This window comes from Micromys minutus (assembly GCF_963924665.1).
Source record: "Micromys minutus genome assembly, chromosome: 1".
Lineage (NCBI taxonomy): Eukaryota > Metazoa > Chordata > Mammalia > Rodentia > Muridae > Micromys > Micromys minutus.
In genome coordinates this window covers 5,166,503-5,310,681 of record NC_137969.1, presented here as the reverse complement: position 1 = coordinate 5,310,681, position 144,179 = coordinate 5,166,503, and positions in this window count along the sequence as shown.

The following is a 144,179-nucleotide window of genomic DNA, read 5'->3' as shown; positions in this document are numbered from 1 at the left end:
CATTTTTCCACGTACATAAAGAGTGTCTTTGTAGTTTTTCTGCTTATGTAGTGATATATGTAAAGGAGCTATGACTTGCATGGTGTGCTTATACTCTTGAGGTTTACCCCTAAATAAGTTAAGCCTGCCTGGTTCAAATGAACTATTCTGAATCAAGCTCCTCTCCAGTCTAAATGATTCATTCCCTCTTTTCTCTGATTCTCAAAGGATTGTTCCGCTTAATGTAAGACTAATCCTGTCAGTTTGTCTAATCTTTTGGCTTCTTATTCTCTGACTGCCTCTGCTACACAAACTGAAGGAACTGAACTGAACTCTATTTCACAAGCCTCCTGCGCTGACTCCCAACTGACAGACTGACTCATCTCCACTGCACTGGACTCAATTATAAACCGGAACTGACTAGATGTCAGAATTCTGCATGCCTCTCTGGCGATTGCTGGGATTAAAGTTGTGGAACATCACGGCTAGCCCTATATTTTTTCTTTACCTGAATTTTGCATAATAGCATGCTGGCCCTGAGATCTGCTTGACTCTGTCTCCTGGGACAAGATTTACCTCTGTATACTAACCAGATCACCCAGACTTACACGTTCTTTGGATGTGGTGCCTTACCACCCTAAACATGTTGATAAATTAAATTTTCTGTATAGACCTGCAGGCTTTCTGCTCTAATAAAAGAATTAAGACACACATTCCTTTACCCCATGGAAGAATTTTTGTAATATTATACTATTTTAATTTTTTGGTTGTTTTTATTCGAAATTTTTTGCATTTATATTTCTAACATTATCCTTTTCCCACAATCCCATTCCCCCTTCACCTCCCAATGGAAAGACTCATGACCTGAGGTAAGTATTCAGCAGAGGATAGCATTTTCTAACATCAGTGGGAGGAGGGGCCTTTGACCCAGCTCATTTTCTCAGTGTAGAGGAATGCCAAGATGCTGAGGTGGATAGGGGAGGTTGGGAGAGGGAGGTTGGGAGAAGGAGCACCATAAGGGAAGCAATAGTAGATCGAGGGGGGATGGGATTGTGGGAAAGGGATAACATCTGAAATGCAAATGTAAAATATTTCCAATTTTAAAAAGATAAAAAACAAAAAAGAATACTATTTTAAATCATGTATAGTTATTTGTAATTTTGAGGATTTGTAAAACTATTATTATTATTATTATTATTATTATTATTATTGTTATTATTTAATTCGTTTCTACAGTCCTGTTGTTATCCCCCTTCCTGCCCACCCTCCAACTGTTCCTCATCTCGTTTCTTCTTTCTCATTTCTAAGATGTCCTCACCTCTCCACCCCACCAAACTTCCCCACTCCCTGTGGCCTAAGGTCTCTTCAGAGTTAGGTACATCTTCTCTCACCGAGGCCAGACCAGGCAGTCCTCTGCTGTATATGTGTCAGGAGCTTCATATCAGCTGCTGAATGCTGCCTGGTTGCTGGACCAGTGTCTGAGAGTTCCTGGGGGTCTAGGTTAATTAAAAATGCTGGTCCTCCTACAGGGTACCCTCCTCCTCAGCTTCTTCCAGCTTTCCCCTAATTCAACCACAGGGGTCAGCAGCTTCTGTCCACTGGTTTGGTGTAAGTATTTGTATCTGACTCTTTCAGTTGCTTCTTAGGTCTCCCAGAGGACAGCCATGTTATGCTCCTGTTTGTAAGCACACCATAGCATAACTAATAGATTCAAGCTTTGGAGCCTCCACTTGAGCTAGAGGTCACTAGACCTCCTTTCCCTCAGTCTCTTCTCCATTATCTCAATACTATGAACACTAGTTTTTAATTTGTTGGTAAAATTTATTTCATGTTAGAACTTAGTATATTATAAATCATTGTATTTCTAGTTAATTATTTATTTTAGTTATATTTTCAAATATTTGTATTATGTTATAATTTTATATCTTTACAATCTATTTTTTATTTACTATATACATTCATAGCTATTTGAAAATAAAATAATGATATAAAATATTCAATCCATAGAAAAATATCTAATAGTATCAATATAGCTTTTCTGCTCTTTTTACTTTTCTCTTTTATTTCTTACTCTTTGCAGTAGTTTGTTAAGCATTCGATGCACTTATTTCACATTTTCCCTTTTCCCACCTCTCAGATACATCTGCATTCCCTACTGACCAACTTTGTTTCTTTTTTAATCTTGATCTAGTTCATTCATGCCCCAGAGTGGTCAGGATGTGCTCTAAGCCTGCATCATGTGTACACAGCGACAAAGAAATCACTGTTAAAATATTTTTGAGATTAATACTTCATACTCATTTCAGGATACAAAATTTATATTTTTAAGGTTTTTTTTTGTATTCGGTTATGCCAAAAATTAAATTTGGCCAGTCTATATCAGCAACTCATAATAACTTAGCCACATTATGACACATTTACCAACACAATATCGTCTTGATGAAGGAATTGAAGAAGGAATTTAAAATGGAAAGGGAAACAATAAAGAAAACACTAAAAGAGACAGCCCTGGAGGTAGTAAACCAAAAACAGAAATCAGGAGTCACAGATGCAAGCATCTCCAACAGACTACAAGAGATGGAAGCGAGAATATCAGGGGCTGAAGACAACATAGAAAACATAGACAAAACAGTCAGAGAAGATGCAAAAGCCAAAAAGCTCCTAACCCAAAATGTCCAGGAGATCCAGGACACATTGAGAAGACCAAACCTAAGGATAATAGGAATAGAAGAGGGAGAAGAATATCAACTAAGAGGCAGAGTAAATATCTTCAACCAAATCGTCGGAGAAAACTTTCCTACCCTTAAGAATGAGATGACCACGAGCATAAAAGAAGCCTTCAGAACTCCAAATAGAGTGAACCAGAAAAAAATTTCCTCCCGACATATAGTAGTCAAAATGCCAAGTGCCCAAAGCAAAGAAAGAATACTAAAAGCAGTAAGGGAAAAACGTTATGTAACATATAAAGGCAGACCAATCAGAATCACACTTGACTTCTCAACAGAGACAGTGAAAGCTAGAAGATCCTGGACATACATCATGCAGACCCTAAGAGAGCACAAGTGTCAGCCAAAAACTCTCAATCACTGTAGATGGAGAGACCAAGATATTCCAGGATAACATAAATTTGCACAATATCTGACCACAAACCCAGCACTACGAATTATAGGTAAAATCCCAATACAAGGAGGGTAACTACATCATAGTAAAAACAAGAAAATACCTACGCCAGAAAACCATAAGAAGAAAGACACACAAGCACAATTCTACCTCCAAAAGCAAAAATAGCAGGAAACAGCAACCATTATTCCTTGATATCTGTTAACATAAATGGACTCAATTCCCCAATAAAAAGATAAGGCTATCAGACTGGATACATAAATAAAGCCCAGCCTTTTGCCACATACAGGAAACTAATCTCAGAGACAAAGACAGACACTATCTCAGAGTAAAAGGTGGGGAAAAAACCTTCCAAGAAAACAGCCCCAAGAAACAAGCTGGAGTAGCCATTCTAATATAGAATAAAGTAGATTTTCAACCAAAAGTTATCAAAAAAGATAAGGAAGGACACTTTTTACTCATTACAGGGATAATTTTCAGGAGGAACTCTCAATCCTTAACACATATGCTTCAAATACAAGAGCACCCACATTCATAAAAGAAACCCTACTAAAGCTCAAAAAATACATTTCACCCCACACAATAATAGTGGAAGACCTCAACATCCCACTATCACCAATAGACAGATCATGTAAACAGAAACTGAACAAGGACACAGTGAAACATCAGAGGATATGAACCAATTGGAATTAATAGATATCAACAAAATGTTTCATCCTAAAACAAAAGAATACACCTTCTTCTAATCAACTCAAGGTACCTTCTCCAAAATTGACCATATAATTGGTCACAAAAAAAGACTCAATAGGTATAAGAAGGTTGAAATAGCCCCATGCATCTTATCAGATCACCATGGTGTAAGACTGGTCTTTAATAACAACAAAGACAACAAAAAGCCCATATACACATGGAAACTTAACAATGCTCTATTAATCAATAGCATGGTCAAAGAAAAAATAAAGAAATAAATTGAGGATTTTCTAGAATTTAATATAAATGAAAACACAACATACCCAAACCTATAGGATGCAATGAAGGCAGCACTGAGAGGAAAACTCATAGCTCTGAGTGCTTCCAAAAAGAAACTGGAGAGAGGTACACAAGCAATTTGACAACACAGTTGAAAGCTGCAGAAGAAAAGAAATCAGATATACCCAGGAGGAGTAGATAGCAAGAAATAATCAAACTCAGAGCAGAAATTGACAAAATAGAAACAAAAAGAACCATTCAAAGAATCAACAAAACCAAGTGATAATTCTTTGAGAAAACTAACAACAATGATAAACCCTTAGCCAGATTAACTAGAGGGCAAAGAGAGAGTATCCAAATTAACAAAATCAGGAAGGAAAGTGGAGACATAATAACTGAAACTGAGGAAATTTAAGAAATCATAAGATCCTACTACAAAAACCTATACTCAACAAAGCTGGAAAATATGGAGGAATTGGATGAATTCCTAGACAGATACCAGATACTAAAGTTATACTAGGACCAGGTAATCTATCTAAATAATTCCATAACACCTAAAGAAATAAAAGTTGTCATCAAAAGCCTCCAAACCAAAAAAAAAAAAAAAAAAACCCAAGTCCAGATGGCTTCAGTGCAGAATTCTATCAGAAATTTATTGACGACCTAATACCAATACTCTCCAAATTATTCCACACAATAGAGTCAGATGGAACACTACCTAACTCATTTTTCCAGGCCTGAATAACTCTTGTTACTAAACCACACAAAGACCCTACAAGGAAAGAGAATTCAGACAAATCTCACTTTTGAACATTGATGCAAAAATACTCAACAAAATCCTTGCAAACTGAATCCAAGAACACATCAAAATAATCATTAATTTATAAAGAGTTTTTCAACTATATAGTGTTTTCTCATCTTACCTGAACTCTTAAATTAACCACCTTAATCCCAAATGGGAAACAGATGCTATAATTGTTTAGTTTCCTTATTGTTTTCTATTCTCAAATGAATGAAACTTAAAGTTTCCCAGCTATACGAGGCCTCTTCTTGATACCCTATTCTTAAGTGTTGTTGTTCACTATGGAAAAGCTTTCTTTCCCCGCTGTTAGATTTTTCCCCGATGTTAACTCCATACTGATATCTAACTTTTGGACTATAAGAACAGTATGTGGTAAGATTTCTTCTTTAAATGTACTTGTCTTTATGTGCATAATGTAAATCACATATATTGTCAGATAACATGTTCAATAATTAATTGAATCTAATTATGTACTCATGTATAAATCTGTATTCATGAGCAAATGCATTATAGACTGAATTCATTACTACATTTGCACATGAACTTGTCATGCAGGACAATATTTTGCAAATAATAAATAGACATTTGTAAAATTAATCAACATACAATCTTCTTATAAACAATGAGAGCTAGATGATTCAAAAGTGTATGGAAAGACATATACAGACATTCATATTAAACATAAAGGTTACATACATGAACTCATATTTCCAAAAATGTTCAAAAATATAAATCCTTCTAGGTCTGTTTATTTGGTAATTCTTGAGGTTTTTCTAACTCAGAACTATGGTTATTTGTCTATTCAACAACTGTTTTAACACTTTCACTGAAGGTACTTTTAGTCGGCTTGAAATTTTGGAAAGAACGCAAGATTTAGAACTTAATTGAGTACAAAAGCAAATGAAACCATAAATTGAGCTATATCTCCAAATATATATGTATATGCATATGCCTATGCACATGTATATATGTGTGTGTAAAGCATATACATATATATACTGTATACATATCTAACACACACATATATACATATATTCATATAGATAAGTACATAAGAATATACATATATATGTAAGCATATATGCATATATATACATACATATACAGATTCATATGTCCCAATTGATACATAGATGTACACATATATGTACATATGGATATACATGTACATTATATACACATACATATATGTATACATGTTTAGCTACTTTCACACTGCTAGTACATCTTGCAGACAGGACTGAATTTATATCCTAAGTTTTGTTTCTAGATTGATTTTCATGTACCTCCCTGGAATCCTTGACTGATTACAGAATACGGCCAGTTCAGGACTCTGTACCCCCATTATTAGGAGAGTTTCTAGGGCTACCCTAGTAGACTCCAGTGAGATTCCAAAGCACCACGTTTTTACCTAAGGAAATAACACACTCCATTCTTTCCCACTGCTCTCTTCCCCATCTTATTCCTACACAACTGAGTGCTCTTCCCTTCCCCAACTGTCTCCCAGTTTATTAGAAAAATCTATTTTCTTTCCCTTTCCAGAGAAAACTATGGGTTCTCCCTCTTCTATCTTGAGCCCTCCTTGTTACTTAGACTCTGTGGTTCTGTGGATTAAACCATGACTGTCCTTTACAGTAAAAATCCACTTATAACTTAGTATGTGCACTCTTTATCTTTCTGGGTCTAGATTACCTCACTTAGGATGATCACTTCCAATTCTTTCCATGGCTGTAATTCCTGGATGACAATTTTTAATAACTGAATAATAATCCACTAGATAAACATACCACATTTTCTTTATCCGTTCTTCAGTTAAGATCATATATATTTTTTCAGTTTATTGCTATTATAAATAAAGTTTCTGTGAACATTGTTGTGCAAATAAACTTGTGGTAGTTTGTTATATATTTCTAGATATGCCCTTGAATAGTATAGCTTGGTCCTGCGGTAGGTAAATTTCCAGTTTTCTAAGAAACTGTCTTATTGATTTGCAAAGTGACTCTACAAGTTTTCACTACCACAAGCAATTCAGAAGTTCTCTATTGCTCTACATCCTCACCAGAAGGAACTTTCACATGTGTTTTTGATATTAGCCATTCTTACAGGTACAAGATGGATTCAAAGTAGTTTTAATTTGCCGTTACTTGCTGTCTAAGGATGATCATTTCTTTAAGAACTTCTCAGTCATTTGAATTTTGTCTGTTGAGAATATTTTTTTTTTTGTTTTTTTAGATCGGTACCCCATTTTTAATTTGTTTATTTTGTTTGTTGATGTCCAATTTCTTAATATATATATATGTATATATATAACTTTGTCATATTTGGTGTTGATGAAAATCTCTTCTCATTATGTAGGCTGTCATATTGTCCTATTGACAGTGTTTCCTGCCTTATATAAGCTTCCAGTTTCATGTGGTTTGATTTAGTAAATTGAAGGAGTCATCAGAAGATTAAAAGATCTTCCATGCCTGAGGATCATCTTCTCTGTCCATAGATCTTCCCCAAAGCAATCTAAAGATTCAATGCAATCTCCATCAGAATTCCAACAGAATTTTTTACAGGCCTTGAGAGAATTGTTCTCAAATTTAGAAAAACAACTACCCCAAGATAATGAAGACAATTCAGTGTAATAATAGGATCATTCCAATACATGGTTTTAAGCTTTACTGTAGAGCTCTAATTACAAAAAAAAAAAAAACCCACATCTACTGACATAAAGAATGACAGGCTGCCCACCCCCCCCAACAAAGAGCTCAGAATACCCAAGAAATTATCCACAGACCTTAAGTAGCTCAAAAAGAAGGAAGACCAGAAAGTGGATGGCTCATTTCTTCTTAGAAGGGAGAACAAAACAGGGGAGGAAATACAATGTCAAACAGAGGAGCAGAGATTGAAGAAAAGATTACATGGACTGCCCCACCTGGAGAACCACATCATATATGGCCACCAAACACAAGCACTATTGCTGATACTAAGAAGTGTTCACTGGCAGGAACCAGGCATGGATGTCTCTTCAGAGGCTCTCCCAGAGTCATACAGATACAGATGAGGATGGTTGCAGCTAAACATCAGACTAAACACGGGGACCTCAATGAAAAAGCTAGAGAAAGGACTGAGATAGCTGAAAGGTTTGCACCCTCATGGGAAGAACAATATGATCATCAGCCTAGCTACTGAGGTGGAGAGGTTGATTGGGAGAGGGAACCCCTTTGTGGATTTAAGTTAAGGGGGAGGAGAGAGGAAAGTGGGCCGGGGGAGAATGTAACATTTGAAATGTAAATACAAAGAATATCCAATAAAATTGAAAAAAAAAAAAGAATTACTTAAATTAAAAAAAACAAAAAAACTACAGGCAAGGAATAATCATAATATTGTTGCTAACATTATAAATATGTCATTATAAATTTAAAACATTATTTTTTGCTTTAAAAAAATAAATCTGTTTGTTAATGCAAAAAAAAGAATGACATGATGATTAACTAAATCAAAGACCTATATGTAAATTCACATAACTATATACATATGGACACCTAAATTTTTAAAGAGCCAGAAATATGTAATGAAAAAGGAAACCATACTTAAAAATGGCGGAAGACTAACAGGATGTTGGCACGTAGAGGAAAACAGCAGGATCCATGCCTATTACCCTGCATAAAACTCACATTCAAGTGGGTCAAAGACCTCAAAATAAAACCAACCGCACTGAAGTTGATGGAAGAGACACTGCAAATAGACTTGTACATATTCTCACATGGCTTAACTTCCTGAACAGAGCGCTGATAGCACAGGCATTAACATACTGGGCAGTTTTACAGTTGATTAGTACTTTTTTCCTGTTGTATTGTGTATTTTTTTTGTCCAGAAGAAATTCTTTGATTCATAACCGTATGATAACCTTTCAGATTGTTCACTAATCTGTTTTATACCTAATGGACTGCACCTAATGAGAAAAAAACAAAACTGTTACATGATCGTATGTATATTCAACAAATGATTGCCCAGTGTGTCACCTGAGAAGTGAGATACATTCCTCTAGAAAGGAACAGGATTTTCTGTCTTCCTGTATCTCACTTTCTGGAACGAGGGACAGATGCTTTAGAAAAATTAAGGTAGTGTAGTAAATGATAAGGCCATGTCAGAGGATAGTAAGTGTTGTGTGAGGAAAGAGAAAGAAGATCGAATATGATTATTGATTATTGAGAGTATCTACAAATATCAGAAAACTGTACTACAGAACAGTGGTGAAGAACAATGGGAGTGAGTTAGATAAATCCCCAGATATAGAACTCAAAGTAATGATCTGAATTTGCCCAAGGACACAAAAGCTGATTAAAATAAAGAAAGCAGTGGTTGTTATGTAGAGGACACAAGCACAAGATAAGACAAGCCCTGTGATTGGACAGTGAAAAAGTAAGGCGTGGCCAGAGAGAAAGGGGAGGAGGGAGAAAGAGACAATATGGAGGAGAAAAAAGATGGTTTGTCTCCATGTGGCTCTAAATTGCCACAGGTAGCTATGAATATCTTATAAAAGATGGATTATTATAGAACAATTTATCTTATGTGGATGGGCAGATTATATCGTATCAATTGGCTCTGGCTCTGAGTTTATCGTGTGGACATTTTGTGGAGTGAGAATTTACTGATATAAATCTGATAAATTACAAGCTTCTAGAGTTTTGATTTTACATGGTTGCTAGGAATGTAAGCAGGGTCCCCTGCAGGGAGCCGCAGCCACTGCAGGGACCAGAGAGTCTCTGGCAGCCGACTGGGGTAGAAATTGGGAACTTAGAGAGTCTACCTAGTTCTGCTGAGATACAAATACTTCACAAATGACACTGGGTTCTACGATGACAGCAATAGTAAGGGTTGTGTTGATTTTCTAATGTTTACTACAACGGTAAGTAATTCACCATGCAGAAAAAGAAGTTTGAAGTTGGCTCAAATGAATTCACTTTCAGAGAAGTGCATGGATTTCTTTGGAAATGAAGAGAAAAATACATTTCGAGTCTGAAGGGTCACACGAAAGCTTATTTTTGAATACCTATTACACAGCTGAGGAAGGTACTGCTTTGGGAGGGTGTTGAACTTTTAAAAGGTTGAGTCTGGCTACTCAACATAGAACCTTGGAAACACATTTTGAAAGGAAGTTGCCTGGCATTTGCTGTGGAATAGCTTTCTGTTTCCTGTTCTGTAATTACTTTCCCAGAGGGTGCCACATGCTACTGGCACAAGGCAGGCCTTCCCATTCATGAATGGGTAATAACTCAGCAGAACAAGGGTTATAATCAATATTTTTTCTTTTAAGCTGTTTCTCTCAAGTATTTGAGAATAATCATCCACAGTCTACTAACATAATGTGCTTACCTTCTAAAGTGAGTTCAGTCATTAAAGATTGGCAAGTTAATATACAGCCATATAAACAGTATAATTAAAGCGCTCTTGACAGGGGCTGGGCATAATGTAGATTTGTGCTTCTGTGCTTAAAAGTTACAATCTATACTCAATCTCCAGCACCACAAATAGGCAACTACAATAAGAACAGCAACAGCAAAAGCGTATATTTTGATCATTAGATTTCTTAAAATATCATTTTTCAAAAACATAGACAACAACAGCTGTTTTTTAAATATATAGGTACATTGTCACTTCATAAAAATGAAGTAACAGCTTTATAAATAGAGAATAGGCAAATGCACATACATCAAGATGATTATTCAGAATTTGAGGAGACATGATATGTGACAAATGTTTCCTCTGCATTAAATATTCATTTATACTGTACAAAAATCATACAGAAGCCTGAAATAGTTTACTGAATAATAATGTTGAACAGTATAAAATTAATAATATTTTAAAGTATAGTTTTCTCACAAGTATTTGACTTTCTGATTTCTCTCTAAAATATCTACCTTGATTGCAATTAGAAAAAAAGATATTTTGTTGAATTTAGAATTATTTGTAGCCTTGGAAAAAAGTCAAAGTATGTTCAAGTCTACTGATTAGATAGAAACAAAAATGTACTTTGCTGTTTTAGATCAAGAAAATTCAATGGTTTGCTAAAAGCTTCGTAACTAGGTAAGTGAATCATGAACAAAGGTAAGGTTATCAGGGGGGTATTTGCTTTACAAACATGGCTGACATGTCTAGTCATGTTCTACTGGATTTTATTTATTTATTTATTTGTTTATCTATCTATCTATCTATCTATTTATTAATTTATTACTTGAAACTAAATTTACCAAGAGTGAACTGTATTCTTCTTGAGTAGACAATTCAACAGTTTGACAAACAGATTGTAAATGAGTATCAAAGTCAAAAGTACGCATTTCCTTCTTCTGGGAGTGACCACTGTTGTCTGACCCCCAGAAGTGAGTCACTTCTTGTCTCCAAGGTTTTTTTTGCACATATTGAGTCAGCGAAGATAAATCTAAAGTATCCATTTGGGGAGATCTGAAACCACCTAGAAGATAGACCTCTGAGCATACCTGTGAGGAATTATCCCAACTCAGTCACTGAGGTGGGAAGATCTGCCCACAGTGGGCGGCAGCCCTCCCTGGCCTGGAATCCTGAACTACTTAAAAAGAATGCAGTGGACTGAGCACCAGCACAAACTTGCTCTCTGTATGGATTGGGAAAGCAATGGAAATAGATGCTTCAAGTTCTTCCTTTTTATGAGCTCTATGCCTTTATGGTCTATACCATCAGAAAACAACCCTTTCTTCCACATGTTCCTTCAGTCAAAACAGCTCATAGCAATGAGAAGAATAAGACACAATTCACACAAAAGACTTTAATCTTCACTTAATATTTAGATTTTAAATTATTTTATTAAAATAGATATTGGGCCACTTTTTGAGGAGATTTTTAATATTATATAGAAATTAGATATTTATTATCTATTGTTTCTTTTAAAATTAGCATTCCACTCTAGAAGTACAGCAAAATGTTCCAGTCTCTTGGACATTTGGGCTATTTCTCATATTTTATAACTGTCAGTAGAGAATTTACAAATATTTCTAGAAGTTTATTTTACATAATGAAGTCAGCTTTTTCAGTTTGGGAATGATTAGAATTAATAGCACATATTAGCTGTTTTATTATTTTTATAAGACATCGTTGAAGAGATTCCATGAGAATATTACCTATTTTTTCTCAAAATGTTTTGCTTGTCATACACACCATTTTTTGTCACACACTATACTTTTATTCACACAGTTCCTTAATTTTCTAAAGCTGTAGGCATGGCAGACACTGAGAATTATAGCCATTGTAACTTTATAGGTTCGGTTCCCAGTAGAGAAGTCCTCTTGTGTTTGGCTGTCTTTTGGAGACCCAGTCCTTTCTGAATGGAAACAAGGAGGCAATGTTTCTGTAGGAAAAGAGAGCTGGTAGGAGCTGAGAGGAGGAGAGGTAGGGGAAAAGGTGTTTGGGATGTACTGTGTGAGAAGAATTAATTTTTAATTAAAAAAAAGTTATTGATCTTCTTTTATTGTATCTGTCATGGGCAAATTTCTACCATTGACAATGTTCTAGTTACTTTGTCTTGTTGAGTTTTTCTAATTCATTGCTGTATGGACATTACTCCTGAAGATCATAAGCAAAGCACCCGATTATAGTTGTTCTTTTCAGAATGCACAGAACCCTTCTGCTATAAGTCATTCTGTTAACATTTTATGCCCATTTGGGTGATATAAGAAAACCTTAATGTCTCAAAGAGCTTAATTTGTGAAACATTGGAGTTTTCATTTCATGTTACCATTACTAAATGATATGAATCCAGAACTTTATACCTTTGGTGGCAAACCATCAGTCTATTGCATCATAATATTCCAATAACTTCATATCCTTTACATCATCCCAATTTCGGGGGTGCTCATTAGTTTTCTTGCTATCGTCTCAGTTCATCATGTTCTGGATGTTTGCACCAGCAATTTTTTTTCTCTCACTCGAGGACTTAAAATATTTCAAAGAACCTCTGAATTGGAGGTTCTTTGAAACACAGTTGGTATGTTAATTGTCTAACATCTCTTGAATGCCTTGTACCCAGTTCTGTGATAAGAGACTTCAGTATGGATATTGTAGTATATAACAGCAGCACCTAGTGCACCTAGTTTTCTTATTTGTCTGATGTGGTTTTGTTTATTCTCCATGAATATCCCTTCCCACTAGAGTTAAAACTCCAGGATGGCAAAGATTAGCATTCTTATAGTATTACCAAGTGCCTGGAAGATGGAACATTGTTTAAGTGATATATTCATCTGCAGCTCCTTTTTTTCAGTATAGACTCAGTATTTTGCAAAAATAATGTGAATGCTATGCAAAAAAACCAGCTTAGATAATATTTAACTATCTTAAGTCAAAGGTAAATAAATAAACATGTACAATAATGCCCTCTGCTCTGTTATAACTTAACTTTAAGTTATTATTATTTATCTCTAGTTAAAGCATAAAAACATAAAAAAACTTGGTTACAGCATTAATTTCTCATACAAAAATTCATAAAGCACTATTGTCATGACACTTAAAAGAACAAGAATATGATAGGTTATTCCTATAAAAGTTAGAAAGTCAAGCCGTTCCACTATAGTGTTTTGAATTTTTCTTAAATTATATTTTTCCAGGAATCACTGGTGCTCTATAAAACATTTAAATTTTTTCTTACACATTTTTTTTAATTTAAGAAACTTAAAAGTTCTGTTATTAATATAAATTTAGGTATTTTGCTCTTTAAAAATTTAAATACAGCAATCAATATATTTAAGTTTTTTTAACAAACAAACCCCTGACATTTTTATTTTATGTGTTTGAGTGTTTTGACTCAATGTATGTATGAGTACCAGTTGAATACCTAGTGCCCATGGAAGCCAGAGAAGCTGTCAGACCTTTGGAAGCCAGAGAAGCTGTCAGACCCATGGAATTCAAATGACAGATGACTGTGAGCTCACATGTAGGAAACAAAACAAGCCCCCATTCTCTGTAAGAACAGCAAAATGTTCATTTCCTCTAAAAGTTGAACATAGTCATATCATAGGACCAAGCAAATATTTTGCCATCTACATTTTCAGTGGGGTACCTGTTTGTGGTTACTAAAAAAAAAAAAAAAAAAAAAAAAAAAAAAAAAAAAAAACATATCAGAATTCTATTTAAAAATAAACTAACATATCTTGGAAAATGGCTCAGTAATCGTCACACAATCAGGAGATGTGATTTGGGTCCGAAAATTGAGTTTGGGGTTGTATACATGTAATCCTAGCGTTGGAGAAGAGGACACAGATTGATCCCTGAAACTGCATCGTTGGCTGCTCTATCCTAATGAGTAAGATCCAGCTTCAGCAAGATACCTTCATGACGTAGCAAAATAGAAGGCTCCAATGGAATTTTAATAACTTCAAGGTACTCTTCTGCCCAGTGTATAAATGTCCATACAGATTCATGTGCACACCACATACACATGTACCTACCCAATCATAAACACAGACATACATGCACAAATACACACAAATAAGCAAACAAAAATTAAATTTAGATGGCCATGCTACAAAATAATGACAATGAAGTTGTCATTATTTTTTACATTTCGTAAACGTAACCAGGAATACAGGCAGAGATACAAATAAATGTGCATATGTGTACTTAGAGAGTCATGCAAACTTTGTCTAAAATATTTTATTTTATTAGTATTAAGAAAGCTCCTTGGAATAAACAACTTCAAGTCACAGCTAGAAATCGGCCTATTGTAGGAAACAGAGTGGCAAGGTTATGCCTGCTTGCCCAACTGTAAATAGGCTTTCAGACAGCTGAAATGTACCATTTAGAAGGAATGTGTCTCATTTATTCATTGTTTAGAGTGATTGAAATACATTGCTCTCACACAGCTCCTTGGCAAGTGCTTCAATTAAGTGGGCACAAAATTTATCCTAGTTCAGTGCTCTATTATTCTGCTCCGTAGTATATAATTGCATGTGACTTTGGACTTGTAGAGGCCTTCCATTGTCAGGAAAATAAAATAACACATCTCATTTAAGGTAATAACCATGACTTTTCTCAGTGGAAATTCTTGCTTGGTAAAAAGCCACTGATGCTGGCAGCACAAGGTGTTTATTTTTATCGATGCATTAGAAAATCAAGAGAAATGTCAGAAACGGGCAAGCGATTCAAACAGACTTTTCTGAAAAGAAGACATGCAAACAGCTAACAGGTATGTAAGAAAGGTCTCACCAGCATGAGTAGTCAGGGAAATGGCAAAGCATAGAAAAGCACAGACAAATCCCCTCTCACCTCTAATCAAATAGCTGTTAACAAAATGACAAAACAAAGCAACTGAAGGTCAGATGTGGGAATGTGAGCTCTATCCATTGTTGGTGCAAATGGAAATCAGCATTTCTGTTGTTTCAAAAGTGTTTATCTGTGGAAAATGTGACATAGTTACACCATGGACATGCTTACATTCCACACGTAAGTCAAGAGCAAGCTAAGAGCTCTAGAAGTCACAGTTCCTCCTTCTTTGTGGGTAGAGAGCTTAAAGGACAGGTGTGTAGCCCCTTTACTGTGTTGTTCTAGAAGATATGAAAACTATAGCAACCATGTAAATTCTCCACGTATTGTGTTTACTATACAATTAATATTCTGAAATCACATCTATTTTCCAACAGCTAAGAACTATTTTTGAAACTTTTCCTAAGGTTTCAAATGGAAAGATACATACTCAAAGGCACATATATACACAAACACACACACACACACACACACACAAACACAAATGGAAATCAAGTCATGCACTTGTATTTGTTGTAAGCAGTATGTTTTAATATATTGACAGAATGAGTTGTTTATATTCATTAACCAGTAATCCTTGTCGAGCCCTGACAATAGACTGGATATGAAATTTTTTCTTAATCTGCTACTTTTCTGAATGTTTCTTTAACCATTTAAATTTGAATATATGCATCATATGATATGTGTAATGCTACCTGCTTAAAACTTCATGCATGGTCTTTCTGTGTTAATCACCAGCTTTTCCAAATCCTTGTCATATTTTTAGAGAATATAATGATTGGTAATAAATATTTTTGTCTTAGAAACAATGTTTCAGTTTTGAGTATAACATTTTCAATGGACATTTGTTATTTTGATTAATCTCTTTCACTGTTTCCTATAGTCAGCTAAGGATTCAGGTGACAGTCACTGTCTAAAAATTGACTGAGGGTTAAGCACAGGATGTAAGTTGGAAAAATTGGGCCCTTGGGCTGAAACACACCCTCCAGAGACGTCTGTCCAGTCTCACCTGCTTAACTTCCTTGTTTCTGAAAGTGCTTTCCATAAGCAGGTTCTAGATTTGCCTCTCACTCTGTATTTCAGTACCTGACATAATTATCTGTTCTGGTTTTCTGCCAATCATAGTTAAAGCACTAATATGCTCATTAGATAAATTACTGGAAACCAGTTTGACATAGGGGATATGCAAATCCAGACATTATTGCTGATGCCTAGAGGTTCTTGCTGACAAGAGCCTGATATGGCTGTCTCCTGAGAATCTCTGCCAGAACCGGACCAATAAAAATGCTGATGCTTGCAGCCCAAGGTCTGACTGAATACGGAGACTCCAAGGGAGGAGTTACAGGAAGGACTGAAGGAACTGAACAGGCTTGCAACCCCATAGGAAGAACAAAAATATCAACCAACCAGACCCCCCCAGAGCTCCCAAGGACTAAACCACTAACCAAAGAGTACACATGGAGGGACCCATGGCTCTAAGATGAACATGAGGCAGAGGACTGCCGATTCTGCATCAATGGGAGGGGAGGCCCTTGGCCCTGTGAAAGCTCAATGCCCCATCATAGGGCAATGCTACGGTGGTGAGGCAGGGATGGGTGGATGGGGAAAGACCACCGTAGAAGTGGAGGTAGAGGGAATAGGATAAGGGGTTTGTAGTGGAGAAACTAGGAAGGGGATAACATTTGAATTGTACATGAACAAAATAACCAAGAAAAAGTAAAAATAAAATCAACAACAACAAAAAACCCATTTGTTTTTATAAGTGTTTTTGCCCAAACTGAAAGCACACAGCTTCATGTCAGGCTGAGTATTACCTGGATTAAAAAAAACCTCAGGAGATAATTTGCATACTCGAATTTATTAATTCAATATGTTAAAATTACTGATTTTGATGGAACTATGTTTCAGAAAGTTGTCAAGATGTCAGAGATGGGCCGAACTTCTTTACTTGTTGACGTAGATGAGTTACACCTTGTCTACAGTGCAATATCCTGTTTAACGATAGGATTAATTACAGTTACTATGAAGATGTGCTTTTTACTGAAGGACAAGTTAGTCTAATTCTCATGTGCTTATAAGCTTCCAGTCTACAGAGCAGGAGGGGAAACCAAAGCCGAATGGAACAGCATTTCTGTCAATCAACCTGGTGATGAATCAATACTCTTTGATAGCAGGAAGAATCGCCATAAAATTTGAACGTTCTAATGGGATCTCTGTAAGGCCTTTATAAGTTCCTGTGAACCAAAGCTATCCTGTTTTCTGTGTGACCTGTGGTAGGTTTCCACAGTGTTCTTAAGTATCAATTTGGCTCAGGAAACCGCTGTTTCACAGCAGAAATCGAAAGCGACCATCATAGTTATGTTGAGAAAAGTAATAATTTGCAATTCAGGGGAAGCTTAGACTTGAAAATAAAAAAACCAGACTGACTTTCTCATAAGGTTTTAATTCAGATATCATTACCGAGGAGAATAGAGTACGTGTTGCAGAGAATTGAGCAGCTTTCTCACTGAGCACTGCTCTCAAGTATTCCAACAAATTGAAACCACCATTATTCTATCAAAACAAACATGCACTGACTAATTATACAGCTCCAGACAGCATCTTGAGCTACTTTGCATGGTATAAAGTTGCTTTCTTTGAACTTTCAGCGTTGTTTTCCTCTTTCAGGACTTTTCCTGCTTCAGTCTGAGGACTAACTTTTGCTCTGGTTAAATGATGGTAAATAAGCTGGAGTCACATTTTGTATAAAAAAAATTTCAATAAAAAAAAATGAGAAAAATAATATAGAATATAATAATAGGTAAAAATGTGAATACAATCTAATAATGAACCAAGTAAGTTTAGGTTAAATTTTATTAATTTATACATATATGCTAACCTACTAATATTTTATATTGTCATATTTTGGATGGTGATATTAATATTTTTAATACATTTCTTTATACATTTGAAGTTATAATATAGAAAATAATTTTTTTTAAAACTGTAAAAATTTTTGCTACGATAATTATTACTTGAAATCACACATAAATTAATATACACACATGCACATGCATAGATACACATAGATACATACACATACACACCTCACAAATAAAATTCTTCAAGTCAGTATTCACATATACCTCACATCAACTAATAAAAATTTGTATCAAAAAATTCTTAAATTTTCCATATCCTTATTCTTTTTATAACCAACATATAAGAAAGTCTCATGTGCCACACACATAGTCAGAATTGTCATCTTTTTGTTCCTTTGAATGTGTTTGCACTGACTGGGGTATAAGCAAAACCCCAGTTGAGTTTTCAGAAACAAAAGTTTATGAAGTGGACACTCAGAGACTATGAGGAATACTATAGAAACCTTGACAAAAAGCAACAGATGCCCAAAATGGAAAGATAAAAGTTGTGATTGCATTACCCTAGGCTGTATTGATGTCTTGCAGAAGTCATCCCCATGAAGAATCAATGAAAGATCAAAAAGAGCTCACTCTTTACACTTGAGGGTCAAACTTCTTTCTCTACATGGATAGGTCTGCGCAACTACACCTGCTCATATATGTTCATTTGTAAAAATAATGAAGTGGTTGGATGCATTTTTCTCTATATAAATTTCCTATAGATTAGCAGACCTGTGGGTCTCAATGCCTATGGGGTTTGCATGTGAGATATGCTATATGGCATATATTTATATTATGATTCAAAAGAGTAATAAAAGCACAATTATTAGAAAAGCACATTTATGAAGTACTTTTTAATATATATTAATATATATTATATTATAAGCATATAAATAATTTTATAGTGTGGATTTAGCACAATATAAGGCACTGCAGAGAAGGGCCATAGCATCAGGAAGGTTGAGAACCACTGATATTTGTATTGATATTCTTCATTGTTGGTTATGAGGTTTGTTTGTATTTTCAAATAGTAAACACTTTTCACAATGGTGGAATATAGAAAGGCATCAATAACTTCATAGAAAAATTCATTGCTAGCAAAGCAATCTCTATTAAAGCAAAGGGTGCGTTTTGGCTTTTAGAAAATGCTAACAGTGGCAGCTAGACCTTGTGAAATTGGAAACAGACTGGTTAAAGACATAAAAGCCTGTGATACTGTGTCAGCACCTTCTAAATTTGTATTGTACTTTTGTTCCAACTGTAATCAAGGCCAGCCCTACGACAGAAAACACATCAGAGAGACCTACAAAAATACCTTATGGATTTATCGATGAAGATTTGCCCATGCCCTTTAAAGCACAAAGAATCTCTTAGGAAGCAAAATGAATAGCTCTGTCATTGGGTGAGTATCAGATCTTTCAAAGCATACATTTAAAATACATTTTGTTGAAAATATAGATGGGATAGGGGTTGTGTGTTTATGTAATAATGTATGTATTGATTTTATAGTCATGTATGATAAAAACAGATTTTTATCAGCTGTTCACTTTGTATAAACTATTCTTAGAACCAGCTTCTCACTAAGGTTTTCTAGTTTACTCCAGGATACTTTATAATGCATAGGTAACCAAAAGTCATGCCAAAGAGTGAAATTAAGAGAGGTATATTCAAGTAAGTGATTCTGATAAGCTAAAGTACATTGTGATGACAAAACAACTTAAATTGCACACACACACACACACACACACACACACACACACACACACACACTAAACAAACAAGCAAACAGTCTTCACGTTCCATGAGTGCAGACAGGAGATTTCTAAGTTTTTATATCAGAAAATTGGGATACAACGACAACTGTTATTTCTGAGCAATAGTGCCCTACAAGTAGAGGAAGACTTTTGAAAGTGGGCATTAAATGGCATGTCTAGTAAATGACATGTTGCCCTGATGATCAACAGGACACTTTCAGACTATCCCAGGGAAAGAGAAGAAATTTTATCAGTCGTATTTCTCGCATGAAGCAGGGTTGATAACATACTTGAATAACACAATTCAAAATTTACAAGAGGAGAAGAACATTTTGTGTGACCATCAAAAGTGAACAATTACATTAGTACTGTACAGATAAAAATGTAGCTGTATCCAGAGAACGAATGTATAGATAAAAAGATTTTGTGTCTATGTTTAAGGAACTTTAGACATGTCATTCAAAATGACATGTGTAGGATGTTCTCTTAGTTAATATTTCATTGTCTGAAGAGACAATAGGACCGTGTTAATTAGAGCTTCCTTTGTAATTGCATAGTTAGTCCATGGCCGTCATGGAAGGTAGCACACACACAGCAAAGGAACTGTAACATTGGGCTTTACAAAATGATCCACAGGCAGCAGTAAAAGAAATAGAGACACTGGACATGGACTTCCAAAAGCTCAAAGTACACACCCAGGGATACACCTTTACCAATGTCACACCTACTCAAACAAGGCCACACTTCAAAGTCCTTCTCAAACAGTTCAAGTAATTAAAGACAAAGAATTCAGATATATGAGCCTATTTGAACTGGTCTCATTCAAACCACTACATGTGTCTATGGTGAACCTTACTAAAGAGTACCTAAATGCTGCAAGAAGTTTAATTAAGACTATTTTCAATGAAGAGAATTTGCTCTTTGTAAAATAATTTGAATTGAATATATTTTATTTCTATTTCAAATGTTATCCCCTTTCCCAGTTTCCCCTCCATAAACCCTCATCCTGTCCTTCCTCCCCCTGCTCTGATGGGGATGCTCTCCTGCCTCCCTGCCCTGACATTCCCCTACCCTGGGGAATCGAAGCTTGGCAGGACCACAGGTTTCTCCTCCCATTGATTCCCAAGGAGGCCATCCTCTACTCCATATGCAGCTGGAGCCACGGGTCCATCCCTTTGGTTGGTGGTTTAGTCCCTGGGAGCTGAAGTTGGTGGGTATTGTCTGATTCCCATAGCAACTGAAACACAGATGACTCTGTGTGTGTGTGTGTGTGTGTGTGTGTGTGTGTGTGTGTGTGTGTGAGAGAGAGAGAGAGAGAGAGAGAGACTACAACTAAGAAGAATATAAAGAAATTGGAAACACTGAGCTACTAATGCTGTGCAAATATGAAAATAGTTGTGAGAAGGTAGTTTGCCATTGGGACTAGGGTGATGGATACTTTAGAGCTGTAAGGAGCAAACCTGTCCATAGTCCTTGTGGCTGAGGCCATCTACAGGACACAGTGTGATACACACAGAAGCTAGGATAATACTTGGTCAAAACACCAAAAGAAGTTTCTGATTCACACTGAAGAGAACCAAATGTCTGAAAACTAGATATTTATAATAAAGCAATACTAATCATTAAAAGTAGAGTTGCACATAAGAGAGATATGATCAGAACTAGAATGACAGCAGTTTGATATAGGGAATATGGTATTATGAGTTATAAGAAAAATGGGAAGTTTAGAATTTAAATGGACTTATTTGTGAGGAATTACTAGAAAGGAAATGTATGAATGAGATGGGTATAATTATCACAGATGGGATTTGAGGAGGCCTTAAGAGAGGAATGAACTAAGGAATGATCCATGTTTTTTTCAGCTTTAAAATGGTTAGAAATAAGAAATACAGCAAAAGATCAACCACAGCACACTCATTCGATACTGTCTGGAGTTTGCTGATGACTGGGAATACCCACTGGTATCTGAAATTATCTGAATTTTCACAGGGGGCTTGTGGTCAGTCAGTGAGACCCATTTCCTTCATTTTTTCTATATCCTTTTCTCCATTTATATTTCCTTTTGGCTATAGGTCCTTCCTTAATTATTACAGCATTGGGAGTGTAATGCTGTGTTCTTTGCTTCAATGGCACAGGATGTTGTATATTAGTGAATTTCTGGAAAGAGTAAGTAAACGGCAAAGTATTCAAGCAGATGGAATTCTTGTATCTTGACTTCTTGCTTAAATCATGATTTATACAATCCACCTTTTGAAATTTTCTGATTTTGAGATGAGGGCATCATATTTACTATTTTTCATTTATGGATCATGACTGATAAACACTTTAACATCAACAAAAGAAATCCAATTAGAGGTACACACCATTCTACTGCTTCATGGTGTATGGGGGTTTATTTGTGAGCTATTTATGTGTGTATGTGCGCGCATGCAAGTGTGTGCATATATGTGTGTGTTTGTATTTGTGTAGATAAGATATTATATTAAAAGGTATTTCTGAGGAGTAAATACATAGATAAAGTAGAAACCAGTTGGTTGTGTTTTGGAAAGTGGCTATAACACACATGCACACATGCGCATGCGCGCACACACACACACACACACACACACACACACACAGGATCAGAGTGATAGCCACAGAGACAGAGAAATGACAGGGGACTTAGAGTGCAAGAAATGTTCAAAAGTTCTTTAAATATACTTACAGAGATTTACTCAAGAACATACCGTGGACTGTAATTTAATAATCAATACAGAGTTTAAATATATCTAAAATAAGTTGGTATTCTATTCTGTAAAAGTACCTATAGTACAAAATTAATATGCATTTTGACATTTAATATTTAAATTAAAATTTTCACAAATTTAAAAATGTATGAACATGGACCACTCCTTAGTTTCTCCCTTTCCTCATGGTTTTCTCAAATCCATCTGTAATAATTATACCCATTTCCAGTCACACTATATTTATTTTTTAGTAACTCCTCACAAATGTGTCTATTTAGATTCTAAACTGCCCATTTTTCTTCATGTTACAGTTTTTATAACTCATCATTCCATATTCTCTATATACAAACCACTGTTACTAATTCTGATCATATTCCTCTTATACACAACCCTACTTTAAATGAGTAAACAGTATTTCTTTATTATAAGTACCTAGTTTTCATATATTTGGTTCTTATCAGTATGATCTTATAAAAATGTAAACATACATTTTTGGAAAGGAGTAATATGGGCCATTCTCGGACCTGCCCTCAATATGAAGAGTGACACAGTCTTTCTTTTCCTTTTTTAGTGCTTATTTTATTTATTTACATTTCAAATGTTATCCTCCTTCCCGGTTTCCCCTTGGCAAAACCCCAACTCATTTCCCCTCTCTCCTGCTTCTCTGAGGATGCTCCTCCACACAGCCGCCCACTCACTCCTGCAGCACCATCCTAACATTCCCCTACACTGGGTCACCCAGCCTCCACAGATCCAAGGGCCTCTCCTCCCACTGATACCAGACAACACTATCCTCTGCTACATGTGCAGCTGGAATCATGGGTACCTCTTTCGTTGGTGGGCTTGTAATTTACAGCTTTGGCCTTTGTTTGTTTGTTTCAACAACCACCCAGCTAGGTCATCCAACTTCATCTGATTATCTTGCCTAAGACCAGCCAGGTGCCTAGCTCTGTACTTGTCTGTGCTCTACTCCAGTCTGTCCCTACCCTCCATGTCTGCTCTCTGCATATCCTACAGCTGATTTCTTACCCTGAGCTATCTTCTTCCCTTCTTGATTCAGCTCTTGGCTATCTGATCTTTGTTGCAACCAATAAACAGCGAGAAAACACCTGATGTATTTCTAGACTGGCTTTAGGCAGGTAAGGAAGGACACAGGGTTACAAAACAGAACATCTGGCAACAGGCCATAGAAATGACAATGCCAGAATCCTGCCGGCACTTGGGTCTCTGTTGCTACAGAATTAAACACTGAAATACAGAGACACACACTCACACAGTTTAAAGAAAAGGTTACTACAACAAAGCAGAAAAAGGATAGTATCATCACATTCTGTCTCATGTTCTAGAAAGGAAATGTTCCTATCTCTATGAAATAATATACTCAGATGCTGAGTTGGTAACTTCTTGGAAAAAACAGAACTAGTGTTTATCATGACATATCATGGTTTATCACATCACATTCACACATGCTATGTATATGACCTTGTCACTATGTGGTATAATGGCCCATTTGTTGTGTGTATTTAGACACAGTCCTGCAAGGGGAAATGGAAGGATCTGTGACATTTTGTAGATCCCAAGATTAAACAAAAAAGAAAAGACTGTATAATAGTGCTGTTATTGGATGCTCCTGAGGATGGACAAACTCTGCTTCTCTCTAACAAGACATACCCTCAAAGATGGCTTTCCCTCCCATCTGTCCCTAGAAGATGGATGCAGCAATTCGTTCACTCGACATGGGTGAAGCCATACAAGAATATCTAACTGGGAAAGAAAAAGGAATAAAGGCAAAAAGGAACCTTGACATGAATATCAATCTATTTCAAGTTTCATTCATGATCCACTGAGTTTCTACAGCATTGTAAACAGCTTGAATTTCTTGTACTCATTTGGTATGTATGTATATATATATATATATATATATGGATATATTGGGGCCAGGGATACAATGTCTGCGCTTTTATTTCAAATGACAATTCTCTCAATCATTTGCTATGCCCGTGCTTTCACAGCAGTTTCCCAACACGGTGCCTCTCGAGAAGCACTCTGAGCCTCAGAATTGACTTTGAGGGATTCGTTGACCTTTCCTTCCGTATCCTTCTCCCTTCCTCGAATTCTCTGCGTAGACTCTCCGCGCCTCGGTGCTCATTATCCGGGAACGTGGTTTAGATTCCACAGCAGTTGCTCCTTGGCTTCTTTTTCTACTTCTTAGAAGACTTTACATAACACACAGTTTACCTCAAAACTTCCCAGAAAAGTTTTCATAACTTTTCTATGATTTTACACATGAATTCTTTCTACATTTCTTTCCTTGACTTTAAATTTAAACACTATCACAAATGTGCCATTTTCTACTCAACTTCAATTTGTATCATTAGTTCTATAATAGACATCCACTTTTAGACACACACAATTTTATGATGAATTAAATTATTTCTTCTGTTTTCACTAAAACTGTTTTAACAGGTATTCTATTCTTGTTTTATAACCCATCCCTTTTTTAAAAATTTCGAGTAAGTAAAACATAGGTTTCAATATTCACAGAGAGATAGGAACCTTAAGAACAGAGCAGTGAATAAGTGAAGTTTCCCTTTCTCCCTTCAGATCTTGAATGTTCACCAAAGCTAGTTATGTTGTGGATTTGGCCACAAATCAGTGGAGTGCTACTGGAAGGTGGAATAACCATAAAGAGTGAAGCTTATTTAGAGAACAATAGGGGATTATTAATGTGCTTTTGAAGTGCACATTGGCATAATTCCCCTCTCCTCTATTTCTTAGTGATACCAGGAGGTGAGTATTTTTGCTTCATAGAAAGTTGACTATGATATCATTGTTGAAACTGGATGGAAAATTTAAAAACATAGGAAGAATAATATTCATATGATTAAAAGAAGAAATAAAGAATTTATAAGGAGTTAGGCCAATTCACAGATGACATTGTGATAAAGGTATGTAGTATAAAACCCCCAACCATGGTATGTGATTTTTCAACAACCATGTTCTCCCATAAAGAGACAAGAATACATGCAGTCATAAATTCACCAACTCACCCTCATGATTGTTAATACAGCTTTGAACAAAACTCCTACTCCTAATCAGTTCTTGCCTGTATGTCTCAATTTTTTTTAAATTTTATTCTTACTATATGGTTTCTGTGTCCTTAGGTAGTAGAAGACACATCATTGATTATATGGAAATTTATCTGACAAAGGGCTCTTCTTAGGAAATTGTGATTTACCATATTAACAGTCTAACTATAGTTTGAGTATACCCCCCAGGTATGCACGTATTTAAATATAAGCAGTATTGTGAGGTGTTAAGAGAGTTGAGCCTTTCTCAGGCAGTGGCACAGAGAGCTCCTTCCTTGAGGGGATATTTAAGAGCAAACTTATTTGTATTTGCATTTTTGATTGAACAAATGAAGAGAGGATAGATGTATACATGTATGCTTCCTATCAACAATCACAACCTTTAGACGACACCAGGAAAAGATTGTACTACTTTAGCTTGGCATCCATGAGATGGGGAACTAGCAAACTAACATATAGATTGAAACTCACCCATTCCACTGCTTTGCCTTTCCCCAACAGGAAATGTACTAACAGGGTCGTAAAGATGCAATATGTGGATTCTTCTTAAGTGTATTATTTTGAACTATCTCTCAGTTTAAAGAACAGAATAGTCAAAGTCTAAAATACTTATAGATCCTTATTATAATCTATATGGTGAGAGGCTATTTTTCTTTGAGTGATTTTATTAAGTAAGCAATGCAGTCATCTACCTTTTAAATATAGGGTTAAAACAGATGTATGGTTACTGTAAACTAAGTATTATCAATCTGTGCAGACAAATATGCCCCAAAGAATAAGCAGTGTTTGATTAGGTACTATACTCAACAGAAAATGAATTACAACAGAGCATGGTTTCTAGAAAGTTTTAACTTTTCAAGAACAAGTAATTATTATAATTAAACTCACTCACAAAAATCATTTTTTATGTTGGAATGAAATTCTGGCACAAATCAATTACTTGGATATTTTTAGAGACTAGGGAATAAAGAAGAGTGTCCAAAACAAATTCCAGTGGAACATGATGCTACAGTCTTCCCTAAGTTTTTCACCACCGATATCAACTTGGGTGGGGGTGGGACTCTTTGGAGCAATCCTTTGCTGTGGACTTGCGTTGCTTCTCTGGCTGGTTTGTAAGCGCAAGGCCCAAACAAAAAGAGACAAGGTGGTTATTGCCCAAGCGCTTGTCGCTCTAGAACATAGAGCATCAGCCGATATCTGGTTGTCTATGCTTAAGCAGTAGGTCGCCGGCCAGACAGCTCTTGCACTCCTGGAACTTTGGTTCATTGCACAGGATTAGAGTGTCTGGTTTGAGCAGCCCATGAGGGATGCCGAGCAAAGCATCACACTGAGAGCCCCTTGTCGCGGGGTATCTCTGGGAGGTATGTCATTTTGCATGAGGGTTGCCTGCCCCAGTGTCCCTCCCTCAGAAAAACGACAGAGTGACAGGTCAAGAGTACTACGGGCTACAAAAAGTCTAGCGGTTACTCCTGTACATGGTCTTTATACACCTTAATGAGGATTTGACTTCTATCTCCGCCCTCCTAATATGGGTGTCCTACTTTGATTAAGAATAAAAGATAGGGGGAGATGTGGGGCGTTGCCTGCACATTCTCCATTACAAGATGGCGCTGACATCCGGCTGGAGTTAGCAGTAAACAAGTCATGTGCACACGTGCTGGGTAACTTTCCACTCCTTGAGCTCTGCCTCTTCCGTGGCATCATAGGGCCTAATGAGTTTCAACCATCAGGGGGCTCCACATCCAAGGCGAGGACAGATTCCTATGTACGGGGATGGGCTAGATAGTTTGGGGTGATGACAGCCCTGCTCCTGTTGCTGTGGAACCAGAGAGTCAGAGGAGAGGCAAGATGGGCGATTCTGTCGGTGTTTCCAAAACCAATGCCCTTTTGCCTAAATGCATAACTATTTTCTTGTTTGTTTGTCACCATTGTAACCATTGTGATGTACCGTACTTGCCCTTAGACATAGAGATAGCAGGGTTATGGGGATTAGAACTCTTGCCTTATCAAGTAATTTTGGCATGCTTTTGTCCAGAGAGACTGTGTTTCTGCTCTGGATGGTGTGCAAACTCCGTACTCAACAATAACATGACAAAGTGGTCATAGCACAAGCTCTTGCTGCACTCGTAATGGGCACCTCTCCCTCTGTTTGGCTTAAAGGTCCAACAAGAGCCTGATGGTTGATCGGCCATGTTTTTATTTAAGAAAGTAGGGGGAGATGTAGGGAGCCGTTTGTGCTGCACCCAAACATGGTGCCAGCTTCCTGCCAAGAACTCAGCAAACAGAGCTGTTGCCCAGCCAAGAGACTTAATGCGCATGCACCACATAAGTCACAGCCCACTCTTGGGGCACATGATTGAGCTACAGGAGGATGCACCAATCAGGTAGCAACACAAGTCTCCTAGGCATGTATAGCAGTCCATTTTCTCCCCCACGTGAGAAGAAGAGGAAGACAGTGGAGAGATTGCGAGAGACCCCACGTGGAGGGATGGCGGAGAGGCACCACGTGGAAAGGGACCCGATAGGAGAGATTGTGGGAGATCCCGCGTGGACAGAGACTGAACAGAGAGATCGCTCGTGGGGGACTGTGCGTGTGAGGTCAACTAGACAATAGAACTCGGTAGGGAGTCCCCGGCCCAGAGAGAAGTTTCCTGCTCAAGAAGCCCCTGCTCAAAGTGCTGTTCAATAAAGGTTATCGGCAGAAGAAGCTGTTTGTTTTGTTGCACGCCTGTTCCTAGCGGCAGAAAGCGTGGGCGCGTGACACAGGAACAGTTTCTTTATCATGTTAGTTTCAAATTCTTTTGTGCATTCATTTACTATGATCAATCTACCTCCTTTTACAAGTTGAATTTATTCTCCAAATTCACAGTCAGATTATATTAGCTCGTATACTTTCCAGTAAGAGTGGCATGTTGAAATCATGTACACATTTCCCAATGAGAAAATAGCTCTGGTGTTAACTGCTAGTGTTGTAGTTGTCCTTCAGGAAATCTGAGGAAGGGCCTGAACCCTATAACTTTCATTAACAGTGAACTAATGTTAATTCTATGGTGGTTTTACTCTAAAAACCCTGATTCCACAAGTGCTATGCAGGAATGAGCTAAGTTTCTTCACCAACAGAAGATACAAGCAGATTAGTTTTTTAAGCAGTGAACTAGTGCATGTTAACACATTTCACTCCAGAACACGTGTCTCTCCGTAAATACGGCTGGGTTTGCATTTGCCAGTTTTGGATGCAAATCAAACAAAAACCAATACAAGTCAAAATTTCATATATTAGCAATAATCTTTCCAAGAAAATTAAGAAACCACTTCTTCATGATTTTTCTTATCACAAATTAAACTGTACTACACAGAAAATTTTAAATAGCTTGAGAAGGAGTATTCTTTATCTCAGTTTGTATGACAACTCTAGAAACTAATTTACGAAGTGATATTTTTAATCCTTTTATATTGATGTCATTAATTTCTTCAATAGTTGCTTTTGTCAACTGGTTTTAAAACCATAGTTAAATCCTGACAAATTCTGTTGATATATTGTCCGACACTTATTCTCCTAAAACAAAGTAAACACATCTTTTCAAACATATAAAAATGTTTTAATCTGTAAGGCATTGAATAGGGGATTTGCTGTCAGAGTAATTATAAGGTTAAGATTTCTTATAATTTGTTACATATTCATATACCACAAACTACCACAAATATAAAAATAAATATGTGCAAATATGAAATTTATTCGCTGTTCATAAATAAAGTACTCTATTAAATTCTTTAACCAGGCCTGAAGAAACCTGCTGATTTTGATTACATCAAGAATTCATGCAAATGCATAGTGTAAGAATCATTCCCCTTGACACAGATCATGATTTTCAATATGTCCCTCTGGTAGACCAACACCACCACCACAAAAACAAAAAAGTCCTGCCATTCAAGCATCTCTTTGCAGTGTGTTTGCTTATGTAGATAAGCCAAGAGCAATTCCCAAATTAATAATAGGAAAAGGATAGTTACATTCTTCTCATGAAACTTTTCTGATTGCATGGTATATCCTATTACAAATGAATGCTTTTCACAAATTTTACTTTGAATGTCCATTAAAATGAAAAGCTTAAGTAAACTATAACATAAGGATGAGGAATGTGATGCAGAGGTATTTCATCCAGTATCTTGAACCCTTCTTATTCCTTTATGTTCCCACTTTCACGGAGACTACATACAGTGATACCGTAGTGCTATGGTGGTTATTGCATTGACATCGTAAGCCAATTTGTTAAAAATGATGGATTTCACCATTTCTACTCTACAGGTCCATAACTATGAGAGGTCCTTACTAATTTTAATGCCCATATCTCTTTCTTACGAAGTTTAAAGTTTTCATTGTAACTAGCCTTCATTTCCTTGGTGATGTTTCTTCCTAGATTTCCTTGAGAATAGTGTCAGGGTGAATCTTTGAAAAAGAATCTCTTCATCTGTGTTTATTTCTGGTCTATAGGAAAATTATTTATTTGTATGTGTGTATCACAAAGAAAAAGGTGTTTCTCAATTTCAGGATTTTTCTGATAGATTTGTTGTGATCTTTCATGTGGTACACATGTCTGCAGAGCTAGTTTGACTTCTCTTCCTACACGTATCTGTTTCTATTACCTTCTCTTCCTGTTCCAGCTAGCGTTTGAGCACAGTATTTAAAAGTAAGCTCATTAACTACTCTTGGCTCATTCTTGAAGTCAGTAGGACTGTTTCACTTATTCATTTAGAATGACATTGTCTGTGGGTTTCTTAAGGTTATCTTGTATTATGTTTATGTAGGTTCCTTCTAGTTATACAACATTGAGGGCTTTATCATATTTACATGCTAAATTTTGTCAAAGGCATGTCCTACATCTGTTAAAATGATCCTGTGACTTTTACCTTTTACTCTTTTATGGGGTTTGTTATATTTATTTACTTGCATATGTTGAATCATCCTTGTATTTCAAGGAAAAAGCCAGCATGCTCATAGTGGATAACATTTTAAAATATTTCAGTATTGTGTTTGCAAGTTTTTCATTGCGTATTGGATTCTATGTTCACCAAGGATAAATGGTTTTAGTTTTCTTATTTTTGTTTTGTCTTAATCTAGTTTGGATATTAGAATGATACTGGCTTCATAAAACAAAATGGAGCAGTACTTTTGTTCTTTTTCTTTTTTTCATTTCCTTCTTTCTTTCTTTTTTTTTTTCTTCCTTTCTTTTTTTCTTTCTTTCCTTTTAAGACACATTGACTGGATATTCCTTTTGAATGTTTTATAAAATTCTGCTGTGAAGCTATCAGATCCTGGACTTAGAAGGCATTTTATTATTATTCCAATATTATTGTTGTTATGGGTTTGTTAGAATATTGTTTTCTTGTTGGATGAATTTTGGTGATTTGGCTCAATGTAAAAATTTGACCATTTTACTTAAGCTTTACAGAAGAATAGATAGATTAATGTAATACTTGTTTTTATGTGTCCAGAGTAATGTTTCAATGCTCAGTTTGGATTTTGCTGCTGTGGGTTCTTTTTTTATTTGCCATCATTAGTTGGGTCAAGCATCTGTAAATCTTATCTATCTTCTAAAATTGAATAGACAAACAAACATGCAACAGCTCTTAGATTCGTTTAGTGTTTGTTTTCTTTTCTGTGTTTCTATTTCATTGATTTGTGCTCTAGCTTTTATTATTTCTTGTCAACAACCTGCTTTGGAATTCGTTTGTTTTTTCTTTTTTTGTTCTAAACTTTTGAGATACATAATTAATTAAACCTGTATAGTCTAACCGCTTGCTCAATATTTGTTGCTATACTCTAAGATGTGTGTGCTCCTCCCTCTTCACCCAGGAAACTCCACTTTTCAGGAGATGATGACCATTACATAAAACTGACAGCAGTCAAACTGCAGATCTGTGGACTCTAAAGTAAATGAATGCATCTACTTATATAACTGAATGTGCACCTAATATTCAGAGTCATTGTGCAAGAAAGATAAAATACCTAAAACATAAATGAGTTCGCAGTAATATGTCTTCTATGAATGTCAGAAGTTACATATGTAATGCCGCAACAATGTAAAATGTGCTAATGTAGGAGCAGGGCATTCATGAGACATGAGCTCTGTCTAAGGAACTAAGGAATGCTGAGACTGTTGTAATGTTTACTGCTGAAGCTATGGAACTTCCTTTCACTGTTGTGATTTTAGAAAAATATCAGATATTTTTACTCTCCTAAAATTATTAATTATTTAGCTTTTACCCTCTCAAAAGAACATGCTGACCCAAATAAAATGTACAGGAACTCTAATAAAGTATTTGAAAACAATATTTATGAAACAAAATCAATAAGAATGTATCTTCAAAAAGAGTTTTTTTTCATTTTCTTTGGAATTCAGTCTTAGTTTTCAGATTGCCTTGGTTATGATTAGTTTTTGCAAATATTTTTCCCATCTGGATTATGAACACACTGCAAATCAACAATTGTATAATTTAAATTGTGGAAATATTTGTACAACGGGTAAAATGTGTACTACTGTGGTTTGGGATAAGTAATCAGCTGTGTAATAAAAATAATAATAAATAAGATATGCAAATGGAAACTTCAATAAATTTCCCAGATGGTTTTTGTGAACTATTTAGTTTGCTTATTTTGTCTGTATTATTTTTTTTATACAATTACAGCTTTGAAAATATAATTCTGAAAACTATTCATACTTTCTAGAGAAACTAATATAAAATACCAAATCAGTGAAACAAACTATTTGCATTTTTATATTTACCTTTTATATACTCTAGATAGATGAAGAGATGGTTGGTTTAACTATATCTCAGTTTCCCCTTGTTCTTTAGTTAAAGTTCAAGCACATAGCTTGAATTACTTTTTAAAATCAAAAGTACTATATTTTTCTTACAAATATTTTGTCTAAAAAGTAAACATTAACATTAAAACTCAATGCCACACATTGAATTTTTATGGAGGCTCATATATTTTTAATATTCATGTAGAGAAGTTTATAAGTTATTTAATTTTCTGTGTTTCATATGTCTTCAATCTAGAAAGGTATATGTGCTCTTGGAAGCTGCTAGCAATGGATAAATTAACAGTTTATTATTAAAACATTTTTAATTTTAAGTGTTTATGCTACATCACCCTAAGTTCCCCTTAAAAATCATCAGCATAGAAAATATTCACATGACAAAATAATTGCATACAACTTTAAAGATTTTTTTAAGCAGTAGAATTGTAAATCACTAGTAATATATGTGGTCTTTGACATATTATTAGAAAATATTACCAATTATAGGACATATACTTGTTCTAGATTTTAGAGACCCCAAAGCAGTACAAACTTTGTTGTTCTTCTTGGTTAGATAGTAAGATCATAATGCTGAGAACACTTCTCATTTTGCATGTAAACAGGTCAAGGTGTAAGGAAGCTGAAAATGTCCTGTCTGGGGCTATGCAGGCTTCTGGTGGAGAATGGTCTTACAAAGCTTTGAAATCCATCGCTACGACACTGACCTGGCAATCAAGGCAGGACCCAGAAGCACCACATTGATGGGAGTAGGCACTCATTCTCTGTGTGCATCTTAGCCCTCTCACACACGGGGGAATTCATCCCTATCTGTGTCATCCTTGTCAAAGCCCCATGACCGAAGCAGTGTTATTCTATGGGAAGAATACCGAAATCGCTGGCTAGCTAAATGAATTATCACAGCATTAAACCACCATTTACATGTTCATATTTAGTCCCATAGGCTGAAGACTTACAGCTCCCCCTTCTCGTGAACAGGAGCACGGAGACATCTGGCTGCAAAGTTACTGAGAATTGAGAATGGTAACAGGATCAGCCCTAAAAAAACATTTCTATCACCTCTTTAATGCTCAAAATGATTAAATTTTGGCATGATTAAGGAAAACGTCTACAGTCACTGGGCCCACAGCAGTAGGACACTCAGTGATGGGTAGAAGAGAAAGGAGTCACAGGGGTCTACCAACAAACAAGGAACTCTATCTAGTATGTAACTCATTCCAAATTTTCTTTACAAACTACTGTGTTCCATCTGGTTAAGAGACTTATGGAAGAGACTCATTTAGTACAAGGCTTCAACACCAGTGTCCTTAATTTTCAAGATTAAAAGGATGAGAATTTCTGTAAGTAAAAAACATAAAACTACCCAACACAATCATCCCATGTATCTTTCTCCACTTGACCTTCTTTCTTTAAAACTTGTATATTAAATTATATTTATAATTAATTATAAACTTCACAAGAGAGGACTGTATGAGTCCAGCAGAAAACTACTCTTGAAGAGGATACCCTGTAGATTGGGAAAATGTCATTTCTAATCTCCAAGAAAAAGGCATTAATGAAAATATTTGAACTCTGAAAAAATTGGTAGCTTAATTTTAGAAAATAAATAAGATAAGTAAAAATGAAAGTGTAAATTCATAATGTAATTTTAATATCAGTCCCTGCATAAAATAAAGTACCTAATTATGACATGTGATGTTTTTAACTAGTTGTCAACCTCAATTAGCAAAAACATTTTTATAAATTCAATTAGAGTTACAGAGGTCAAACAGTACTAATGGTTCTGCCATCATAAACATTCTTATGAAAAACATTGGTACCATCTGGATGTATGAGTAAGATACAAAATGGGATGCAATAAGAATAGGTTAATTTAATTAACGAGGTATTGATATAGCAGAAAAAAACACCAAATTTTCAGTTGAAAAATGCATCTTAAATAATTTAAATATATTTCTATCAAGTTTGAAACTTTCAATTTTAACAAATCCCTTATAGACATTCTAGAATGTGCTATGATTTATTCAGACATTAATATATAGCTAAAACGTCTTTGTTAAATAATGATACATTGAAAAAGCTGTTAAAGAGACCAAGGAAGAAAGTCATTTGAAGGAAAGAGAACAAGCTTTGGGATGGGGAAGAGGTAAGAAAGTGAAATGCACGCAGGAATAGAAATAGGTTCAGCATTTACTTTGGTAGTAATCAACATCTGTTTAGTTGGATTTAGAAACTTTTCTTCGAGAGGAACATCAAGCCTGGTACTAGAAACGTAGGTTCTAGTTCATAGCTAATGAAGTCATGAATTTTGAAAGCGCACCTACAATCACCATTTTAGTCAAGCAGCATAACCCCTAGTTATATTTTACACATTTGGCTTCTTGCCTACAGATATGTCTAGTCCTCACCCCTCATCAAAAAATTTATCTTTGAAACAGATATATCATCACAAAAGCAACCATATACACACATAATACAGATTTATGAAAGCATGGACTTCAAGGATATAAGGCAACAGAGATTGCTGTTAATCAAAATGGTATATCCACAGATATTTACAGTTACCATAAGTTTTCATGAGAATAAAGGGAGCTTGAAAACTGACAATGAAACAAATTATTGTTTTCAGAATCTCTAAAATGGGTTAATCATTCTGACACTACAATCCATGTGTCAATTATACACTTTTTCTGTGACGCTGACCTCTGTATCTGACTCATGCCAAGTCATAATGTGTGCTCATGTGCATAAATAAATAAATGAAAAGAAACTCAAATTTCACTGACCTACCAATTTATATGTATCATCCTGAATGAAACCAAAGAGATAAGCAACAGCTATGTGCAAAATGAAAGAAAAAAATGGCCCTTGCTACAACGGTGATGGGATTGTAAAGTGCTCTTGCTGCCTGTAAGGTGATAGTTCTCCTGCACTGCTTCTGCACGTGACGGGAAAGCTTTGCACATGAAATCTCAGCAACATGGCTGCTTGAACAAAACATGAACAATGATAATTTCAGTTGATGTGCCAATCTCCAAAAATCGAGGCAGAAAATGGAGGGTTATTTTGACATTTAAAAACCAGAATTTATAGATACGAGAAGCTAAGTTTGTCAAGTGAGGGGGGAATTATGCATAGGTAAGCAATTGGAAGTGTAAAATTAGCCTGGCAAAAACAATCTTCAGTCAGGTAAGAATTTCTAACTTCTCCATCTTGACTGGCCAGAGTTTGACAAAAACAATGCCTGCCCTGGTGTCACTGTACTCAGGAAAATGTGCGAGTGATTAGTCAGAAGAAAGTGCAAGAGATAACAATCTCCTGGTCCAGCCTGTTGAAATAGATGTTGTTTTAAATAGTAGTAGATAGCATTCAGGAGGAGAACAAGTTGCCCTTCGCTTCGGGAGTTATTCCATTGAAACAAACCGACTTATTCCGTGGGGAAACAGCTCTGATTTCAGAAAGGAGAACAGGGAGACTTGAATGTGCGGCGTCCTCTGTGGAAGCCATTGATGCTGCTGCCCAGGGCTGCACTTCCTCCATCAAATGCCTTTGTTTTACTTAGCTCATGACAGGTAAGTGAAGTATATTTTCAAATTAGTGCATTATTTTTTCTCTGTGTGTACTTTGTTGGTAAAGTATTTCATAGCCTTTCACCCACGTCGATTTTTATTGAACATGCAGAGGCATTGCCGGGAAATGAATAAACAGCTTAAATGGGGATCATTTCTTGAGGTGGCTAAACCCCCTTAACCAAGCAGTTCTTTTTGTATAGATTAAGTTCGTATTATAAAATTAAGTTGACCTCAAGTTTACATGCATGCATGCAACATAATATAAAAAATCAAATTTCATTATTGGATATTTGATGTATTTACATTTTGATTGTTATCCCTCTCTCTCCTTCCCATCCCCTTCTCACACCCCCTTCTCACACCCCCCTTCTCACACCCCCTTCTCACACCCCCTTCTCACACCCCCCTTCTCCCATCCCCTTCCCATCCCATTCTCATACCCCCTTCTCACACACCCCTTCTCACACCCCCCTTCTCCCATCCCCTTCCCATCCCATCCTCACACCCCCTTCTCACACCCCCCTTCTCACACCCCCCTTCACACACCCCCTTCTCACACCCCCCCTTCTCACACGCCCCTTCTCACACCCCCTTCTCACACCCCCTTCACACACACCCCTTCACACCCCCCCCTTCTCACACCCCCCTTCTCCTATCCCCCTCCCACCCCATTCTCCCATCCCCTTCTCACACCCCCCTTCTCACACCCCCCTTCTCCCATCCCCTTCCCATCCCCTTGCTTCCATGAAGATGCCCCCACTCACCCACAGCCACCTAATCGCCCTGGCATTCCCTACACTGGGGAAACGAGCCTTCACGGGACCAAGGGCTTCTCCTATGATATCAGACACTGCTATCCTCTGCTACATATGATACTGGAGCAATGGGGGTCTCCATGTGTGCTCATTGGTGTGTATTAGTCCCTGGAAGCTGTGGGGTGTCCGGTTGGTTGATTATGTTGTTCTTCCTGTGGCGTTGCAGACCCTTTCAGCTCCTTCAGTCCTTTCTCTACCTACTAAAGGTCATCCAACTAACTGTAGCACCTGGAGATCCATCCAAAAAATTAATAATAATCTTATGCACCATATATTATGTTAAGCTTTCAGTTAAAATCTGAAGAAATTAACTACTAATAGGAAGTAATTTACTAAGAACTGATTTTAAAATTACATCTAAAGACAGTTCTTAAATAAATATTGTGAAAATAATTAGGTTCTTCTATACAAATAATCCTTTTCTTATTAATGTTTAGCTTTTGTTTTGTTCAAAATGCTTTGTTGAAATTATCATTCAGTAAAGTAGCCTGGACCTGCCTGTCACTGTTTCCTTCTATTTCTTCATTAAAAATGATAAGTATATAAAGATTACATCATCAATTTGCTGTGATAAGAACATTTAACAGGAAGAAATGCAAATGACAAAAGTAAAGGGAAAGTTTTCTCTGTCCACTACTTCTGTAAGTCTAGACTGGGATGAAATGGTTTTAATTGAATATTTAATTGTGAATTAAATGATAATGATTTTATAAATAAATGTGAATATACATTTTGTAAGATCCATGTTTTATAGTATAAACAATACTAATGTTTTAATGTTTTAATCTATCTTTGTAGACTTTTAAAAAGTGAACATTTACTTTATTGTGAGCTAACTAATTTGACTATGCTTCTAGGTGCCTAGAAAAATCTGAAAATATCATTAATTTTAAAAAAGAAGTTAAATAGCTCATCAATATTGTAACACTTTTCATAGTTGACAGCAGAAGCCCCATGGCTATAGTTTGTGCTGTAATGATCGCTCTGACTCATTTTTATTCTTACTAGCATCCCACTGTATCCAGATCAGCACAGTCATAAACATAGCATTGGGAATCCTAGGAACAAGTGTTCATCTTGGTCCCAGAGCTTGGGAGGCTAAGGGAGATGGTTCTCTGTGAGTTCAAGGCTAGTTCAACTCTGGGAGTTTGTCTACACAGGGTTTCCGAGGACAGATAGGGCTACAAAATAGAAAGACATAGTTTCATATATAAATGAGGAAGAGATAGAGGAAGAGAAAGAGGAAGATGAAGAGAGGAGCTGGAAGGGAGGAGAAGGACAACGACGAGCAAAAGGAGACGAAGAAGAAAAAAGAAATGAGAAGAAATATCACTTAGTAAGTACAAGATCTTTGGTGCTAGCACCTTATACATAGTGTATTAAAAAGCTTCAGTTATATTTATATATATTAAATAAACAAGGTGAAATATTCTGCTACAAAAAGTTAGAATTAAAGGGAGGTCACTTCTTTCTGGTAAATTTCTCTATTTTTAAAAACATGTCACCTTATGCTAACAAAATATTTTTATTGTTTTCATCTCAAACTTCACGTTTTGCTGCTGAATCCATGATCAGAAACTTCTCGTCATTTAAAATGTATTCTGAGTAGAGAGATCGCTGGCATAAGAGGCTTGAGAGAAGATGCAAGCTCCAGAATCCACTCTGTATTTTGTTAATAATAACAAGTATATATTCCCATATTTTTGGATGGACACCAACAACAATTTTTCAAGACTTTCAAGCCATCTTCAAGCAGCCCTCAGACTTTGAGTGTCTTGTTTTGCTTTTAATTTGCATTTAGCGAGCATTGTATTGTAAGTGGTATGTAGAACTCTCACAAGTTCTACATACCACAAGAAGCAGCAAACAGTTTATGCCTCCGAGGCTGCTTTACGCTGGTCTTTTTTATGTCTTGAATATTCTGAAGTAAGGTACTTTAATAAGTATATTCACTTTGAGTTTGTTTGAAGTTATTGGACTGTGTATTGTTTAGGATAATTCTTGAGTTTGAAATCTCTGTATTGTTTATTTAGATTGTAACATTCCAGTTAGGATGACTACGTAGGAAGTTATAATAGTTGGCACACTCAGTGGCATTTTTACTCTAGATAAACATTGAAGTTAAGGCAAGTGTGGGTCTTTCATGAGCGCAACATTAACTACCTGATTTCTAGCATGCCTCGTGATGTGTTTGGTTGTTATGGAGGGTCTGTGGCAATTCCTTTCTTTCTGAAAATTAAGGACATGACAGAAGAACAGATATGAAGATAATAAAGTATAAAATTAATATAATTTAACTGATATAACCAGCAAACTCAAAATTTAATGAATATTGGTAAAACAAAACATAATCCTTGAATTATGAAATATTTTATTATCATTTTCTTAATCTAAACTGCTCTTCTTTGTTCAAATGCTCCTCACCTTACATGTTTTGTTTAGAAGCATTATTCCCAGGCTCTGAAACTGGCTAAATAATGTATTTTAAAGAATTTCATGGTAGCTTCTCAGGCATCTTTGCCTAAACCAACTGTACACATGCATCTAGTGCAATTAAACATATCCTTCTTCGTGTTCACCATAAAGACCTTGTAGATGTGTTTATCTTAATACCTTCACCTCCTCAGGAAAGCATTTACTTCTGCAGTATCTGCCACTACCATGCAAATGTAAGTCCCACTCTGCCATCCCCACTACCACATCCCTGCGACATTCCACACCCCCCCTGCATATCTAATCAAAATTGATCTTTTCTACATATTGTTTCCTCGGGGGAACTAGTTTTGATATTTTCCCTTCAAATTGCAATCCAACACTGCTGCAGTTCCTCACTTACTGCTTTGAATGTTCCTGTCAAAAGACTTCAACTATTCATCGATTAACCTTGCATCTACAAAAGGCTTAATCAACACAACTTCTTGCAGACCATCTTCTCTAATGACATGAGAATATAACAATAATGTATTGTGCGTAGAAATGTGAATAATTTGTAATTAATCTTATGCGTGATTCTGGACAATTACACTTCTAAAGCATGTCTGTTTATTTATCAGTATAATGTATTATACAGCTGTTCCATCCATACAGATATGGAACTTCCACAGCTCAAGCTCTTCCCAAAATTCAGTAACTAGCCTTACATCCATGGCACTATATAAAATATCATTTAAGACTGAAGTTGAAATTCCAAAACGACATGCCCTTTTCCTTCTCTGTGTATCTTTCAGCTTCCTTTTTCTTTTTCTTTTTCTTCTTCTTCTTCTTCTTCTTCTTCTTCTTCTTCTTCTTCTTCTTCTTCTTCTTCTTCTTCTTCTTCTTCTTCTTCTTCTTCTTCTTCTCCTCCTCCTCCTCCTCCTCCTCCTCCTCCTCCTCCTCCTCCTCCTCCTCCTCCTCCTCCTCCTCCTCCTCCTTCTTCTTCTTCTTCTTCTTCTTCTTGTTTTTGGCATTTTTTTTGCAATTTTAAAATTTTATTAGATACTTTCTGTATTTACATTTGAAATATTATCCCCTTCCCCCACCCCACTCCCATCCCCCCTCCCACTCCACTTGTCTTCATGAAGGTGCACTCACTCCTAAGCACCCTCTCCATCTTAGTGCCTTGGCATTCCCTTACATTGGGAAAATATGCCCTCCCTTATCACTTATTGGAAATTCTTTGCATTTACATTTCGGTGTTATCCTTCCCCCCAATTCCACCCCTATTGCCTCCATGAAGGTGCTCCCTCTCCCAGCCTACCTCTCCCACCTCAGCACCTTGATGTTCCTCTACACTGGAAAAAGTAGCCTTAGCTGGACTCAAAACCTCTCCTTTCATTGATGCTAGACAGTGCTGTCCTCTGCTACATATGCAACTGGAGCCATGGTCTCTACATACGAACTCATTGGTTAGTGTTTTAGTCTTTGGAAGCTGTGGTGGGTTTGGTTAGTTAGTACTGTTGTTCTTCCCATGGGGTTGCAGATCGTTTCAGCTCCTTCTTAATATTAATGTCCACACAGTCACTAGTATTGCAAGCTACTGTCTACTGCATCCTATTGGAGGATTGTATCAGTTCCTTCCTGAACACCAAACATGCCATTATTTTATTTTTTATGTCTGTCTGTAGCATTAGAATTTTTTAACCAATCAAAATCTAGGAGAAAGGAAATAGATTTTTTTTCTCTACATTATTTCCTTAATGCGAAACCCATCCAAGAGAAGCCGCACTCATTTTTGTTTAAAAGATAGAGGCATTTTCCAGTAGAGATAAAAGAGCTGTGATGAGACAATCGGAATGAAATCTGAGGAATAGTGAAGAACATACCATAATGTAAACTCAATGAGGCAAGGACATTTTGCTCATGGTAACAGTGATAACCTAGGGTGTTAAGTACTTATCACCTTGAATAATGGTGGCATGTTTTCATTGAATATCAGCTAAAGTTTGGATGGCAATGCTCACAGAGCTCTGAGCAACACAATATAAAAATTAAAGTTCTATATTACAAATGGATACCATTTATTTTCTAAGAAAAAAAGAAAGGAAAAGAAAACCTTCTAAATATATGCACTGCCTTAGAAGTCAAATCATGAAAGGAGCACAGGAGTTTCCTTTGGGTCGCTGTATAAGATAATGCAATCAGGGTAATGAAGAAGCCTGAAATAACTGAAAAATCAGGGATCACTGTAATAAATTACTCAACATTGAGTGACTTTCACTGAAGAGAAACAAAGAAAAGTTCTTCCATTTTTGGAATAATCTCTAACAAAACTTTTGTAAATAAGCAAAATTTTTAAAAAAGAATTTTTAAACATGAAACATATATCTGGCATTAAACCAAGTCACCTCATTAATGTACAAATATATTCTTTTGTGTTTTTACAAAACAAATTTAATAAAAAGTTTAGATATGAGAAAAATAAAAGAATGCTGAACTGTCTTCTAAACACAATTAGTGGCCCTGTTACTACATAATAGTAATATATAACTTTTTTGTAAAAATGTACTTTATGATTTTTTTAATGATGTTTGTGGTGTGTGTGTGTGTGTGTGTGTGTGTGTGTGTGTGTGTGTGTGTAGATGGGTGTAGTATCTTTGAATGATAGAGGAGTCAATTCCTACAAAGCTGTGGTTACATGCAAATCTAAGCTTTGGGTCCTGGGAATGTACCTAGGTCAGTCCTCACTCCTGACACTCAATCTTCTTATGATACCACAAGCATAGTGATTAATAGGACAGTTTCCATTTGTTTCATTGCAAAACCTGCAACTAGCTTTCAACAAATCTGTATTTTTCTCTACTCTGCCCATGAAATTTAGGAAAGGGTTTCTAAGACACCATCGACTATTGGAGACTTTACTATGAAAGCAAAAAATAAAATAAAATAAAATAAAAAGTGATAGCAATAAAAGTTCATTTATGCTGAACCTGAGTGATAACCCTCACTCTACTTCTATTTAAAAATGAGGCAAAACTTAAACATTTTTGAAAAATTAAACATTTCATTTTTTGTTTCACAAATGTAAAAATAAATGGCTTTAAAGGCATGAAAATACCATCATGATTTAAGTCAAATATTTTAAAAGCAAATCAAGTGTAAGTTTGTTTAGCTTTAGATAGTTGTACACAGTGCACTTAGCGTTACGGGCAGTATACTCCTTTAAGACCTCTTAAAGGTGTAGCACTTTGGTTTTTATACATCTGAGATCCTGTGAATTACACATATTTTTTTCATAAGCGCAGGGTGAGGGAGGATGGGATAGGGGGTTTTTAGAGGGGAAACCTGGAAAGGGGACAACATTTGAAATGTTAATAAATAAAATATCCAATATTTTTTCTTTCTTCAAAGCATCTGTCAAATACCCCAACATGTTACTTTTCTTTCTTTTTTCATTCTTACCCTAGGCTTTTTGCAAGTAACATTATCATGTGATCAATGGTTACACCTCAGCCACATTGTTACTTATAAAATTAAAATTATATGAAGAGTGGAGAGAGGTCTCAACTGTCCTTAGAGCAGTTCCTGCTTGCCAGGGACCAGAATTCAGCTCCAAGAACCCGTGTCAAGTTTGAAGACACATACCTGTTCGTTCAGTTCCACGTGAAATCTATCCCTTGAGATATTCTAGAATATGCATTTTCTAAATTACAGTTGCAATGATGTTCCACAAATCTCCTAAATCAATCTACTTAATGAAATGCATTATCACTTTTTTTTCTCAAAACCTTTCCTTTTTCAGTACTTGATAACTTTGACTCTGCTCTCTAGATTCGCTTTTTCAAACTGTATATGTACATCGGTTTCTGTGCCTGGAAACACCTTCTGCATTGGGGCTGGAAATAGAGTACATTTAAAGGCAGTCCTAGATATCATGAAACACTCTCAAAAATTAAGGCACTTTCTGCAATTCATGCAGTATTACTAAATTAACTTCATCTGGCCTGAAAAGAAAAGTAAAAGAAAAGAGAACTCACAACAATGTTAAACAGAACCTTGATAAGTAATCTAAAACAACCCAGAACATCAAGTGTTTAATGGCGCTTGCCGTTTTTAACTTTCTTTTAGTCAGGAATGAATACAAATAATAAACTTGATTACTAGTCAATTTAAAAAAACACTTTGTGTTATTTTTGAAATATTGAAGAAAATCTTCCTCGTAAAATTTCAAAGGAAAAAAGATGTAAAGAGAAAGTAAATGATTGTTAAAAAGACAGAAATGTTTCAGTGGAAGTGTGTAAAGACAACCAACTAGAGCATTTGTACAAGCATAATAAAGAATTCCAAGCACCTTTTATCTTATGATCATCACATTAACATTTAGGCCACACTGAGAAGGTGAAAACATTAAGTTTATCTTAGACACAGTATATTGCAGGTCCTGAAGTACTGTCTCTATTATTTTGCATGTAAAATTCCTTAGTGTATTGGAGCCATTTAATTGCATGAAAAGTCTCAGGTAGCATTTCAATACAAACTCATGTCACAGCTCAGTGTTTTACGTATTTTTAGGGACTAAAACAATTTTTCAAATACAATTTTATCATGTTGATTTATAAAACAGCAGAAGTTATTAACCCATATTAAACTAATATATCATGGAATATGGAATTATTAATACAGCTCAACTTAAGCATCTGTGGTTCACAGAAATTATGTGGAGTTATTTATTGGGGCTCTTACCCCTTTCCTACTTCCCTAACTGCCATTGATGAATGAGGCTGCCATATCTTTGTCTTGACATAAAGAATAGAGTCTATGCCAAGACATTTGGTTCTGGGTTTAAATGGTAAATTATGTACATTTTTATGGCAATGTCTAATATATAAATATTCTAAAAGTTCTGACTGGTAGAGATTTAGTGTTCAATTTCACATAGTATGGAAAGGTGGCTTTAAATTTGAAATGAAAATTTCTTTTATCTTTGGAATTATAATATAACTATATTATTTCTCCCTTCCTTTTGCTCTCTACAAACCCTCCCATATATCCATCTGTGTTCTCTTTCAAATTTGTGGCATCTTTTTCTTCACTAACTGGTGTTATATGCATATATATATATATATATATATATATATATATATATATATATATATATATATATATATATGTATGTATATGTATACTTTCGGGAATATATAAATCCACAACCTGCTCAGCCTATATAATGTTATTTAGGTGTTTGCTTTGGTGGCTGATCATTGAGTTTGGATAATCAATTGTCATACTCTTGCCTGGGAATGACTCTTTCTTCTGCTACCATTCCTTAGTTATCTATAATCCTTTGTGTAGTGTTGAGAACTCCTGAGATTCTCCTGTCTAAGTTAGCATCTCTGCGGTTCTCTTCTTTGTTTAATTCATGTTTAGGCTGTCAAGCTGGCAAAATATGAGAAATGTTGCCTCTGACATAGTCAAAGACATGGTAGCACAGTAAATTCCCTAATTCTCTGTCTCTTTTATCTTTCCACTCCATCTTCTACAGTGGTCCTTGAGCAGGAAGTATGAGAAGAATTTTCTCTTCTGTGAGTAATGATCATTATGTAGTTGATGCTGTTCCAATATTATTTACTCCTACATTCAATTAAACAGTTCATCCCATGTAAGAATGCCAAGTAGCAGCTATGTTCATATTGTTAGACTATCTGTTAATGCTAACATATTTGCAACTAAGTGGGGGACGTGTATGACTCAGGAAAAAGTAAAATAAATTACTTATTACAGTGTAAAATCAAGAGATTTTGTCATTTGGATATAACAACACTACTTGGCTTCTTGGGAATATATTGGAATGAGACAGTCTGTTCATGGTTACAGGGAAGATGATAGACACATATTAAAACTGTGAGATCTTTATTTCTAGCAATGACAAGGAATTGTATAGTCTGTAGTGGTCAGATTTTCAATAACGGCCCCTCCTAGTGATATGCTCAATGGGTTTGGCTGTTGGGATGAGATTGATTAAGGTGCTCTTGTCTTATTTGTGGTGTCTCTTGGTGACAGCAAAGCTGGTGAGGATGTATAGAAAGGGGAACACCCCTCCACTGATGGTCAGATTGTAAGCTGGTACAACCACTCTGAAAATCAGTCTGGTGGTTCTTCAGAAAATGGGAAATATTTCTACCCAAAGACCCAGCTATACCACTCCTGGGCATATATCCAAAAGATGTTCCAACATATAAGAAGAACACATGTTCCACCATGTTCATAGCAGCCCTATTTATAATAGCCAGAATCTGGAAACAACCTAAATGTTCCTCAATAGTGGAATGGATACAAAAACTATAGTACATTGATACAATTGACCACTACTCAGCTATTAAAACAATAAGTTCATGAAATTCTTAGGCAAATGGATGGAACTAGAAAAAATCTTGAGTGAAGAAACACAGTCACAAAAAAAAAAAAAAAACAAAAAAACAAAAACATATTGTATGCACTTACTGATAAACAACAACAACAACAACAAATGCTCAGAATGCCCACAATACAACTCATAGGACTTATGGAACCGGAAATGGTAGACCACACCATAGTGTGCATACTACAGCCCTACTCAGAATCAGCAATAAAACAATCCTGGGAGGGAGAGGAAAAGAAGGATGTGGGAAGGACAGAGGAGGAGGAGGGGAAAGGGGAGCTGGTTTAGATATGAGAGGAGATGGGCTAGAAGTACAGAGGGCTAAAAATTTGAAAAGAAGTGTGTAGCAATGGGAAGGTAGCCAGAAGAATGTACCAGATAACAGGGACCCAAGACTTTTCCAGGACCCAACAGACAACAGTAGCCAAAATACTGAACAAAGGCTAAATAGAACCTGTTGGAACCATACTCACTGGATAGATACAGCCTTTGGTTGAGGGATTGGGCTACCCACCCACCTCAAAAATAACAATCCAGGAAATGCATGGGAAAAATATTGGAGTAGAGTCTGAAGAAAAGGCCATCCAGAGACTGCCCCACCTAGGGATCCATTCAATCTGCAGAAACAAATACCAGACACTATTGGTGATGCCACAAAGTGTTTGCTGACAGGAGCTTAATATAGGTGTTACCTAAAGTGCTTTGCCAGAGCTTGACCAATACAGATGTGGATGCACACAGCCAAACTTTGGACTGAGCGCAGGGACTTCGATTGTGGTGTTAGGGCAAGTAATGAAGGAGATGAAGGGGTTCAAAACCCCATAGTAAGAACAACCAGACCCTTAAAGCCGCCAGGGATTAAACCATCAACCACAGAATACACATCGGGGGGTGGACCCATGGCTCCAGCTGCATATGTAGCAGAGGATGGACTTGTAGGACATCAAGGAGAGGAGAGGCCCCTGGTCCTGTGGAGGCTCAATTGCCCAGTGTAGAGGAATATTAGCTCTCTGATGCTGAAGTGGGAGGGCAGGTAGGAGAGGACCCTCAGGTGTAGGTGATAGAGTTGGATAAGGGGATTTTGGAGACAAAATGAGTAGAAAAATAACATTTGAAATTTAAATAATTAAATAACCAATAAAAATATGAAAAACCCCCATTTATGGCCTTCTCGTTATTTTCTAGCTGTGCGTCTTCTTCATGTCCAAATTTATTATCTTATTTTCCTATATTAGAAGTTGAGTCCCATATAAATTTCTGCAAAAACATCTAGTATATAAGATGAGATGTATGTGTGTGGGATGATTGTTGTTATTGTTGTCGTTGTTAAAGAGGGAGGCAAAATACCACAAGAGTTAGATCATTAGTTTTATCTTTGTAAATAAAAATGATTCTCTACATAAATATCATGAATAAAAATTAATATTAGAAGCAGAAAATATTTACTCACAAATTACATCACTCAAAAATGATTTATATTATCTATAATTCTTTACAGTTTTAAAACAGAAAAGAGAGAATAGAGGCAAGTAATGTAGATGAGGGAGTGGTATAAAAGACACTGTCAAGAGGAAAAAAACAGAAACAAACAGATTGGGAAAGGATCGTTACCAATCCTACACCTGATAGAGGGATAATATCCAATATACACAAAGAACTCAGGAAGTTAGACTCCAGAGACTCAAATAATCCATTTTTTAAGCATGGGGTACAGAGCTAAACAAAGAATTCTCAACTGAGAAATACAGAATGGCTGAGAAGAACCTAAAGAAATGTTCAACATCCCTAGTTATCAGGGAAATGCAAATCAAAACAACCCTGAGATTCTACCTCACACCAGTCAGAATGGCTAGGATCAAAAAACCCAGGTTACAGCAGCTGCTGGCAAGGATGTGGAAAAAGAGGAACTCTCCTCCATTGTTGATGAGATTTCAAACTGGTACAACAACTCTATAAATCAGTCTGGCGGTTCCTCAGAAAATTGGACATAGTATCTGAGGACACAGCTATACCATTCCTGGGCATGTACCCAAAAGAAGCTTCAACATCTAGCAAGGACACATACACAACCATGTTCATAGCAGCCTTATTTATAATAGCCAGAAGCTGGAAAGAACCCAGGTGTTTTTCAACAGAGGAATGGATATAGAAATTGTGGTTCATTTACACAATGGAATACTACTCAGCTATTAGGAACAATGACTTCATGAAATTTCTAGGCAAATGGATGGAACTAAGCAATCATCCTGGGTGAGATAAGCCAGTCATAAAAGAACACTCATGGTATGTACTCACTGATAAGTGGATACTAGCCCAAAAGCTTGGAATACCCAAGAAACAATTCACAGACCTTATGAAGCTCAAAACGAAGGAAGGCTAGAATGTGGAAGTCTCAGTTCTTTTTAGAAGAGATAATAAAGCACTCACAGAAAAAAATACAGGGACAAATTAAGGAACAGGAATTTTTTAAAAAGATAATTCAGAGACTGCCTCAACTGGGAATCCATCCCATATGCAACCACCAGACCCAAGCACTGATGTCCAGAAGTACTTAATGGCAGAAGCCAGATATGGGTGCCTCCTTAGAGGTCTACCAGAGCCATACTGATATAGATGAGGATGCTTGCAATTAACCATTGGACTGAATATGTGGACCCCAATGAAGGAACTAGTAAAAGGACTGAAGGAGCTAAAAGGGTCTGCAACCCCAAGGGGAAGAACAACATTATCAACCAACCAAACCCTCCAGAGCTCCCAGGGATTAAAATACCAACCAATGAGGACACATGGAGAGACCCATGGCTCCAGGTGCATATGTAGCAGAGGATGGCATTGTCTGTCATCAGTGGGATAGGTGGCCTTTGATCCAGTGAATGTGCATTTTCCCAGTGTAGTAGAATGCCAAGTTGCTGAGGAGGGTTAGGTAGGCTGGAAGAGAAGCACCTTCATGAAGACAAGTGGAAGGGGAGGGGGTATGGGAGAGAGGGCAAAGGGGATAACATCTGAAATGTAAATACAAAGAATACCCAATAAAACAAATCCAGACATCTGAAATGACTTGGATGTTGTATTGTAATATCAAGGTGTATGGGCCAGTGTTTATACCCAATTGCTCCAGATATAGATCCCAAGCCTGTTATCCAAGGACTTGTCCTTCATGGAAGAAAACGTCAAAATATATTTTTCATCAATTTTTTCCAGTTTTCAGAGTGAAAGAAATGTGATGATTGACACTTTTTCTTTATCATGCTTTTTTTTTAAATGAGGAATTTGTTCTAAAACCTGTTGAAATGCAAACTTAGGCCTAAAACTCATCCTATGTTTCTATGTTATTTCAACTCAGCTCAGGAGGAGGCATGGCCTGGCGCTGATACTGATGCTATTGTGTGCTTACAAACAGCACCCTATCAGGGCTGCCCTCCACAAGGCCCAACAAGCAGCTGTGAGAGTCAGATGCAGATATTAACACACAAGCAATAGACAGAAGTTGGTGACCCCTTGGTTGAATCAGGGAAAAGTTGGAAGAAGCTGAGGAAGATGTGACCAAACTCATATAAACACCAACAATCAGAACTAACCTGGATCCCCAAGATCTCTCAGAATCTGAGCCACCAACCAGGCAGCATACACCAGTTGATATGAGGCTCTCAACATATACAGCAGAGGACTGCCTGCTCTGGCCTCAGTGAGAGAAGATGCACCTAACCATCAGGAGAATTGAGGTCCCTGGGAGTGGGGAAGTCTGGTGGGCTGGGGTTGGGGCTGGGAACATCATCTTGGAGATGGGGGAGGAGGTGTGGGATGTGGACCAGAGAGTGGACTGGGAGTGGGATAAAGTCTGTACTGTTAAAAGAAGATTAAAGAATGAATTAAAATAAAATAAATTGCTCCACAAAGTTTTTTCATGTACTTGGTGAAATCATGTGTTTTCCTTTCAACATTTGCTTACTAATATTTCCGTAACTTTACAGAGTTAATACTAGGTAATGTTTCCATCTGAATTACAGGTACTTGCTTCCTCACACTGCTTTCTCCAAATGTACAGAAATGTCTCTTCTGCTTCTGGTAGCCATGCATAGCTAGTTTAATGTGAATCCTTGATTTGAATTGCATGAATGCTTCATGTTTTTTTTTTTTTTTTTTTTTTTTTTTTTTTTTTTTTTTTTTTTTTTTACCAGTGCCCCTTTCTTATTTTCTGACTTCTCTATCATGAATTAGTCCTGTTATTTCTGCCTTTCCATATTCCTCATAAGATCTATTCCAGTGGTCCATGTGTGCTTGTCTGTTTTCTTTATATGACAGATACATCTAAAACCAACATTTTTTATGTTTGGTTTTGCTAGGTTATTTGATACTCACTGACACCAACTGAAATCTCATCATACAGATGCCAACAATTGAATTTTGATGAGGTTTTCCAGTGAACAAGCAGGAAGCCTTCATTGCTACTGAGGTAACTGCTTCACACTTCACCAAACTATCAAAAAATCAAAGATAAAAAGAACTTTGGATCACCTGATGATAAGGTGCATTTAAGCGATTTTAAACAGCTTTCTTCTTTCTAAATGTACCAATGATCCACTGTCACCATAACGATTTCCCCAGCTCTAAAGTCCTATATTACCATTCTTATTGTAAAGGGAGCCTCGTGATAAAATAACTGTATATTTATGTTCTGTTGTGCTTTTCATCCTCCAAATACATGTGCTTTCCTTTAGCATTTTCTGTCTATATTTAATGCTCCTGCTGTGTGACTGTGGCTATTGTACCTGAAACCACAGTGACAACAGACTTTGTTTATGTAATTCCCAAAACCTCTGACTAATTATCTGGCAATCAGCATCATACAATAGATAAGGAAGTTATTAATGCTTCCTGGATGAGGATTATGATGACAGAGCAATGACCTGAAGAGTTTGCTGTCATGCAGAGCATATTTGCTAATGAGAATGAGACCTCAGCATGTGTGTGTGGCCTGTCAGAGGAAAGCAGAGGGTATGCATACCAGATGCCAGGCAACATCTCTCTACAGCACCAAAGGTGAAGCCAAACAAACAATTAAAGATTTCCTTTGGAAACATTGTATCTGGAAACACTGTGTTAATTACCCCTGAAAAATATCTCCATGATATATATATATAATCCTGAAACATTACTAACGCATGTTTACATGCACTATAAATATGTTTACTTTTTTCTCTATATATACCTACACAGAAAGTAACAAAAACTTCAATATCTTCAGTATGTGAACTGAAATAAAAATATCCCTGTATGTTTTTGGAAAATATCCTCGCAGAATACTATTTTTGTAACATGGTATATGCATCTAAGTCAGACTGCATCATATGTATAATATATATATATATATATATATATATATATATATATATATATATATATATATATATATGTTTGTGTGTGTGTGTTTGTGTGTGTGTGTACATTTAAGACCCCAACAACCTATTGATCATTTTTTAAATCTTCCTATCACTCTGTGACCTAATATCTTTAGATATGCCAGTTTTACAGACCACTCCCACAAACCTCATAATCTGAAGGGAAAAGTGCAGAAGTGAGTGGCAGATGCTAGTATATCAGAAATCAAATGGTCAGTTTGTTCCTAAGAACGAAGAAACGTATTTTTACCACATTCACCAAGGGCAGAACACACAGCCTGAGCTCCTAAAAGCCTGTGCATTTCAGGTAAAGGATATGTCATAAGTGCACTGTCTTTGTTTGATACATTTTGAAAATTCATATGCTGAATAGCATTTTTATCTGCCATGGAAAGCAGCTTCCAAATGCACACTCTCAGGAACTGATAACAGTGCTGCATGTAAGGGAGATTTCTCTGCTGAAACTAAAGGTTCGGTTGACTTATATTACATCCTACCCAGCAGCAATTATTAGAAAGCCGTTTCCTAATTACAAATGGGACCCATGCTCAACAAATAACATTTTGGGGATATATGTGCACAAAGCCATTGATTTTTGGTCCTTTTGTCCCTTGATGTCTTGTTGTTTGTTTTGTTTTAATTTTCATATTTTAAATATTCATGACATTAGGTCATATAGATATTTACAACCTAATTTTCTGTATATAGTTTTCTGGGAGTTAATAACAAACCATTCATCCAGTCCAATAGAAAAGTCTATCATAAACCAACTGTCATCCTCTCTCATGCACTAGCTAATAGCTAAGACGGTTTTCAATGTAAGAGTAGGGACTTAATGCCTTCTCTTGTTCCTGAATAATATCATGGAGACCATTATAGTAATTAATAAACTTCAGGTTCTATTGATGGGCAGCTACTCAGCTATTCTCTCTCAATTCTGCTGGCCTAAGCTATTTCTCAGCCGTGTGGATCTTTACCTGCTATCTTGGTCTTGCCCTGGCCTCCTTTATCCTTATCTTGATGGTGACTTCCTAGGTCCCACCTAAGACTATTTCCCTCTCTCTGTTCACAGAAGTCTCTCCTTTGCCTCTCCTTACAGTAATAGGCTGGTCAGCTCTTTATTAACCAATCGTAAGGTGGTAGAGAACAACATTTTATAAACCCATGAGTGAGGAGATACTTCATAATGGCAACCAAAGTTTTAGCTGGAACCGTATCTCTGAAGACAGAAATTAGCACTCAAACTCAGAGTGCACAAAAACAACTCCCAAGATTTCAACGACTAAGAGAAGTTCAAGGAATCCCTGATGTAGGTATTTGAGATGGACATTTAGCATGGTCCAAGTTCAATTAAAATTTGGTTATCAACAATCTAGTTGTGATATCTCTTTTTCTAGTATAAAAGGACCTGAACAAAATTTCTTCATTCTCATGTTTTTATATACTGTTTATTTACATATATATGCATATATACATAAGATATGAACACATTGTTGTACAAAATTTTAATGGGTAAAATATATTTATGGAAGTGTCAAAATGGCACTTGCCACCAAGACTTATAACCTGAGTTTGGTCCTTAGAACCCATGTAATTTACGTCTACAGGTAAATACACCAAATAAATTAAACACAAATATAATAAAAATAAATGTACTCCATCAGCATTGCAGAGATGTCTCCAAAACAGCCATGCAGCCAGTTGCTGACAAGTCTTTCAATAATGGTGACGTCTTCTCTATGTGATCTACCCCCAAGACTTCTAAAGACAGACATATCTATTTAAAATCACTCAAGATGTGTCAGATTGATTTAAAATTTTATATAACGATTTGGTTGTAGATAATTCAACAGTATAATACTACATACTTCAGTAGTTTTTCAACACTCTTATCTGTTAGAAAAAAATATGTCCTCCTGAGAGAACAATAAACAAACCCTGGAATGTCTAGTATCTATTTGGCTCTTAGCTCCTTTTACTTAGAAAATATTCACAAAATACTGGTTCTAAAATAATTGAAATTCAGGCTCATGATCTTGAGAAAAGGGGACTCTCTATCATGACCATTTTATTTTATTTTACTTTCAATTTTTTTGGATATTTTCTTTACATTTCAAATGTTATCCCCTTCCAGGTTTCCCCTCTGGTATTCCCTAATTTATTCCCTTTCCCCCTGTCTCTTTGAGACTGTTGCCCCACTCACCAACCTACTCCCTCATACCCCGCCCCACCCTCTGCCTTGTAATTCCCCTACACTAGGGTATTGAGCCTTCACAGGGCCAAGGACCACTCATCCCATTGATACCGAATAAGGCCATCCTCTGCTACATAGGCTGCTGAAGCCATGGGTCCCTCTGTGTGTACTCTTTGGTTGGTGTTTTAGTCTCCAGGAACTCTGGGTGTCTTGTTGGTTCATATTGTTGTTCTTACTGTTGGTTGTAAACCCCTTCAGCTCCTTGAGTTCTATGTCTAACTCTTCCATTGGAGACCCTGTTCTCAATCCAACAGTTGGTTGAGAGCATGTGACTCTGTACTTCTCGGGGTCTGGCAGAGCCTCTCAGGAGATGGCTATATCTGCCACCTGGCAGCATGCAGTTCTTGGCATCCAAAATATTGTCTGGTTTTGGTGACTATATGGGATGGATAATTTATTCAGGGCATTATGTGGTTTCCAACACCCACATTATGTGCCTCTAATCAGCTGTAACTCTAGCTGCAGGGCACTTGATTCCCTCCTCTAGCCTCATAGGTACCTACACTCACATGATGCACAAAATATAATGCAGCTCAAATACATAAGCATAAGGAGAAATTATATTTTATAGAACAGTCAGTCATTGACATATGATACTGACATGAATGTAATTACATGGAATTCTTCATTCAAAGTCCTTGTAATATGTTCTCTTCTCATCTTTTCAACTGCATTTTCTAAACACATAGGACAGTTAGTTATTAGTTGTACATGTTATTTTTAAGGAGAATAAGATCTGTCAGTTTATTTTAATTCACAAGAGAACAAGACATGGGAACAAAATAGCAACATTTACAAACAAAATATGTGCCTAATCGTCTATGAAGTAACTCATTTTCCTTCATAGTTTAGGTTATTCTGAAGACAGGTAATTAATGTACTACCTTATGTTTTCATTTTACCTCTGTATATTTTCAGTGTTAATATTATTATTTTTTTAGTAAACCTTCTGAGCATTTGAAATAAATACTTTAACTATTGTGGTAAACCACTTACTAGCATAAGAAATACAGTGCTGTGTTTAGTGGCACAAAGGAATTTTGCTGAAAATTGCTGCATGTATGATGTCATTGGTTTTTGCTAATAGAGACAGATGACTGACATAATTGACAGTCACTTCCGTACTCATTGACTTAATCCATGAAGTCGCACGCTAAAAACTAGATGCACAGATAGAGATAGCTGATGTCATCCTGCTGCCCAATTTCAAAAGGACATGTGTTCAGAAAAGTGACCTTTTTATGGATGCCATTATCTTACTCCCGAATTGATGCAAGATATTAGAGATATAAATCAATACCATCACATTTAAAACTGTTAATTCAAGTGTAAACTCTCTCAGTTTTTCAAAACCTGACGAGGGAAAGTTTGACATTTTTGTCTAAATGTCAATAATCCGAATAACTAAGCTCATTTTAAAACATAAAACACAGATGATGCTAAACTATTAAAATTAATAACTAAGAATTTATTAGCAAGAGATGCCCACCTTGAATGTGCTCATAAGTCTGAGTTTTGACCATGACTCCAGTACCCACTATCATTTAAGTTCCTGGTGTGAATATCCTGTCCTCAGAGAAGGCCTACAGGATATCCTTTAATATCTGCACACAAGTTTTTTCTTTAGTTGTCATTAAACTTGTTAATTATGCCTCTATAATTAAAGAAGATCCAAGAGCACAGACATCTTTCATATCTATATATTGTTCTTCATAGCATCTCCAAAACCACAACTTTTTATAATATTCAGGATTTAAATAATTATTTTAAATAACACATCTCACATATATACATATATATATATATAAATACTTCAAAACATAATGTAATTTTTTATTCTGAAAAGAATTATTTATTATAAGAACAGTGTATTGTATTTTATAAAAAAAAAAAATCAGAATATCTTTGGTAGAAGAAGAATATGGTGTCCTGGACAAGGGTGCCTCTGCAGGCCCATGCTGAGGCATCCCTTCCCCCTGAGGTACCTACCATAAAAAAGATATAGTATGGAATAGAGTTTATTTCGGGCATGGGAGGGGAGTTGAGGGAGTAGAGGCAGAGAGAGGGGAAGCGGGAGAGAGAACAAAGAGAGACAGGCGGCTAGGAACATTTGGAGAGAGGGACATGGGAAGTGGGGAGAGGGAGAATAGAGGGTTTCATTATAATACAAACCATAACAGTGTAAACATTTAGCTTGGTCTGGTCTTGAACTCATGAGTCTAGTCTCTCTGCCTCACTTATCACATCTGTCATGCATCATCGTAATGTCTCCATCGCATTCCTTCCATCGGGTCTCAGGATACACTGTAAAATAGGAGGTGGAAAGCGTCCAAGCATCAGGGATGAGGCAACCAAGAAGCAAGACCTTCTCTATGGCACTGATGATGCGCATATTAACTCATGTGACAGCCTGCGCAGGACCTGCTTGTGTCTGCAATAAATGATGTCCTAGAGCTAAGAGGAGAAATGAGCACCACCTCTAACCCACAGGCCGCATACAAATGAAAAATTAAGTTTCTGCAAGATGGTCTCACCGGGAAAGGAAGCAACTGTTAAGTCTGGAACCCATGCCCAAGAATAGACAACCACTACAAGACTAACACACTAGAATCTTGGAAGGTTCATTGTTCTATAATGTTGTGTGAGGACTAGTTAGAAGAAGTGTTGTTTTGTCTTGTTTATCTTACAGGTCCGTTACATATACATTGTTACACACGGTTTCCTCTATAGGATTCTGAGATGTGTGAATGAGTCTTTGAGTCTATGTGTGGTTTTTGTGCTTTTGTTTGCCTCTTTATCTTCTCTTTGTTTTGTCCTGCTACCACTTGCTTTATGGTATTTTATTTGTTTTTATTTTTAGGAATATAGTGAAATAAAATAAACTGTCCTCCATCTCCCACGGAATGGCAGAAAGGATGTGGATTTTGATGTGATCACACATGAAGAGAAACAGTGAGGAGCTAGGGAATGGCAAAATCATAATCAAAATATATCAAGTGTCTATTTTTATTAAGAAAAATCTAGGCCAACATAAAGTATTTTTAGATAATAACAGATTATACATGTTTTCTTAACTGTTTTCACATAGTGTACTTCCTAAACTTATCTATATGACTATGAACTGATTATAATGGACTACCATTTTCAGACATTAAGCTATCATACTAGAAATAAAATGTCAGCTCTTAAAGTGTATCAATAATGGTTAACTGATTAATAGGTAGTATTGTAAAAGATCATCAGTAGAAATAAAATTGTAATTTTACAATGTAAACAATATAGTTCATATTGATAAACCATCCTAATAGTAATTTAGCTGATAAATATTTTAAAACACAATATTTTTAAAAGCTAAACTTATTTTGTTTTTATCTAATTTGTTTCTATTATATTATTTGCTGTTAATATCTTTGAAGCAAGTTGAATGCATTGACATATATTAAGGGAAACATTGGCGTTCACCATTTGGGGAAATTATCACAATCTCACACAGCTAGTATAATTTAGCCAAAGTTAGACTCTAAGACTTAACTAATATTTAAAACAAAATAAATACATATCTGAGGTTTTAGTGCCTGTAAACCTAACAGTCACAATCCTACTTTCATTAGTCTACACAGTCATAAAAAGTTGCCTAAGAAATAAGACTTTCTACTCATTTACAAATGACTTCTATTTATTTATTCATTACTTTGTGATGAAAAATGAAATGACTTGTTATGATAATGAGTTAATAATAATAATGAATATAAAACATTTTTAAAGTTCAATGAGTATTATGAGTAGCTATACAAACAAAATACTTTTAAGAATCTATAAAAATAAACTGGATTATTTTTCACATGCATTATAGTCTAGAAATGGAACACATCCTAAAGATCTATGTGTAGAACACTTGGACCAGGGGGAGGCAGAACCTAGGTTTGTGGTCTAGAAAGAAGCTGTTAGTCAATGGACCAAACATTGAGGCCCCTTTCTTTTCTTTAGCTTTCTCAACTTCATATGATGCTATGATTGGTAATGCTTATCCTGTACCACTGTTAGGATGTACTCTTATAAAAAGAACACAAATCAACAGAGAAAATGACTTTAAACTGGAGCCTTTAAACCCAGGACTCAAGTAAGGCCTTTTTTCATAACTTGATTATCTTAGGTGTTGTCCACAGTGACAGAAAACTGTACCAAAATCTTCAACCTTTTGTTTAGAAAATACATATCAGAAGTAAAGGGAAGTTGACACTTGATACCATTTCATTTATGAGATGAGTGAATTTTATTTGTTTTTTCCCCCAATTCTTCATATTTTTTCCAAGATTTTCCTTTATGTTGTTGTTATAAATGTTTCAATTAAGAAGGAAAATTGTGCTGTTTTTCAGGGAAACGGCCATAATTTTTGCATAAAACAGACATATAATTTCCATATTTGCTAGAAAACTTATAGGCATTAATGTGGTTCTGATCTTTAATGTGACTGTTTTAGTCACCTTATGTCCAAAAACCATATGTCCAATTTGCTTTCTTTAGCCTCATACATATTCTACACTTAATGAGAAGACAGGTGCAACAATTTACTCTTTCCAGATTGTCCAGGTTGGACCCCGTAATAACTAAGAATAAAGCAGACTACGGAACCAGGATGTTCCAGATTGCCCAGGTTGGACCCCGTAATAACTAAGAATAAAGCAGACTGCAGAGCCAGGATGCTGACAGATTGCAAACTGTGAATGTGTTAGACGTAATCAGTTCTTCCCTTCATCAGTCACTTGAACTGTTCATGTCTCTGCTTCAGAACTCAGATTTTTCAAATGTAAGAAAAATTGACTAGAGCAACCACCCCTCATCTCACTGGGTTATGATTAGCATCTTATGTATTTGTTATATTTCTAAAACTATGTTTGCAATAACATGTATCAACTACCTTAAAAACATAAAACACAGCTACTTAATAATGTTCACAATTTTCTCATTACATTCAATTATTTTCTAATTTCTTCTTCTGTCTTCATGCATTAATTTTTAAATGACTTCTATTAATTTATTAATTTGGCAAATATAAAATCCAAGTGTTTTTCAATTTTATGGAAAAAGTCATAAATAAAATAAATAATTTTTTTCCTTCCCATATATCTGTAACTCTGTGGAAGGAGCAAAAATAACAAATAAATATGTTTACATATGTTGGATTATATTACAAATAATATATTATTTTTATAATGGTATTATGTTGAATTATACAATTATTACCTAATGGCAGCTATTTCCTGTGCACCACACACAGTCCTGAGGGTAATATTATTAAATCGTCACAATAAACCTAGCACAGGTTATTATGGTATTCTTCATTTTTATGGCCAGGAAAAGTAAGGAATAAAATGGGAAGGTAAAAGTGCTCACAGTTACATTTCAAGTAAAGACCTAAACACAAAGAATATGGCATAAAATCTCTGCTTCTTAACACTGAGCCATGACGGTAAAAAGTGGAAATGATGAACATACGTATCAGAAAGAAATGCTGTGGCTATTTGACATCTGTGGGAGGCTGCCATTTTCTGAAGAGAGATGGAGGAGTTAGTGTGGAGGGGGAGACATTTTAGGGAGAAAGAAAACTAGGAGGAGAAAGGAAAAGGAAACTGAAGTTGAGATGTTAAATGTATAGATGGGTGTTAAGATGGATATATGATGGGTGATAGATAGATAGATGATAGATAGATAGATAGACAGATACATAGATAGATAGATAGATAGATAGATAGATAGATAGATAGATAGATAGATAGATAAAAAGATGACAGACAGACAGATAGATACAGATAGAAAGATGAATAAAATAAATCACAGCCATGTCAGATCAGATGGTAATTTCCTTCACACACTCAAGGACAGCCTTCCTAAGGAGAGAAGAGAAATGGACTTGCAAGTACTTTAGTTCTAACATGGTGGGACTTTTGGAGAGAAAGCCCTGAAATGTGAATGCTCCTGTCATTCAGAGAGCAAAATGACCACTCTGCAGCTAGAGGGAGAACAAATTTGTGTGGACCAGACAGTGGTACACTTTCAGTCTGGATACTGAACATATGAGGAATATATCCCTAAGACATATAAGCCAAAAAGCGACATATTTGCTTCGAAGTATTATGTGTATGCACTTCAAAATATGGTAACAGTATTCAAAGTGCAAAAAAAAATGAATCCATTAAGATTTGAGAGAAGTGACCTGAGGTATGTCAGTAAAAATGGTAAGACGTTCAGCATAATTTTTTATGTAGACTGTTTATGCCAGTATTGGCAAAATGACACAGGTTAGCATAGAGGCAAAAATCAGTCCGACTTTGATGTTTGACCTTGGCACACACAAACATAGGCTAGTTTTCAAACTACAGCTGGACAACTGCAGGATTTTTGTTATACCAATACTCAATAGATAAGACATATTGCACTATTTAGAATACTCTCTCATTGTAAAAGAAATGAAGCCAATCCAAAAAAAAAAAAAAATCAGGACTAGATTGTGAATAAAACTTCAACTTAACTTTAAAAACTGCCATTGAGTTTTAGTTATTGATAAAGCTGGTAGAAATACTTCAAATAATTTGGTTTGTAAATCTAATATTTCAATAACTATGTGACGTGCTGTAATTTGTTTATTGCTATACAATGTAATTAGTCTACAGTGGAATTCGTTATATCGTCCTTCAACCACTTATTCCAACTCTGCTAAGGTATGGTCATTGGTGACATGTATCAAAGGTGTCTACCTTGAGTCATACATTTTTATTATTGTTCCATTTATACAACAATAAAGAGAAAATAATATGGCAAAGGAGCAAACCTGTGACAATTCAGCTGGAAAATTGTTGTTACTAACTCACCGTTCTCATTGCAATGATCAAAGAGCGGCAAGCAGCAACTTAAACAGCACAGTGGTGATTTTGTCTCATAATGTGAGTAGATGCAGGGACCGGTAAGCTGAGGGGTACTGTTAGAAGGTGGCTGGTTTCATAGCACCTGTCGGGAAACAGGAGGAGCAAAGCTGGTATTCAGCTCACGTTCTCTCTTTTGGTCAGTGGAATGGTGCCAGTCACTTTTAGGGGTATCTTTAGACTTTGTTAACCCACTGTATAAACTCCCTCATAACAAAACAGAAAATCTGTTTCCATGGTGATCATATATCCCGTGAGGCTGACACTCAGTATGTTCCATCAGGGCTGTTTTCTCTTTCTGTAGATAAAGGCATTTACTGTATCTAGAAATAGAGTCTGTAATGAACAGGTGCTTTTTCTCTTTATGAATATGAACAGTAAGTATGCCGGTGTTAAATGCATTGCATCTTCTTGAACATCATAGTGTCAGTTATGCTTCGTGGCTCTTAATGATGCAACTGCTGCTAACACTTCACCCATCCCCTTTCCTGAGCTTGGTGAGAGGGCAGCCCAGCTCGACCACTGCAGCTGAGCGAGCGCTTGAAGAAAAGACAAGCACTTAATGTGTACTGGCATACTTAAAACTTGAAATGGTGTCACAGAATAAAAGTGAAATAATTTCTTTGACTATATGTGACTGGCAAGATCTATACCCATTAATTTACTGCTTTTTGTGTAATTCTGGAAAAATTGTATGTTGTTTGCCTTTCTTACTTCCATTTTCTATTTCTGTAAAAAAGCAATTTCACTATTTTTTAGAAATAAATAAGAATTCCTCTCATCTCATAAAGCATTGTAAGAGACAATATTTATGCTCTTCGATGTGATTAAAAATTATTAAGAATAAGAATCTGGTTATTCCATAAGTAAATGGGCCAACGCATCAAAATCCCATAGGCTTCTCACCTAAAAACCCAATCTTTTCTATCTGTTCACATTCCCTCTTCCTTTTTTTTTCATGACTTTTTCTTATTTTCATGGTGTCATGTGCTTCCACCCTTTTTCCCTCTGTAGTTTTAGTGTAAAGAAGTAAATTCAGAAGAATACAAGATCAAATGGCATTTACGGTGGAGGTGACATACATTCCCCCTTCCTTATTCTTTACTCTTTTTTTATTCTGCACTACTTTAACTCTAACAATCATAGCAGATAAGCTGAGGCCCAATGGCAAACCTCTGCATGCTCTAAAAGTGCTGTTTAAGGTTCTCGTGTCCCAAATGAGTCCTGCTTAGACTCTGTAGACCTTGTTATTCTGGAATTCTTGACCCTTCTGGCCATATAATTCTTACTCCCCTGTTTCTAATGGCCTAGCTCCAAGATGGAGAACCAGATGGAGTTCTCCAATTTGGGCTCACTATCTGCCTAAGGTTGGGCTATGAGTCTCTGCATCCGTTCTGATCAGCTACCAGGAGAAGCCTTTCTCCTGAGGAATAGGTTAGAGACCAATCTATAAAGACAGCAAAATATCACTGGAAATCACTTTATTGATTTTTTTCTTTTTTTTACATTTATTGATAAAATATAACCATTTTAGGAATGGTTTAGTTATAAATTGATTTTATTAAATGTTTCATAAAAGTTTCAATTTTTCTCACTATAAAAATGTTTATATAAACATTATATTCTTGTCTGGTGATATCCAAAAACTATTCATAGTATCATTGACCATGGTTTTTTTTTCACTTTTATACATATTATATTTAAAAGAGCATTGTCATTGGCATATGCACATATTGACAGATATATGCATACATATATCCATCAACATATATTTGTTAAAGGAATATATGAACCACAGTAGAATCCTAAAAAAAATTCTTCCTAAACTTTTCTCTAGTTTTCTTACATATACTGACAATAATATCTTAATGCTGAGAAAGCATTTGACAAATTTTAACCCCACTTCCTGTTAAAAGTCTTGAAAATATCAAGAATTCAAGGCCCGTATATAAATATAGTAAAAGCAATATACAGGAAACTAGTAGCCAACATCAAACTAAATGGTGAGAAACTTTAAGCAATCCCACTAAAATCAGGGACAAGACAAGGCTGTAGACTCTCTCCCTACCTATTCAATACAGTTCTCGAAGTCCGGGCCAGATAAATTAGACAGCAAAAGGAAGTCAAAATGTCACTGTTTGCAGATGATATGATAGTTACTTAAGTGACCCCAAAAAATTCAACCAGAGAATTCCTACAGCACTTAAACAACTTCAACAAAGTGGTCAGCTACAAAATTAACTCAAAAACTTCAGTAGCCTTCCTCTACTTAAAGGATAAACATACTAATAAAGAAATTAGGGAAATGGCACCCTTCAAAATAGTAACAAACAATATGAAATGTCTTGTGTAAGTCTGACCAAGGAAGTGAAAGATCTGAATGAAAAGAACTTCAAGTTTCTGAAGGAAAAAATCAAAGAAGACCTCAGAAGATGGAAGGATCTCTTGTGCTCATGGACTGGAAAGATCAACAAACAGTAAAAATGACCATCCTGCCAAAAGCAATCTTCAGATTCAATGCAAACCTCATCAAAATCTAAACACAATTCTTCACCGAGTTAGAAAGAGCAATTTGCAAATTCAATTTAACAAATAACCCAGGATAGCAAAAGCTGTTCTCAAAAATAAAACAACTCTGGGTGAATCATGATCCCAACCGCAAGCTGTATTACAGATCAATTGTGGTAAAAACTGCATAGTATTGGTACAGAAACAGGCAGGTAGATCAGTGGAATAGAACCGAAGACCCAGAAATGAACCCACATACCCAAGGTCACTTGATCTTTGACAAAGGAGCTAAAAAGGGGAAAAATATTATCAATTTGAAATATGCAGTTGGTCCTGTGAGATGTTTCCATGGGTTGGCCTGAAGCCTGAAATTCAGTGAAAAACGCATGAAGAGAAAACAGAAAGCATACTCCATACCAGTTGACCCTCACATCCACATGCATGCATCCTAGTCTTGCACAGTTTGTGACTGAACATAAGGCTCACACACACAAATGAATATACCAAGGTAGGAGGGGAAGAAAGGATTAGTTTGGAATGTGATTTTCAATGAGAATGAGAATGGTGTGAAAGAAGGGACTGGAGACAGAAATAATAAGATTAATTATACGAAAGTATGAAACTGAGACAAAAATTAAACTAAGTGCTTAATAGTGGAAAGACCTTAATTTTCATATGTAGACACCACTGCAGTATTTTTGTGAGTGTATAAAATATACCACTGTTTATAAACTTTGTCACATGCCTGTCTGCACACAAACTGCAATTTATGCCATGAATATATAAATGTTAATAAATATTCATTAACAGAACTTTTTGTGTTTTTTTTTATAAAAGGTCTTATATTTTAGGTGGACATGAAATGCAAATTTCTCCAACTTATGCCTCCCAAATGCTGACTTTACAGAAGTAACGAGTGTTTCTTCATTGTCTCCCCTATGACTATGTGTTAATGGATTCAGTAATACTTCTATTTGATCACTTCTTCTAAAAGGAGCTCTGGCAATGTTTTATTAATGGAAAACGTTTTACTTCTCACCAGTCTGCATCCTCATGCTTCTAATAGCATCAGAGTCACCTGGGTCAGGGACAGCCAGTGTGCACACTCTGTAGTAATTTCCACACGCTGTGCCCAACTCAGTACTGTTGCCACCGCAGTGTTCTATTTCAGATTTCCTCCAAGGTGAGCAGTTCTTGGAGAGGATGACCAACTTTCCTTCGCCTTATTTGGTCATCTTTGCGATATGTCTGTTCTCCATCAAGTACTTTCCACTTTTCATAACAAGCTGGAGCCTAGAGTTGATGGACTCCAGAGACTTTTTCGTCTTCTTTGTGGACACCATCTTCTTGCCTTAGGTGCGGAACAAATTCCAACCAATATCAGCGGCCAAGATTGCTGGGGAAGTGGGAGGGAAAGGGAGTTTCATTTTTTAATCACAGAAATTATACCTTTTTTAATACTTTGAGATTTTATTTATTCTTCTCTAAACTCTATCAAAGAGGGCATTCTCCCATGAAGAGCCTTCTTGACTCTTTTTAAAGTTTGCAAAGAACTTTGGATCATACAATACCTAGAGGCTTGGTTGCTGAGAAAGCTTTCCTACTGAGAAACAACATGAAAACTTCAAACACAGACTACAGAAAGAAGAAAGGGTTGAAGAAAGACAGGGTTGGAGGCTGGATCAATTATATCTTTATAATGCATGCCTAGACATGACTCTGGATGAGTTAATGTTAGCCTGGATTATTTCGAGTGTCACTATTATTTAGAAAGCTACTATTGATAAAGCTTGTTCATATTACATCTCTAGGAGCATTTTAAAACTTACGTGAGAATAGAATAGAAGATCCAGAAATGAGCCCTCATGTATATGGTCACCTGATTTTTGACAAAGGAGCAGTAAACATTCAATGGAAAAAGGACAGCCTATTCAACAAATGGTGCTGGTCCAACTGGCACTCAGCATGCAAAAGAATGAAAATAGACCCTTTCTTATCTCCTTGTACAAAGCTCAAGTGTAAGTGGATCAAAGATCTCCACATTAAACCAGATACACTGAAACTATTATATGAGAAAGTAGGGAAAACTTTAGAACACATACGTACAGGAGAAAATTTCCTAAACAAAACACCAATGGCTCAAGCTCTAAGGTCAAAGATTAACGAATGGGACTTAATGAGATTGCAAAGTTTCTGTAAGGCTAAGGACATCGTCAAGAAAACAAAACGGCAACCAACAGAATGGGAAAAGATCTTTACCAACACCACATCAGATAGAGGCCTAATATCCAAGGTGTACAAGGAACTCAAAAAGCTAGACACCAGAGAATCAAATAACCCTATTAAAAAATGGGGTAGAGAGCTAAACAAAACGTTTTCAGTTGAGGAAAACCGAATGGCCGAGAAACATCTGAGGAAGTGCTCCACATCCTTAGCCATCAGGGAAATGCAAATCAAAACAACCCTGAGATTCCACCTCACACCAGTCAGATTGGCCAAGCAAAACACAGATGACAGCAGATGCTGGCAAGGCTGCGGAGAAAGAGGAACACTTCTCCACTGTTGGTGGGGTTGCAAGCTAATACAACCACTCTGAAAATCTGTCTGGCGATACCTCAGAAAATTGGATATACTACTACCTGATGACCCAGCTATTCCACTTCTGGGCATATACCCCAGAGACACTTTAATACACAACAAAGATATATGCACCACAATGTTCATAGCGGCTCTATTTATAATAGCCAGAAGCTGGAAAGAACCCAGATGTCCTTCAGAAGATGAATGGATACAAAAATTGTGGTACATATACACAATGGAATACTACTCAGCCACCAGAAACAATGACTTAACCAAATTCTTAAGAAAATGGCTGCATCTAGAGAATATCATCCTGAGTGAGATAACCCAGTCACAAAAGAACAGACATAATATGCATTCACTGATAGTGGGATGCTAACCCCAGAGGCTTGCACTCCCCCAGAAACAACTCACAGACTGTATGAAGTCCAAGAAATAAAGAAAACAAAAAAATATACATATATTTACAAAACAAGAAGACTTTGACTATTTTCATGTTGCGTTTTGTTTTGCATGTACTCTACGCTTATTGTAACTATTAGGTTTTCAATGCATACTGTCAAGCCCTTGAAAAAAATCAAGTACTGACTAAAAAAATATATATTCACATGGTTTTATGTAAAAATTATTTTAATGTCTGAAAAAACAGTACTGACAAATATGTATAATTTTAAGCAAAAAATGTTTAAAATCTGTACATTTATCTTTGTTTTGTAAAATAAAGTCGTTTAAAAAAATTAAAAAAAAATAAAAAAAATAAAACTTACGTGAATGAAGTCTACACAAATTGAGGATGAAATATTAATTTCTGTTATTAAAACGGGAACTAAACTAAGCAGCGCAGCTCAATGGGTAAAGATGTTTGCTGCCAGCCTGCTGAATCCATGAATTATGAGAAAATAATCCATTTCAGTACATTGTCCTCTGAATTCCAACCTTGTACACAATACACATTCATACACCATTCACACAAAAACATACTCCTTCAAAACCAGAGAGAGAGAGATAGAGAGAGATAGATAGATAGAGAGAGAGAGAGAGAGAGAGAGAGAGAGAGAGAGAGAGAGAGAGAGAGAGAGAGAGAGAAACACACACAAAGAGAAAGAGACAGAGCGGCAGAAAGAAACGGACAGAAAATGAGACAGAGACAGAGCACTGGGGAAGAAATGTAATAAAGTAAAATAAAATATGAAATAAATTGAATTATTTAATGACTTGTGTACAAACCTCCATGATCCTTGCTAGGATTTCAGAATACATTCTTCATATGCTGATGAAGTTTTCATTTAGTTATCAGCTCTTAACACTCAGAAATTGCTATCAACTGGAGATTCATCTTTATAATAAAATACTCGTGTCTCAACAATACACATCTTCAGAAGACCAAAAATAATTAATACAAATGCAGCCCCTAACAGTGACATAAACTGGGCTCTTTTGTGATTCATACCTTTCTTTATTTCCTTCCTTGTACTTCCCAACCCTCATGTACTTCCAACAATCTCTACCTCTGCAGTGATATTCCTTTGTTGAGGTCAACTTACAGCAAATCACTATCATGTAACCGGTAGCATGCTGTGTTTTATAACCATTATTTTATTAACTCTTCTAAATGCCATTATGAAATATTTGGCATTAAGATTTTTACTTTGCAAGTAAAATAATCCTGTTTGAACTACTTGTTAGAGCAAACCCTTTATTGAGGAGAGACCCATCATTTTATCCCCAAATCTTTGACTTATACTGCACTTCAATTCTTCCCAAAGACTCAGGCCAAGTAACACTGTGATCTCCTCAATCTATTAGAAGTGAGGATGCCTGTTCAGTAGCCATTGACCTATGAACTGATTAGGATGACATCCCGTATATGGTGTCTTCCTAATTGGATTTATAGTTAATTTTACATATATATTATCATTCTGACTAGGCCATAACTTCCGTAGGAAAAGTTAATGGTCTTAAACCTGATACTTCAGGGAACGCTAAGATCTAAGTATGCTCTAATAAATGAATGTGTTCTGTTGTATTCGTTAGCCTTGCTCATGCTGGATACCCACAACGGGTTTGTACAGCTCTCTTTCTGGTTAAGTCAATCTGAAACAGGTTGTTAAATAGCCACTTCTTCGCTGACAGCTCCAGTAAAGAGTGCTGTCTGATCAGTGGAGACATTTTATAGAGAATGAAATCTGTAGCATTGTTATGCATTGCATGAGTCATTGTTACTCTTTTTCTTACATTGCTATTCCAGATGCACATTTTTAAATGTGTACAACATTATTTCCATATTTCACTTTGAAAATCTTGAGCAATTCTGTCTTTTGTCTTTTGGTTCATCCCTAGAACAAAGATTCCAACAGTATAAAAATTCACATCATATCTATAGAATATCCTATGCTCTGTTCTGTATTTAGTTTCAGGTGACTACTATAACATGCCTTAAAAATTAACAAAGTCTGTATTGTTTTTGAGTTGCCACAAAATTTTGCTTTGGATACTCTTGGGATTGCAGTGCTAACTTTTGAACATGTTACTTTGTGTATCTGTAATCAAAGCTCTTCAATGTCCTTGTCCTCGTGATTTTGACCTTGAATAACCTATATTTGTTACCTTCTTTCATAATAACTGAACATATTTATAATTCCTGGTAAAATGTTGGTCATTCATTTATCCCTCCTAGCACAGAGTCGAAACCTATCTTTCTTATGAAAATATAGTCATGCTTCCTAGCAAAGTGACATATTCTCACAATTATGTATTAAAATTTTCTAAATGAATACTTCTGCAGGTATTTGAGAACACTGTGAATGCTGAGATTATGCTGTTTCCTGGGAAAAATATAATTCCTTTTAGTTCTGGTGTTCCCTAGCCCTAAAACACTCCTTAATCTAAGAGCTTTTTCTTTATTGTAAACAGGATTAAACAAAGCCATCTACAAGAGGCAGAGCAAGAATCCATTTGACAGGAAGTGACCATGGCGTAGGGGCATGAAGGAACAGAGAGTGAGGCAGAAGGAAAAATAGGGAGACACACGGGAAGTAGAAAGGAGGGACATCAAGTTTGAAAAGTTGGGTTTGTTTTTTCTTTTTTTTTTTTCTTTCTTTCATTATTTTTATTGTAAATTGGAGAACTTCCTCTTCTTTTTGGAACATCTGCTGAGGAGACAGGTCAGCTGTGTGCTTTGTCTCTCTGAGCTAGCAAGCTTTCACCCTACAATCTGGCTTCAGAGTCTTTATCAGTAAAATAGAATGCTTAAAATTTTGGTAAAAACAACAAACACTTAAAGTAAACTATATCAAAATACAGGATTTGATGGGTAAAATGCATTAGAATATTTATTTTTGTTAAATTTACACAATCACGTGGTATGGTTTGAATCTGATGTGTTCTTACGTGTTAATGTTTGAAATGCTTATTTCTAGCAAATAGCATTGTTTTAGAAGACTGTGGAAATGTTGGGAATGGAGCAGCTGATGGAAAATGGTCACTAGGCTGTGAGGTTGGACCTTAGTCTGTAGGCTTAGCTTTGTTGTTGTCTCCTAGTCTTCAGGGACGTAACATTTTTCTTCTACTGTGTCTTCCACTCTGGGACAGACTGAAATGCATGAAGGGTGAACAAACCAAACCTGAAAGTCATTTCTCTAAGGTATTTGGCCACATCAATGCAAATACAACCCATACATTTTGAAATATTGTCACTTCTACAGCAGGCACAGAAGATGTGTTTAACCAAGAATTATGAGAAATTGAACAAACTAAGAGAAGGTCCTCTTTTATAGAAGTTCTGATACTCATTTAATTTAATTTATTTCATAAATGCCATCATTCCATGTGTATTATAGATTCAGTATACTTTTAGCTTTTACATGTTTTACCTGTTAAATGTTTATTATACATACACACACACACACACACACACACACATATATATGTGTATATATATATATATATATACATATATATATATATATATATATATATATATAAATAACTTTGTTATTACTCCCTCAACCAACTTTCTTTAGTCTTTTCTCATTCTTAATATCTGTCTTCTTTTTACCTCACTCCAGAAGGGTGTTCCCTTATGGATTAACTATATATAATATTTGTAATTTTTGTTCTCTTCCTTACATTTCTAAACACTAAAGCACTCTGTTATTGTGTACAACATAGTTTTGATTTTTATTTCATATATTTTAAGCAATCCTAGTTTTTGCTATTGGTTCATTCATATAACAAAAGATATTAAGTGTAGAAAGCAATAAACACACACACACAAATATATACACACATACAAACATACACACATATATATATATTTAAAGCATATATATATATATATTATCAATATATATATATTATCAATTAAAATTAAATCAGTGTCAGTATTTCTAGAAATAATCTTTGGAACTTCTCTGTGTACTATATCTATAAGCAATACACACACACACACACACACACACACACACACACACACACATATATATATTTAAAGCAGATTACATAGATATATTATCTATTAAAATTAAATCAGTGTCAGTATTTCTTTTTTATTTTTTTAAACTTTATTTTAAAAAACAAAGACAAAAGAAAAACATTTTAAACATTTTTGCATAAATGTATACAAATACATTTTTGTCAGTGCTTGGTTTTCTTTTTTTTTTTTTTTTTTTTTTTTTTTAAGGTTTGATACTCTGCATTAAGGTCTTACTAGTTACAATGAGCAAAAAGTACATGTAAAACAGGATGTAACCCAGAGTTAGTCAACGATTTCTTGGTGTGTAAGGATTGAGCATAATTCTTTTTTGTTTGTTTATTTGTATTGTTTTGTTTTTTTCTTGAACTTCACACAGTCTGTGAGTTGTATCTGGGGCAGTCTGAGCCTCTGGGGTTAGCATCCCACTATCAGTGACTGCATATTATGTCTGTTCTTTTGTGACTGGGTTATCTCACGCAGGATGATATTCTCTAGATGCAAACATTTTCTTAAGAATTTGGTTAAGTGATTGTTTCTGATAGCTGAGTAGTATTCCATGATGTAAATGTACCACAATTTTTGTATCCATTCATCTACTGAAAAACATCTGGGTTATTTTCAGCTTCTGACTATTATCAATAGAAAAGCTATGAACATTGTGGTGCATGTAACTTTGTTGAATATGGGAGTGTCTCTGGGGTATATGCCCAGAAGTGGAATAGCAGGATCTTCAGGTAGTACTATGTCCAATTTTCTGAGGAATCGCCAGACTGATGATTTCCAGAGTGGTTGTATCAGTTTACAACCCCACCAACAGTGGAGAAGTGTTCCTCTTTCTCCACATCCTCGCCAGCATCTGCTGTCATCTGAGTTTTGGATCTTGGCCAATCTGACTGGTGTGAGGTGGAATCTCAGGGTTGTTTTGATTTGCATTTCCCTGATGGCTAAGGATGTTGAGCACTTCCTTAGAGGTTTCTCAGCCATTCGATATTCCTTAATTGAGAATGTTTTCTTTAGCTCTTTACCCCAGTTTTTAATATGGTTGTTTGATTCTCTGGTGTCTAGCTTTTTGAGTTTTTTTGTATACCTTGGATATTAGGCCTCTATCTGATGTGGAGTTGGTAATGATCTTTTCCCATTCTGTTGGCTTTCGTTTTGTTTTCCTGACAATATCCTTAGCCTTACAGAAACTTTGCAATCTCATTAAGTCCTATTTGTCAATCTTTGACCTTATAGCTTGAGCCATTGGTGTTCTGTTCAGAAAATTTTCTCCTGTGCCTATGTGTTCTAAGGTTTTCCCTACTTTCTCATATAATAGTTTCAGTGTATCTGGTTTAATGTGGAGATCTTTGATCCACTTATACTTGAGCTTTGTACAAGAAGATAAGAAAGGGTCTATTTTCATTCTTCTGCATGCTGAGTGCCAGGTGGACCAACACCATTTGTTGAATAGGCTGTCCTTTTTCCATTGAATGTTTACTGCTCTTGTCAAAAATTAGGTGACCATATACATGAGGGCTCATTTCTGGATCTTCTATTCTATTCCATTGATCCACATGCCTATTTCTGTACCAGTACCATGCAGTTTTCAGCATAATTGCCTGGTAATATAGCTTGAGGTCAGGGATAGTGATTCCCAGAGATGTTTTCTTGTTTTTGGGGATGGATTTTGCTATTCTAGGTTTTTTGTTATTCCAGATGAAATTGCACATTGATCTTTCCAACTCAATGACGAACTGGGTTGGAATTTTGATTGGGAGTGCATTGAATCTGTAGATTGCTTTTTGAAAGATGGCCATTATTAAAATGTTAATCCTTCAAACCCATGAGCATGGGAGATCTTTCCATTTTCTGAGATATTCCTGGATTTCCTTCTTTACAGGTTTGAAGTTCTTGTCATACAGGTCCTTCGCTTGCTCAGAGTCACACCATGGTATTTCATAGTTTTTGTGACTATTGTGAAGGGTATCTTTTCCCTAATTTCTTTCTCCACATGTTTGTCCTTTGAATATAGGAAGGCGACTGATTTGTTTGAATTAATTTTATATCCAGCCAGTTTGCTGAACTTGTTTATCAACTGTAGGATTTCTCTGGTGGAATTGGTGGGTTGACTTAAGTACACTATTATGTCATCTGCAAATAGTGATGTTTTTAATTTTTCCTTTCCGATTTGTATCCCTTTGATTTCTTTTGCAGTCTAATTGCTCCATCCAGGACTTCAAGTACTATGTTGAATAGGTAGGGGAAATGTGGGCAACCTTGTCAAGTCCCTGATTTTAGTGGGATTGCATCAAGTTTCCCACCGTTAAGTTTGACTTGGCTGTTGGTTTGGTGTATATTGCTGTTATTATCTTTAGATATGGGCCTTGGATTCCTGTTCCTTCCAAGACTTTTAACCTGAAGGGGTGTTGTATTTTGTCAAATGCTTTCTCAGCATCTAGTGAGATGACCATGTGATTTTGTTCTTTCAGTTTATTTATATGGTGGATTACATTGATGAATTTCCTTATATTAAACCATCCCTGCATCCCAGGGATGAAGCTTACTTGGTCATGATGAAAGATCGTTTGGATGTGTTCTTGGATTCTGTTTGCAAAGGTTTTGTTGAGTATTTTTGCATCAATGTTCATAAGTGAAATTTAACTGAAGTTCTCTTTCCTTGTAGGGTCTTTGTGTTGTTTAGGAACAAGGGTTATTGTAGCCTCAAAAAATGAGTTAGGTAGTATTCTATCTTGTGGAATAGTTTGGAGAGTATTGGTGTTATGACCACAATAAATGTCTGATATAATTCTGCACTAAATCCTTCTGGTCCTGGGCTATTTTTTTTTTTTTTTTTTTTTTTTTTTTTTTTGTTGGGAGGCTTTTGATGACTTCTTCTATTTCTTTAGGTGTTATGGGATTATTTAAATGATTTACCTGGTACTGGTTTAACTTCAAGATCTTGTATTTGTCTAGAAATTCATCCATTTCCTCCAGATTTTCCAACTTTGTGGAGTATAGACTTTTGTAATATGGTTTGATGATATCTTGAATTTCCTCAGTATCAGTTATATCTCCACTTTCCTTTCTGATTTTGTTAATTTGTATACTCTCTCTTTGCCCTCTAGTTAGTCTGGCTAGGGATTTATCAATCTTGTTGATTTTCTCAAAAATCAACAAGATTTTGCTCTTGGTTATGTTGATTCTTTCAATGGTTCTTTTTTTTTTCTATTTGGTCTATTTCTGCCCTAATTTTGATTATTTCTTGCCGTCTACTCCTCTTGGGTGTATCTGCTTCCCTTTCTTCTAGAGCTTTTACTTGTGCTGTCAAGTTGCTGATGTATGCTCTCTCCAGTTTCTTTTTGGAAGTGCTCAGACCTATGAGTTTTCCTCTCAGTACTGCTTTCATTGCATCCCAAAGGGTAGGGTATGTTGTGTTTTCGTTTTCATTGAATTCTAGAAAATCCTTAATTTCTTTCTTTATTTCTTCTTTGACTCTGCTATCTTTTAACAGAGTATTGTTTAGTTTCCATACGTATGAGGGCTTTTTGTTGTCTTTTTTGTTGTTAAAGACCAGCCTTAGACCATGGTGATCTGAGAGGATGCATGGGAGTATTTCAATTGTCTTATATCGATTGAGGCTTGCTGTGTGTTCAATTATGTGGTCAATTTTCGAGAAGGTGCCATGGGGTACTGAGAAGAAGGTGTATTCTTTTACTTTAGGATCATATGTTCTGTAGATATCTATTAATTCCAGTTTGTTCATAGTTTCTGCTAGTTTTACAGTGTCCTTGTTCAGTTTCTGTTTCCATTATCTGTCCATTGGAGAAAGTGGGGTATTAAAGTCTCCCACTATTATTGCCTGGGGGGAAATGTATATTTTGAGCTTTAGTAGTGTTTTTTTTTTTTTTATGAATGTGGGTCCTTTTGTATTTGGAAAATATATGTTACGGATTGAGGGTTCCTCCTGACAGATTTCCTCTGTAATGAATAAAAAGTGTCCTTCCTTATCTTTTTTGATAACTTTTGGTTGGAAATTTAATTTATTCGATATTAGAATAGCCACTCCAGCTTGCTTCTTGGGGCTGTTTGCTTGGAAGATTTTTTTCCCACCCTTTTACTCTGAGATAGTGTCTGTCTTTGTCTCTGAGATGAGTTTCCTGTATGCAGCAAAAGGCTAGATTTTGTTTATGTATCCAGTCTGATAGCCTATGTCTCTTTATTGGGGAGTTGAGACCATTTGTGTTCAATAGATATCAATAGCAATAGATATTAACAAATCGTGGTTTCTGTTTCCTGCTATTATTGCTTTTGTAGGTTAAGTTGTGTCTGTGTCTCTTTCTTCTTTTGGTTTTCTTGCTTAGGAGTTTTCTTGTTTTTACTAGGATGTAGTTCCCCTCTTTGTATTGGGTTTTCCACCTATAATTTGTTGTAGTGCTGGGTTTGTGGTCAGATATTGTGTAAATTTTGTCTTGAAATATCTTCATCTCTCTATCGATGGTGATTGATAGTTTTGCTGGGTATAGCAGCTTGGGGTTGCACTTGTGCTCTCTTAGGGTCTGCATGATGTCTGTCCAGGCTCTTCTAGCTTTCACAGTCTCTGATGAGAAATCGGGTGTGATTCTGATTGGTCTGCCTTTATATGTTACACGACCTTTTTCCCTTACTGCTTTTAGTATTCTTTCTTTGCTTTGGGCACTTGGTGTTTTGACTATTATGTGTTGGGGGGAATTTCTTTTCTGGTCTAACCTATTTGGAGTTCTGAAGGCTTCTTTTATGCTCGTGGTCATCTCATTCTTAAAGGTAAGGAAGTTTCCTTCTACAATTTTGTTGAAGATATTTACTGTGCCTCTTAGTTGATATTCTTCTCCCTCTTCTATTACTATTTTTCTTAGGTTTGGTCTTTTCATTGTGTCCTGGATCTCCTGGACATATTGGGTTAGGACCTTTTTGGTTTTTGCATCTTCTCTGGCTGTTTTGTCTGTGTTTACAATGTTGTCTTCGGCCCCCAAGATTCTCTCTTCCATCTCTTGTAGTCTATTGGAAATGCATGCTTCTATGACTCCTGATTTCTTTTTTAGGTATTCTACCTCTAAGGTTATCTCTTTTAGTGTTTTTTTTTTTTTTTTTTTATTGTGTCAATTTCCGTTTTAAATTCCTTCTTCCATTCCTTCATCTCTTTGGTTCTGTTTTCCTCTAGTTCTTTGAGTTCTTTGAGTGTTTTTCTTGTTTCCTATTTAAAAGCTTCTGATTCTTTTTGCTTTTCCTCCTGTTCTTGTTTAAGTATTTCTATCATCATCTTGAGGTATGGTTTTAGGTCTTTGTCTTCTTTTTCTGGAGTGTTTGGCATTCCACTGTTTGCTGTGATGGGAGAGCTGGGTAAGGGTGTTGCCAGGTTGTCTTGGTTTCTTTGGGATATGCTCTTTCACTTTCCTCTTGCCATTTTGTTGTCAGTGATATGTTCTTGCCTTTCCCTTGTACCTGGTCTGTGTCCCTGGATCTCTGCTGGTCCAGGTGGCAGATGGTCTGAGCCCTGTTCTTCACCCCAAAGCCGCCGGTGGTAACAGAGCTCCCAATGCTGGGTTCTTGGTCCCTGGATCAGGTAGGCCAGGGGCGTGCATTCCATGCACACTCGGCAGAGATCTCTCTGCCCCCTGGTTGCTCGGATTTCCTTCTCACCAGGCCTTAACCTTTGGGAACTGCTGATCCATGTCAGTGTCAATATTTCTAGAAATAATCTTCAGAACTTCTCTGTCTACTATATCTAAAAGCAATACACACACATACATATATATATATATATATAAAGCAGATTTCATATATATATATAATCAATAAAAATTAAATCAGTGTCAGTATTTCTAGAAATAATCTTCAGAACTTCTCTGTCCACTATATCTATATTATGCTTCATATAAAGTGTTACTAATATATAATCAATGAATAGATTTGCTTTAATAACTAACATAGTATAAGTAATATATAAGTAATTAGTTTACATAGTAAATTCAATTTGGAAATGTGAAGTAAAAAATTATCTCTTTGTGTGTGTGTTTGTGTGTGTGTGTGTGTGTGTGTGTGTGTGTGTGTGAGAGAGAGAGAGAGAGAGAGAGAGAGAGAGAGAGAGAGAGAGACTTTTTGGAATTATTTCAATCTATGTATTTATAACATTGCCTAGAGTGTTTTATCTTCAATATATGTTAGTAACTTTAGGATCCAGATACAATACATTATTTTAACTAAGTGATGTAACAAGAGAACAATAAAAGCATTAAACTTTAGGCATATACTGCAGCTTTTCTACATAAGAAAATACAATACTTTTAAATTTCCTGTTGAAGTCACCATGCAAATAATTATCCCGTGCAATATTTAATTTATATGTGCTAATGATGTTGACCTTTTGAATCAAATACTGACTTTGATAGAGCATGTATGTATAGTTAAGACAGAAGATTTCAATTCAAAACCTGAATCATCTCTCAATTTCATCCAGTGATTTATTCAACTGTGTTATATGATATAACAACTCTCACTTTTGTCAAAAGTTTAGTAGAAAATCAGATTTTGACCTAAGATGAGTCAAAAAACACAGAGTTTGGTGGAAAAACATTAACCAATACATTCCACACTGCTTCTAATACTGGCCAATTTTCTCAGATTTGGTTCTGATGATGTTCTGTTTACATGATTACTGCTATGAATGAAACATCCTTGCAGTGCTATAAAAGCTAATGTCTTTATAAAATGTATTTAAACAAGGTCAATTGATTATTGTAAGACATTGAAAGTTTAGAATATGAATATAAAAGTTCTGAGATATTGTTTAAAAAACTGGCATTGAATATCTTTTCTATCTAGTAAATTTAAAACAAACAAATAAAACTTGAGGGAAATATTTATCCTGAACTTAATGAACAACCTGTCTAATATTAAAAATATTCAACTAGAAAATTTGAGTTTACCAATGGAAATGTCAGCAGTTCTTTATTTCAATGTGTCTTTTTATTCTATTCTTGTCATTTCTTGTTTGCTAACCATGGAGGTAATTGATATATTTTGCTGTTCTACCCTAGTTCCCTTGTCAGCAGATCAGTTCTTAAATAAATCACAATTTCAGTTATGCTCTGAAAATATGGTGTGTTGTTGAAAAAGAGCAAGCCATCAATTTATGCATTTCAACTTACGGTGACCATGATAGGCAAATACCATATATTAAGACTCACTGTTAAAATTGAATAAAGAGCACATCAAAACAATCATTCACCATGACCAAGTAGGCTTCATTCCTGGGATGCAAGGATGGTTCAATATATGGAAATCCATCAATGTCATCCACTACATAAATAAACTCAAAGTATAAAACCACATGATCATCTCTTTAGATGATGAGAAAGCAGTTGAGAAAATTCAATTCCCCTTCATGTTAGAAGTCTTGGAAAGAACAGGAATTCAAGGTCCATACCTAAACATAATAAAAGCAATATACAGCAAACCAGTAGCCAACATCAAACTAAATGGAGAGAAACTTGAAGCAATCCCACTAAAATCAGGGACTAGACAAGGCTACACTCTCTCTACCTGTTTATTATAGTACTGGAAGTACTAGCCACAGCAATCGGAGAGCAAAAAGAGATAAAAGGGATTCACTTTGGAAAGGAAAAAGTCAAAATATCACTATAGGCAGATGATATGATAGTATACTTAAGTGACCCCAAAAGTTCCACCACAGAACTCCTACATGTAATAAACAACATCAGCCAAGTAACTGGATATAAAATTAACTCAAACAATTCTGTAACCTTTATCTACTCAAAGGATAAACAGGTTAAGAGAGACATTAGAGAATTGACACCCTGCACAATGGTCACAAAGAATATAAAATACCTTGGCATGACACTAACTAAGTAAGTGAAATATCTGTATGACAAGATCTTCAAGTCTCTGAAGAAGAAAAATTAAAGAAGATTTTAAAGGTGGAAAGATCTCCCATGATCATGCATTGGAAAGATTAATATAATAAAAATGGCCATCTTGCCTAAAGCAATCTACAGATTCAATGCAATCCCCATCAAAATTTCAACTCAATTCTTCATAGAGTTAGAAAGAGCAATTTGCAAATTCATTTAGAATAATAAAAAACTCAGGATAGCAAAATTATTCTCAACAATAAAAATGTTTCCATGGGAATAACCATCCCTGACCTCAAGCTTTTTTACAGATCAATTATGATTAAGACTGCATACTATTGCTACAGAGACAGGCAGGTAGATGGATGAAATAGAACTGAAAACCCAGAAATGAACTCCCATACATATGGTCACTTGATCTTTGACCAAGGAGCTAAAAACCTTCAATAGATAAAGGTCAGCATCTCAACATATGGTGTTGGTTCAACTGGAAGTCAGCATGAAGAAGGATATAAACCAATCTTGTCTTATATTTTTGTACAAAGCTCAAGTCCAAGTGGATCAAAGACCTCCACATAAAACCAGGTACACTGAAACTAATAAAAGAAGAAGTGGGGAAGGGCCTTGACACATGGGCACAGAGGAAATTTTCCTGAACAGAACACCAATGGCTAATGCCGTAAAATAAAGAATCCACAAATAGGACCGCATAAATTTGCAAAGTTTCTCTTAGGCAAAGGACATTAAACATAGAATAAAATGTCAACCAACACACTGGGAAAGATCTTTACCATCCCTACATCTGATAGAAGGCTAATATATAATATATACAAAGAACTCAAGAAATTAGACTCTAGTGAACCAAATAATTCTATTAATAATGGGGAACACAGCTAAGCACAGAATTCTCAGCTGAGGAATAACAAATGGCTGCAGAGCATCTAAGGAAGTGCTCAACATTTTTACTCATCAGGGAAATGCAAATCAAAACAACCCTGAGATTCCACCTCACTCCAGTTAGAATGGTTAATATCAAAAACTCAGATGAAAACCGATGTTGACGAGGATGTGGAGAAAGAGGAACACTTCCCCACTGTTGGTGGGGTTGTAAACTGGTACAACCACTCTGGAATCAACATGGTGGTTCCTCAGAAAATTTGGCATATCCATATTTATAATAGCCCGAAGCTAGAAAGAATCCAGATGTCCTTCAACAGAGTAATGGATACAAAAAATGTGGTACATTTATATAATGGAATACTACTCAGTTATTAAAAACAATGACTTCATGAAACCTTTATGCAAATGGATGGAATTAGAAAACATTATTCCAAATGAGGTAACCTAAACAGAACAGAACACACATGGAGTGCACTCACTGATAAGTGGATATTAGTCCAAAGCTCAAATACCCCAAATATAATCCACAGATCTCATGAAGCTCAAGAAAAGGGAAGACCAAAATGTGAAGCTTCAGTCTTTCTTAGAAGGGTAAAGAAAATACTCATGGAAGAAAATACAGAGACAAAATTTGGAGCAGAGTCTGAAGGAAAGGACATCTTGAGACTGCTTCACCTGCGGATCCATCCCATATGCAGCCACCAAACCCAGTCACTACTGCTGATGCCAAGATGTGCTTGCTGACAGGAGTCAAATATGGATGTCTCCTGAGAGTCTCTGCCAGAGTCTTTTCTATAAAAATTAAGATGCTTGTAGCTAACCATCAGACTGAGCAAGGAAACCCTAATGGAGGAATTAGAGAAAGGACTGAAAGACCTGAAGGGGCTGCAACCCCAGTGGAAGAACAACATTATCAACCAACCAAACCCTCCAGAGCTCCCATTGACTAAACCACCAACCAATGAGCTCACATGGAGACCTATGGCTACAGTTGCATATGCATCAGAGGATGGTATTGTCTGACATCAATAGGAGAAAAAGCTCTTTGTCGGATGATGGTTCATTTTCCCAGTGTAGGAGAATGCCAGGGTGTTGGTATGTTCGTGGGTGCCTGGCAGGGGGATTATCCTCGTACAAGCAGAAAGGTGGGGATGGAGGAGGGGTAAACTGGGAAAGGGGATAACATTTGAAATGTAAATATATAAATTATCCAATCAAAAGAAGTGTAAATAAATAAAATATCCAATAAATATATATCAACTCTGAAAAAATATCTAATACAAAATAAAATATTAAAAAGAAAACGAACTCCAGCGAGATTGTAGATTTTAAAAGATTATTTTCTAATACTAATTCACCAGATCAGACTAATTCCTGTCTGTATTATAAAACCTATTCTTCTTCCTACAAGGAATTGCTGGTTTTAGTCCGTATCAATAAATCTTTCTCTCTGCAGCACATAGAGAACGTGACAGGAAACAGCAGCTTGACACAATGCAGACAGCAAACCATCATGGAGAACCCAGGGCCAACAGAGGCAGCACAACATCTGCACCCAAATCTCAGAGAACATCCATGAAGGGGAGGAAGAAAGTAAACTTATGAGAATAAGAAATCTGCTGTGAAGTTGTTTCCCTGATAAAAGACAGGGAACCTTCACTCATGTTATTTCAAAGATATGGCTGCTTTGACAAGACCTGCAAAAGGCCAACACCAATCATCATGGCAGGATAGAAGGGGAAAATCTCATAGTCCCACCCTTAGTCAAAGAACAAAACAACTAAGAATTAGGAATAATTTCATGGAAGGGATAATTAATTTTTCCTAGATATGAGCTCCCTAATTGTTTATCTAATAAAAGATCATCCCTGATATAATACATGCAAGAACAAACATGAAAAGACTGAGCAGGTACAGGTTGAATCCAGATATTTATACATAAACATTGTATGTGCACATACATATGCACACATATACAAATATCCATAACAACAATAACAATAAGAAAGGTCATGAATTTGAGAGGGAACAATGGTGGAATAACAGAGGAATTAAAAAGAGGAGACAAGAGCATGGTTAGAAAGAGAAAGGAGGGGAGAGAAGCAATGTAATTATATTTTATTTAAATTTTTGGAAGAATGAGATTTTATGTTGTTCCCCATTCTCAGGGATATTTTGTTTTGTTCAGTGCTCTAGTTTTTGTTCACACTAATAAATGTGATACAATGTCTACATGCTAAGCCATACTAAAAATAGTGTTCTGAAGTTACTTCTGATCAATCTCTACAATATACCAATTTCTAATAGTTGTATTCTAGGATTTTATAAGCTGAAAAAGCACATGTAAATTGGGAATTACCGTTTCTTAATGTATCTGTAATGCAGTCTTTTATTAACATAATATTATCCCAGTTTTCAAATTTTTGTTTCTTCATCTAGTGCTAGAGAGTGATTCCAGGTATATAATCAATCCTTCATAAATCAGGGAAGAGACTTTGACAGATTTTGGGGGGGGGGTTGACACAACATTGCAATACTTTTCATTGTCCTTGGTACTTAACTCTCAGCTGCGAGTGCAGAGCAACATAAACCATTGTCAGATATTGTACTTGTAAAATCTATAGGCTATAGCCAAGACTGGTGAGAATTATTTCTCTGCAGGTGTCTTCACAAGTAGAGATGGTACAATCTATTCCCTGATACTTACCACTTTATTTCAAGAGAAACATGCAATAGTGTAGTTTGCACCTTAAAAAGCACCCCCAGGAATTTGGATAAACTGCAGCAGCTTGAGGGGATAGATTATTGAGTGCCTTTTCACACAATGTGAAAACAGGAGAGAGAGCTTCTGTAACCAAGCAGTAAACATTCTTGGTATCATAATGAAACACCTATTTGCAGCTGTTTTTCCTTGTTTGCTCCTAAAAACCACAAGGAAGTGGGAAGAAACAGAGAAAAGGAGGCAAGCATGTGGGTGACATCAGACAGTTACTATGAGCTTCCCGAAAAGCAAAGAGACGTCCCTGCTCAGTTGCTAGGCTTTAAGCAGTGGCAAATCTGACCCTGGATTTGAGATTTCATCCTGAAAACCTGATTTCTCCTATGCCTTGCCGTTTTTTTTTTTTTTTTTTTTTTTTTTTTTCTTTTTGGATATTATCTTTTACACCTTTTCTTTACCCACCACACTCACCTACAATATAATTCCATTATTTTCGTGCTGAAGATGAATATGAATGTGACTCAATGACATTTGTTGATGACAAAGTCAAGTCCAGGTCAATCTGTCATCTTTGACTCCCGGTGTGACTCTAGTCTGGGGACACCAGAGCAGAGGCAGATGAAATTAACTAAGAGAAAAAATACAAGCAAAAATAAACAAACAACCAAAACACAAAGGGCAAACCAATACAATAAGGTGACCTGAGCCTCTTCTCCTTTAGGTGAGCATATAATTATCTCAACCAACACTCTAGAACAGCAAATTACTTCTTTTTCTTTTAATGTTTCTTTTCTAGGTTCTTAAATAAGTACCTGTTTTTCTTCAGTGTGAACCTAGCGTCTTCTTGAACTTGTTTCTTTACAACACTGGCTTATAAACTCAGCATAGAAAGTTCATCTCAAACCTCTCTTCTCATTTCTTAAAAAGTTTGAACTAAACTAACAATATGAAATTATATGTGCATCACTCTAAACAATGACAGAGAACTAGAACATTCTCCATAAAATATACATACATTCGAGAATACTTAGCTGGGGTTTGCTAAGCCTGCAGTGAAGAATAGAAAAGTCAAGACATATTAGACATTTTTTTTTTCTCTCTGAGATCAGGGACCTAGCTCTATTAAATGATTTTAACTATTTTACTTGGCAGACACTCGATGGCTTCTAATTTTTGTGATCCATTAGGAATCATTCGTAAAATTCTTACATAAAAGGAAGTCACATGTTAGCAATTGTGGTTTGATATTAATGACTGCTAAACTTGATTAAATAAATCTGCCTTATCCATCTGTAGAGAGAATACTCAGTTTTCACAAATGACTCAAAGTAAAAGCTAAATTTGCAATATAAAAAGATACAGCCCTCTTCCTTTCCTAGATGACTTTAATTGGGAAGGGGGACATAGTGACTCTAGTCATTATAGTCTTCTGTGATTGCCTTTACCTTTTTTATTCCTTCTCCCACCCACTGAGGTCACTTAGCCATCACACTCAGCCTGGATCCCCTGGACAGCCCTACCAATGGCCATCCCCATCACATTTTCAAAATTGCTTAAAACATAGCAATCATTCAAATGGACACTTTGCTCAAAGAATAATTTAATGCATTACAGAAACAGAATAGGCATTAAGCTGGGGGGGTTGAGTGCTCGTAAGTGGAATGAACATTTTTCCTTCTCGCATTTATGTCCCAAACAAATGCACACTAAACTATCTGACATTTCAGCTCTCAAACTTCAAAATGTATTTCTATTTTTTACTCAAATGTTATTTCGGTGCAACACAGCAGTGAAGATTTCTAAGTTTTGAAGGTATTCTTTAATGTGGACATCTTGTGATGGATGTGTAGTTAATCACAGTACTTTTAGAGTACTACTATTTCTCAAAAGTGCCTGGAGTGCTTCAGCGTTCTTTCTTTTTAACATTATGGGGGCAACTGTTGCATTATAATCTTTTCTAACCTTTGGGGAAAAGAAGTGAAGTAGAAAGAAATTTGATCTTTTTGGCTTCTCCAAATAAAGGGCAACATATAAATACAAATTACTAGCTGCTGATTTGTTTATACTTTGCAAAGGGAGTCAGTCGGGAATATCTGTCAAAAAATGTAAGACTTGGCACTCAAATATTTTACAAAATGAGTTGTCGAGCATTATTTTGTTGGTAACAGTAGGGTGCAAGCCTTTTGGTTTTGTTTAAAAAGCATTCATAATCCTACAAATGACCTTACCTTTCATTTTGTCAAACACTTTTTAAAAGCTAAATAGAAAATATTATAAAAATTTAAATTAATTTGGGTATTTGAGATGCCCAGTCTTCACCTTATTGCTTTAAAATTTTTTGTATAATTTAACAAGCATATTGTCAAATTCTAAACTTAAGTGTTTTGTGCTCACAGAATGGATGATTTTTAAGTGCATATAATATAAGCTTCTATACCTAAATTTTTAGAAATCCTATAAAGCTTTAAATTCCTTACTGGAGTTTCAGAATTTATTATTGTCTGTTTTCTTATTTTATAGTTATAGAAAACTTAATTTAAAGAGTAAAATTAAGTCTACAGCAAATGCACAAGCTGGGTAATTTTTTGTTTGTCACTATAGGAGAGTAAAACTGATTAAAGCCAATGAGTTTGAAGGAGGGAAGTACCTGCAATAAATTTATCCTTAACATTTGCTGTCAGGACTTGTACCAAATAGTGCGATATGTGGGCATCACATTCCCATGTATGTGCATAACTGTGTGACGTAATCTCAGCTCCTGAGAAGCTCAGACAGCATCCCAGACATTTTGATGACATTTGGGGATGAGTAAGAATATTGCCTCCAAGATGCCAAATGTGCAGAAATATCTAAAACATAACAGTAAACATCTACTTAACATCTGGCGTGTAATAGATATTAGTTAAATGAAGCCATACTTAGCATATAATTTTAGAACAGAATCAGTATGCCTCTCTGTAAGTTTATTAACACTTATTACACAGGCAATAAAGAGATGAGTCAGCAGTTGGGAGTCCTGGCTGTTCTCCCTGAAGACCAGGGTTCGATTCCCAGCTCTTAGATGATGGCTCACAACCATTTGTAGTTCCAGTTTTATACTTTGTTCTAAAACACTCAGGTAGGTTCCCAGGCCCATCTGTGCTACAAAGGAAGGCATACCACAAAACACATATACTCATAAAATATTTAAAACTATTTTAAATAAGTACAAATGAGGATTATATACATACAAATTGAAGCTACTGTGTAAATTCATGGAGAATTTATTTTTTGTTAATTTATGTTTCTAAGGATTTTAGATATAGAGTATTTATAAAATTAGAAAATGACAAAGATATTGCCGTCTGACCTCCCCAGGTGATGAGATTACAGTCAAATGCTAGTGATGTCCATTCCATCCAGTGGATCTAAACTGGCCTTTATTCAGAAAGCTTCATTTTTAGTTCTGAACTTCACTTTGCATGATAAAGGTTTAAAAATTGTAATCCTGAGGGCATGGAGCAGAGCCCTGCCCTCTGCCACACGGACTGCCAGCTCCTAAGGTTGAGAGATTGGTGAGTGGGAGATCTGGGCGGCCAGGGAGCAGAGAGATCTCTGCGGAGTGCTCATGCAGGACACACCCTCAGACCTGCCTGATCCAGGGACCAAGAACAGAACATTGGAACCACTGTTCCCACCTGAGGCATAGAACAGGGTTGGGCCAATCTGCCACCTGGACCAGTGGAGATCCAGGTACACAGACCAGATACAAGGGAAATGTGAGAACATATCACTGACAACAAAATGGCAAGAGGAAAGCAAAAGAGTATATCCCAAGGAAACCAAGAAAACCTGGCAACACCAGAACCCAGCTCTCCCATAACAGCAAACACTCCAGAAAAAGAAGACACAGACCTGAAATCATACCTCAAGACGCTGATAGAGATACTTAAACAAGAACAGGAGGAAAAGCAAAAAGATTCAGAAGCTTTTAAAGAGGAAACAAGAAAAACACTCAAGGAACTCAAAGAACTAGAGGAAAACAGAACCAAAGAAATAAAGGAATGGAAGAGGGAAATTAAAATGGAAATTGACACAATAAAGAAAACACTAAAAGAGAACCCAAGAGGCAGAACACCAAAAAAAGAAATCAGGAGTCACAGAAGCAAGCATTTCCAATAGACTACAAGAGATCGAAGAGAGAATTTCGGGGGCAGAAGACAACATTGCAAACATAGACAAAACAGCCAGAGAAGATGCAAAAAAACAAAAAGCTCCTAACCCAAAATGTCCAGGAAATCCAAGACACAATGAGAAGACCAAACCTAAGGATAATAGGAATAAAAGAGGGAGAAGAGTATCAACTAAGAGGCACAGTAAATATCTTCAACAAAATAGTAGAAGAAAACTTACCTACCCTCAAGAATGAGATGACCACGAGCATAAAAGAAGCCTTCAGAACTCCAAATAGGTTGGACCAGAAAAGAAATACCTCCCGACACATAATAGTCAAAACACCAAGTGCCCAAAGCAAAGAAAAAATACTAAAAGCAGTAAGGGAAAAAGGTCAGGTAACATATAAAGGAAGGCCAATCAGAATCACACCCAATTTCTCAACAGAGACTATGAAAGCTAGAAGAGCGTGGACAGACATCATGCAGACCCTAAGGGAGCACAAGTGCAACCCCAAGCTGCTATACCCAGCAAAACTATCAATCACCATTGATGGAGAGATGAAGATATTTCAAGACAAATCAAAATTTACACAATATCTGACCAAAAACCCAGCACTACAATGAATTATAGGTGGAAAACCCAATACAATGAGGGAAAATACAGCCTCGTAAAAACAAGAAAACTCATAAACAAGAAAATTAAAAGAAGAAAAAGACAAAGACACAACTCAACCCACAAAAGCAATAATGGCAGGAAACAGAAACAACTATTCCTTGATAAATATTAACATAAATGGACTCAACTCCCAGTAAAGAGACATAGGCTATTAGACTGGATACATAAACGAGATCCAGCCTTTTGCTGCATACAGGAAACTCATCTCAGAGACAAAGACAGACACTATCTCAGAGTAAAAGGGTGGGAAAAAAACTTCGAAACAAACGGCCCCAAGAAGTAAGCTGGAGTGGCTATTCTAATATCGAATAAAGTAAATTTCCAACCAAAAGTTATCAAAAAAGATAAGGAAGGACACTTTTTCCTCATTACAGGGGAAATCTGTCAGGAGTAACTCTCAATTCTTAACATATATGATCCAAATAAAAAAGCACCCACATTCATAAAAGAAACCCTACTAAAGCTGAAAAAATACGTTTTACCCCACACAATAATAGTAGGAGACTTTAATACCCCACTCTCTCCAATGGACAGATCATGGAAACAGAAACTGAACAAGGACACTGTAAAACTATCAGAGACTATGAAGAAACTGGAATTAATAGATATCTACAGAACATATCATCCTAAAGTAAAAGAATACACCTTCTTCTCAGCACCCTATGGCACCTTCTCGAAAATTGACCACATAATTGGACACAGAACAAGCCTCAATAGATATAAGAAGATTGAAATACTCCCATGCATCCTCTCAGATCACCATAGTATATGGCTGTTCTTTAACAACAACAAAGACAACAAAAAGCCACGTACATTGGAAACTAAACAATGCTCTGTTAAACGATGGCAGGGTAAAAGAAGAAATAAAGAAAGAAATTAAGGACTTTCTAGAATTCAACCAAAACGAAAACAAAACATACTCAAACCTATGGGATGCAATGAAAGCAGTACTGAGAGGAAAATTCAGAGCCCTAAGTGCTTCCAAAAAGAAACTGGAGAGAAATTACATCAGCAACCTGACAGCACAGCTAAAAGCCCTAGAACAAAAGGAAGCAGATATACCCAAGAAGAGAAGACGGCAAGAAATAATCAAAATTAGGGCAGAAATAGACCAAATAGAAACAAAAATAATTATTGAAAAAATCAACAAAACCAAGAGTTGGTTCTTTGACAAAATCAACAAGATTGGTAAACCCCTAGCCAGACTAACTACAGGGCAAAGAGAGAGTATCCAAATTAACAAAATCAGAAAGGAAAGTGGAGACATAACAACGGAAACTGAGGAAATTCAAGAAATCATCAGATCCTACTACAAAAACTTATACTCCACAGAATTGGAAAATCTGGAGGAAATGGACGAATTCCTAGACAGATACAAGATCCTAAAGTTAAACCAGGACCAAATAAACCATTTAAATAACCCTATAACACCTAAAGAAATAGAAGAAGTCATCAAAAGCCTCCCAACCAAAAAAAGCCCAGGTCCAGACGGGTTCAGTGCAGAATTTTATCAGACATTTATTGGGGATATAACACCAATACTCTCCAAACTATTCCAAAAGATAGAATCAGATGGAATGCTACCCAACTCATTTTTTGAGGCTACAATAACCCTCGTACCTAAACCACACAAAGACCCTACAAGGAAAGAGAACTTCGGACCAATCTCACTTATGAACATTGATGCAAAAATACTCAACAAAATCCTTGCAAACCGAATCCAAGAACACATCAAAACAATCGTTCATCATGACCAAGTAGGCTTCATCCCTGGGATGCTGAGATGGTTTAATATAGAGAAATCCTTCAAAATAATCCACCATATAAACAAACTCAAAGAACAAAATCACATGGTCATATCACTAGATGCTGAGAAAGCATTTGACAAAATTCAAATGTGTTAGAGAACAGTTACCACAACTGTTCTCTATAGACTACTTCAAAGTAGTCAAAACAATTGAGGATATTAACATTGCTTAGTAGTAAAAAATTTAAATGACGTCAGAAAGAGGAATTCTATGTTCTTTAATTTAACTGGATACCAAGTCCCCAAATCATCCACATCAGTTCCTGCTTATTGTGATTAATTAAATTATCTATTGGAGATTATAGATCAAATCTAGTTATAAGAATTATTGCACTAAATAGAAATGTAAGAATAGATTTTATCATTGTATCTGGTGAAATAAGACTGTTTTACTATTTAATATATATAGGAATAATTAAAATGATAATAATAGTCTGCTTTATTCTTTTCTCACTTAAGTACTTACCGAATCCTATATGATTAATAGGCCTTACAATAGCAGCCTTGTTTTTCACTTAATAAATGAAGAAAATGGATCTTGAGGAATTAACATATTCCCAATCTCCAAGGGGTATTTTGAAGATAATTTACATGTTATATTGGGTTTGTAAACTATCCAGTTTGGAGCCCTGTAATAATTGCCATTTGAAACAGTTTCCTGAGTCCCTTCCCACTCAACTTGCTACTCTAATCAGCAATGGAAATGGGGAGTCAGAGAAACTAATTTCCTTAACCTTGTATAAAAACAGAGCAGTAATGAGGTCGTGAAGGTCGGCATAAGAATGAGACTCATGACAACAATGAGTGAACTTTTCCATTCATATTCCTGGCACAGGAACTGTGCCTGCGGTGGTGGCTGCAGCATTGCCATTGGTGCATGTCTGCTGTCACAGACACATTCTCCAAACAAGCTGAAGTGCTGTCAAACACATTAGAAGACATACACAAATACAATCTGAACATTCTATTAGCTGTGTGCCCAAAGTCAAGCTCTTTAAGCTATTGTTAAAACATCATACAAGTAAGGAGAATATGCACATTGTGTGGGGTGGGGAAGGGACGAGAATTTCTCACCATTGCAAATTCTTTGGGGTACTATTAAGTCGATTAGGCACCAAATGTATCAATTTCACAATAAAGAGGCAGAACATAAGAGAATTCTTTATGAAGCAGTTTAATAAAGATCCATCCCAAATTTTAATTCTTTGCTTTCTCCCTGTTTTTTCATCTGTCTGTAGCCTGTGGTCTATGACCTGTCTATGGTGCCTGTTGGCTAACATGCATTTTATCTGTCTCTATTGCCTGTCTGTCCATCTGTTTCTAACAACATGCTTTTTTATGTATTAAAAACACCAAATAAAACATAGTAAAGATAAACTTGGTAGACACCTTTTTTCAAAGCTATTTAACAGAGTTTTTAACAAGAAGTTACTTTTCTGATCAAAACTGACACGGAAGACTGCACAGATACAATCAATATACACTACATGTTGCTTCCAATAATTGTGGAGTATTTGTTTTAAAGCACAGTTTGACTTGTTTGCTGTTTTCATTGAATGATTAAATCAACACGAAACACACACACACACACACAAACACACACACACACACACACACTATATTCTGGACCAGAGGTATGAAAGAGTATATAGTTTAGGTGTTAAATTATGTACTTATGTCAGGCTATAGAAACTGATAACATGGGAAATCCAAAGAAAAATGAAATTGTGAAAATGACTGTATTTTAAATGAAGGATGAACTTCAACAGGCTAAGTACACAGCAAAGTAAAAGGGTAATTACATGATTTTACATGATCTCAAGAGATATTACCAACTTTATTGCAAGGTCCAATATGACTTCAGTCTCTCTGAAAACATATTTTCAGAAACTGTGCCATTATACACATGCCTGTTTTACGTGACAATTCCTAGATATGTCAAATGATGCAGACTCATGTGGATTTTTGCTGAGGCAAGACCCATGGGAGGACACGTGACATTTGTAGGGAGTATAAGTAGGAGTCCACACACAGTGACAGGGCACCTGCATAGGTAGCCTTGAAACAGCCTGCTGACCTTGAGTCTTAAGTGATCTTCACTTTCTTGAGAGAGGCATTACAGAGAACATTTCCTGGCCTCCTGGCTGGTCCCAGTTACTCTGCCAATTTCTGCCCATTAGGCAGAAGCCTGGCAGGTTCTGTTGGATCGCACCATGACTCATGATTCTTCTTTGGTATCCTGACACTACTGTGTTGGACTGCTGGTATACTGACAAACAGAGATTGGAATCACCCCAAAGAACTACTTCTAAATAAGTCCACATCACCTTGTCCTAGTCTCATGAGAGATAATGCAGCTACAGACCCCCCACAGCCACCTGCAGAGTGGCACAGGTCATGTTCCAAGCTAGGACTTGACCGCACTTTGTTGGCTCAAGGCAGAAGCAAGACCACACCCCCAAATATGTAGATGAGGTATTCCCAAGCCCTCAGGTCAAGCCAATAGGAAGCACCTGTTCCCAGGCCTGCCCAAAATTAAAGGTGTGCAGGAATGACTCCATCTTCTGAGAGCTTCTGTCCTAAGAGCTGTAACACCACCGCTTGAGAGATCTGCTCTCCCGAAATTGCCGCTGGAAGCTCTCTTCCCACCTAGCCGTCCCCAGCTGGCTTGACTTGGCCTGACCCTGCATTTTGCAGCAGCAGCGGTAAGGAGACAGAGCAGTACCTGCAGCAGACACAGCAGAAGCCTTCTCCCCCCCTCTAGAGTCCCTCTCACTGTCATTGACCCATGCACCTAGCTGGACCCAGTAGCTGAGAACCAGCAATCTCCATGTGGGACCTCCACCACGCAGCCACACAGTCTACTGTTTAACAGAAATTAACTGTTTAAAGCCTGGAGCGATGATGTTTTTATTCAGTTGAATTGTATTGTTTATAGCTCTGCAAGCCTGAATGCACACAATCTCATCAGGTATGATCTTGATTCCCGTCTCTGTCAGCACCGTGGCATTATTCTTTGCGCCCTGCAGAGGTTCTACCTTCACTAGAGGCAGTTGATCCCACTTTTACTTCTAGTTTTGTTCTTAAAAGTTTATTTTAAATTTTATTCTTTGACGGCTTCTCACAAACACATATTATATATATGTAAATTATATATAAACATAATATGTATAAATACTACATACATATAGGATAATATATGCCTTCCAACTATCGGCTCTCATCTCATTCCATTTCTACGGGAGCCCTGTTCTTCATAAAATTCTTCCTTATGTTCATTTCTTTCTTTCCCTCTCTCACTCTTTCATGTGTGTACAATGTGTGTGTACATTTGTGTGTCTGCATGTGTGCACATGTGTATGTGTATGTGTGCATGGGTGTGTGCATTGGGGACCACTGAATAGATATGCTGAGCACGTGGATTATATAGTTTTTAATGACGTAAATATACTCTGATTGGTTGTGTCAAGAAATTAAGTACTATCAACAAAACATTTTAAGGGAAATGTTTAAAACTATATCAAAATTAATTATTAAGTTTTAAGGTAAACTGAAAAACAGTTAAGTTAGAGTAAAGAAAATAAGGAAGACTGAATGGCTGAGGTAGATTTTTATAGGAAGTATTAAAATACAGGATGGTTCTAAAATACCAATGTTCTTCTTGGTCTTTAATATCTTGATAAGAAGTCAATTTCTGATTGTTGCATAAACAATGTCTACATAAGGGTGATGAAAAATTTACTTGCATCAGAGGTGTACAGTAAGTCAATATACATTAAAGCATTTATAAAGTAAAACAATAGGCTTTTCATGAAGATTTTTAACTGGACCAAATTGGACTCTTATTAGAGAAACTGAACACAAAGTTTAAGAAAAGCTCTAAGCAACAAGATAAAGGAGATGGATGTAGAAATGGAGCCTTAAACAACATTTAAAATAAAGCTCAAATTTCAACTTACAAAGAAATGCACATATTTTTCAGATTAAAAATTGAAACTCAAAACAAAACGCAACATGGAAATAGTCAAAGTCTTCTTGTTTTGTGAATATATGTATATTTTTTGTTTTGCATGTACTTTACGCTTATTGCAACTAGTACGTTTTCAATGCATACTGTCAAGCCCTTGAAAAAAATCAAGTACTGACTAAAAAACATATTCACATGGTTTTATGTAAAATTTATTTTAATGTCTGAAAAAACAGTACTGACAAAAATGTATAATTTTAAGCAAAAAATGTTTAAAATCTTTACATTTATCTTTGTTTTGCAAAATAAAGTCGTTTAAAAAAATAAAAAAAATGAAACTCAAATAATAAATTGTTTTAAATACTAGATTTTAAATGTAGGAAAATTTATTCCTAATTGACTCAGCCACTATCTCATGAAGTGCAGTCCCTGAAGTGTCTGCGTGGTTTGTGAGAGCTGCCCTCAGCTTCAAGTCACTACTAACAGTCTAACAAAGTAAGTGTATGTATCTGAAATTTTATCTCAACCACAATGTGTGCTGATTATAAAATTATGTGATAAATAAAACTAATCTGTGACCTTACTTGTTTGTTGATAAAATTCAAATATATATGATATATGATATATATGTGTGTGTATATATATATATGTGTGTGTGTGTGTGTATGTGTGTATATATATGTGTGTTTATGTGTGTATATATGTGTGTGTGTATGTGTGTGTATATATGTGTGTGTATATATATATATATGTGTGTGTATGTGTATTATATATTTATGTGTATATATATGTGTGTGTATATATGTGTGTGTATATATATATGTGTGTGTGTATTTGTATTATATATTTATGTGTATATATATGTGTGTGTGTATATATATGTGTGTGTGCATATATGTGTGTGTATATATGTGTGTGTGTGTGTGTGTGTGTGTGTGTGTGTGTGTACCATTACCTAAAAGCAAGAGTGGGCAGAAAGGGTTTATTTTGCTTACACTTCCACATTACAATTCATCTTTGGAGGACTCAGAACAGGAAGTCAAGCATGTCTGGAACCTGAATGCAGGAGCTGATGCAGGAGTGTTGCTTACTGCCCTCCTTCCCGTGAACTGCTAACCATGCCTTCCTACAGATCTCAGGACCATCAGCCCAATGCTGACAGTGCCTACTGTGGGCTGAGCCCTCCATCATTAATCATTTCTGCTAGATCTCAGGGGGGCATTTTCTCAACTTAGTTTCCATTCTGTCTCACGAATCTCTTGTGTAAAGATGACACACAAAACCAGACAGTACAGTATTCAAATTTAAAACAAGGAGATAAAAAGAAGGAAAGCAGAAGAATGTGAGGAACATTTTTCCAGTGACCCACCATGAGCAGGAGCTGCTGATTTTTTAGCAACCCTCAGAGAATAAATAGAATTAATGACTTCATACATATATCAATTTTAAAATAATTCTTCTTTGCTTAGTTTGTTGTGTTGAATGAGGAAATATATCACACGATGACATTTTCACAAATAATAAACCATTTTCTTGTGTTCTATTTCTATAGAAGAAATAGGTACTAGCATATTTAAAGGATGCCTACTACATATTTTTTTCAAGTAGTTGTCTAGACATTTTCCTGTTTATACACTGATTAAGTATATATGGTCATAAGAAAATCTTTCAGAGGCAAGGGGATAGAAGAAACACAAGTTGTGAACTCATAATGTCCTTATACAAATATAAAATGGAAGTTTGTATTATGTATTTTTTATCTTACTCATAACATATCTAAAGACATTTGATAATAAAGAGGATATGCACAGAGATTATTGTGCTAATCAGGGTATAAATTGATAACATAAATCTTCAGAGAGTTTAAGGAGATTATTGCTGAGAATTAAGTATTCAAGTTGGAGAAAAGCAGAAAATCTAAATATCAAAGGTGGAGTAACTCAGGGATTAGTAATGCCCATAGCCTAAAACCCAATTCCAGGAGCACAAATAGTCAATCCCCAAATCCATTCCCCATATCTGTACTCAAGGTGATCTAGAAAATGGAGAACACTTGGTGGGTTTGCCTTGGAAAACTCATACTTACAGAAAACACTGAACTTTCTGCATGGCTGCAATGTATCATGCATTCACTCCATATCTACTCTCAGGACGCAGTGTAGTAGTTTAGTAGGCCATACTAAACTTCCTAAATTTTGTTCTGAATCCAGCAATGCAATTCAGTAGCTGTGGTAGATATGAGGACTGAAGGGTGAATGATATTGAACATGCAAAATAAATGCCTAGAAGAGGCAGATGGATTGTTGAAAGACTATATATATATATACATACACACACACACACACACACACATATAGTATTTCTAATGTTATTTTTAAACCTAAATCAATAAATAAAAGGGAGGGGAATGAGAGAGAGAGAGAGAGAGAGAGAGAGAGAGAGAGAGAGAGAGAGAGAGAGAGAGAGAAGAAAAAACACAAAGAAAAAATGATTATTTAGCATATTTAAGGGATGTATTAGTTTGAAGAGGTGGCTTACTTGCTATAATCCAGGTTTTGGGTTCAAGCTATTGTATTTATTTATGAATGTTTTTTGTTTCAAGATATTTGGATTTTCCTCCTGAAATATTTCCAGAAGAGATGGGTAAGTGGAGAACGCTGTCATTTCCCCACTCCCTTTTTAGATAACTGTGTTCTTTTTGCTCTTCCTTCCTACTGTATTATTGGGATACCCGGAAATTATAGTTTCTTTAGAAACAGCAGTATGACTATCGGGGGACTCCCCTTTACTTAAACATCCAATATGTAATGCATATTTTCAATTTAAGTAGATGCCACATGGTCTCTCTCCTCAGTCTAGAGGAATACAGCCTTTCCCTGTAAAATGTAATATGTAGGCGAATGTGGATTCCAGTTTTCTCTGTGAGTAGAGTATAATTCCTAATTTGAACATCTGAGACTGTGCTAAGTACTAGTCACCTCTTCTTTTTTATTTCTTTCCTTTTTCTTTTAAATACTACAGTAATTCTCTCAACACAGATTCTCCTCCCCTCCTTCTTTCCAGATCATCTCCAACACCACGTACATTCAATTCTAAACGTTATTCCTCCCCCAACTCGACAGAGAATAGGCTAAACACACAAACTAAACTTTCAAAAAAGAAACAAACAAACAAAAAAACTGACAAAGAAAAAAAGGAAAGAAATAGGTGAGAAACACACACTTACACATACATATGCACAATCACACACACACACACACACACACACACACACACACACACACACACACAACAAATAAGAACACAAAACTGGAGACCATAATAAATAAGCAAAAGATAAGTGAAGTTAAAGAAAATGCCCCAAAATGAATTGAAAACAAAATTTTCCCCAAACGGCATTGAGTTTATTTTGTGTTGATTACCTACAACTGGGCATGTGGCCCTTAGGTGTGGAACCTATAGCCAGCAAGTGTATTTGTGTTTTCTTACAAAGAAGTTGAATTTCCTGGTATAGTGAACTGACTCTATTGAGAAGTGCAGGTAAGCTATTATCATGAGTCCATCACCAACATTTTGAATTATTTTATTTTATTATTTTATATGTATATGTGTGTATGTCTGAAAGGATGAAAGCATCAGTATGCATGTGTGTGCCTCCGTGAATGTATGTAATATATATATGCAGTGTTCTCAGGGTCTAGAAGAGTGAACCATATTTTATAAAGTAGAATGAAATTTGGTGGCGAGCCTTCTTCTCTGAGTGCTCAGAATTACATTACAAACCTCTGTAAGAGTAAGGCATTGAAGATCTGCAGACTGCTTCCTGTCTTGCTATGTGGATTATAGTTAAGTGATTGGATAAATCCCAGTAGAGATTTTGAAATTTAGACTTTTAACACTTTTGAGACTGCTATAGACTACTGGAACATTCAAAGTTCTACTAAATGTATTTTGCATTATGCTTAGTTTTGTCCCCCCATAGACTCTTGTGTGAACAAGCCTATGGGGGGGTCTGGGAATAGAATGTGTTTGCATATACCTATCCTAGGGAGTGGCACTACTGGAAGGTGTGACCTTATTGGAGAGAGTGTGTCACTGGGGGGGGGGGGGCGGTGCTCTTCTTCCTAACCCCCTGAGGATGGCCAGTCTCTTCCTGACTTCCTTCAAATGAAAATGTAGAACTCTCAGCTCCTCCTGCACCATGCCTGGTCGGATGCTGTCATGTTCCTGCATTGATGATAATGGACTGAACATCCAAACCTGTAAGCCAGCCCCAATTAAATGTCATTTATAAGACTTGCTTTAGTCATGGTGCCTGTTCACAGCAGTAAAATCCTAAGACATTGCTCTATGTCAAATGATACACAATGAAGATTTTATGGTCTAGCCTAAAGAAAAAAAAAGTGTAAATAATATTTTCAACCACTGAGCTCATTCCACACTTTGGGGTCTTAATAAGAGCCTCAAAGCTTCTTCAATGCAGTAACAATACAGTTACTTTTCAAAACCATTCTTAGCCAATTTCAGTCAGGTGAGAATTCTAAATTAGAACAGAATTTGCAATGATTAGTGAAATATGATATTATATATGTTCATATGTTCTCAGTAGAGATAGATTTTAAAAATATTCTGGGCCACATATGTAGACCAAGCTACATTTATAAGCTGAGATGAACCACCCAGCTATAGTTCAGAAAAAGCTAGAAAGGGAGAGATTTCTCAGCAGTAAGCATCCAAAATGCAATTTGCATCAATAAATAAAAGTCACTTTTATAATTTTTATCTTAAAAAATTATAATGTAAACTTATCTTATAAAAAGAAGGAAAAGTTAACACATACTATAGCAAATACGCATAAGAACTATTTTAACTTTTCCCTGAATTATACAAGTTTGGTAAACCACCTAGCTTGGAAGTTTACAGGATAGTTTGTAAAGTACTTTAGATAGTTTTTCAAAGTAAAAAAATTATACTTTTAAAAGTTGTAGTGTTGTTTTAGCCACAATAATATATTACTGAAATATCCTATTGTGATCCATTGAAAGAAATTAATTATACAATATTGGGTACGTTTTATATGTATAATTTCAGGGAAGAGACAAATTGCACAATTTAATGGGTCACTGAACATCTATCCATAGTAGTTTTTATGGAAAAGATAGAAAACCAGCAGAAAAATGCATACTGTAGAAATGTAGTCTAGTCACTGAGTGTAAAAGTCAATGATGGTTACATACTGGAATTCAATCATTTGGAAGACAGAATTTTTGGGGCCACCCCACTGCCATCAGGACTTGTGGCCTGCCCCCAGATTGCTAAAAACCCAGAGGAGCCACCGCAGCATTCTTCATCCTGAGCCCACAGGCCCACGGACCCACAGGAGAGACGAGCTCATGCTGTTCCCAATATGTCTACTCTGCTTTGTTTCTTAAGATGTGAGCACTCGGCTATTACTCAAGAATCATCTCTAGCTGCTGGCCTACTGGCTACTGTCTAACACTGTCCTGTTACAGGACAGGGTGATCATGTACTCAAATCCTAAGAGACTTTAAGCTCCATATAATGCTTTCTTTTATAAGTTGCCTTAGTCAAGGTGTTTTTATAGCAATAAAAAATATCTTAGACATAAAAATATGTGTTTTCTGTGACATCTTTCATAAAGTAGCTGCAGAAGTTACTAGTTTTTTAAATGTAGTTATATGTGTGTTTTGATATAGAGATCCCAAACTATTGTTAAATAAATAAATAAACAAACAAACAAATAATTAATTAAATATATGTATATGTATGAAAACTTCATATATATTTTGCAAATGTGTTTGTAAGTGTTCATTCTTGGAGAAGAAAGTCTTTTCCCTCAATCACTATCTATTTTTTTTTTTTTTTTTTGAGATGAAGTTACTTGCTGAACCTAGATGTATCTATTATGGCTAGACATGGTTAAAGAGGTAGATCCTGTGGTCTGCTTAGATATGTTTCTCAACATGACAAACATACCTTGCCACATAAGTTTTTTTTTTTCATGCTAGGCATGGAACTCATGTGCTTAGGATTTCATGGGTACTTTCTCCACCAAATCATCTAACAAGCACAGACTTGTGTAATTCAATGAAAATACCCTGGTCTAAAGAGGTTAAAATATCAACTCGCCCATTTTTCGACATTTTTGTTGACTCCTGCTGAGTGTAGTTTCTAGACACTATTCGTAACTGCAAAAGCAATCCAGGAAGGGTGATGGCAATAGCTGATGAGAAAAGGAAGAATACCTTTTTAGATTATAAAATCACCCATGTGTATCTAACAGTAAGGATTCTGAGTTGGAACCATGAACCAGCAAACAGGTACAGAAAATGATTTGTTGAAAAAAAAATAAAAAATACATGATTCATCAGTATAACTGTACTAATGTCTTTGTTACAAGGAGGTTATGTTATAACAAACCCATCATAAAATGAATACTTCGTAAATAAAATACATTGGTTTTCCCTACTGTAGTGAAGATGATAGTTTCCCATTCACATATACTTTGGAAGAGTAATTGTTCAGATATCATAAAGCTATGAGAAATTGGATTTATATATTTGAGAAAACATTTTGAAAAAGCATCAGACAGTATATGATGAGTCAAAGAAAATGATGAAATTCCAGAATCTGAAACAAAATATCTGTCAAATATCAATAGTATACACAGTGCTAACATTAATAATGTAAATTATAGTATATTTAATTTCCAGTCTTGTCTTATGGTGACATTTATTTTATGGCTCAACAAAAGAAGAAAAATACTAGATGAATTAAACTACAAGCCATGTACAAAGCAATATAATACTTATCTGTTAAACTGATTAAAATAATTAGACATTATGACAAGAAGAAAAGGTTAATGGATGGAACTTGAAGCTATCATCCTGAGTGAGGTAACCAAGTCACAAAATAAGACTCATGGTATGTACTCACTCACAAGTAGATACTAGCCCAAAACGCTTGGAATACCCAAGAAACCATCCACAGAACTTATGAAGCTCACAAAGAAGGAAGGATAGGGATGCTTCAGTCCTTCTTAGAAGGGAGAACAAAACACTGATGTGAGGAACTAAAGGGGCAAACAGAGTTTGGAGAAAAGATCATCCAGAGACGGACTCACCTGGGATCCACCCATATGCACCCAGTAAATCCAAGCACTGTCGCTGATGCCAAGTAGTGTTTACTGGTCAGAACCTGAAAAGGATGCCTCCTCAGAGGCTCTGCCAGAACGACACTGATATGGAGAAGGATGTTCATAGCTAACCATCAGACTGAACATGTGGATCCCAATGAAGGAGCTAGAGAAAGGCCTAAAAGGAGCTGAAAGGGTCTGCAACCCCATGGGAAGGACAAAATGAAAAACTTACCAAACCCACCACAGCTCCCAAGGACTAAAACACAAACCTATGAGTTCTTATGGAGAGAGTTATGGCCCCAGGTGCATATGCAGCAGAGGATGGCATTCTATGACATACATGAGAGCAGAGGACTTTGGTCCAGTGAAGGCTCATTTTCCCAGTGTAGGTGTAGGCCAAGGTGCTGAGGTGAGAAAGGTGGTTGGGAGAGGGAGAATCTTCATGGAAGCAATGGGAGAGAGAGAGGGGATGGGATGGGGGGAAGGGAATAACATCTGAAATGTAAATACGGAGAATATCCAATAAAAATAAAAGAAAATAAAAAAGAAAAATACAGTTTGTAATTAGAATGTTCAAATGTATTTGTGAAAGGTGACATTTCATGGAGCAAACATGATTTTCCAAGGATTGCTAATGTAAGAACTTCTTTACAGTTCTTCTTTAGGTTTTTTTGCATGTTGTTTAAATATAGAAACAGAGGACAATTAGGATACTTCAACAAAACCTGCATTTCACTTTTATTCTTTAAGACTTTATAAATATAAAAATGAAAATTTGTTTGAGAGCTTGGAGAATCATATTAAAGCCCTTCTTTTCTTACATAGAAATGATAATGCAGAATGAAACTTTTAAACATTGAAATGTGATATTTTTTAGTTCTAAAATTTTTATTTATTTCCTTATAAGAGTATTTTCAAATGTTCTCTGAGCTCTACTCTTCCTAGAACAGATGGATTTATTCTGAACTGAAATTCTTTCATTAATGGCCTGGTTGATTTTCATCAAAATGCTTTTGTCTGGTGACATGCTTATACTAACTTGAAGAATTTCAATTTAGATTGAAAAAAAAACACATACATTACAGCTCATCAGTTCTATTTGTTGCTAATTGTGGAAGTAAAAACCGCATGGAAGCATTAGGTATCTTCAGTAGACCCAGAATAAATGGTGACTGAATAACCAACAGATAAATGCGTATTACTGCCTATACCCTAAGACTAGAACACAATTTTATTTTATTTTTTTCATTTTATAAATTTCAATAATTCAGGATAGGAGAAACAGTCCAGTGTGGGTCCTTAATTGTGAAACATGGCAAGAATTACTGAGAAACCTGGACTTTGAATTCTATTTAATTTTACTGGGTAAAAATTATACTTTGAATAGTAACTGATTGCTAAGATATCACTTAATTTAATAGGATTGAATTCATAAACATGCTCATGAAATGCAGAGCAAGTTGGAGATAACATAATTTTCATCTCAGATGGACATCATTTGTGAACAAGAAAAATCTATAAGATGTATGACTACAGATGAGAAAAGGACAGAACATGAAACACAAATTAGTTTGAAATAAAACCCCGATTCAAACATAGTAATCATAACTATTTATTATTTTAAAAGAGAAATCACATTTGAAAAATCAGACAGATGTAGCCTTTAACACTGAATTTTCCCAGAGACACATGGTAATACTAGAACACTCAACAAAAAATAATATTTAAGCATTTCAGCTTTGTTGGTTGCATGGGAAATTAAGTAGTGGTTGATTATGATAAGAGCACCTGACCACACTTTAACTTTCATGTTTAAAATTTCTGTGACTTCTAGAATCCTTTACACGTGGCATGTAAACCACAGGTTTTAGTAGTTGTCAGAACTTACAACTATTTCATGATAAATTTGTTGCATTTATTTTACCACTTTTTATTTTAGTCTTGCAGCTGTGCCAATTTGAAAACTTTTTGTCTGTAACTCTCAATTATAAATGTACCACATAGTAGAGTATTAAATGTTAATATGTGATATATACATTATATATATATATATATATATATATATATATATATATATATATATATAGTCAATGCATACATGTCATTTCTGAGTATAATTAAAGTAACTATAGTATATTGATATAATAATATATAAATTTATGTAACTTTAAAAAGTTCCTACATTTTATCTGTACCATAGTTGTTAAAATATATATTTGTGGAAGTTTGAATAGGTATGACTCCCACAGATTCATGTGTTTACACATTTTGCCATATGGAGTGGTTCTACTATTGGAAGTGGCCTTATTGAAGGAGGTGGGAACTAAATAGATAAAGCATGTCACTGTGGAGGAAAGGCTTTGAGATCTTACATAATAAAGCTATGCCCAATGTGAATGATGTCCAGTGTCCTTCTTTATCCACCTTCTATAAAGATGTAGAACTCTGGGGTTCTCCAGCCCTGTGTCTACCTGATGCTGCCATGCTCCCCGCCGTGATGAAAATGGACTAAACCTCTGAAACTGTGAGCCAGTCCCAACTAAAGACTGCCCTTCACAAGACGTTCCTTGGTCATGATGCCTCTTTACAGCAATAGAAACCCTAACTAATTTCTCAATAAAAGATTAAGTTTAATAAGTGTATTTCTCTCAGACCACACAAACAGCCTCTCAAGTCCCCCAGAGACAATGCTTTTACCGTTCAGACTATAACATAGTTCTTCCTCTTGTGGAAGAGTAGAGGAAAAGGAAGAGTGAGATATAAGATGATAAAGAATAAAGAACAAACAGTTTCAGTGTAAGTGAGACCAGCCCAGTGCTGGCTTTTGTTCTCATCTTTAGAGAATCCATGCGGTCCACACTGGACCATAATCCTCTTTGCTCAGTCACTGAGCACCGGTGTATTGAATATACCTTATGGGAGCCACCGTTCAATGACAATATTGAATAAATGAGCACCAGTAACTTTTGAAGAAAAGTATTTCTGTGTGTTTATCATGATAATCACAATATTGTAATTGCAATTTGACCTTATAATTAAGATAAAGCTATACACAATGATTATAGTGAGTTATACGTGTAACAATTTTTATTTCAGTCAGTTGCTCAAGGCATTCCACCAACTTCCTCTGCTGAAAGATGGCCTTCGCTTCCGAATGATCCTTCTGTGTCCTGTTTGCATAATTACCCTCATTTGAGCACACAACAGCTGTTTCATTTTCTCAATACACACAAGGTATTCTTTTTTAATTGCTTTATTTTTAGAGGATATAAAATAATTACATAATTTCTTTCTTCACCTCCCTCTTTCCAATTCCTCTCAATATGTTTTCCTTGTTCTTTTTCAAATTCACCTCACCTTTTGATTAATTGTTCTTACACACATGTATCTATCTCAGAACTTGTATATAGATGTATATTTCTAAATCCATAAATACAACCTTCTTTATCTGTATAATGTCACTATATATATACTTTCAGGACTTACCATTTGTTAAATTACCCCTTCCTCTATGAGGGCGCTCTCCTACCCACCCACCTCAGTGCCCTAGCATTCACCTATGCTGAATCATCAAGCCTCCATAGGACCAAGGTGCTCCCCTCCCACTGATGCCAGATTAGGCATTCCTCTGCTACAAATCCAGCTGGAGCCATGCATACCCACATGTGTACTCTTTGGTTAGTGATTTAGTTCCTGGATGCTTAGGACACAGGTATAGTTGGTTGGTATTGTTCTGCCTCTGGGGTTACAAACCCCTTTGACTCCTTCAGTCCTTTCTCTAACTCCTCCAGTGGTATCCGCGTGCTCAGTCCAATGTTTGGCTGCATGCATCCACATATGTATTTGATAACAAATTAGTGGTCTCTTACCAGAAGACTATTCTATCACTCTCAGCATTCCTTAGTTGCCTGTAGTTTGTTGTGAGGAGCTGAAGCTCTACATGTTTTCCTCATGTACTTTAACAAGTCTCCTGCTATCCTTATTTAGCTAATGTTTATGCCATCATTTGTCTGAGACTAAATAACTTAATTTCTGATATTACTAGTCAACTTCTCTTTGAAATAGACAGAGACTGGGGCTGGAGAGATGGCTCAGCAGTTAAGAGCACTGATGGCTCTTCGAGAGGTCCTGAGTTCAAATCTCAGCAACCACATGGTGGCTCACAAACATCTGTAATAGGATCCAATGCCCCTTTCTGGTGTACATGAAGACAGCTACAGTGTACACATAAAATAAATATTTAAAAAAAAAGAAATAGAGACCAAACTATAGAATTGTGAGACCCATTCTCAAAGGATAAATCTTCAAAGTAATTCCTCTATCTAAGTTGGGGAACATCGCAGAAGAGAGGTAGGAAGATTGTAAAAGCCAGATGATCACTGAGTTCACTGTGAGCTGTATCTACTATGGATCTCTTACTAAACTGACCTCAACCATATCAAAAACTCCACTTTAAACTTTCGTGCAGGGAAACTTTAAATTTATTTATCTACAGTACCTATCTCCTCTGACCCTTCTCTTTCTATAGCTCTCAATTTCTTGTCATCTCTTTGATGTTAGATCATACTTAAAAGAAAGAAAGCTGATTCTAAGCAGGGATTTCAATCCTGTCACCCCAGTAGTTACACTTTGTGGGAAAATAGTATTGGCAAATGATATCACTATTTCTCCAAGAGCAGAATCAATAAAGCCTATGTTATCCATGGCGTAAGGCATCTGTCTCACATACATCTATCCATTTATCACTTAGTACATTAATATCCAGATCTCCCACCATTACATACACCTTAAAAAGGCATTCATAAATTGCCTGTGTATGTAAAAATTATTTCCATAATATAATGAGCTATAATACAATGAGCTATCTAGTCTTATAATATATATACACACACACATATATACTTATATATGGTTCTAAAACTATACTACAAATAGTTTTGTGGTTGAAGAAAATGGCTGCCATAGGTTCAGAGATTTGAAAGATTAGGAGGTGTGGCATTGTTGATGGAAGTAATTCACTGATCATGGGCTTTGGTTTTTTCCAGAAGCCATACCAAGTCCAGTGACTCTTTTTTCCTGTTACCCATCCATTCATATGTAGAACTCTAAGACACTTCACCAGCACATTTCTACCTACATGACACCATGCTTCCCACTATGATTTTAATGAACTAAACTTCTGAAAATGAAAGCAAGCCCCAACAAATGTTTTCTTTCATAATAGTTGTCATGATCATGGTATCTCTTCACAGCAATAAAACATTGACTAAGCCATATGTTAACTGATGAGCCAATTAACCTATTCATAATATTTTATAAAAATTAAATTTCTTGCAAGTTTTCATAATTTTTGTTGCCTCCTTCTCATAAGTGGTAATTATGAATGGCATAATTAATTTCATACAAAAAATGAAAATCTTACATTATTCGGCCTAGGAAAATGTAAACATTAACTAATTTGTGTGTGTGCGTGCATGCAGGTGCATGTGTGTGTTTGTGTGTGCATGTATATACATATTCATACACAAGAAGAGATTGATATTTGGAATAAATTCAGTGAATTTACTTGTAGAATTTAAATGGTTCTATAAATACTTTCTCTTAATTTTAATAACAAAATACTTAGAGATGTAGGCTGATTATAAGTTGACTAGAATTAGAATCTTCACAGTCACACTCTGACATAGTTTTATTGAATGCTAAGCTAGCACTATTCTTAGATAAAACACTCTTCCTTAGAGATCTTCTTCACTGGGTCATTACCTACAACACTGTATGGCCTCAGCTTAGCACCTGGGTCACTCCATTTTGTGTTCCTTGTCTTTGCATTGTGGATGAAATAAACGTCTGATCTGAATTTTTTTTTTTTTTTTTTTTTTTTTTTTTTTTTTTTGGAGATGGGGAAAAATTCTCAACCTATTTGAACCTATAAATGGGTCAATGTTTTCTTTAAACCTACAAAAGCAATATGCTGCAGCAACGTGATGAGGAATAGTCCCAAAATAGAGTTCTTCATTCCTTTCCAAAAGCTTTAGCCTATCCTTTTGTAACTGAGACGGGAAACTCATAAGCAATAACAAAAAGACATATCCTTGTTTTCAATATTACCTTGTTTTACATGGCTAAATGGAAGATTGAGTTTCATGTGGTACTAAGTCTTTGACAATTATATCTTCAAGCACTTTTAAAGGTTTCAAAGCCACTATATTCCAGAGATAGAAACTTTGTATCCACCATATGACACCATTATAACTTGATGAAAAATATCATGTTCGTTCTAAAGATGTAGTTGGCATCATTTTGACAATAACAGGTTGTTTGCCTGAATTCAACTTCATTTCACTGATGTAACCAAGACAGGCTCTTGTGTGTTCAGATGGACTGTGATACATAATTAGAGCAAAGATTTTATGACAACCAGAGACTTAAATGTGTTTCTATTTTATATCATGATTTGAAAATTGCTTTAGCACAAGATCTTTCTACAGATAACCCTAGTTCGCCCCTTGTTACCAAAGCTTATTTGGTCATGTCAAAGGTGATCTATTTGCTAGTCTCTAAGTGAACAGAACTCAGTGTTTGCTTATCTGGCTATCCTATATCATGTGATGAAGTGGGACTTTGCTCTTATAATTGACTGAGACTCGGGAACATTGATGGATTCTTGTTTTTCTTTTGGTTTTATTTGGTTTGTTTTTTCTTTCTTTCTTTTATTTTATTGGATACTTTCTTTATTTACATTTCAAATGTTACCCCTTTCTCAGTTTCTCCCCCAGCCTCCAGAAACCCTATATTTCATCTGCCCTCTCCCTGCTTCTACAAGGGTGATCTCCTGCCTACCCACCCACTCACTGCCTCCTACCTCCCCACTGTGGCCATCCCCTACAGTGGTGTGTCAAGCCTTCACAGGACTGAGAGCCTCACCTCTCTTTGATGCCTGACAAAGACATCCTCTGCTACATATGAACCAGGAGCCATGTGGCCCTCCATGTGTCTTCATTGTTGGTAGTTTTAGATAGTACTATGTCCAATTTTCTGAGGAACATCCAGACTGATTTCTAGAGTGGTTGTACCACCTTGCAATCCAACCAACAGTGGAGGAGTGTTTCTCTTTCTTCACTCCCTTGCCAGAATCTAATATCACCCAAGTTTTTGATCTTAGCCATTCTTACTGGTATTAGGAAGAATACCAGGGTTATTCTGATTTAGTAAAAGCAATATACAACAAACCAGTAGCAGACATCAAACTAAACGGTGAGAAACTTGAAGCTATCCCACTGAAATCGGGGACTAGGCAAGGTTGTTGGCATCCTATTTAATATAGTACTCAACATCCTCATCAGAACAATCAGACAACAAAAGGAGGTCAAAGGGATACAATAGGAAAGGAAGGAGTGACGATACCACTGTTTGCAGATGATAGAATAATATACTTAAGTGACCCTAAAAATTTCACCAGAGAACTCCTAAACCTAATAAACACATTCAGCAAAATGACTGGATATCAATTTAACTCAAACAAACCAGTAGACTTCCTCTACCCAAAGGATGAACAAGCTGAGAAAGAAATAAGTGTAACAACAATAGTCACAAACAATATAAAATACCCTGGTGATACTCCAGCCAAGCAAGTAACAAATCTGTATAACAAGAACTTCAAGTTACTAAAGAAGGAAATCGAGGAAGATCTCAGAAAATGGATAGATCTCCCATGCTCATTGATTGGCAGGATTGATGTAATAAAAATTGCCATCTCGCCAAAAAGCAATCTACAGATTCAACGTAATTCCCATCAAAATTCCAACTCAATTCTTCATAGAGTTAAAAAGAGCAATTTACAAATTTATTTGAAATAACAAAAATTTCAGGACAGTAAAAACTATTCTCAAAAATAAAAGAGCTTTTGAGAGAATCATCATCCCTGACCTCAAGCATTATTACAGAACAATAGTGATGAAAACCACATATTATTGGTACAGAGACAGGCAGGTAGATCAAGGGACTAGAACTGAAGACCCAGAAAGAAACGTGTATGGTCACTTGATCTTTTGCAAAGGAGTTAAAACCATCCAGTGGGAAAAAAATCAGCATTTTCAACAAATGGTGCTGGATCAACTGGCTGTCAGCATGAAGAAGAGTGCAAATCAATCCATTTTTATCCCTTTGTACAAATCTCAAGTTTAAGTGTATCAAAGACTGCCACATAAAACCAGATACACTGAAACTAATAGAAGAGAAATTGGGGTAGTTCCTTGAACACATGGGCACAAGGGATAATGTTCTGAACAGAACACCAATGGCTTATGCTCTAAGATCAAGTATCAACAAATGGAACCTCATAAAATTTCAAAGCTTCTGTAAGGCAAAAGACACAGTCCATAGGACAAGACAGCAACCAACAGATTGGGAAAAAATCTTTACCAATTCTACATCCAATACAGGGCTAATATCTAATATATACAAAGAACTCAAGATGTTAAATTCCAGAGGGTTTAAGAAGAATTCTCAACCGAGGAATAGTGAAGGGCTGAGAAGCACCTAAAGACATGTTCGATATCCTTAGTCATCAGGGAAATGTCTTTGTTTTTTTTAAGACAGGCTTTCTCTATATAACATCCTAAGGTCTCATAGAATATTCTCTATAGACTAGACTGACCAAGAACTTACAAAGTTTTGCCTGCCTCTGCCTCCTGAGTGAGATTACTGATATTAAATGTTTGTACCATCAAACCTGGAAAAATTTGATTTCTAAAACAATTATATTCTTATGTGTTTTGTGTTGTATCTGGTTTGATGTAAATTTGCTGTTCTATTTTTTTTTTTTAGTTTTGCTATTGTTTTTTCCAAAGATCTCTAGCTTATTTGATCTTCTCCAGAATCCTTGTATCTTTATGTTCTGAATAATAAAACAAAATAGATTTATGATGTAACATAAAAACTACTATAAGTCATGAGCATGAAGAATGATTTACTGGGGATCAAACTGCCAAGACTGTGGTTAGAATGAGGGAGTGAAGTGGCAGAAAATCAAGCTGATTTTACATTACAATCAGTAGATGGGGATCCTTGCAGGCCACCTTGGATTGATGAGATAATACGTACCCTTGCCAGAGGTAAATTACCTTAGAAAGAATATTAAGAAAGATTCTTGGAGGATTACGGGCACTCCTGATGAAAACAACCTGCTTTAAGTGATCTGCTTCTTAAGGAAACAGAAACCTTAGGCATCTTTACCCAATGACAGCCACCATCTACACAGCCAAAGTTGTTCTGTTTAGGATAATGTCACCTGCACTGTCATGGGAGTAATGGGAATTGGACCTGACAACCATCAACTATGATTCTCCTGTTTTCTTTTTAATGTACAGATATATTTGAAATAATATAATACACATAAACACACAAAACTGTATACAATTACCAGGGGATGCGTATCATATACATTAAAAACTATTTAGAATTTTTTAAGGCTCAACCAGATATAAATTGCTTCAACATTCAGAAATCCAGAGACTTCTCCATCCAGGGATCCATTTCACATACAGTAACCAAACTCATACAGTATTGTAGATAACAAGAAGTACATGCTGACATGTGCCTGAAATAGCTGCCTTATCTACATCTACTGGTGCTTTATCTTATACGGATGGCTGAGTAAGAACATTTGTGCATGGGTATTTACAGCAGCTCTTCCATTGTACACATTTGCAATCTATGAGTTCCAACTGCTGTGCAAAATATTACTACAATGCATAGCATTTTTCACCTTCTTTTGTTATCTCACAAATTTATCAGGCCAGTAATATGGGGGCAGTTTATGGATCTGGTATTCTTCCAGGTTTCCCGTTACTAGTCAAAACTCTGTCTATGGTCGAATGAAAATAAGGTTTCTTCACGCAATCTCCCATTCATGGCTATTCACTGGCCCAATTCAGCTCTCAGAGATTCTATTTACTTATCAAATGGTATTGTATAAGATTATCAACATATGTCGATTTTCATCTTCTAGAGATAATAACGGAAGAAAAGCAGAAAAATATTGTGAATGTTAATTTTAATTTATTGATTTTTAATGTTGAGTATGGTTTTAACTCATTTTACCAACTCATACCTCATCTTATCAATTATTTACATAGAGAAGAGGGGCATCATGCATGCACCATTATTTTATTAAAAGTGATATACTTGATTCCATGACAGCCTCTCTTTCTCTTTCTATCTTTGATATTCATTGATTTAGAATCTTTAAAGATATTTGGCCTCCTCGTTATTTGAATTGTTAAGTCATAGTTAAGCAAGGTTCTTTCTTCCAAGCTCCATGACATATACTCAAGTAACTTAGCTCAACACTGAATTCTAATGTTGAATAGTTTGAGTAGCAAGAGAAAGCCCAGAAAATCTGTAGAAAAATATCTCAAGTAGCCTTACATTCAGAGTAGGGCTGAGAAGTTGGAACTATAAGACAGAACATGAAATATTAAAATATATGCTTATGTTTTCTTAAAAACTTACTTTTAATAAAGGTTTTCATAATCAGTCCACCTTCTACCCCACCATCCAAAGGAAGGGAAGAAAAGAAGGGAAATAGGACAAGGGGTAGTGACCCAATTTACATGTTGTTCTCTGAGGAGATTTAAAACTCTCTTTGTCAGATGCCAGCAGTCCACTGCAATAGTGTCAGGAAACCAAACAGGAATCAGCAGTAGGGGGGTATGATCCAGTTGAAAGTGGCAGGTCTCTGCTGAATCATCATGAGTCAGCAGGAGTGACCAGATTCATCCAGGACTCCAGAGAAGTTCTCTGCATGCGTCTGTCAATGAAGTAAAGTTCATGGAAATCTCAAGAAAACAGAGCCCTGCAAAGCTAGTTATGCAACTGTGCTGTCACTGTTCATTAAGTCTGATTTATGCTCTCTCCAAACATCACCTGTACATCCATGGGTCTTGTATATAGATCCTCCTCATCAAAACACCATGTGAGGTTGCCTTGGAATGCGTATATCCACACCTTTCTGTGTTTACATACATTCAGTATGATTTTCTTCCTGCCACTGGATAGCATATGTCTATGGTCATATGACATAACAGTAGGAGTTAGTCTTACATAGTACCATAATTTGATCATAATTTCAGTCAGTCAAGAAAGGCTTGTAAATTTAGTGAACTTTATCACAATTTTGGACAGTTTTAATTCATTTATAACTACTAAATACTGGTGACAATCTCAATGTACAGAAAAAACAGTACTATCAAATATTTGAATGATATAAAACATACAATTTTCAAACATTTTAAACTTTTTAAAGACTTCCCATTGCATTCAGTTCATACTAAGAGGATACTTGATGATGGAATTATTACGTGAAAGAACATTTTAACGTTGGGAAAATGTGTATAGTTTCAGCAACAGAAATGTGTATGCTGATACACCGATTACCTTAAGACTGCTTTAGGACTTATGCTTATCAAAGATTGGTTCAAACACAATGAAATAATACTTTAGCAAATCCCAAGATGTTTGTGTTATACATGAACAAAGTAACTGATGGCTCAGTATCCATTTTGTTTGGAATATTCATCGGCCTAGACTTTAGGGTTGTGGAGTAGGAGAGGACTGAACACACAAGAGGAGTAGGAAGTCTAGCCAACTTGACTGAGTAGTAAAAGAACAAGTATTCCTAGAAATTACGCTGGTTTGGTAAAGAATTTGTCATTGTGCCTATTCTTCTTCTTATGATTCCTTCTCCTATTTGTATTTCTGTAGACAGCCTTAATGAAAGATTTGGTAAAGAATTTGTCATTGTGCCTATTCTTCTTCCTATGATTCCTTCTCCTATTTGTGTTTCTGTAGACAGCCTTAGTGAAAGACATCAGCTTGCCAAAGGCAATGAAAGAGAACGACATGAGCATCAGAGGAAACTAGTGAGAGATACAAAGGTGCCTTGACTGATGGTGAGATTGCAAACTGGTACAACCACTTTGGAAATTAATCTGGAGTCTCCCTAAAAAACTGGAAATAGATCTAACTGAAGACTAGGCAATACCATTCTCAGAGATATACCCAAAAAGTTGCTTCACCATGCCACACAAGCACATGTTCCACTATGTTTATAGTGGCCTTATTCGTAATCATTGCTGGAAACTGGAAACAACACAAATGCCTTATAACAGAAGACTAAATATAGAAATTTACACAATGGAATCCTATTCAGCTATTATGAACAAGTCCATCTTGATTTTTGCAGACAAATGGGTAGAGCTAGAAAGTATCATCCTTAACCCCATGGGAAGAACAAAATGGTCAACTTACCAAACCCACCACAGCTCCCAGGGACTAAAACACCAACCAGTGAGTTCACATGAAGAGACCCATGGCTCCAGGTGCATATGCAGCAGAGGTTATCATTCTCTGGCATCAATGGGAGGAGAGGCCTTTGGTTCAGTGAAGGCTTGTTTTCCCAGTGTAGGGGAATGCCAAGGTGCTGAGGTGGGAGAGAGTGATTGGGAGAGATAGGAGGGAGGAGAGTCAGGGGAGGGGATAACATCTGAAATGTAAATAGAGAGAATATTCATAAAACAAGAAAACAAAGAAAACAAAAACAAAACAAAAGAAAATATCACCCTGAGTGAGGAAACTCAATTTGTATGTACTCACTAGTACATAGATATTAGCCAAAGAAAAAAGTACAGAAGACCCAAGATACAGTTCACAGAATTCAAAACAAGCTGAAGGGGCCAAGTGAGGACACCTCAGTCCAATTTGGGAAAGAGAAGAACGCAATCACAAGGGGGAGGGAGGGAAGGACCTGGGGGGAAAGGGGATGGGAGTAGGAAGAGGGAAACGTGATCTGGTATTGGATGGGAGAAAAAACCCTGAGGAGCAGCAAGAGGAATGGAAACAGGCAACCTTAGGAGGCAGAAGGTTGGCGATACCTTCCAGAATGTACCAGAGACCTGGGAGACGAAATTTTCTCAGGACTCAAAAGGAGAGACCTTAGATGAATTTTTTTTTACAGTGGGGACAGGAAACTTGTAAAGCTCACCCAGCAAAAAGACAGGGCATCAAGTAAGGGATGGGGTTGCTATCCCACAGTCAAAAACTCTGACCCATGATTATTTCTGTCTGAAAGAACTGCGGGGTTGGAAATGGAGATGAGCCTGAAATAATGGAGGTCTAAAGACAGGTTCAAAATGGGATCCAGCTCAAGTGGAGGCCACAAGACCTGACACTAGTACTGAGGCTATGGAGCATTTACAAAAGGGGACCCATCGTGACTGTCCTCTGAAAGACCCAATGAGCAGCTGAAAGAGTCAGATGCAGATATTTATACCCAACCTATGGACAGAAGATGCCGACCCCTATGGTTCAATTAAGGAAACGCTGGAAGAAGCTGAGAAGGGCAGCGGTGTAGTAGGGCCAACAGTCTCAATTAACGTGGATCTCTAGACACTAGACCACCAACCAGGCAGCACACACCAGCTGATATGAGGCCCCAACACATATACAGCAGAGGACTGCTGTGTCTGGGTTCATTCAGAGAAGATGCACCTAAACCTCAAGAGACTGGAGGCCCAGGGAGTTTAGAGGTCTGTGGGGAACATCATTGTGTAGACAGGGTCCTTGGAGTCGGTATGGGATGTGGAACAATTGGCGGATGGACCTGGAGGTGAAAAAAAATTTTGGAGTGGGAAAAAAAAGTTTAAATAAAAAGAAAGGAAAACAAGAGAAGGACCTTGGATGTTTAAAAAATTAGGTGGTATTAGAGCACTGAAAAATGATCGAAATACCTTATATGTTTTTGTTCCATTATAGAGTGAAAGCTTTTGTTATGTAAAATTAATGTATTGTGACAAAATAATAAAGAAAATATAAAATTTTGATTTTATACATTAAAAGCAAGCACCCTATTACTTTTCATTAATATTGTTACAATGTTCTGTCAATATCAATGAGCTAAACTTGAAAGAATAATTTTATTTTCACCTGGATTATTAATAACCATAGTTTCATTTTGTTGATGTGCTTCTCTAATCATTATTTAGCAACACAGGAAAGTGTAATTTAGAGCCTGCAAGTTTACCCTATGTATAAAGGCAAATTTTATGCCCTCGGTTTACATAGTTAAAAGGAAGACATGACTCCCAAAGTCTGTGCTAGCAGCCCAACCACCTGACACAGTTAACTATAGACCAAACTATTAAATAAATATAACACTATACATTTAAATCCTATGGAACAACCACATATAATGTAATTACTCTATGTTGTATGATAATATAATTTTATATACTTATAATTTTCTATTTTCCATTCTTTATTTGAAAGATTCATAGAATACAGCAAGCTTTCTCTATTTGTATTTGGTTACATGATTCCTCATATAAAGTTAAACACTGGAAAATCTGGGGCTAAAACTGACTGACAGCAGGCAGAGGAGTTGGTGGGCTGATGATGCGTTTCTCTGTTCTAATTGGGTGAACTTGGGCTATTTTAGTTATACCACAATTTGCCTCAAAATAGAAAATACAAGAAAAGCATGAGGTAACATCACTTAACATTTGAATGTCTTATATTTTCATAATTAAGCATTCTACATAAGGGAGTATAGAAATAAAAAGTAGCGAAAAATATTTGATAAATTATCTTGTTGTTACAGGTGATTCCAGTGTATTACAATAACAGATTATTTAACAGAAGTCAGGAAGCATTCATATCAAGCATCTATTAATTTAAATTAAAATATGAAGTTCAATTGATCACAGTGCCTGCTAGCATATCCACCTAAATCAACCTAAAGTATCATTTCTATACACTTTGAAGCAGAATTTGTGGACTTCGCAGATTAATAATCCTCACACCAAAAAATCAGAGAATTGACAGAATTTAGGAATATTTTAATAGAAGTTTCACTGAAATGAAAACATACACAGGAACTTACATAATTACTAATATTTCTAAGACTTCGTAAGTCCCAGGTAGATTAAGTCTAGCTGTTACTGTTCAGAGGCAATTAATTTTATTACTCAGTATATTTTGATTGTTTGAATTGCCTAGTGAGATTGAGCAGGTGTCTTTTATGATAAATGCTTTATTATTGATTATAAAATGCACATTGATGAGATAAAAGATAATAAGAAGTCTCTTTCTCAATCAAAAAGCTTTGAATATTTAGACAGTGACTTCTGCATTATTAGGTCTTCTTTGAGTTCTAAACCATCATTTCCAATACTTGTCATAAACAAAGTATGGTCTACGGATCGAGTGATATTAAAGAGACTGAGAAGCCTTATTAAAATGAAGAGATGCACAATTCCATACTAATATTTATAATATAAAACGTGAGATTTCCTGGTTACTTGTATGTATGTTAAATGTGAGAAACGCATCACTAACATTTTCCTATTATGCATTTAGAGTCTTGAGACCTGCGAATATTAGTTATATATTCACAAATTCCTTTTGCATTAATTTTTGCTTAGATATAATTTATATATACTTAAGCGCATGCATATTAAGTGAACAACATAATCACTTTTAGTAAGTCTATAATCATCTATATTATCAACATTAATCTGGAATGTTCTCGTTGCCTGACACAAATGCTCTGAGCTTCAGGGACACTCTTCATTGCTTTGTATCATTAAAAGTTCATTTTTCAATATGCTATATCACTATAATCCTGAGATAATTTGATCCACGTTAATTTTTGTGTTTTTTTTTTCATCCAACACAAGCATTCTTCGATCTTTCGTGTGTTTGGATACATGAACCGTTTGCTTGTTTCCACTGTGATGTGGCATCCTGTTAGGTCAAAACGATGTTAGGTCACAACCATTTGTTTCCCTATCTGTTGTGGGGTATGTGGGCTTTTCACAGTTACAGGTTGCTATAAACATTCTTGACTAGTGAACTCTGCTAACATGCTTTCAGTTCTCCTAAATACTCACCTAGACATAGAATTATTTTGTGAGTACAGATGAAGGTTTAATATTTCTAGGGTGCTATCTAAAACATTCAAGCACACAGAAAATTAAACATTTCGGTGACCAGTCCTTTCTGCCACCATCATCTAGCATTTGCCACTAATATTTGATTATGTTTCATTTGACACGTATCTATCAACTTAAACATTTTTAGTCTATAAATTATTCTAAGGATTTTTTTTAATGACTGAGAGTTATAATTCCCCTTCAATACTACAGCCAGTATATATGTAGTGCCTTAGTTAGTGTTCTACTGTTGTGAAAGGAAACCCAAACCACAGCACGTCTTATAAAGAAAAACATCTCACTGTGGCTGGCTTACAGTTCAGACTTTTAGTCCATTATCTTCATGGCAGGAAGCATGGCAGCATGCAGGCAGACATGGTGCTGCAGACATAACTACCTGGCTCTGCAGAGTTCTCTACACTTCCTCCATCAAGGGCACGCCGACCCCAAGAAGAAGTATCACCCAACAGTGCTACTCCCTGTGAGCCAGTGGGGGGCATTTTTATTAAATCACCACAGCTGCCAACACGTATCTTTATTTATATACTTTCTTTTGAAATTACAAAATGTGTGCATTGGTCATGTTAGATATAAACATTTACCTATGTAACTTAAGCCTGCTTTCCTTTCTGGAACATTCCTACTGCCTAGAAAATGTTTTTATACTTTTATTTCTCCCAATTCCCTTTTGTAGCTTATATAAACAAAATGTTCTAGGGATTTTTTTTATCAGAGAAATCCATATGAAATAGAATATAAATAATATTTATATGATGTTTATCAGTTTATATCTTTACTATTCTTCCACTTACCTTGTGATTTCTCAATATTGTCCTGTTTGTTAGCAACCCACCTCTTTTTCATGACTTAAGAATATTTTGTTACATAGCCAAATTGTATTGTGGATCACTCTTTTGACTACTGATACAAACCTGGGATAGTTTCGTTTCTGACTATTTTTAAATGAAATAAATTAATATCTAAGCTTATTGAGACTCTACATGATGCTTTTTACATAAGTCGATTTATTTTCTCTTTGTGGTCTATATGGAAGTGAAATTTTTGAGTCTAAGTAAGAGTAAGTGCATATTTGTTTCTGCCAGAACTTGTTCTAAACTGATGCACCCTCACTAACATTTGGTGTTGTCAGTCTGCTTTATTTTAGTCATGTAGGTGGGAGTAGAGCCATATAACACTGTAACTTTCATCTTTATTCTCCCATGACTCATGACACTGAGAATTTCTTATAAGTACATTGACCATTCAAACATTCCATGTGAAGTATTTAAACAAACATGTTGCCCGTTTTTAAAACCTGGGTTCATATTGATGGCAGACTTCTTAACTATGTTAAAGACATTTCCTTCTGCATCCTAGTACAAGTGCTCAGGAGATTAGCTTTCTAGAAATAATCATGCCCATCACTCAACTGTTTTGTTATTTTGTTTAGGCTGTCTTTAATGAGGATTTTCAAATTTAATTTAACATAATTAAGGCTTTCTTTTACAAACCTTCAAGTCAGAATACATTGTTTCACTCTTTATTATTTTATTTTGGTTTGGTTTTTGATACAGTATCATATATAGCTTAGGTTGTCCTCAAATTATCTACATGGTGGGTACAGATACTTAGCTCAGGATCCTCCTATCTCTACTTGCTCAGTTAGTTTTTGGATTACACTTTATAGTAACTCCCTGCCTAGCAACCTTAAACGTTTTAGACTGTCTACTTGCTTTGTTTTCTAATCTATGACAGAGTGCATTTTACATCTAATCTGTATATAGTATGAAGAAATTTGTTTTCAAAATTTTTTAGCAACAATTTTCAGAAAATAATGATGCATCTGCCTTTTGAACTGCTTTATTATTTGTCAAGCAAAAAGAAAGAAGAAAGAGTTAAGACAGATGACATGAATTGAAGTCATGGCAAACAAACACAAGGTACTGAATTTAGAAACAAAATTTCATAAGAAAGCATTGCTGTTTGCATCTGGGTGAGAAAGCAGCAGTTTTCTCCTGTGGAGGAAAAGGAACAGAAGAACTAAACTCAATGGGCAAGCTCCAGAATCTGGAGATCAACAAAGTGGTCTCCAGGATTTATGGTTTGGTGTGGGGGCTTCTGTTTGTGTCTTTGTTTGCTTGCTTTTTTTGAAAGATAACAATGACAACAAATAGTAAATGTGTCTAAAAGAATGTATCTGGAAGAAAATGACCAGGATAAAGTGTATGAGTTGTTCCAGAAGTTAAAAAGAGAAGAGAGGAGTTGGAAAAATGAAGGGGAAGAAGGAAAACATATGTTGAGAAGGAAAAAGGAAGGAAAAGAAAGAGAGGCACCAGGTACAAAGAAATGCCTCAGCAGGGGTGTGAGGACTACAGCAGTCAGCAATGTGGGAGATACAATCAGAGTCGTAAACACATGGAAACGCCCTGAAGAAGTTTAATTTATGTATCTGTGTCATACATAAATGATCTAGGATAATATATGCTGAACCAAACTTTAATGTAAAAATTTATATTTTTGAATATCATTTTTGAGTTTTATAACATCTTAAAGGTTTCTACTATCATCTTCCATACCGTAAAAATTACTTTTTTTCAAAGCTACACTAAAACATATGGAATCGTTCTTTAACCAGTCGCTAAGTAACTGAACCTGTCTGCATATGTGACAATGTGACCATCATTGTTTCCATTTTGGCTCTGGTATGCACATTTTTATTATATACTACCATACTAATCATTTAAAAATAATTATTGTAAGATTATCAAAACAATTATACTTGAACACTTAAGTTGGTATTTTATATGATTTGTACATTTTCATTGTTGAAAGATACAGAGGGGGATGCTTGCAGCTAACCATCAGACTGAACACTGGGACTCCAATGAAAGAACTAGACAAAGGTTTGCACCCTTGTGGGAAGAACAACTTCATCATCAGCCAAGGCACTGAGGTGGAGAGGTTTATTGGGAGAGGGAGCACCTTCATGAAAACAAGTTGAGAGAGAGAGGAGTGGGGGGGAAACATGTGAAATGTAAATACAGAAAATATGCAATAAAATTGTAAAAAAAAAAAAACCTAAGCCTTTGAAGTCACGTTTCAGAATGCTTCAGAATGCTATTTTTACATCAAAGTTTGCATATACCTCAGTGTAAAATTAATGGAGAGTAATAATTTTACTGAATAAATGTTAAACTTTACAACCAAAAAAGAAAAATGAAATATAATAACATTTAAATAAGATAATATTCTTTAAATTTTGTATTCCCTACTAGTTATTTTGAAGATCAGAAATAATTTTTGACCTTTGAAAAATATCTTGGTATAATTTTAAGTGATCGTTAAATTTTAAACCTTACAGACCTATTTACTTTTGATGAACACTTAGCTATGAATTAGCCATATTCGATTTTTGTTTTAACAAAGTTTTAGAAATATATCTTTAGCAAGATATTTTTGTGGAAAGCTTTTGTTTTGTGCTGCTATGAATATTTTAATGAAAACATAAGTTCTATAATCTTATTACTTTGTTCATTAATCTGAAAACTTGATCTTTCATGATAGGTTAAATTTCACATAAGGACTCAAATGAAGTAATTATCAAAATGTTCTGTCCTTAAACAAATGTGTTGGTGTAAAAACACCCTATGAACTCTTATTCCCTTGTCTTTTATGGAGGGTTGTTGAGTTACATTTTTATTAAATGAGCTCTCATATATTTTGAGGTTTTAAATCTTTGAGTATAACTTTTTTCCAATTTGATGTTTAATATATTTATTTATTTATTTTCTGCTTGACTTATTTACCTTTTAATACAATGATCTTTCTCTTTGCCTTTTTTTTGTTTTGTTTTTGCTTTTCTTCTCATTTTTATTGGTTATTTTATTTATTGACATTTCAAATGTTATCACCCTTCCCAATTTCCTCTACAAAACTACTCTATCCCGTCCAACTCCCCAGTGCCTCTATAAGGGTGATCCACCATCTGCTACTCCTGCCTCAGCAGCTTAGCATTCCCTAGCCTGGGTCATTGAGCCTCCATAGGACAAATAAGGCAATCCTCTGCTGTAGATCCAGCTGGAGCTATGGGTAGCCCCATGCATACTTTTTGGTTGCTGGTTTAGTTCCAGGGAGCTCTGCAGAGTCTGATTGGTTGATATTGTTCTTCCTATAGGGCCTCAAGACCCTCCAGTTCCTTCAGTTCTTTCTCTAACTCCTCCATAGGAGTTCAGTGAAGCCTTAAGATGGTTTGCTGTGGGCATCTACATCTGGATTAGACCGGCATTGGCAGAGCCTCTCAGGGGACAGCTATACCAGTCTCCTGTCTGGCAAACACTTCTTTAAAAAAAAAAAAAAAAAAAAAAAAAAAAAAAAAAAAAAAAAAAAACTTTATTTTAAAAACCAAAGATTAAAAAAAAAGAAAAAAAATTAAACATTTTTGCATAAATGTATACAAATACATTTTGTCAGTACTTGGCTTTTTTTTTTTCTTTTATTTTTTTTTTTTAAGGTTTGACACTCTGCCTTAAGGTCTTACTAGTTACAATGAGCAAAAAGTAAGCACTTCTTGGCAGCAGCAATAGTGTGCCTTTGGTGTCTGCAGAAGGCATAGATTCCCCAGGTGGGGCAGTGTTTCAATGGCCTTTCCTTCAGTCTCTGCTTCACTCTTTTTCCCTGCATTTCTTTTGATGGGAGAATTTCTGGATTAATATTTTTGAGGTGGGTTGGTGGCCCCATGGCTCAAATAGGGCCTTGCTGCTCCTCAGGATGTGGTCTCTGCAGGTTATATCTCTCCTTTGTTGGGTATTTAGGCTAATGTCCTCCCGGTTGGGTCCTGGGAACCTATTGGGTTCCCTGTTATCTTAGACTTTCTAGTGGCTACCTTGAGGTCCCCCTTCCTCACTGCTACTCTCCTTTCAAATTTCTGACTTTCAAATCTCTGTACTTCTTCCCAATATCCTTCAATATCTCAATTGGCCCCCTATTTCCTTCCCCCTCCTGTCTCCTTCCCAGATTTCTCTCTCTCTCCTTCCGAGAGATTACTCTCTTCCCTCCATTGAGTAGTCCTGTGGCATACACACCTTGGTGTGATCTTCTTTTTACTTTGGTTTCATATGACCTGTGAACTGAATCGTAGGTTTTTCGAGCTTCTTTGTGGCTATTATCAACTTACCAGTGAATACCAAATGTGGGTACTTTTTATGACCGGGTTACCTCACTCAGAATATTTTCTGGCTCCATCCATTTGCCTACAAATTTCATGAAGTCGTTGTTTCTAATAGCTGATTAGTACTCCATTGTGTAAATGTGCCACATTTTCTGTATCCATCCCTCTGTTCAAGGACATCTGGGTTCTTTCATGCTTCTGGCTATTATAAAATACAGTCTTTACACATCAGTTTTCCTGCAACAAGCTGGGTTTTTTTATTCCCCAAATAGTTGTCTAACTGTTTTTTGTAGGACTAACATTTGTATGAACTATATTAAGATGTTTCTCAGCCCTTCTTTTCCTGCCTAATTAAGACAGTTTCAGCTTGGTTTATTTAAAATAAGATGGCCTATACCAAAGCCAGGAAGTGGAAGATGGGATGTCTGAGATGAGATAGAACTCTGGGAAAGAGTCAGTAATCAGAAGATTGGTCATTCATACTTAGAAGAAATAAGACATATGAGACTGAGGACAGGTGGCCAGCACGATAGATGTCATAGAATAGTATAAACAGGTTAATATAAGTTCATCGCTAGTTGGGGAGTAAGTCTAGGCAAAGGCCATTAGAACTCTAAGTTAAAAGAGGTCTCCATGTCATTATTTAGGGATTGGGGCAGACATAGAAAGTCCCAAACAATTACAGTTAATTTAGACTCCCTTTATGACTTCTTTTTCCTGTGCCCATATATATATTCATATATATATATATATATACATATGTGTGCGTTCTTCATGTTTTTTTTTTTTTTTTTTTTTTTTTTTTTTTGCTTATGAACAACACCCTCCACCAAATGGCAAAGACCAGCCTTTCACCATCTTGCCTTCAACAACTCGTTTGTAAGTGAGAAACGCTAAATAGACTAAGTAGTATATGCACACATGTCTGCTTATAAATACAAAAACACATGTATGTGCATGTAGAGTTCTAATTTAGGAGAAATTGACAAGTAAGAACAATTGAAAGAAAAGGCACAAAATAAACATAAAGTAGGCACATTGTTCATATGTCATTCTCGAAATTAATAGCTATTTTTAATGACCCATCAAAAACTATCCAAATACTATTCATCAGTCTTAAATTGACTTACAGTTTACTGTAAAGTAACTGTGGTCTCAGTAAATTAGTGGCACATTAAAACAAGTTTAAGCTGTTGATCTGGAAATGGTCAGGTTTCATTATCTAAACAAAGTTTGGAACTAGTGTGGATAGTAAAGGGCATATCTGGATCTGAAAAAGTTTGTAGGAGAAATGTGTGTATTGTATAGAGCAAAAGCTTTGCTGAAGTGCTATGGAGAATGAGTCAGGGTTTGCAGGTCTAGTTATGACAACCCTTCTCAGTACATTAAGTCATGTAGACAAAAAGCTTTGAGTGAAAAATCTTGGCTAAATGCTCTTTGTCAATGCCTGCACATTGTCCACAAGCCTCTAAGATCTTATATTCTCAGTTTTATCAGTGTTTTTTTTAACCTAGATAATAGCATGAAGAAAATTTTTTTTTATTTAACTTCATGTTCAGATTGTAGAGTAAATGAGACAAAAGACTTTGAAACTCTGGGAAAAAATAAGTTCAAGTATCATCACTTCACCTTGAGCCTTCACTTGCCATCATTCTGATAAAAGCAATAGACACAGGTCTTCTATTTATGAATACATCATGCATGCACGTTTTCTCCTTAAAGTTGAATTAATTATTCACAACAATATTTAAAATAATATTTTGACAGGGATTGCCAATGAACCTTATGAACTGAGAAGAGTTGGTTTCAGTTTTCATAACTATTCTAATTAGAATAATAATGGAGTTAAATCCTGGAAGAATTAAAAGTGAAATCTTGATAGAACTGAATCCATCATGATGTTAACTTTAAGCCTGATAAAGTTCTCCTTAAAATACGTAACAATGAGAATTTTATAGATATTGGGTTGAAAATGAACTCTGACTGCAAGGTCATATTGCTTAAATTAAGAACAAGGCTTAACAATAATTAGCAGATTCCAGATTTATTTTAAAGCCCTTCTGCATGACTCAAAGAAAGAACCTTTGTGTATTTGTTCTATTTCCCTCCCAGACTGATTGCATGATTGTGCTGCTCTCACTTGATTGGCTCCTCACAGTCACTGCACAATCAAGGTAGGACAAAAGCAATCCAACTGTTTTCACTAGGACTTTCTTTTACAGGGAAATTTGTCTAGGAAACATTGGACAAAATAGAATTATATTTACAAACGGTGGGGGTAATCTATTTTAAAGAGAGAGAAAAAAAACATGCAATCAAGCAGATACCCAACCTAATTTTAGGCTCTAGTATAATATGGGCAAATCTGTTATTTTATGAGAAAACAGTGCAAATAGGTATGCATATGAAAGCAGAAAAGATTTCTTCGTGCAAAAAAAGTGAATGAGGACGCAGTCTTGGAATCCATGTTTATCTTCAGAGGAGTAAAACAGAACAGTTTTGAGCCATGTGCATCAGTGACCAAGAAAATATCAGATTATTTTGTAAAACGCTAATGACTAGTGACAGGAAGCCACCATCTGACACAAGGGAGGTGGCTGATGGACTGGGAAGAGGGTGATAGGGCTTGACTCACTCTATTCAATTCTTCAACTGTGCAACTCCAGGCACATCCGTCCTGGGCCCACTTTATGGTTTTTTTTTTTTTTTATTGTGTTGCTGTTGTTATATTTCTTTTATTTTTGATAGTATAATATCATACTGTTCACCTAAAACTAAAACCTAAATTATAATGTTTTGTTGCTTTTCTTAGAGAGTAGAAAACAAAATTCAGGTATAAGTTACTCCATTTAAGTCATGAAGTAAGCCAATGACTACAGGGGTATAAATAAGGGATTACTTACAGTATCAGGGAAAAACATAAGGGAGTTGCATTATCAAAATACCCAAACCGTTGACTGGGTGATGGCTCATGAGAGTTGTATCCTTGAGGTTCCCTACATGCTGTACAAATGGCTCAGTTAGACAAAGCATCGCATTGGTCCAGCAAGTGCACTGCTTTTATAATCTTAAGAAGGGGCATTGGGACATCTGTAAGTTTCAGGAGCATGCCTAGGGTTGTTAAGTCTACTTACTTCTTGAGCTTAAGCCTTTTTATTTCCATTTACAAAGCTTAGGAGCCCCACCCTTACCATAAGAGACAATGCTACTTGGAAGATATATCTGTAATATTAGCACGGGATGAAGTATCTGTATCATTAAACTTCTCCAACATGAAAAACAATACAAATACTAGGTTATACTTGCTATTAATCAGCACTGAATTGAATTCCATCCTAATTTTTAATTTTGATTCTCTTGTTAGGAAGGCTAACAGAACTCAGGAAAGTCGTCTGACTTACAGGTTTATCCCATGATCCTGTACTAAAAAGCACACAGATAGTTCATTTGAAGAAATTTTGAACCAAGGTAGAAAAGGAGCATGGGTCTTATGAGCTCCAACTCTGGCATATTTGTACACAGTGATCAGGAAGTCTTCACAACTCAATGTTTTGCCAACTGATTTTCTGTTTCATTTAGTTTGGTTTGGCGGCAGCTTCATTAAAAGGCAGGATTGAAAAAGTCATTGATTATTGAATGAAAAGGAGACAGGATCTCTCCTAGGAATGGTTATGAGGGAAGGGTTATATTGAATATATGGAGAGTTCAACCAGAAGCAGTTAGAAGTGTTCAGACTGAATCGAGCCAGGAGAGAAGAGATAGAGAGGGGAGAGAGAAGTGGGCCAGGAGACCAAGAGAGGAGCTATGGAACAAGAGGCCAAGGGAGGAAAAGAACCAAGAGGCTAATAGAATGCAGGAGAACCATAAAAAGTATAAGGCTTAACTGACTGAGTTATATAGGAATCAAAAGCTGAAGGAAGGCTGCAAAATCCTGCCCAGGAGTTGGAGACATTCATGGTAAATAACAGTGATGTCAGGGTAAGAAGTGATGGAAGGAACCACAGTCCCCAGTGAGCCCTGTCCCAGATTTCCTTGGAGACAGCTCTTACCTTGCCAGCTGAAATTTGAGCTTCTTTTGGAGATTAAGGGTGAGACTTAAAGCTCCAGTCCTATAACCACCTTCTTGCCTCTCCACATAACACTTCTGTGTTGACGGGTGGTTTTTGTTTGTTTGGTTGTTGGTTTAGGTTTTTGTTTCATTTTGTTTTATATGACTTGACACAAGCTATGGTCATACTGGAAAAAAGAGAACCTCACTTAAGGAATTTCACTTACCAGATGGGCCTATAGGTAAATTCATAATATAGGTTTTTGATTGATTATTGATGTGGGAGGGCTCAATTTACGGTGTGATGTGCCCTATCTGGACTGATAGTCCATGGTAAGGAAATAGGTAGAGCAAGCCCTGAAAATAAAGCTTGCAAGCAGTGTTCCTCCATGGCCTCCTCTTCTGCCTCCACATTCTTGCCTTGAATCCCTTACCGACCGACCTTCCTTTGTGAGTGGATCATAGCATGGAAGTGAACGGTTTTCTCCCCAAGTTACTTTTTATATGGTGTTTTATTCACAGCAATAGGAACACTAAGTAAGACAACCTCTAATCCAAGACATCTAGCTTCTAGCTCTTCCCAACAATATAAAAAAGAAGCACGTAATTCTGGCAATTTTGTGTTTGGAGATCTTTGTGTTAGGAAACTGAGTTAAATAAAATATGCCTTTCTCATAAGTTATGAATGTCTACATATCTATAGCTATGCCTATTTATATATTTATTTCTCTCTATATAGGAACAGCCACTAAAATCTAATATACTATTTAATTAAAATAGCTGGTTCAAATGAAAACATATATATTTGATTCCACAGAAGAAAAAAAAAGTTGAGCTATTTAAGAATGTGTGTGTGTGTGTGTGTGTGTGTGTGTGTGTGTGTGTGTGTGTGTGTGTGTTGTAAGCCAAGCATTAAATCTCTGAACCATTCCTTCAGCAATTTAAAAAATGTTAGCCCAGGCTGTCCTGAACACATGGTCCTCTTGCCCTTGAATACTTTAGCAAATTCTACTGCCACACACTACCACAAACGGCAAGAGACAGAAGCAAGTCAGTCTACTCTTGCATTCTTGAGCGCATAGCCAAAGTTTCCTTTATTCTACCACAAAGACACTTTCTCAACCATGTTCATTGTTGTCTTATCCACAATAGCCTGAAGTTTGAAACCTAGATGTTACCCAAAGGAATGAATTAAGAATACATAATAACTGGTAGTTCTATTTCCAGTTTTCTGAGGAACATCAAGATTGATTTCCAGAATAAATGTGTCAGGTTGCAATCCTACCATCAATGGAGGAGTGTTCCTGTTTTTCAGCATCCTCACCAACATGTGCTGTCACCCTTGGTTTTGAAGACCCATCTCTATGACTCTTGGCCATATATGCAATAAATGCACCACTGTGTCACAGGAGCACGTGTTACAGTATGTTCACCGTGGCCTTATCTATGACAGTCAGAAGCTGGAAACAGCCCAAAACCCTACAACAGAAGAATGGATTAAGAAAATATGGTTCATTTACACAATGGAATACTATTCAGCTATTAAGAACAAGGACATCATGAATTATGCAGAAAAATGGATAAACTGGAAGATATTATCCTGAGTGAGGTAACTCAGTCCCAAAAGGACATCCATGGTATGTACTCACTACAAAAATACCCAGATGCAATACAGAATACCCAGGATAAAATCCACAGAACTCAGAAAGGCTAACAGGTAAGGACACCTCAATCCCACTTGGGAGAGAAAACTGAAACATAACCACAATGTGTGGGAAGGGGGCAGAAAAGAAGGGGAGGGGGCAGAAAAGAATCTGGGTAGGAAAGGAACAGGAAGGGAAAGAAGAAAACATGATTAGGTATTGGGTGGGAGGGCAGGACTGAGAACCTGAGAGTCAACAGAAAGAATAAAATCAGGCAACCTCAGGAGGTGGGAGGTGGGAGGATCCTCTAGAATGTACCAGTGACCTTGGAGGTGAGAGACTCTCGGGACTCAAAGGACCTTAGATGCAGTCCTCTACAGTGAGGAGAGGGAACTTGTAAGCCTACCTCCAGTAGAATGACAGGACATCAAGGGAGGGATGCAGTTGCTATCCCACAGTCAAAACTCTGACTCATAATTGTTTCTGTCTGAAAGAACTGCAGGGACAAAAATGAAGAAGAGCCTGAGGAAAAGGAGGTACAGTGACAGGCTCAAATTGGGATCCAGTTCAAGGGAAGGCCCCAAGGCCTGACACCATTACCAAGGCTATGGGGTGCTCACAAAAAGGGGTCTATCTATCTGAGAGACCCAAGAAGCAGCTGAAAGAGTCAGATGCAGATATTTACACCCAACTAATGGACAGAAGCTGCTGAGCCCTGTGGTTTAATTAGGGAAAAGTTAGAAGCAGCTGAGAAGGAGGGAATCCACTTAAGAAGACCAGCAACTAACCTGGACCCCTGAGATCTCTGACACTGGACCACCAACAAGGCAGCATATACTAGCTGATATCATGATATTATATATATATACAGCAGAGGACTGCCACGTATGGACTCAGTCAGTCAGAGAAAGTGCACCTAACCCTCAAGAGACTAGAGGTCTAGTGGGATGGGAGGAGAAGTGGGTCATGAAGGCATGGGGAGGAGGTGTGGGATGTGGTACAGTCAGAAAGTGGACCAGGATGGGTATAAAATCTGGGCTGTAAAAAATATTAGATAAAAATATAATAAAATTAAAAAATGTAAAACAAAAACCAAAAAAAAGAATATATGGGAAGACTCAGTCTTCACAATTAATAATTTGTAGAATTCCAGGTTAATGGATGCAATTAGAAAAAATATATCCTGAATGAAGAACCACAGAGCTGGAAAAATTAATTTGGTGAGAGTTTGCTTATAGGCAGATATTAGCTATCAAGCCAATGCTAAATAGCTCCAGTCCATAGATCAGAGGTTAGGGATAGAGTAAGAGACAGGTAGGCAGGGCAAACATTTCCTTAGGAAAACTAGATGGTATAGTTGTGAGTGGATGGGGATTGCTGTAGAACCGGAGAATCGAGTGAAGAGAGAGAGGAAAGCAGAGAGGAAGGGAGGCAGCTAATAAAGAGCCATTTGAGAGCATAATATGGAGACCTAATACCATGGAAGCTTCTTGAAATAGAGACATGTATTATGGTGATCTAAATGAAATTGCCAAGTAACCAGAGAGACGAAAACCTAACTGGCAATCCCTCATTACCAAATAAATCTTTAGTATAAGACGGGGTTAAATCTGACTGAGCTGTTGGTGCTTCTTTATTCTAACACTGAATATTGTCACAGAAAAACATATATGTATGTTCAAGTCTTTTTGGAAATATTTTCCTAAAAAAGACTATCATAAAGAAATTGCCTAAAATTTAACTTTTATAAAATCAAGTGACATTTTAGCTTATGCTGTTTGGAAAACTATGATATGGATATTGTTTAAGTCTAAAATATTCAATTATGTAGTCAGTATTTTTTAATCAAGACAGATTACATTTAGTAATAAATTATTTTGAAATAATTTCTCTGCAAACTCTTCTTTTGTCAATTTGTTGATTCTGGCTACATTCAGTCTCCTAGCCTATATACTATTAAATTAGAAAAAATACCACAGGTGTATTATTTTAATGATACTTAAAAGTAAATTGGCTTTAATGCATTCCTAATCATAATTCTATTTTAATAATGAAATAAACACTATATGTTTACATACTCTCCCTTCAAATATACAACTATATTAATCACATTTTCACAATAAAATAAGTAATATATTAAATTATAAAAACATGATAATTTAGCTAAATTTTAAAATTACAAGGGAATAGTTTTCACAGTGACTCTAGTCTCAAATTTTTATAGAACTAGGTCTGGATATAATTTAGGGAATTGTTCATATGCGCCAGTAACTTTCAAAAAAGGTTTCCAGTAAAATACTTTCTCATTAAATATAAGAATAAAACACAAAGAAAAAACAGAAAAAAATTTAATGTAGAACTTATATGCATAAACAATAAAGTATATACTTATATCAGTTTTAATATTTCTTTCACAAACTCCAGCCAACAAATAGGTACTTTGTGTTGACAAAAATATAAAATTTTGACATCCAAAAAATTTGGCTTGCTATAATTGTTTTTTACTACATCACAAACACATTTTGTTCTGTGTGTATTACAAAAGCATAGCCTATTTATTTTCAAGTTCATTTCTCTTGGGATACTGTGGCAGTAAATGGATAATCCATGGCTTGAGTTCACACAATTAGACATCCCAGCATGCACTGGGAATAGAGCAAATAAGAGAATCAGGGCATTGGTAATGAAGCTCCCTGCAGGCTCATTAATGGCAGTGTCATGAACCATCACAGTCTTCGGATCAGAGAGCTCAGAAATGCATGCCGTGGTATACCACATTCATTGAAGTATAGCATAATGCATTTTCTAGTGCTCTAATCTACATTAACCTTCCCTCTTAGAAGCCATTACAATGATAAATCACATAGAGAGAAGAATTAATTTATAGTGTTTTCATGTATGGAACACATTTGGAAGTAGGAAGATACAAATATATGAGTAATTGAAGCTTTTAAGAGTTTTCTGATTCACAATAATGCCATAATGTGGGGCAAGTTTATTCTCCAAAACCATGCTTCATTTAATATAAGATTTTCTGTATTCTTCCAAATGAAAATTTTATAATGACCACATTATATTAAAAGTTTTGCCTTTGTATAAGAATATAACTGTCTGCAGTATAGACAATGTAGAACAAAACCTTTAAATTTGTCACTCTGGCAAATAATATAATACAGTGAATTCACTGCTCAGAAGACCATATAATAAAGAGAAAAAGTAGGAATACCAAAAAATGTGATATCCATGGTTATGCCTAAACATCATGAATATCACAGCTATATAAAGTGCATCATGATTGATCAACTTAAGTTGAATTATTTCTGCTATGTGCACATGAATATGTGTATATGCGGGTGCTCTTGGAGAGCAGAAGGGGCATCAAATCCACTGGTGCTTGAGTTTGGCTTCACTCAGACTGCCAGTTATAAGTGTGGGTATTGGGAACTGACCTCTGGTCCTCTGCAAGAATAGCAAACATCCTTATGTATGGAAATATCTCTTCAGCCACAGAACTAACCATTTAATAAAGGTTGCAAAAAGTTTTTTTTTATTTACTTTATCAAATTAAGGTTTGGTATCCTTAATAATGAATCCATGGCTGTCTTTTAATTAAATTTTGAAGTCCATATGAAACTAATGTCATAATTATTATAGGATAATAAAATATACAATGTCACAACCAACCACAACATATTTATTGTCAAAAAGGAAATACAGATTATAGTTCATCTACATAAAGTTACTCAATTTGGGCCAGAGCAGAAGATTAATGTGCTGACTTCTGTATCTTTTGGTACATGTATATAGAGGTAGAGGAAGAGGGAGAGAGGAGAGAGAGAGAGAGAGAGAGAGAGAGAGAGAGAGAGAGAGAGAGAGAGATAGATAGATAGACAGAGAGACAGACAGATAGATAGATGATAGATAGAAGCATAGGTAATAGGTGTAGGTATAGACATAGAATATATAGATAGATAGAGATAGAGATAGATATAGATATAGATAGAGAGATATAGATATAGATATAGATATAGATAGATACAGATATAGATAGAGAGATAGATAGATAGAGAGAGATAGATGATTGATAGATAGATGATAGAGATAGTGTGTATATGGATAATATATAATATATATTAATGTATATATTTTTGTTTCTGTGTAAGTAAACATTATACACATGCAGTTGCCTGCGGAGTCTGGAAGAATGCATGAATGCATTGATAGATCCCTTGGAACTGCACTTACTAATAATACTGAGAGCTAATGTGGACCCTCTGGAAGACCAATATGTAGTCTTAACCACTGTGCTATTTTTCTTGTGTTCTAATAAATAATTATCTACTTTCACAGCTATAACTTCAGCACCAATAAATTCTATTCATCACATCAAATCTTATACTCATATAATGTCTTACACACAGACAAATCCAGAGTAAGCAATAAGTAAACGTTAATTAAACTCATATCAATTTGAAGTAGCCATGATCCTAAATTCAAATCTCAGAATTGTTCATTTCATTTCTCAAAATAAATCTAATGAATAATGAATTGGTTTGTTGACCTATTACGTAGTTAAAAACATATGCTTTACAATAGTTAAGTAAAATATTATAAAACTGCATACTTTATATAATCAGAAATTTATTTCACATTAATCAAAATAATTTTAGTTTAGTCAACTTATATCACTTAAATTGTTTATGCAAAATAACTATTTTTGTCTTCAACTAATTCTGTTAAGGTTAGCATAGTTTTGATTCATAAAGGAAAACAGAAGGGCCTGCTCACAGACGCAGCCTCGCTGCCTAGAAGGTATTTTAAACATTTTGAATCTCACACCATGGTAAATGTGTGAAGAAGCATATTCAACACTGAAAACAGTCTTGTACACATCTTGTCCCAGAGTCTAGAACACCAGTAGATAGCATATGGCAACCTCACCATACATAACTAGGAAATAATTTTTAGTAAGGATTTTGAAGAAATATCTATGAATAAACACAAGTCTTACTTCTAAGAAAAATAATAATCAGTAGGTAACATTGGAGCTATTTTCACTGGTCTTGCTCCATTTCTTAATTTTCTTTCTGTGTTTTCTTCTGAGGCTCTTCATACACTCTTGAGACACTTATTTACTTTCTTTTTATTTCCCCCATTGGGCAACTGACAAACCTTTTCAAAAGATGGGGCTATGGACAATTCTTGGGGGAGGGGAGTAGACCCTCCCTCTGGGCGCTGGGTGTCTTTTCTCTAAATCACAACAAGGACTGTGGTTTGTAACAGTGATTTCTGTCTGGACAGGCTTGGAGTCCTTCTAGTGAATGCATTGGGTATCTTGAAGGATGAGGTCATTTGCCATGGACTCATCAAGGTAGATAGTCACTTTTGTGGCTCTTCATTCTTTTGCCCCATCCTAGACATGAAGCAGACAGAAGTTTATGGCTTACTTTCAAGTTTTTATCCTCAAAGTCTGGGTAATTGTCAACAATGTGAAGACCTTAGCTTTAATATAACTTTTGATGCAGCTGGTTTCAAGTGGAAGGTGAGAGTTTTCTTTTTTTAATGATTTTTTCTTGTAAAAAAAAAGTAAGTTCATAGTCAAAACTGAGAGCATGAATAAGTCCAAGTGAAAATGAAGTTTAGTCTCTGAGTACAAGCACACTGAGCATTCTTCTGTTTCTTTTACAAACTGTCAGTGAATCTACCTCAAAACTTATTTTTGTTTTGACAGGTGGAGTCATGCTATATTCATGTAAAACATCAATTTTTGGTAGTTGACTATCTATCTTGAGCATCTTTTTCTAATAGCACACATTGCCCAATCTTTGCAATGGCAGCAATCCATTTATACATATCCTGCCATTTTTAACTGGTTCCCTCTTGATGGGCATGGAGGATGTGGCCAGATTCTCAACTGCTAGGAAGCTGCTACACCAAATATCTACTTACTATTGTGTTGCATATTTTTGGACTAAATGCTTAAGATAGTGATTTTATTAGTCAATGCCTTTTCTTTTTTCTGAATTTTTATATTTTATTGGATAGCTTACTGATTTGCATTGGAAATGCTATCCTTTTTTCCAGTATTCTCTCTCCCATGCCCCCTCCCACTGCTTCTATGATGATGTCCCCCCACCCACTCCCAACTCCCCACACTGTCATTCCCCTAGACCAGGACATTGAGCTTTCACAGCTCCAAGGGCCTCTTCTCTACTTGACACCTAGTAAGGCCATCCTCTGCTATATAAGCTAATCTTTACCAGTAAGGCCTGGCACAGACTCTCAGGAGACACCCATACCAGGCTCCTGTCAGCAAGCACTTCTTAGCATCAGCAAGTGACTGATTTTGGTGGCTGCATATGGGATGGGTCCCAAAATGGGGCAGTCTCTGGATGGCCTTTCCTTCAGTCCTTGTTTCACTTTTTGTGCCTCTATTTCTTTCTGTGAGTATTTTGTTCCCCATTCTAAGAACTGAAGCATCCTCATTCTGGTCCTCCCTCTTCCTGAGCTCCACATGGTCGGTGAATTATAACTGGCATTCCAAGCCATCAGACCAATATCCACCCATCGGCAATCACATGCCATGCCTGTGTTTGGGACAGCCTGCTCAGGATGGCATCCTCCAGTTCTAGCCATTTGCCTTAGAATTTCAGGAAGTCATTGTTTTCAGTAGCCGAGCAGACACTTTCCTTTTAAATATTGGTTATTTATTTACATTCCAGATTAGTTCCCCTTCCCGGTTTCCCTTCCTCAAATCTCCATCCCATCCCTCCTCCCCTTGTCACTATGAGGGTGCTCCCCCACCCACCCACTTCTGCCTCACCATCCTACCATGTCCCTCCTCTGGGGCATCAAGCCTTCATAGGACCAAACAGCTCCCCTCACATTGAAGACAGACAAGGCCATCCTCTGCTACATGTGCAACTGGAGTACGGGTCTATTCACACTTATTCTTTGGTTGGTAGTTTAGTCCCTGAGAGCTCTGAGTGGTCCATTTAGTTGATATTGTTCTTCCTATGGAGGTTGCAAACCCCTTCAGCTCCTTCAGTCCTTTTTCTAACTCTTTCATTGGGGTCCCTGTGCTCAGTCCAATGGTTGGCTGTAACCATCCTTTAGAGTGACTTTCAAGATATTAATCAAATTTTAAAAATTCATCTTATTGGTGTGAACTAACTTCAACTCACAGTTTGTATGTGTTCAAAATTTATAATATATTGAATTTAAAAAATCAGTTAAACAATGCTTGGAATGTAAATAAGTAGAGAAAGTTTTACAGAGAATATATAAGGTTCAACCTTGACCTCAAGCATCAAAACACCAACAAAACATAATGCCAGATTTCATAGGTGTGTATATTAAAATATATGTGTGCATTCCCATATCATGTGTATACTTGCATAGAAATTTCCAATGTATACACACATATAAGATTTTATAGGTGTATATATAAATATAAATATATGTACATTCCCACATCATGTGTATACTTACACAGAAATTTCAAATATATATACTCATATAAGAAATCATCCATATACGCATTCATAGTGTCAAAATCTTTAATCCATCAAAAACATAAAACCTCACTCTTATTTATTATATGAGAAAATGGATTATTATCTTGTGATAGAAATGAAACTATCTGTTTTCTCCAAATATACCCTTAATTCTCAGGCATAATTTGATGAAAATTTGATATTCCCAGAACAATGCATTTAGAATATTATCTTCACCACAGGCTCAAGGTTATCTATGCTTTCTGGAGCCAAAAAGGAGAGACCTGTCTAAACTCCTAAGTATTTGACATGTAATGGAGGACAAGAGATAGGTCATATGGCAGAAGTCCACACGGATTTCCCATGGAGCTGAAGAAACATCCAGGCCTATCTGCTGCCCTGGTGGAGTTAGCAGCTACTAGAGATGAAACATTAATAAAGAACTGCTTCACACAGCACAGCAATTGATCCAAAAATAGACATTGAGTGGAAGACAGCAGAATCAAGAGGATTCATTCTATGTAATTATGTTTCTTATGTAGTTCAGAAAAGGCAGAACTCATTGCATGGTGATAAAAATCATAAGCAGAGTTATTTTGAGGGCTAGAGACAGGGTGATGGCTTCCTGGTTGCTGGTAGTTTTCTATTTATTGATCTTTATGTAATTAAATAGGTGTGTTTGCTTAGGGATAATCATCCTGCCATTCACCTGTAATAGCTATAATTTGCAATGTGTATGTTACCATTCAATTTAGAAAGAAACAAGAAGGAGTTGCAGTTCCTTTATGAGAAATGTTTTGGAGAAAAGTGTTAAGCCACCTCGCACACATAACTACATAAGGATCAATAACGTTTAGCAGCCATTAAAAGGATATTTTTAGGAAAAAGAGAGAAAAATATCAAAAACATAGAGAATCCATACAGCACTTACAGAAGAAAGATATAATTTTTAATCACAAAAATTAATATATAAATAAGCATATATTGATATATAATTGTTACAATTTTCTTCATTGTATAATTAATACAGTTTTTATTGAGATGAACATTATTGTCCTAATTTTACAAATTTCTTTTATAGCCAAAAGGTTCAAATATAATATCTTTCACTATTCTATTTCCCAGAAAATCATAAATATTTTTATTTTCTGAAAATATACAATAGTATAATTTGTTCTTTACATTTTTCCCATCCAATGCCCCTCATACTCCTCCCTGTGCTCCTATAATTCACATTTCTTTTTGTTAATTGTTATTACATTTGTAGTCATATATATCTAAAAATTCAAATGTATACACATATGACTATGTTCCTAAATACAACCTATTGTGCCTGTGTGTTGTCACTTTTATGCTTCCAGGGTTGACATGCTGGCATTGGGTAATTATTGTTGTGTTCTTCCCTGAAGAGAACTGTCTCCCCATTTTAAGCATACTTTAGGCCTGTAACGCTCTGTGTGTGTTTGAGGACATATTAGATTCCCACTTTGGCATAGCCTTTGCTGTCATCCCAGCTCATGCCTAGATCATCATGGTGGGGACAGTTTGTGGGTGCTCCCTGTCACACAAAATTTCTAATATATGCAAATACCTTGAGTAGTAAGAATACCCTAATATACAGATCTAAGCAAATATTGTACACAGTTTCGAGGCTATTTTTTTTACTGCTGACATAGACTTACAAATACATTGTACCAGAAAATCACTGATTTGAAATAACGAATTCAAAGCATCCTCTCTGTACACCATAGGTGACCCCATAGAGAAGCAGTAATTAAACTCAGTGGGTTATAAAAAAACATAGAACTTGATGCTGGGATACGGGGTATCTAGGAAGAGATAGAGGGAAGTAAAGAGCAGATGTGACCAAATACATTGTGAGCCTATATGAATTGTGTGGAATGAACAAGTAATTGTTAAAGTACAATTTGATGTTTCAGTTTCCACTCCAAACATCTGGCCCTATTTCTTCAGATAACAAACTAAGAAATTTATGTTCCTCTTCCCAGTCTAAGCCACCTCAATGCATTCTCAGCTCCCTTGATATCTAAAACCACTAAATTTCTATTCTATAGCCAGCAGTTATTATAAGTCTGACTGTATAGTGACATGGCCTTTACCTTTTGCAGGTTTAAATAGTATTCCTTTACTCTCTACTTTTTGTATTTTAATTAAAATATATTGTAGAACAGTTTTTTTTCTGGTCCTATTTAGATTTCTGTAGTTATCCAGGTAAACTGCATTGGGAAATGTTTTTCTCATTTTATTGAAAATAATCTCTGTGATATTTGTATGGTGTTCGTCTTTGCCTATCATTTGTGAGATTTCCAGTTTCTGTCCCTAAACTCTTACATATTTCCTTTGCATATATTTTAAATTTGATCATTGAGCTTTACTGAAACTCAACAAAACGTGTTAAGAAATAAGGCCAAACTTTCTCCAATATTTTCTAAACATTAAGTAGAAATACAAGTTTGAAACTACATATACAAGGGCAGATTTACTCTAATACCAAATCCAATAATTATCATTAAACTGGTCATTGTAAACATTGAAAATCTATTTTATTTATAAGTTTAGATGATTAACCTTCCATTCTCTATTAAGTGTCATATTTGTTTTTATATTGAATTCTTATTCAACAAAATACTTGAAGAACTTCTAATATTCTTTAATTAATCTAACGGTATCTTGAGCAGAGAGTGATGAATACTTATGCACTGTGGTCGGCATGCTGATCATAAGGTTATTGTGAAAGGTAACAGAGAAGAATCAAAATGTTTAAAACATCATGAGCACATTATTTGCACTAATAGTGGTAAATATTTGTCTAAAAAAATGAAATCAGTATTTCAGAAGTCATCTGCTGCCCTTTGCTGTTTACTCTGTTCTCCAAAATAGTCTAAATGAATAGTCGTGGCATTTGTATATGGGCCCCTCTGTTGAGGACTCAGAAACTCTGTCACTCATGCCAAGGTGTCTACATGCCTATGTAAAGATGCATGTTGATTTACATCCTTGTGGAAATCATTTTATAATGTAAACATGTAACAAAATTATGGTGTCACAACTCAAGGGTCTTTGTAGAAATATAAAAAATTCAACATAAATATATATACATATATGTATGCCCAAACTGCTTCAAATCATATATTTTATAACATATATTATACATAAAATATATTATAAATCATATATAAATTATAATACATATATTATATTCATGAATCAAAGGAAATAGAGCATCATTTCTTATATGGAGCACATTAGATTACAACACAAAAGGTAAGCATGTACTGAGTTATACTACCAAAAACTTATTTTCTGACATGTTAAGTTTAAGAAGAAGGTTTTGCCAGCAGTATTATATTCTCTTGAACTGCAACTGGCTAAGCATTTATAACTCCAGGCCAAGCACCACATTTCTGGCAGTATCAGATTTCCATTTGTAAAACAGTGTCAGTAGGTTCATGTAGACAGATGGATAAATGAACAAAAGCAAAATATCATTCTAAATATTCTTCTACCTTGGCTTGCTGCCAAATGGGACTATATTTCTTTAGAAAACTGAAAAGAGAATGCAGGCACATTTTTTTTCTTCGCACATCACTGTTTCTCTCAATTTCACTTTCTCCATTTTATAGACTGTGTATTTTAAGAGCAGCAAAAAAAATTTTTTTAAACAACTTTATTTTACAAAACAAAGATAAATGTACAGATTTTAAACATTTTTTTACTTAAAATTATACATTTTTGTCAGTAATTTTTTTCAGATTTTAAAATAACTTTTACATAAAACTATATGAATATATTTTTTAGTCAGTACTTGATTTTTTTCAAGGTTTGATAGTATGCCTTGAAAACTTAATAGTTACAATGAGCATAAAGTACATGTAAAACAAAGTGTAACATGGAAATAGTTAAAGTTGTCTTGTTTTGTAAATATTTTTTTTGTTTTGTTTTTTTTTTTCTTTATTTCTTGGACTTCATACAGTCTGTGAGTTGTTTCTGGGGGAGTGCAAGCCTCTGGGGTTAGCATCCCACTATCAGTGACTGCATATTATGTCTGTTCTTTTATGACTGGGTTATCTCACTCAGGATGATATTCTCTAGATGCAGCCATTTTCTTAAGAATTTGTTTAAGTCATTGTTTCTGGTGGCTGAGTAGTATTTTATTGTGTATATGTACCACAATTTTTGTATCCATTCATCTTCTGAAAGAACATCTGGGTTACTTCCAGCATCTGACTATTATAAATAGAGCCGCTATGAACATTGTGGTGCATATATCTTTTTTGTGTATTAAAGTGTCTCTGGGGTATATGCCCAGAAGTGGAATAGCTGGGTCTTCAGGTAGTACTATATCCAATTTTCTGAGGTATCGCCAGACTGATTTCCAGAGTGGTTGTATTAGCTTGCAACCCCACCAACAGTGGAGAAGTGTTCCTCTTTTTCCTCAGCCTCGCCAGCATCTGCTGTCATCTGAGTTTTGGATCTTGGCCAATCTGACTGGTGTGAGGTGGAATCTCAGGGTTGTTTTGATTTGCATTTCCCTGATGGCTAAGGATGTTGAGAACTTCCTCAGATGTTTCTCGGCCATTCGGTGTTCCTCAACTGAGAACGTTTTGTTTAGCTCTGTACGCCATTTTTTAATAGGGTTATTTGATTCTCTGGTGTCTAGCTTTTTGAGTTCCTTGTATACCTTGGATATTAGGCCTCTACCTGATGTGGTGTTGGTAAAGATCTTTTCCCATTCTGTAGGATGCCATTTTGTTTTCGTGACGATGTCCTTAGCCTTACAGAAACTTTGCAATCTCATTAAGTCCCATTTGTTAATCTTTGACGTTAGAGCTTGAGCCATTGGTGTTTTGTTCAGGAAATTTTCTCCTGTGCCTATGTGTTCTAAGGTTTTCCCTACTTTCTCATCTAATAGTTTCAGTGTATCTGGTTTAATGTGGAGATCTTTGATCCACTTGCACTTGAGCATTGTACAAGGAGATATGAAAGGGTATATTTTCATTCTTTTGCATGCTGAGTGCCAGTTGGACCAGCACCATTTGTTGAATAGGCTGTCCTTTTTCCATTGAATGTTTACTGCTCCTTTGTCAAAAATCAGGTGACCATATACATGAGGGCTCATTTCTGGATCTTCTATTCTATTCCATTGATCCACATGCCTGTTTCTGTACCAGTACCATACAGTTTTCAGCACAATTGCCTTGTAATATAGCTTGAGGTCAGAGATAGTGATTCCCACAGATTTTTTTTGTTGTTGAGGATGGATTTTGCTATTCTAGGTCTTTTGTTATTCCATATGAAATTGCACATTGATCTTTCCAATTCCATGAAGAATTGGTTTGGAATTTATGGGGATTGCATTGAATCTGTAGATTGCTTTTGGTAGGATGGCCATTTTTAAGATATTGAACTTTCCAATCCATGAGCATGGGAGATCTTTCCATTTTCTGAGATCCTCCTCAATTTCTTTCTTTAGAGGTTTGAAGTTCTTGTCATACAGGTCCTTCACTTGCTTAGTTAGAGTCACACCAAGGTATTTCATAGTTTTTGTAACGATTGTGAAGGGTACCTTTTCCCTAATTTCTTTCTCCACATGTTTGTCCTTTGAGTATAGGAAGGCTACTGATTTGTTTGAGTTAAATTTGTATCCAGCCACTTTGCTGAACTTGTTTATCAGCTGTAGGAGTTCTCTGGTGGAATTTTTGGGGTCACTCAAGTACACTATCATGTCATCTGCAAAGAATGATGTTTTTATCTTTTCCTTTCCGAATTGTATCACCTTGATCTCCTTTTGCTGTCTAATTGCTCCAGCCAGGACTTCCAGTACTATGTTGAATAGGTAGGGAGAGAGTGGGAAGCCTTGTGGAGTCCCTGATTTTAGTGGGATTGCTTCAAGTTTCCCGCCATTAAGTTTGATGTTGGCTGTTGGTTTGCTGTATATAGCTTTTATTATGTTTAAGTACGGGCCTTGGATTCCTGTTCTTTCCAGGACTTTTATCATGAAGGGGTGTTGGATTTTGTCGAATGCTTTCTCAGCATCTAGTGAGATGACCATGTTATTTTGATCTTTAAGTTTGTTTATATGGTGGATTACGTTGGTGGATTTCCTCATGTTAAACCATCCCTGCATCCCAGGGATGAAGCCTACTTGTTCATGATAAATGATGGTTTTGATGTGTTCTTGGATTCGGTTTGCAAGGATTTTGTTGAGTATTTTTGCATCAATGTTCATAAGTGAGATTGGTCTGAAGTTCTCTTTCCTTGTAGGGTCTTTGTGTGGTTTAGGTACGAGGGTTATTGTAGCCTCAAAAAATGAGTTGGGTAATATTCCTTCTGATTCTATCTATTGGAATAGTTTGGAGATTATTTGTATTATATCCCCAATAAATGTCTGATAAAATTCTGCACTACACCTGTCTGGACATGGGCTTTTTTTAGTTGGGAGGCTTTTGATGACTTCTTCTATTTCTTTAGGTGTTATAGGGTTATTTAGATGGTTTACTTGGTCCTGGTTTAATTTTGGGATCTCGTATCTGTCTAGGAATTCATCCATTTCCTTAAGATTTTCCAATTTTGTGGAGTACAAGTTTTTGTAGTAGGATCTGATGATTTCTTGAAGTTCCTCAGTTTTAGTTTTTATATGGCCAATTTCCTTACTGATTTTGTTAATTTGGATACTCTCTCTTTGCCCTGTAGTTAGTCTGGCTAGGGGTTTATCAATCTTGTTGATTTTCTCAAAGAACCAACTCTTGGTTTTGTTGATTTTTTTCAATGGTTCTTTTTGTTTCTATTTAGTCTATTTCTGCCCTAATTTTGATTATTTCTTGCCGTCTACTCTTTTTGGGTATATTTGCTTTCTTTTGTTCTAGGGCTTTTAGCTGTGCTGTCAGGTTGCTGATGTAGACTCTCTCCAGTTTCTTTTTTGAAGCACTTAGTGCTATGAGTTTTCCTCTCAATACTGCTTTCATTGCATTTCATAGGTTTGGGTATGTTTTGTTTTCGCTTTCGTTGAATGCTAGAAAATCCTTAATTTCTTTCTTTATTTTTTTTTGACCCTGCTATTGTTTAACAGAGCATTTGTTAGTTTCCATGTGTATGTGGGTTTTTTGTTGTCTTTGTTGTTGTTAAAGACCAGTCGTAGACCATGGTGATCTGAGAGGATGCATGGGAGGATTTCAATCTTCTTATATCTATGGAGGCTCATTCTGTGTCTAATTATGTGAACAATTTTCGAGAAACTGCCATGGGGTGTTGAGAAGAAGGTGTATTCTTTTACTTTAGGATAATATGTTCTGTATATATCTATTAATTCTAGTTGTTTCAAAGTCTCTGCTAGTTTTGCAGTGTCCTTGTTCAGTTTCGGTTTCCCTGATCTGTCCATTGGTGAGAGTGGGGTATTAAAGTCTCCCACTATTATTGTGTGGGGCAAGATATATTTTTTGAGCTTTAGTAGGGTTTCTTTTATGAATGTGGGTGCTTTTTTATTTGGAGCATACATGTTAAGGATTGAGAGTTCCTCCTGACAGATTTCTTCGGTAATGAGTAAAACGTGTCCTTCCTTATCTTTTTTGATAACTTTTGGTTGGAAATTTACTTTATTCGATATTAGAATAGCCATTCCAGCTTGCTTCTTGGAGCTGTTTGCTTGGAAGTTTATTTCCCACCCTTTTACTCTGAGATAGTGTCTGTCTCTGTCTCTGAGATAAGTTTCCTGTAATCAGCAAAAGGCTGGATTTTGTTTATATATCCAGTCTGATAGTCTATGTCTCTTTATTGGGGAGTTGAGACCATTTATGTTAATATATATCAAGGTATAGTTGTTTCTGTTTCCTGCCATTATTGCTTTTTTGGGTTGTGTGTTCTCTGTGTTTTTTCTTCTTTTAGTTTTCTTGTTTAGGAGTTTTCTTCTTTTTACTAGGCTGTATTTTCCATTATTGTATTGGATTTTCCACCTACAATTCGTTGTAGTGCTGGGTTTGTGGTCAGATATTGTGTAAATTTTGATTTGTCTTGAAATATCTTCGTCTCTCCATCGATGGTGATTGATAGTTTTGCTGGGTATAGCAGCTTGGGCTGGCACTTGTGCTCTCTTAAGGAGAGCATGATGTCTGTCCAGGCTCTTCTAGCTTTCATAGTCTCTGTTGAGAAATCGGGTGTGATTCTGATTGGTCTGCCTTTAAATGTTACCTGACCTTTTTCCCTTACTGCTTTTAGTATTCTTCCTTTGCTTTGGGCACTTGATGTTTTTATTATTATTTATTGGGAGGTATTTCTTTTCTTTTCCGACTTATTTGGAGTTCTGAAGGCTTCTTTTATGCTTGTGGTCATCTCATTCTTGAGGGTAGGGAAGTTTTCTTCTATGATTTTGTTGAAGATATTTACTGTGCCTATTAGTTGATACTCTTCTCCCTCTTCTATTCCTATTATCCTTAGGTTCTGTCTTCTCATTGTCTCTTGGATTTCCTGGACATTTTGGGTTAGGAGCTTTTTGTTTTTTGCATCTTCTCTGGCTGTTTTGTCTATGTTTGCAATGTTGTCTTCTGCCCCAGAGATTCTCTCTTCGATCTCTTGTAATCTATTGGAAATGCTTGCTTCTGTGACTCCTGATTTCTTTTTTTGGTGTTCTGCCTCTAGGGTTATCTCTTTTAGAGTTTTCTTTATTGTGTCAATTTCTGTTTTAATTTCCCTCTTCCATTCCTTTATTTCTTTGGTTCTGTTTTCCTCTAGTTCTTTGAGTTCTTTGAGTGTTTTTCTTGTTTCTTCTTTAAAAGCTTCTTAATCTTTTTGCTTTTCCTCCCTTTCTTGTTTGAGTATCTCTATCAGTGTCTTTAGGCATGATTTCAGGTCTGTGTCTTCTTTTTCTGGAATGTTTGGAATTCCGATGTTTGCTGTTATGGGAGAGCTGGGTTCTGGTGTTGCTAGATTGTCTTGGTTTCCTTGGGATATACTCTTTCGCTTTCCTTTTGCCATTTTGTTGTCAGTGATATGTTCTTGCCTTTCCCTTGTATCTGGTCTGTGTCCCTGGATCTCCACTGGTCTAGGTGTCAGATGGGCCGAGCCCTGTTCTATGCCTCAGAGTCGTTGGGTGGGAACAGAAGTTCCAACATTCTGTTTCTGGTTGCTGGATCAGGCACGCATGGCAGGCCAAGGCAGGGGGTGCACTTTCTGTGAGCACTCCGCAGAGATCTCTCTGCTCCCCTGCAGCCTAGGTCTCCCACTCACCAGTTGTTCAGCCTTTAGGAGCTGCCATTCCAGGTTACAGATGGACCGTGATCAGCTCTGCGTCCTGAAGTCGCCACTGGGTGGAAACTGATGTTCTAATTTTCTGTTCCTGGTTGCTGGATCGGGCAAGGCAGGGCAGGGCAAGGCATGGGGTGCACTTTCCGTGTGCACTCTGCAGAGATCTCTCTGCTCCCCTGCAGCCTAGGTCTCCCACTCACCAGTTGTTCGAGGAGCAGCAAAATTTAACCAAGCTTTCTCTGTTTATTTGTTAATCCCTGGAAGAAAGCTTTATTTACACATTCAACAATTACCTTTTCTATTTTTAATAGGGTGAGCCATGTTCATTGTTGGCCAAAAGGTGAAGTGTGTGAGCTCAAGCCTGGATTGGCCATTTGCCTGAAACAGATAAGGTCATGCATGCATTCATGGGAAAAAGCACATGAAGTTCCAGGAAGGTATGGTTGTCTGAAGAAGCCTTGTTTGTTATGGTATTTAACATATACACAGGAACACACACACACACAAACACACACACACACACACACACAGAGAGAGAGAGAGAGAGAGACAGAGAGAGAGAGAGAGAGAGAGAGAGAGAGAGAGAGAGAGAGAGATGGATAAATTCAATTTGATATTTTTAATATTAAAAGGCTGTTCTTTTGACACAGTTGGTCTAATTATCTGTGTTGTATATCAATGACAAATTTAAAATTATCATACCAACAGCATACCCCAGAAATCATCTAGTCATGAGAATGAGTTAAGGATTATAGGAGGGCACATAAGACATTAATTGCTTAGACGCTATGTGATTGTTCATCAAACTTAAGGTGTGATACTTGATGCTCTGTTGTCAAAAGATATTTTCTCATTGGAGGTGTAAAATGCAATGTCTTTTATAATCAATAATAGTGACACTTACTTCAAGGGGTTCTGAGGAACATGTCTTTGAATAAGACAGATTACTAATCATATGCCAATAATCTGTACTGTATTGAGATCATCTGAAAAAAAGAAACCTTACTGGTTACTTAGCATTGCTACTTTAAAAAAAGTAAAACACAGCAGGGGAGAAGGGAAGGTGTGGGGTTTCCACCAGCATCAAATGTGGACACAACAATATGACAGAATGAGATGAAGATGAACACAATGTAAAGGCAAGGGGTAGACAGGAAGTGACAGTACCATCCGTAAAGAAAAGCCAATGGCTCTGACTCCTTAGACTGTTAAGATGCAGTGAGCAGGCAGAGCTCAGAAGAAGCACAAGGATTTAAGAGTAACACGAAAGACACAGCGAGGCTCTCACAGAGGAAAATTTCTTGATGACAATTGCATTTAAATCAGATTTGTCAGACAATGCCGGCCATGCATTTCCTTGGTATTTTAGTTTTATGATTGTAAATCAAAGATAATGAAATGTGACTTATGGGGAAATTGAGAGGATTAATTACGAAAGCTAATATTTGTAAGGAGCTTTAAGAAATGCTGGATTTGGAGGTTTATTACCTCTGAGTTCAGAGCATTTGAATTCTCCC